We start from the raw sequence: 130,912 nt of genomic DNA on the forward strand, positions 1-130,912 counted from the left end.
TCACAAATAAACAAATCTTTTTAAAACCCGACAATCACTTTCACACTTTTTGAATGGCTTTGGCCAGAATGTAAATGCGTCATCAATGTAGTATAATGCGCCACCTACAGGCATCTTACAAAACACACTTAAAGGGATAGTTCACATCAAAATTTCATCAAATTTTCATTTTTGGGTGAACTATTTCTCTAAAGGGATTTGTGTACAGTTTATACAGCTAATTGCAAAATTTAAGGCTATAGCTACTTCCCATCTCTGGTGAAGTGTACTGTGAAACAAAGAGCTCATAATTGCAATTTTTTAAATATTTAATCTTGTGTATTGCAGGTTCTCCGTAAGGAGGTCCTAGACATGACAATATTACTCTTAATTAAGAAATGTTTAGCTCTAAATGAGGCTTTGGTTGCTTTTTGGGAGTTTTTCACTGGTCTTGTGAAAAAAAACTGCTGTTTGAACAAACCCACCTTTACCTCGCAGGCTTTTTTTGCTCGTAGTGCGCTGCCCGGCAGAAATGTCTCTCCATATTGTGACAATTTGCCATCGCCACAGCTTCGCCATCTTGTACCTGCTGAGGAGAGCTGTTCCCAGAGTTTTCTTCGTTCATAGTTTCTCCAGCAGTGCATTTTTTGCTTCCATCTCTTCTTCCCATTTTTGCCCCACTTTTCAAGTTAAACAGAATTAAAAAAAAATAAGTTATATCTGATCATTCAAGGGGGCAGTTAATTGGTTTTCCTTTAGGAGCTGTTGTTTAAGCTGCCATTCAGAGTGATGACATCACCGGAACCCATGAAACATTTTTTAAATTTTTTTTTTCAATTGCCTTGCTCAAGGGCATTTCAGCCATTGGTATTGAGTGTGGAAGAGAGCACCGTTCACACACGACATATGACATCAAAAAGAGTAGACGCTCATTATGCTTTTGAATCGCTCTCGCAGTACTTTGACTTCATAAACCAATCGGTCTTGCAGTGTGCAGCGCCGGTTCAAGTCGAACAAGCCTAATTTCTTTTCTCTCACAATCTTTATAACATATATATAGGCTATATAGTAAAAAAAAAAAAAAAAACTGAATCAAGACCATCTAGTGGGAATGTGAAAGGAGTGTATCTACTAATGTCAGAGGGGTTAACCGCAGTTTAAAAAACAAAACAGCATGTCCCAATATAATAATACCTTATTAAAGCATGTTAGCAATATCAGCTTATATAACTAGTAGCTAATGTTAGCATCTTACCTGCTGCAATGTCTGCTGCTTTCTCGTCGTCAGACCGATAGCACTCCTTTCACTGGTTCGAAATGGCTGGTGCACAGAGGCACCTTATGGACAGCAGAGGGAGCTCCCAGTGCTAAGGAGCACACTGTAATGAAACAAAACGGAGCAAGTGAGCGGCGACTGTGTGATAACTTCAACTTAATGACAGCTTTGTAACATTTGTTTAACATTTTCTCCGACTCTATGGACTCTCCAGCCTTCAACTACACCTGCACAGCAGTGAGTGATACTAGGTAATTTTTACTATTTTTCACATTTTACAAAGTGACTGTTATTGGTCTCACTATGCTCATTGTATGCAGGCCCGGCACCACAAGGGGGCAAAAGGGGGCAATGCCCCCTCAGATCTGACTTGTGCCCCCTCTGTTTCATTTTTGTATTCAGAGTTAAAAATAAAATGTTCAACCTTTTGAGTTAAATAATAATTTAACCTTATCCCCATGGGATTTAGAATGTTCAGTGTTGTGACTCGTGACATTACTGCCAGATTCAAACGATTTTACAGATTCGCGTTGGTTGACTTGGCGATGAACCAGAGACTGACGAGCTGTTATAATCACAACTATGCAGTGTTTTCAACCTCATAATGTTTATTTTAGATTTCATACATTTAAATAGGCTACACATAAGCACTGGTAAAACAAAAGCCTACATTTGAAGTGTGTGAAAGCAGCAAAAACAATCTATCCATATATAATTTGCCGACGTGTGTTTTTCATATCAGATAAACACAGTGGAAGTAGGCTAACTATAAAGTTTACTCTATTGTTATAAAGATTTTTAAACGATCAAACACACTCACAAATATTTGAGAATCGGAATATAGGATAGTTGATGACATGGTAAGTAAGTTTGTAAATATTTCGAATTAAAAAGGAAAAACGAAATGAAGGATAGCCTACATCTGTTATTATTGTGGCTGCGGTGTTTCACGTCACAAATAGACGCGTTGCCATGGAAACATTAAGGGGGAACGTTCTAATATAACTGTCGCCTTGAAAAATCATCATTACACTGTTTAAAGGGGGGGGGGGGGGTGAAATGCTATTTCATGCATACTGAGTTTTTGCACTGTTGCAACTCTTTAACACTGTTAAAGAGTTGGATTCCCATGCTAAACATGGACAAAGTTTCAAAAATTAAGTTGTACGTTTGAAGGAGTATTTCTGTTCCAAAAATACTCCTTCCGGTTTGTCACAAGTTTCGGAAAGTTTTTTTCGAGTATGGCTCTGTGTGACGTTAGATGGAGCGGAATTTCCTTATATGGGTGCTAAGGGCGCGTCTGCCTGAAGAGCGCGCGCTCCCGTATAGCAGAGCAGAGAGAGGCTGTGCACAGACAATCACTCATCACAGCGAGAGTGTCGCGAAATGTCACAAAAGGAGTGTGTTTTTGGTTGCCAGGGCAAGACAACCCTGCACAGATTACCAAAAGAGAAACAGCATTAAGGGACCAGTGGATGGAGTTTATTTTTACACAGCATCAATGGAGTTGTGGAAGTGTTTTTGTTTGTTCCCTGCATTTTGAAGATGCTTGTTTTACAAACAAGGCCCAGTTTGACGCCGGATTTGCGTATCGTTTATTTCTTAAGGATAATGCAGTCTCAACGAAAAAGGGTCACGATCGTGTGTTGGAACCGCAGGCGGTGAGTAAAACTGCTTCAAATATCTCTGTGTTGTTAACTTAGCTATCGGCGCGTAAGCACATCAAGTAAACAACATGCGATGTTGTCATCAAACTGCACGAGTAAAACTGCTTCAAATATCTCTGTGTTGTTAACTTAGCTATCAGCGCGTAAGCACATCAAGTAAACAACATGCGATGTTCTCATCAAACTGCACTTTCCACATGTACAGCTTAAAAAAAAAAAAAAAGACGACAAAGTGGAACTTAGTAATTTTCCAAAACCACTAATCAAATATATACAGTTTCAGTACATACCACATAGAGAAGCCTTTGCTGATGCTGCTCTTGTTAAATTTCAGCCTCTGGATCTGTGTCACAGCTTCCAGACGCGCTCAACACAAAAGCCTACTGGCGCTCGTGATTCTTTAGCTCCGCCCACACGTCACGCCTCTAAGCGCTCGTGTTTTTCCGGGAAAAATCGGTACAGACTATCTTTCTCTTATGAATATAATAAAACTAAAGACTTTTTGGAGTTATGAAGGATGCAGTACTACTCTATAGGTACTCAAGATTAACAGGATATTGAGTGAAAACGAGCATTTCACCCCCCCTTTAACATTTGCTAGTCTCTGGTTACCTGCAGTTGCATATGGAGTGTTTTAGGGAGCGCTGTACTGTATTTAAAAATCTGTCATTGCAAAGCGAGATCTCAGTGTGTATTAATCATTGATGGTATAATAAAGTTAAGCCCCCTTAACAATTTCACATGCCCCCTCAGTCATTTCATCCTGCAGCCGGGCCTGATTGTATGTGATCATTACCAGTGACAGTGTACAATGATGCATTCAGTTTGTCACTGCTCCTAGGTCTACAGTCAGCCCTTATCTGGTTGAGCCTGGACCCATCAATAGAGTCTGGCTGCAGACACGATGCACTCTCAGCCGCGCATCTGCACTTGACACATGCTTTGTAGCCCGTGTATGCGCTTTGAGGACATGCACACTGATGCCCATTTCACACATACTCCGTCTGCATATGCATTGCGTATTTTTTTACGCACCCATGTTAACGTATTCCAGCGTTCACACTGCACGCTGTTGCGGTCCGTCAATGCGTTCAAGGAGCAGTGCGTCTGCAGCAGTGCAGCGATCGTTTACGTACAGAGTCTATTTTTGCTGTTCTGTGTAAGATTATCCTTGAACAGTCCATTTCATTAAAAGAACCCAACACCGCACTCCACAGTTCAGAACGATTCCTCATCGAACCATTAGTGCATCATAAAACACAGTCATGGTGCCAAGATGGCTAAAGGAGATGTCACTATGGGAAGTATATGTATTTTGGTACCTACCAAGAGCTCACTCAAAATTCATCAACTCTTCTGGATGATCCTTTGCTGAACTTCGTCAACCCTCTCAGAGTGTGTGTGTGTGTGTGTGTTCGTATATTGTATTATCAATTATTAAACTACTGATTAACAAGCACCTGTTTATAACCCTTTTTTGCAGAATATAATGAATTATTAAATCATCAATTAAAAAGATAAAGTCTGATAGTCACATTCAATGTTAATATGTTTACCAAAACTGACACACAATAAAATAACTCAACACACAGCAGTTGGTGATTGCTGACTTTGGTAAATAATAAAACATAAAAACATGTGCATTGTGTGTGCGTCTGTTGTTGAATTATTTTAAAACATAAATACAATAAATTAAATACTGACTATACTATTCAAATCTAAAATCATTACATAAAAAATAAATAATGAAACCACTGTTTTTCAATTTTGTGTTCAACAAATTTTTTTTAATGCATGTTGTCCACCACATTCTCTAAAAATGTATGCATGTCCTACATAAATGTAAAAACAAATGATCAATGGCTCTAAAAGATCGTCCTTCATGAATTCTGCACAGAAACACCTATCCAAGGCCTCAGCAGCTTCTTCATCTTCCATGCACAGTATAAGAGGAAGCTGAACTCATCCAAAAAGATCCCCAGAGATCTCAATGCACCACTGACTGGCAGTCTTAAGATCCGTCATGACATGCACATAAGAAACAACAATGCAAAAGAGGATTAAAAAATATATGCTGAACAATAATGGCTGTAACCCCTTGAAAAATACCTACTTTTCATGGAGACTGAACCACCTGTTTCTTCGGTGCAAACTCAAGGGTGAAAAGATTGGTTTCATCTACCTAAAAAATGTATATATATAAATTCTGAATTTAAGCCATTCCCTTTAGTTACCTTTAAGCCGGGCACTTTTCCTGAGGAGCTGCTACAAAGTAACATACATATTATATTTATTTATATTACATTTACAATATATTTTCCATTTTGTTAATTTGTATTCCATGTGTCGCTGTATATTCAAAAAAATTCTTTCAACATGAATTTATAAGTGTAACTGCTCATTAAGTGTCTGGAAATAAACCTACATGCCACTTTTGTGTTCTTCTGTTCCACCTCTGAACAAATTAATTTTGTTGATACTGTTTATATTTGATTGATAACTTATTCTTCTTAGTTTGTTCTTATTCTATTGTTTTAATTAGACATTTCCAAAAGCTTATAAATAAATATTTTCAAATTCAACTTAAGATGACAATTTTAACCAAGTAAAAAAAAAATGGCATTACAAAAGGTAAAAATTAAATTCCCTTGTAAGCCACTTTAATGAGTCAACTATCATCTCATAATGGGAAGGCTAATTTATTATCAGTGTTGTGCAAGTTACTTCCAAACTGTAATACATTATAAATTACTTGTTACTGTCATTTAAAAGTAATTCCCTACATTACAATATTACTGTCTCAGAATTGTAATGCATTACATTACCCCTGTATTACTTTTGAGTTACTTTCAGCAGAACCAACCTTGTAAAGTTTTTTTGAGTACCATCAGCGTGGCGGGAGGGTTTGGGGGGGGATCTTTTGGAGTAAACAGTTTACGGTTTGCAGTTTACCGTACCTGTTTATTTATTTAATTATTATTATTATTTTTTAAAAATATTTATTTGTTTATATGCTATTTCAAAAAAGGGAAAAAATATACTTAAAATAAAACTCCATACTTCTGTATAGGGCTGGGCGATCTGAGGAAAAATTCATATCTCTCTATTTTTTGTCTGATTTGCGGTATAAGGTAGTCTATATCTTGATATTTTGGATTTGGATTAAGTGAATGTAAGCATATAGGCATATATTAGGGTTAAAATCTCATTACATTGTAATATAAAATTGCAATCTAATGTATATATATATATATATATATATATATATATATATATATATATATATATATATATATATATATATATATATTTAAAGCAGAAGTTAAAGTTAAAAATGAAAATTATTAAAAAGCACAGACTGAGAAAAAAGGCTATTTTGATTACCCCATTACACTTTACAGTTAGTGCTATCATACAAATACACTTACTTATAGGTTTAAAATTCTACATGTCACATTTAATGTCCAACTATAAATATTTCAGTAAAATGTAGCATTAGAATTATTGCGCTCCTGTTTCATTGAGCTCATCTGTTTGGTGCGCATGCGCGGCTGCGCTTGACTCTAGCGGAGAATCGCTGAAGCAAAAGCTCATGCACTTCTGACAACAAAATGGAAATATTTCAATTGTTTTTTTAACATTTACAGATGGCGAATATACCTGTGCAAAGTAATTTATGCATTAAGGAAAACAGCACATCTCAAACACGTCTCTCAGTCTCTGTCAGCATCACACGCAGCCTTTCTGTCAGAGCTTCTAACGGGGCGAGCGCTTTGAACTGAAACTATAAACTATAGGCTACTAGGAAAGAAATAAAACGCAGAAATTATTAAATGCAAAACAAACACCACAAGCAGCTATTGACTGACCACGAACAGGAAATATGACTTATTTGCTTCATTTTTCGATTCGTTAATGTCTTGCGGTCTTTAGTTTTTTTTTCTTAGTTTTTTTTGAAAAATTAAATTTTTGGCTAAAAGTGCATTGTAATGCAAACATTACTGAACATGTACCGAGTAAAATATTACTGAAAATGTATTAGTAATGCCTTACACTACTGCGTTACAGCAAAAAGTAATATGTTACTGTAATGCATAATGCATTAACAACACTGTTTATGATCAGATTTTTTTATTAAACATTAGAAAAAAGTTATTAAGCTATATTGAAAGATGAGAATTATGAAAGGAACTCAAATTAATGAAACATTAAAGGGACAATAAGTAACTTTTTTGGTATTTTATTATCTAAAATCAATATTTTTATTCATAAATATGCCCTCAATGGTGTACAAATACCTATGCCAATGTTTAAACTAATCCTCGTAAATGAAGAATTTATTATCTTTATATACATGGGACGGGTAGGTCGACGGAGGCTTCCATGTAGTTCCGCCATCTTGCAAAACTATAATAGCAGAGAGGGACAAAAAGTACTAAGCCAACGCATTTCCACAACGCGTTTTCGGTTAGAAAGGTGTTTGAAACTGCACGGGCAAGTTTAACCTTTTAGATGTCACCCCCATTTTTGAACCTAGACGTGAAAGTACACTATTCACACTTAAATTGTTATAATTCATAAACACTTTTGAATACAGACCAAAGGTTGGTCTCTTTTTAAAGAAGACAATCTGCAGATTATTGCAGAAGTGAAAACATTTAAAAATATGAAAGCATAAAAAAGTTATAGAAGTTTACATTTACTGTAAATACATTTATTATTTTATTTTTATTATATTTTATATAAAATAAATATTTTATTAAATATGTTTTAATCCAAAATTGCTATAAAATTAAAGCCATATGTCTACATAAGTTGTGTTCCAAATTTGAAGTTGATATAAAAAAATGTAGGTTCATATGCAATTTTGTTTAGGCGTTATACCACAAAAAGCCACCGGGGGCCATTGAAACTCCATTGAATTTTTTGGATGCATTTTTCTGTCACAAATGTATCAATTTCTCTCTCAATTTTATGTCTATGACAAAATAACCACCAAATATGTAATCTTGAGACTCAGACCTTTCCAACGATATGTATTTTGTCAAGATTATGAAAAGTTTTGATTCTAAAAGACCGTAATATATATGGAATATGACCCCTCCCACTAAGGGGGAGGAACACGCTAAAAGATTTTAAAGTATGATTTCCATGGTAACGCAGTGTCCGATTTCAAAATGGTTTTCATAAGATGAATTTGGAGTTTTAAGCTTTCAAATGATATATAATTTATGATGATTACTAAAACATGTGATATGGAAAAAGGAAGCGCAATAGATTTTTTGTGACAAAGGTCAGAACTCCTGTTATGATGTATATGTTTTGAGGTGCACTCGTTTTATAAATTTATCTTTTACTGTTCCTACATCATTTTTAACAACAAAACGTGGTCAAATATCTATTTAGGAGTCTTAGACCTTTCCAACAATATATAGTTTGTCATGATTAGATTAGGATATAATTGTAATATATTAAAGTAAATTTAGGCGTCCCGTATACGGGACGGTGACATTTAACAGGTTAAAAGTCTGGATTGCATGCTTATTATGGACCATACATATGCCGCGCCACAGGAGAAGAAAACATCGTCGCCAAAAAAGTCAAAACTAGAACGTAAAAGGAAATGTGACCGTAGATTACAGAAAACAAGAGTTAATGTCGGGGAAGCTTTTTCTAGGTGGAAAGAGCTAATGCTTGATAAAGATTTCAAAAGAGACGCTGAAGTGGCCAGTTTTCTTCTCGACAGGTAAGTCAGTGTTACAATCTATATTATAATATTTTTTTCTTTGCTTGGTTGTTATTATATAGATAGACGAACATTTATAGTTAAAAGTTAAACAGGCTATTTGATGAATAGCAGCTATTGAGTAACTGTTAATGTAGCGAAGGTGCTAAAAACTAGATTTGTAAGTTTTAGTTTTTGTAACCCAGAAATTCTATAGAAATATTTTAATAGAGCATACGATTTTTCTTGCATTGTTTGCACACCTAAGGCTACCAAGTTAATGTTATCTGACATTTTCTGTTATTTATCAGCTATACTGTGTCCTCGCATTGAATAATAAAGAAGCATACCGTAATTCAGTATCTTACGCGTATAGTGTTATTTGTGAACGTTGAGGAGGGTCAACAACTGCTGGAGTCAATTTTCCTTTTTTTCTTTTTTTTTTTTGTAAGATTAATTGGACAATAAACCTTGATCTGATTTTCCCATCTGATTTGTCCAGTTATGAGAGTACCCTTTGGATTAGGAACACATCAACCCCCCTCAAGGCAAAACGTTCTCAAGTGGCAAATGCTCCAGCATTGTCAAGCATTTCCAGTGGAACAGATAGGTAAGTAAGTCATTCCATGGAAATTATTCTGTAATTGTTCAGGTTTCATATAAAACTTCTATCTACCTATACTTCATAGTGTGTTATCATTATTTATTTTAGAGATGAACATATGAGTGCACTGAAAATTGAAACCCTTGAGCAGAGGTGACCCATAAATCTTTTTTTTTTAGTTCTTTAGTCTGTGTCCCTTCACAATTGCATGTTTTCATCTGATACATGTTTTAAAATATCCTTTATTCTCTTAGTATGCATGACATGAGTATTGTTGAAGAGGAGTTGAATGAAAATGCCTTCAATGACCCCATGAACAGTGTGTAAGTGGGCTTCTATTCTATTCTATCTTTGGATTTTTATTGAATTGTTTTTATTCATTCCCTTTTTTTTATCTTACAGGATTGATTGGGAAGTAGAGGGACCCTCACTTCATGGTAACCCGGACGACAGCTCTGATGAGGAATACCTTCCAACAATTTCATTGCGGTGAATTATTTATTACTACTTTTTACTTTGTTTATGTGTTGAGTTTTACATTTTAAAAAGATTCAGTGCTATTTTGAAATGTTTTTATATTCTTTTAGTTCACACTGATGTTTCGGGTGATAAATAAGATCATGGTTATATGGCAACAAATAATATAAATAACTTAATTTTTCTGTGTATGATTCTTGATTTCCTGCTTTGCCAGAATGGGTGGTGCACTGAAGGGAGCACAGGTAATTGATAATCTGCCAACTATTGGGATTGATGAGACCGTGCATGATCTGCCTGCCCCTGAAGTTCCTCTTGATGAGCCCTTGAGTCATGAGCGGACAATTTTGCCAGGCCCTCAGAAGGTCCTCAGTGAGGATGACATTGTTGGCGTCAGAGCAGCAGTGCTCTATGAGAACTGCTTGAGGCAGCTTGTCACATTTTTTACTTTGCCCGTGAAAAGATGCACTGGTGTCTTGAGGACTGGTTTGGTGCGTGACAGTGTTGCCCCCTTTTCAACAAACATCGTCACCAGGGGCACTGCAATGAGTGTTGAATGGGTAAGCCTTTCACATCACATCAAAATGTATGGTAACAGACAGCACTGTATATGCCTTATGAATTTATACTTCTACCCCTATCTTACCAGATCTGCCCCAATGGACACTGCCTATGGCGGTGGAACTCACAGCCTGTGTTGAAGTTTGACATGCAGGCCGGGGACTTTCTTCTTTCCACAAACATTTTACTCTCTGGAAACAACTACACTAAAGTTGCTCTCCTATTTAAATTCATGAACATGCAAATGGTAAACCCTAGCACACACTACACCATCCAGGAAACCTACTGTGTTGACCCTATTAAAGATTTCTGGGAAGAGAAGAGGTCTGAGGCCATCAGCCGACTAAAAGGGAAAGATGTTGTGCTCCTAGCTGTGTTTATTTTTATATTTGACCTTCTTCTACATAAAAAGTTATAGTACTATTCAATTAAACTAATTTTGCAATCATCTATCGTACAGTTGTTGTATTTTTAAATTACCTTTTTTTTTCTTCAGGGGACGGCAGAAATGACTCACCAGGGCATTCTGCCCAATACTGTAGCTACACAACCATGGAGCTTGATTCTAAGGAAATCATCCATGTGGCCACTGTAGACAAGCGGCAGACCAACTGGAACTCCAATATCATGGAGAAAGAGGGTTTTATCCAGACAGTGGACAAGCTTACCCAAGAGATAAAGGTAGTTGAGTTCTGCACGGACGCTCATGTCCAGATTGGAGCCCTTTTGAGTAAGTGGTCATATTATAAAATGTTTGAATAGAAATATTGAATTGCTGATTGAGACACTTGGGACTAAAATTATTACATACTTCACAGACCCAGACAAAGGCAGATATAAGGATCTGAGAATTCACCACAGCCTGGACATGTGGCATGGTGCCAAAAATCTGTGCAAAAAAATAGCAATCGTAAGTTATAACACTAATCTAATTTATTAATAATGAATTGTACCTTCCTGCATGTCGATGGAATAATTTTGTTATGTTAGATCTCCATCAAAATATTTAAAAGGAATAACTTCCATTGTTTGTGTTTTATTAATCATCATAAGGCAGGAAAGGTGAAAGGACAGTCTCTTCTCCTTCACTGGCTGAGGGATATAGTAAACCATTTCTGGTGGTGCTGCAAGACAGCAGAAACATTTCAGCAGTTTCTTGTAAGCAGTAGCAATGTTATAAAAGAAAAAATGGTAATAATGCCATGATTCAAATACTTGTGATATGATAATGTGTTAGTGTTTTTTCTTTTACTTTCCTCAGGCACTTTGGATTGGAGTTCTGCATCATGTTTGCAACAATCACACATGGGAAACAGGAAGCTGCCAACACGACCACCTTGAAGACATTCAGGATAAAGAGTGGATTGAAAGAGATTCCAAGAGCCATAAAGCACTAGTGGACATTGTCCTCAACAAGCACTGGCAGAAGGATGTCCACAAGTATCTGCGCTTCAGGTAAAGTGTGGGGACATGACATTTAAAAAGAAATACAAAAGTGCCACAAGTCATGTGTGGGTGGTTGTTTTTAGGGTCTATTTTTTTTTTTTTTTTTCAGATCGACAGCACATCTGGAGTCATTTCAGAATCACATTCTGATGTATGCCAGCAAGCGCCAGGCCTTCACTCCCCGAGTGTATGACACGAGAGTTGTGCTCGCAGCACTGGACTACAATTTTCACCGCGAACAGCCAACATACAGAACGGCTGAGGGCCATCAAGTGTATGTCAAACTCTCAAATTTTTACAAATTTGTTGTATTGAAATAATTGCATATTCACAATATAAATTATGTATTCACAAGTTTGACAAGTTTGTTTCTCATAATGACTAAATGACTTGTAATAATTTTCTTTTGGGAATTTTAGTTACAGGAAGAAGTACAATAAAAATGCAAGGAGATATAGCCTTTACGCCATAAAGTGTCAAAAATCATATGATTACATCACCGAGTTCAAGCACGCATCTTGCAAGGGAGGGTCACAAGCGGAATTGGGATGCCGCGAAAGAGGTCCCTAAGAGCAGACGACCCAAGGTGGCTTGGTGTTGTGCCACCGATACCGCCACCACCGACATCCGAGTTGGTACATACACAGGTCAGCAGAGGTCTGGGTAAGTGTCAAACATCTACTTGCCCTTATTTTAGCCCATTAACTTAGCCTCAAACTGATACTGAATGGCCTGTCTAATTGCACATGTCTTTCACAGGATCAGCCTTCCATGCTGTTTCCAACTTGGAGACAGATTGAGATATTGTCTTGCTGATATTTGAGTTGTAAATGCATAATCAAAATTCATTGTAAATAAATCTATATTTGTGTTTTCAAACAAACTTCTTTTCAATCTTTTTTTGTATCAAATAGTCTTTGCACATAATTTTGAGTTTTTTTCTCTATCCCTAGTGTAGGGCAAATACAGCACAGAGAATCCCATTAAAAAGTGTTTTATTGTTTAAAATAAAGTTTGAGGTCAACAGAAATGCAAAGAATACAAAATATATGTAAATCGATATAACCATTTACAATATTTACAAAAATGTTATTAGATCCCTGGAATGTAGCCGGTGTATTGTCCCTGAGGGTCTGTCACCTAATCCTGCAAACACAGCAGCTGGGAATGACTCTCCTGTTCCCCTGTCCTAATGAGCCATGCTGCCAGAAAATAAAGTGTCTGTAAGCTGCATGTCTGTATTCCCGGTTGTCATCACCGGGCTCCCTTACATTTCCAAAAGCAGTTAGATCCTCCCGGTACTGCCTATGTATCCGCAGATATCCCTCATCCAGGCAGTATTGTGTAAAATGAGGAAGGAGGCTCACACAGTGGGCAGGGTCTTGTCCACAGCATTTCCGCTCCCTGTCGGTCGGCATGTCTCTGCAGTGGAAACTGTTTGGAAAACCACCATATTAAGAAGATGAAGATGATTAATTTAACTCCGATGTAACGATATAAAGCCCTGTTTCCACCACAGAAACTTTACCCAGGAACTAGGGACTTTGGCCTGGTACTCTCAGGAGGCAAGGAAGTCGACCGGAAGTTGAAGTCGGCCGCGTGCCGCCATCTTGTAGCAGAACTTCATTTGCGTTAGCATCCCATTGACTCCCATTCATTTTGATAACTTTACATCTGAGGCGTTTAAAGACTCCGTTTGTCCATTATTTATTTCTAAAGATACACGACAATGTATAAAGGGCTCCATTACCTTCTATGTTACATTATGGCCCCGTAGAAACAGTTTTTGTAAACAATAGGCTAACGATTGCGTCATAAACACTCGACTCTCTGTCGCATTACCGTACAGACAGGAGGAGAAGCTCGCAGGCAATTAACTTAATATGGCGTATTGGCGTTACATTTTACAATACTATACAAAATAATTAATCAGAATACTTACTCCTGCTCATGCACGCCAAAGAACTCCCCGCTCAAGCTCGCCGTCTCTGCAAGATTAACGATGGCAGTTTGCACGCACAGCTACTAGAAGATTTACATCTGGCAGACAGGTTGCTGACATCATCAAGCTTAGTTTGAGTCTGCGCGTCGGAAACGGAAGTGCTAAAAAACGCTAAAAATGGGCTTCACTTGTCTCAATTGAGTTCCAATGGGGTCGCTGTGTCCATTCCTTTACTGTCTATGGGTACTCTGTGTGTTTCCACGGCAGGAACCAGGAACTAAATAAAGTTCTGGGTAAAAAAAATGGCCCTCAGAAAGTCCCTGCTGGCGAGGTGGTACTTTTTCAAAGTTCCTGAACTTTCGGGGGCGAGACTTTGTTGCTAAACATGCTGATTGGTTGAGTTCACGCAGCATTGGTTGAGTTTAACCACCATTTATTTGGATCAACATTTTCAAAATATTTCTGTTATTGTGTCATGAAATGTAATTTTAAAAGTATTTCGGGCGAGGATGTAGTTGTTTAAAACTCAAATCTGTGGTTTATTTATAAAGGCAGTGCCAATTTAAAAATGTGTTTTGTCGATCTCGGAGACGGTGAGCTCCACGCGATCAGCAGGAGATCAGTCCTCATGTATCCGCCGAGAGCAGCCTCACCTCGGCTAGACCTTCTGATGTGTGTCGCTGGCTCTGATGTCTCTTTAGTGGTTAAACATACGATACATTTATATAATATATATATGTTTATATAATATTTTGTTTCATTGTAATGGCTGTGTATATACACATATCCCTGAACTAAGTACATTTCTGCAGCTGTGGTATTTGATATCCTATTACGTTTTATTGTAAGTGTATAGTGAGGAAAATAGCAGTAGCCAAGGTGAGCTGACTGAACTTATCAAGTACGCTGCTGTTTGCAGATTTACCGGATTTGTGTCGTCGCGGACTACACACTCCCAAGTCAAATGCGCAAAGTATGAACTAACGAGGATGCATGTTCAAAATCAGCGTTCTATAGTATTGAGAAACGCGCGCAGACCTACGTCACCAGTCTTTTTGTCTAACCTTACTGGTACTTTACACCGTGGTGGAAAAGTTCCTGGGACAAATGTTCCGGGTAATTTCGGTGGAAACGTGGCATAAGCAGTTGTTAAATCCTCTAACGTTACGTTACTCCATTTTAAAACATGTGCATAACGTCGAAAGTCCTGTGTGTGGAGGATACATCAGATAATTTTTTTTATAGTTTTCAAAAACATTTATCTAAAACAACACTTTTACTTAAACTTAATATTATACGAATTAAATAAATATACTTACAATAATAGCCTATCTGTGCGACCATTAAATCCTGTGTATCAAGTTCACTGGCCTGTGTGCGTGTATTTAAAACAGTGCGCATGCATGTGTCTGAGAGTGCATGTCTGCAGTCAGACCTTTCTAGGACCCATTGCCAACTGTTTAAATGTATTTAAGGTCCAGGGTGCTACATTGTGCTTTGATGAGCACAATGTCGCACAGTGTAGCTCAATCCATACAAACAACTTGATGTCGTATTTGTAGTTTTGTGTGGAACTGGGAGGGATCTGTTGATACTGGTGGTCCTACCCGGGAGTTCCTCAGGCTACTGATGAAAGAATGATTCCCCCTCTTCTTCTTCCTGGTTTTTAATGGCGGCTGGCACCAACGCAAATAGGTGCATTATCGCCACCTCATGGTTCCCTTGGTGTGTAATTATATATATATATATATATATATATATATATATTTATATATATATATATATATATATATATATAAAATATATATATATATATATATATATATATATATATATATATATAACTATTTTCTTTTACATTCAAAAAAAGAAAAAAACTGATTGCTTATTTGATGCAATCAAATAAGACTGATTGAGAGAGAGAGAAACAATTACATATATATCCAGATAGAAGGTATGATAGGTGAGTAGTTAGAAAAAGGTTCCAAATTAAAAAGGTTACAAAGAGTGCAAAAACACCAATATAGTGAAAACAATTTTATAAGTGATACTGCACTGTAACATTTAATCCATTCCTGATAGCACTGCAGAAATTAAAACTGACATTACTTCAATCCTCATTGTAACATGAGCTGTCAGACAGCTTTCAAATATGCTTATTCACCACACTTGCAACGTTTGTCTTTATAATATGTTCAGTGTACTCCTTACACTCACTCTGTGCTGGCAAATTCCTGTTCGTGTGATTATTGGAGGCTGTCCTCCCAAAAATAACCATGTAGGTCATTTTTGCAAGCACCTATGTTTACATTTTTAATTTATTTGCCCTCTTGCTGGCTTAAAAATAATGACAGTGTCATGTTGCGCCTGTCGTCATTCATTAGGTATGATCATCATCATTACTAATCAAATTGTTAATTTAAATGCAATATGTGTTCATAATGTGTTTACACAAAATGTACAACCCCCTAGTTGCAAGACAGATTAATATATATATATATATATTGTTCATTCTAATTGTGTAGGCTTAACCAGAGGAACATATAAGGACGATAATATCAGTCTGCATTGTTCTTGGTGGGGTGGGACAGTGTTGACCTAAAGGCTGTATTCACAGCTCTCAGTTATACTGTTTTTGGTCTTTAAGATCTAAAAAGTTGAATCTGTAATGTAATTAACACCCTAATAGGGCAAAATCATCTCTTTGTAGTATGCTATTTTCTTATTTTTAAATTGGGGGGGGGGGGGGGGGTTTGCTGTTGGTCTGTTGAGTAGATATAGATGGATGATTTGTATATATGGACATATCAAACGTTTATTTAAAATCTTCTGCCATGTTAAAATTCTAATTTGTACATCTAAAGGACATTTTTTTTTTTTTTATATCTACAATAATAATGAAATACATTATTGGTTGACTACACTAGCATGTACTTTCAGTCAACAGTGACTAATATTATACCAGATGTTGCTGTCATGATGGTATGCTAAAACAAAGTAAAAAATGCCCCAAATTTTTTACACTTTTGAATGTTCATCATAGTCATGTATTGTACTACATCTGCATTTATGTATTTATTTTGGGCACAAGAATAACAGTTCACATTGCCAGCAACAAAAGTTTTCTTCTAATAAAACCTCTTCTGTCACAATCTTTTAGATCCAAATGGCAGAAACCATTACGGAGGCACACACAGCCATGTTGAAAGCAAGGTTTCAACCCTTGAAGAACGTCCGGATCTTGTCAATGCAGCACTAACATACTATATGGAGGGAATGATAGAGATGCCTCTTAAACAGTAAGATTACCTGTTTGATCACCCGTTTTTTCATAATATTACTAAAGGTGTTAAAATTAAGATAAGAACAACTTACACTGTAGGGATCAAGTTTTCATAAATTTGTTACTGGTACACTTGTGTTGCGTATAAAATATAGAACTCTACTGATGATTAAGAAATGTTTGGTTCTGATAACATGTATTTATCTGATTTTTTCCCCCATTTCATTTTCAGTGTTGTTACTGCCATGACCGTCTTCATCGGATGAGCTGTCTTCATGGTCACCTGCTCTCTATCTGTTCACCCTGAGTCTGTATTCAATAGAGTATGAGGCTCATATATATATTGATCTACTATTCAAGAGAGGTAGAAGATCCCCAATAACATTTAACACTTGTTCTGAGGTCCTTATCATCAGCTCCACCTCCAGTCTGGTCCACATTTCATCTGCCTCTTCTGATCTTGAATCTGGGATCCAGGGCTGTGTGCTCCTCCAAGAACTGCCTGATATTCTCATCCTGCAAGACAAAAACAGTGTGAGTGCCTGAATAATCCTAATGAAAACAAGTGAGAACACAATAGGTTTACACTGACCGTCTACAGAACTGGTATCTTCTCGATAGTGTCCTTGATGGTCTTTGTGAAGGAGGAGTCCTCATCATTAACTGTGAAGTGGTGCTGGAGTTTATTCAAGATCAGAATCTGACCCAAGGTTGGGCTCCTTTCAGCAGAGACGCAGATGGATTAAGTATAAAGTATCTTTGTAACTTTGACAGACTGTTCTGCTTTTCTGAAGTCCTCATCAGAATCTCTCTGCAGTCTGAAAAATATCATCAGTTTCATTAGCTGGGCTATAGTTTTATAAGAACAATGGTTCAGACTGAAAATGCTGAAAATGGTTTAAGCGAATCACAAAATTCTTTACCTGTCCTTCTCCATTGCTTTCTGAAGCCAAGGGTCCATGGAGGCGGCCTGGATGGCAAGGAACTGCTCCACCAAGAGGAACATGCTATTCCACCTTGTTCTCACATCCAGGAAGCCCTAGAGTGCGAAAGAGATGTGTGTGTGTGTGTGTGTGTGGTTATCAAAGAGAATTTTCATTTGTGGAGATGTTTTACTATGTTAATTTTTTTTTTTAAAGTCCTTTGAAAATCATAGAGGAGTTTTTCTCTTAAGTTGATCTATTGTGATTTCTACCTACTGAGAAGATGCAACTTCTCTTTAAAGACTGGTTAATCTTTCAAAAAGTATCTATTGTTACGTAGTCACCACGCACAGAAAGACACGTTAACTCAAATAGAACACAAGCATGTACCACTACAAGTCAGCAGATTTTGTTTATTTGTTTGCTAAACATTAACCTTACCTGTCAGTCCCAATCATAGCGCTGCTATCTTCATCAGTAGTTTTGGAAGAGGATTCATGTGTTGGGTATGTTGAAGGAGGCTCTGAGAAGATGACTGCTTTGGCTTGCTCTTTTTTTCAGTCGAAGATGGAGCAACTTTCTACTCTTATGTTTATTCTGCGCAGGGTCAAGTGCTTCCTGATCTTTGACATGTTGCCGGTCTTGGCAGCAATTATGTTCCAAACTGTTGTCTTCGAGGTTGGTAAAATGGGGGGGGGTGAAATGCTATTTCATGCATACTGAGTTTTTTACACTGTTAAAGAGTGGGATTCCCATGCTAAACATGGACAAAGTTTCAAAAATTAAGTTGTACGTTTGAAGGAGTATTTTTGGAACAAAGTTTCGGTTTGTCACAAGTTTCGGAAAGTTTTTTTTGAGTATGGCTCTCTGTGACGTTAGATGGAGCAGAATTTCCTTATATGGGTCCTAAGGGCACTTCTGCCGGAAGAGCGCGCGCTCCCGTATAGCAGAGCGCTGGGAGCACAGACATTCACTGATCAGAGCGAGAGCGAAATGTCACAAAAGAAGTGTGTTTTTGGTTGCCAGGGCAAGACAACCCTGCACAGATTACCAAAGAAAACAGCATTAAGGGACCAGTGGATGGAGTTTATTTTTACAGAGCATCAACGGAGTTGTGCAAGTGTTTTTGTTTGTTCCCTGCATTTTGAAGATGCTTGTTTTACAAACAAGGCCCAGTTTGACGACGGATTTGCACATCGTTTATTTCTTAAGGATAATGCAGTCCCAATGCAAAAGGGTCCCGATCGTGTGTTGGAACCGCAGGCGGTGAGTAAAACTGCTTAAAATATCTCTGTGTTGTTAACTTAGCTATCGGTGCGTAAGCATATCAAGTAAACCTTGTACACCTTTAAAGAAAAAAAAAAGACGACATAAAGTGGAACTTAGTCATTTTCCAAAACCGGTAAGTGTAACGGAGGCCAGCGAGTTATGCTGTGCAGGTAAACCTCCCTGATCTCAAGAGACGCACTAGCAACAGACGCTAGTGGCTGTAACCATTTAGCCTCCTTGTTAGAAAACTGAAGACTTTTTGGAGTTATGAAGGATGCAGTACTACTCTATAGGTACTCAAGATTAACAGGAGATTGAGTGAAAATGAGCATTTCACCCACCCCCCCTTTAAAATGTCTGGTAGCTTCATATGAAAACATGGGAAATGAACAGCGGTGCTGACCATCTCTAACTCAGATAAACACCTTTGTTCATGACCACTCCTCTAGACCCACGTGGCCCATTTGGCCCAAGGTATTTTGGTGGGCCAAAAATCCCTGTCCGATGGCCACGAGGAAGCCTAGATGAGGCATGATCAAGCCCCAGAAATGACAGTGGAAACACGACTGGCCCTGGCATGCACTAGCACACCGGCTTTGTCCTGACAGTGGAAACACAACTATTGTGGTCAAGGCTTGTAGGCCAGCATGTGTATACATGGGGGGTCTGCTAATCGTGAAGCTGTAATCTGCTGATTGGTCAGTTTAACTGTCTAACATTTGTTTTTTAGTCACATGGTCAAGGAAGGGATAAAATAAGATTGTAACTCTCTTTGCTGGGGCTCTCTTTTTGGGGCTCTAGTCTCTCTCCCTCAATCTCTCTCTTCCTCTCAGGTAACATTTTACATACACACTGTGTACATTTAACTGTTTGTGTTTTACCATCCTTTATCTATTTTGTAACCAATTAAAGTGTAACCATAATGAAATACTGTCATTAAACTATTCCAATTATAGAGTATTATACCATTGTGCTAATGTTTGTTTAGTCCTTCGGCAATCCTACAGCCTGAACCACTGTAGGGAAACCAGGTGAGTGTGATTTCATCAAGTACAACACAACATTCCAATTACCCAATCATAATAGAGAAATATCTGTTTTAGGCTTACGATCAGGGTTAGGTGCTTCTTCACTCTTGTTCGTTCTTGTTCAGCGATCATTTCACACTGATATTAGGAATACATTATAAGTGGTGTTAGGTTTAGAGGTAGGGATTTAGTTAAGTCTTTATTTTTGAACATTAATGTTGATCCAGGAACATGTCTTGGCAAAACCACGGCGTCCAGGGATACCACTCTTACAATGTGACTTGTTAACTTAACGTTTTTTCCCCATTTACTATTGTTTTTATACAGCCAATTTAACTTACTGAAGACCCTGTCTGTGCACAAGCAACTAAAAAAATTGCTAAAAGATACTTAAGAAAACTTTGAATTACAATATTACAACATCCCCTCTTATGGGTGTATAAGTGAAGTGACAAAGCAGAAAAGTGTGTGAGTCTCTGGAGCTCTGCACTAGACCTCTCACATTCTGCTGTGTTTCTCTGCTTCTTAGATTCATCTTTGAGCAATTGATGTTATGTATTTATCTGAATTGGAACTGAATTGAATTCTTATTTGGATTCTCATTATGTTAAATGGCATGATTCATTCTTACTTGATAAATGAAATACTATGATAATAATAATAACTTACAGATATATAGCACTTTTCTAGGCACTCAAAGCGCTTTACATTGTCAGGGGGGATATCAGACATATATCTTGAATAGAAGAGTTCATTTACATCTGCCTGCCTGACAAGGGGCTAAACTGAGAAAGAAGTCAAAAAGTGGGGTCACGTCATTCCTGTTTATGTCATGTTACAATTCTTTCTGCATATTCCATAATCTAAAATTGAATCAAATAAAACATTCTCTTTTTTAAAACTTAAAAAATTTTTTAATTCAATGCAACAGTCTCAGACTTGAAGAAAGTTGTTGAACATTTAAACCTATTTTCTGCACATTCCACCATATTTTAATGAAAAGTCCTTCTTCTGTTAACTTATATTTCTGCATATTCCAGCATATAAAGTAAAAATATTTTTGTAAAATCCATCATTTGAATAGATGTAAATAAAATACAGCAATAAAATAATTAAAATGTTCCTGTATCTCAAGTGGTAGAGCATTGAGCTAACAAGCATTGTGGGTTCGATTCCCCAGCCACAAATGACAGGTAAAAATGGATAACCTGAATGCACTGTAAGTCGCTTTGTTTTAAAATGAAAGTTTTTCCTGACTGTATTCCAAATTATTAACATTTACGTCTTTTAATTGTAAAGTGCAGAGAGGAGTAAAAATGAGTTTACCAAAACAGATAATGTTGTTGCGTGCCACATTTAGGCTGTTAGTCCGGTCTCATTTTATGGCTACATTGATAAGGCCCTATGTTTCTTTATTTTCTTTCGGAGTGAAACAGTGCTGATATCGCATCAGCAGAAGCTTCTCAAACCTCCTATCACATAGTCTTTTCGAGGAAAGCACCAATTCACCTAAACTGAACAGCCATTCCACTGGTGCACAGGATGGAGTTGGAACGTTGTATTTCATGTACATCTTTTTGAGGTTTGGGAACTGATTCAGAATTTCAAGCTCATACCATGACCTTAAATAGTCTTAGTTTTACGACACTCTGTTGTCAGAAGCACCTTCAAATGCTCTCTCCTAAGCTCATCTTTCAGCCATCGAAGTTTGAACTTGGGACAAGTGGCTGTTGCAAGAAGTCCTTATTAACTATCCAGTACAGCATCAAAACTAATCTTGATCACCTGTAAAATACAATATGATAAAAAAAGAATATTTATTTTACTATATAAATTGGCTATTTTAACTGTTTTGTGGGCTCTACTGACCTAAACCATCTCATGTGCTATCAATACTGTATGAGCTTTATTTTGGTTGAGGCTGTTTTGACCTCTTTATTTCATTCTTCAATTGATGTTAAGATTAATATTCATGATTAATTATGATAAATATTCATGATATTGAACAGGGGATGAATAATTGATATTGTATTATATTCTGTCATTTTAATAATTGTACTGCTTAAAGGGGGGCTGAAATGCTCGTTTTCACTCAATCTCCTGTTAATCTTGAGTACCTATAGAGTAGTACTGCATCCTTCATAACTCCAAAAAGTCTTTAGTTTTATTATATTCGTAAGAGAAAGATAGTCTGTATCTTTCGATCCGACTATCTTTCGACAGACTGGAGGCGTGACGTGTGGGCGGAGCTAAAGAATCGTTGAGAGCGTTTGGAAGCTGACATTACGTTGAGGAAAAAACCATCATCCAAAACAAACCATGGCTAACAGTCAGATTCAGCCGTTTATTTATGATCCAGAATCAGATCCAGAGGCTGAAACTGAACGAGAGCAGCAGCAGCAACGACTCGCTCCGAGCGGGGCTCGAACCCGGGTCTCCGATGGGAGGCGGACATACTAACAAGGAGGCAGAGATATTTGAAGCAGTTTTACTCACCGCATGTGGTTCCAACACACAATCATGACCCTTTTTCGTTGGGATTGCATCATCCTTAAGAAATAAACGATACGCAAATCCGTCGTCAAACTGGGCCTTGTTTGTAAAACAAGCATCTTCGAAATGCAGGGAACAAACACTTGCACAACTCCGTTGATGCTCTGTAAAAATAAACTCCATCCACTGGTCCCTTAATGTTTTTTTTTTTTTGGTAATCTGTGCAGGGTTGTCTTGCCCTGGCAACCAAAAACACACTCCTTTTGTGACATTTCGCTACGCTCTCGCTCTGCCTCTAAACAGTGATTGTCTGTGCTCAGCCAATCCAACTCTTTAACAGTGTAAAAAACTCAGTATGCATGAAATAGCATTTCACCCCCCCTTTAAAACAAACAAAGTATAAGATCTGCCCAGCATGAATTGTATAAAATTCAACAAATCCACCCAAATCAATCATCAAATAATATTCTTACCTTTACAATAACATCTGGAAGGCTGGCTGTCATTCTAGAGAGGTTATCTTTCAGGTCAAGTGTTTTTGACATCAGGCTTGTAAGTGTTGGTAGTAAATACCTATTGGTGCACTCATCCCCAGTAAGATCTCTAGTGCTACGGTCAGGGGCTTCATCACGGTGCAGTACTCTTGTAAGAATAGGTTCTCCCTTTCATTAAGGCACTTGATTCCCAATTTTACACACAAGGTATTCAGCGCATTCATCGGAATTGTGATGATTCTGGAAATGGCCTCATACAGGGAATTCCACCTTGTGGATGTGGGTACCATTAGTTTCCTGAGGCTGACTTCCTCCACCTGTTACAGAGGCTGATGTTGATCGACTTGCTTTAGTCCAAAGAGCAGAGCATTTTGCAATACTACTCCTATATACAGCCTTGGTGTCTGCACAGGAATTTAGATGTTTCTCAACATTGCTTGTTGAAATTAAGTTAATTGTGTGTGATGCACATCTGTAGTGTGGAGGGAGGCTAAACTAGAGCTGTAATCGGGCCATAAAAATTAGGCCCGACAGGAACATTTTGTTTGACAGCTTTTTAAAAGCCCGAACCAGTTTACAGCACGATATTATTCAAATGTCTGCACGCACACAGGTCTTTTGCCTTTTGTCAAGAATGAGTCATTTATACATGGTTTAACAATTTATTCATAACTAACTTACACTAGACCACTTGGAAGTTGGAATAAAGAAATAAAATAAGTCCTGTGTCACATCGTAACATCTCAGCATTCTAAATAGGCATAGGCTCATTTAGCCTATAAATAGATCAACGCACCAATAAAAACGAGTCTTTTTTAGCAAATAGAATTAAGATAAATTTTCAATTAAGATGTTTATTTGGCAATAAAGAAATTAAGATAAAGGCTCCGCCGTATTTGCTTCACCACTAGCAGATGATATTTAATAAAAAGAATAATGGCAACATTAGCGTAAATACTCTGTCCACATTATGCATTTAAGACTCGATGAATATTTAGTTGTCATTTGAAAAACCTTAACTCACAGAAAATGTTTGTAGAAGCCTACATGTTTTTGTGGAGGAAAATAGTTGAATCCACTGTAGATGTCTTCAGCGTGTTCCTGCGCTCACTGATGGTGCGTCATTATTCTTATTATAAACAGGTCAAAACTTTTCCACACCTCAGAGTTTGCTTTAGTTGCTGGTGCAACCAAAACGTAATCTCCAGAGGCAAGCCTCCGTTACACCTACTCAGCATCCATTTTCGCATCTTTTTCGCTCTAATCGCAACACATCACATGAACACTCGTTTACCTCGCAAACCGGAACACAAGCCCGAGCCCGTGTAAGATTATATAAATTAAGCCCGTCGGGTTCGGGCAAAGATCTTTAGCTCTAGGCTAAACTGTCTATCATCAGATGCGGTAGAAAAAGCTTCTATGACATCTGTGAAAGTCGGTTCCACATCATCACCTTCTTCTTCATTTTCAGATTCAGACTCCAAATTACAGGGCTGACACTGAATGCTTTGGCAAAATTATCAGTTATAGTGGCAACAACTTTGCCATGCAGTCCATATGATGAATGGATTTCTTCAATCTCTGCTCCAATTACATCATAGGTGTGCCTGCCTTTAATTATCTTACATGCTTGGGCATCCTTGTAGCACTGTAAAGTGGAATAAATCCAACTGTTACACCCATAAAACTTTTGTTATTCACCGTCCAGATGTCAGTAGTGGTTGAAACAAAGTCTACATCTCAGAGTGCATTTCTCACTGTAGATAAAAGTTTTCTTCCAAGGCCGAGTGTACAGCGGGACGCTGTTGTTTTTGTAACCTTTAACAGAATTAAACTCAAAGTAATCTTGCTCTCTTCCGTGCTCCATGTTGTCTCTTCTTGTTAAACACTACACTGACTGACGGCACGGCGCTCATATGTCATTGTCACTCATGACTCACGTCACAACACAAGACAGTCTCACGAAACAAAATCAAGGTTAAATAATGCAGTAACACAGCCTGCTTACGGGGAAGTAACAGTAATCTAATTACTGTTTTTTGCAATTGTAATCCCTTACTTTACTCGTTACTTGAAAAAGTAATCTGATTACAATAACGCGTTACTGCCTATCAGTGCCCCTGAGTCACCCCAAGGTACGGAGTAAGCAAAGACAGCTCAAGCTCTGCAAACTCACACACTATCTCTGTCCCTGTCTTTTATACAGTGCCATGATTACCTTCAGGTGTGCAACCACTCCCCTCAACCAAATCACCTGTAACTCCGAAATAAATGGTTACGCTGGAACGTTATCTTTTTATAGTGGTTACACCTTGATTGTTGCGTTTACAGATAAGAACCTCAGTGTCTGCACTCCTGATGGCCATGTCTGATCAATAGGTTCATGTAGCATTTTGGAAAGCAGTGTCTTGAAATGGCAAAGAAGTGACATTATGTTAGATTTCAGTCTAATGTAGAGGAGTGTGTGTAGTGTTTTGCAAAACTGTGAGGCTGAGAATGTGCTTATAGTTGTGCAGATCTGGGATTTGGTTTTCTCTTTAAGTGTAAGCCTTCACTAGCTGTGTGTTATTTGTAATTTTACAGTGTAAGCAATCGTAAAAAAATGTTTATTAAATCCCACAGGTTTTTTTTTCAACTGAAAACTGACCAAATGCTTGTGCTTTTGAGTCATTTCACGAGTTCACACTTACATACAGTTGAGAGGGTAAAGTTTAATGCGTATTTGGCGTGCTGTCCGGAGGGAGGGCTCCGAGCTCGGAGTTCGGCCCGAACCCAGAGTACTCCCCCCTACCCTATGTAAGTGGTTTAGGACTAGGAAGTGTGGAGAAGGGGTGTTGGGGGGATGCTGCGAGACTGTCAAATGAATTGTGGTGAGACTGCTGTATATAAACCTCTTACCATTGATTGCTGAGTGCTCTCCACCTGTGTTAATCATCTGCACGTTCTTCTCCCGAACTTTGTTAATAAAACATCATTAATGATCAAATCTGTGCTGTAATGTTTGTGTGGTTGAATGTATTCATGATTAATCTCAGTTCCTGTGGGTTCAGACTGAATTCCAGTTTGTCCAGTGATAACATCAGTATTTTCACACACATCATCTCTTTCAGAGCGGACTGAGTTCTGCTTTTCATCTCCAACAATATTTTACGTGATAAAGGAAGTTTGAATGCATGTATTATAACACAATAACTCTTTTCCTTCCTAAACTAATAATACATTTCCTCAAAAAACACAATGACCATTAATAAACTTGAAAAATAAAAACCCACAATCATTGTGTAAAGACATGCTTCCTTCAGTCGATTATTCACTGACTTTTAGGAGGCTGGATTTTAAAGGAACTGTCAGTCATTTGGGGGTAAAATCTGGGCTTGTTTTGTGTGAGCAAATTTTGTAATCACTAGCATATAGCTGACAATCAACAGTCCTATAAAATATTTTATATAAAACAATTTTCCTATACTTGAGGTATGTAATTGTTTTATATAGTCTTAATTATTCACTCATGTTTATTTATCTTAGAATGTGCTTGAGCATGTTGTTGCTTTTATTCATTTTATTTATGTGAACTTTCCATTTATATTAATTTTTTAGTAAATAAGCCAGTTAATTATTGAAAACAAGTAAATCATCGTCAAGTAAGTTTATTGTCTTACTGGAGTTGTTACAAAAAGCTGCAAGAAATTAGAAATAGTCACAGTTCAAAATAAACTTTACTGATGTCCTGAATGATAAAACTAAAATCATGATCATTTTGGAACAATGCTGTTTGTATGAAGATTTCTATTTATATCAGTGTATTGCAGATTAATTTTTTCAGTCTGTAGAAACGTTGTTTCTCACATTCAGATTTTAGGTTTGATCTTAAGATGTCACAATGTTTGCCTGAACATTCAAAAGAAAAGTGATTTTAAATAGTTTAATATGAAAGTTGAAATCTTTTTTTTTTTTTACCGAATAATCTAATTAAAGTGCCATTCAAATTAAATCTGGCAAAATAGCTAAACACAAGACTTGATGTTAAACAGACATTGTAACAAGTGCAGTCACAAACATTTATTCAAATAGAAAAGATAAACATAAATCAATGCAAGATAAATCCAAAGACGGACAAGAAAAACAGAACAGACTGGATCATAACAAATCGAGATTCAAAATGTTTCATTTAAGAACACTCTTCTCACAGATCCATTTGTACGTATAATCACATGGAAAATCACCCCATCCTGGTGGATAATTTAGAGCACAGTCTTCTTTTTCTTTGCCGTTTGGCTCTGTGGACGCCCAGAACCTGCATCAACAGACCAGCATTAGATCTTCAGAGCTGCTTTCTGTGTGATATGATACTGAGACAATCATTTATTATTTAATAATCAGTTCAGTCATTTCTCACCCAGAGGTCAGTGTGCTGCCATCAACCCATTTCCATCTGCCCTCCTCATCAATATCACTCAGACCAATCCAGAAATGATCAGAACCAGAAATATTCCCCACAAAATCCTGAGAAGTCAAACAATAACATGATTTATAAAATAAACAAAGACACATTTCAGCACACGAACTTTGATTTAAAAACTAAACACCACGATCACACACTTACTCACACACACACACACACACTCTCTCTCTCTCTCTCTCTCTCACTTGTTCCTCTCTGTTGTTGATGATGATCAGATCTGCTCCTCTCTCTCTACAGTATCTTCTGCTCTCTTTCCAGTTCTTCTGCTCAGAGGAAAAGAAGTAAAGACTGGATTGATGAAACTTCCATCCATCTATGAACACAACCAGAAACACCATGAACTAAACTTTGATCCACACCAGGTAAAAAACGTTACGTTAGTTTTAGTAGTAGTGTTTATATTATTGTAGTTGTTTATAATATGCACTTTATATCTTTATTAATCACTTTTCTGATAGCAAATTGATAAGCTGTTCATAGTTAATATTTTTCTTATCTTTTTCTTTGTCACTGAATCAGTTATTGTAATTATTATGGAACTATTACTTTATTTATAATGCAATACAGAAACTAATTGCATTTATTCATACTCCCCGTCTCAAATTCTAGAATAAGGGATTTTTCCCACCATTGGAGAAATTCAAGTCTGAATGGTTACAGTTTTTCTCAATCACTAACACACAATAACTGATTTATTTTGCCCAATATTTCAAACCATTAATTCACTTCTTGAAACAAACACAATTTCTTCTTAAAAGAAATTTAAAGTTTTTTTCTCCCATGTTTTTTGCAACACTCTACAATAAAAAAGAAAAAGAAAAAAAGCCCTCATTCTGCACAGGTTTAACCCTGTTCTCATTCAGAAAGAACACAGTATAATTACCTCAGTATGAAACAATATGAACTCAAATAGCACATTTAATTACAGTTTTTCTCAGTCACTTTTGGTGCATTTCTCCAATCAGAATTGAAATTCTCATAACTACTTGTCTGTATAACTACAGACTCTACATCATCTGGGGTCTCATTTATAAACGTTGCGTATGCACAAAAAAGGCATAGAAAATGCATACGTGATTTTTTACGCACATATCAGGATTTATACGGACATGGAGTGAGAAAATTAATGAAGTAAACAATGACTTTAAACTCTGTTTTCATCTCAATATACACATTTACATTAAATATTCCACTCACATTAAAATAGATTAACACTGAAATTGCATAATCTTACAAACAACATAATTGCACAATTCCATTAACAATGAACAATTTTCCTGTGACATGTTATTTTTATTAAAACGAGGAGTGCTATAGGTGCACAATAATGCATCTTTAAACCAAGGGAGTACATTTGGGTCTACGATTGGGGGGGGGGGGGGTTAAACTCGCAGCATTTTAATTAATTTATTTATTGAATAATTTTCTTGTGTAAAAAAGTAACATGCTAATTTGTCGTTCCTGTATTAGAAATACAGTTCCTTCTCAAAAAATGTGCATATTGTGAAAAAGTTCATTATTTTACATAATGTAATGATAAAAATTTAACTTTCATATATTTTAGATTCATTGCACACCAACTGAAATATTTCAGGTCTTTCATTGTTTTAATACTGATGATTTTGGCATACAGCTCATGAAAACCCAAAATTCCTATCCCATAAAATTAGCATATTTCATCCGGCCAATAAAAGAAAAGTGTTTTTAATACAAAAAAAGTAAATCTTCAAATAATTATGTTCAGTTATGCACTCAATACTTGGTCGGGAATCCTTTTGCAGAAATGACTGCTTCAATGCGGCGTGGCATGGAGGCAATCAGTCTGTGGCACTGCTGAGGTGTTCTGGAGGCCCAGGATGCTTCGATAGGGGCCTTAAGCTCATCCAGAGTGTTGGGTCTTGCGTCTCTCAACTTTCTCTTCACAATATCCCACAGATTCTCTATGGGGTTCAGGTCAGGAGAGTTGGCAGGCCAATTGAGCGCAGTAATACCATGGTCAGTAAACCATTTACCAGTGGTTTTGGCAATGTGAGCAGGTGCCAGGTCGTGCTGAAAAACAAAATCTTCATCTCCATAAAGGTTTTCAGAAGATGGAAGCATGAAGTGCTCCAAAATCTCCTGATAGCTAGGTGCATTGACCCTGCCCTTGATAAAACACAGTGGACCAACACCAGCAGCTGACATGGCACCCCAGACCATCACTGACTGTGGGTACTTGACACTGGACTTCAGGCATTTTGGCATTTCCTTCTCCCCAGTCTTCCTCCAGACTCGAGGAGGGTCTGGCTGCAGACATGATGCACTCTCAGACACACGCATGCGCAGTTGGACACATGCACTCTCAGACATACGCATGCGCAATTGGACACATGCACTCTCAGACACACCCATGCATGCGCACTGTTTAAAGTGCACGAACAGGCCACTCAACGTGATACATAGGATTTAAAGGTGGTACAGAAATTATTGTAAGTATATTTATTTTATTTAGGGCTGCTCCGATCATGATCGGCCGATCGTTAATGCGTCTCTCGTCAGTAAAGCCTCAGCGGTAAATTCCCTCAGGTGCGTGATTTCACATAGAGCAGCTGTTACTACACAGAGCCGTTGTTAACCGAGAAAATGCGCTAATAAACGCTGAAAATTAACGTGGATTTGCGCATCTTCTCAGTTAATAATGGCTCTGTGTAGTAACAGCTGCTCTATGTGAAATCACGGCACCTGAGGTAATTAACCGCTGATTAGAGAACCAGCTTTACTGACGAGATGCACATAACGATCGGCCGATCGTGATCGGAGCAGCTCTAATTTTATTCGTTCAAGATTAAGTTGAGGTAAAAGTGTTGTTTTAGGTAAATGTTTCGAAAACTACACTAATATGTATCTGATATATCCTGCACGCACAGGTCTTTCAATGTAAGTAACGTACGTTACCCAGCGGGCACCTTGATGTCAATTTGACGTCAAATATTAGACAAGATTTGATCAAGATGCTGCAAAACATAATTTCAAAGTCAGATTATACATCAAGTCCTTCCAGTGGTTAATTGGTGAAAATATTAGGTTCATCCCATACTGAAATTGATTATGTAAGTTTATGGGCCAACATGTTTGACATTGAGTTGACGTCAAATCAACGTCGTGTTATAGGCGTTCAGTTGATGTCATATTGACATCACATTGATATCAATGTAAATAGCAATTTTTTCTTCAAAATGCAGCCATTCGGCATATGTTTTGAATCCTATGTTGTTTGATTTCTGCATGAAAGTGGACTTCTGTAACTTCTGTGGTTAAAAACATATAAACAACAACAAAAAACTATTTATAAAATAAACATGTAGGCATAAATTACTGATAATGAAAGAAGTGAATATATTATATTTTACCAAAAATATACTGTTTTTCTTAATTACGAAAAAAATAAAAAAATATGCAGCATTTTTGCTGTAACCCCATATTAAGTATGTGTACCCTTATTTTTTTTATATACTTTAAAATTAAAAAACATTTGCCATAATTGATAATGAAAGTGTAATACCAAGCATATACAGTATTACAACTACATGTTCATTTATGGAAAATTTACATTTTTCATTAAATTTTTCATAGTGAACAGGCTACATATTTTAAAATTATTTAGATTTTCTTGTCTTCAACTAATAGATGCAATGCTAGGGTTCTTAAAAAAATCATACTTATTTTTCAGAAATTCTATTTTCTTTTATATTATGAAAAATGTAGGGCCTACAATGCCCATTCATATTCTCTATTCCTAATACCACCTGTAGATGGCGCCTTTTTCACATTCTCGGGTTGTTCTGCAGCTGAAGAATGGACTACAATTAATTTATTTATTTTTGTGTGCAATTTGATGCAAACCTAGTATGACATAATGTTATACATGTATACACGGAAAAAAAGACAAGAAAAAATATTTGGAGGATTTACGACGTTGATGACCGTTGAAATGCACGTCATCACGTCTTGCGTACAACATAGAGGCTAGTGGCAGTGCGCGCGCGGGCAAGTCGTCAAGTCGAAGCAGCTCGACAAGATTGGCGCTTTTATCAGGTGAGTAATAAACATCTCATTAAATAAAACATAATTGGGTAACTTTGAAAACTTAGAAGATTGTGTTTTGGTTAAATATTTGACGTTGCAATGAGTATTTTGTTCTTTTTGGTGAATTGAAATTTCCCGCCATTTGTGAAGGATTCTGAGGTAACAGTTAACGTAATTTAACAGAGTTATTGTTTTTTTAAAATGTCTATTTTGAAATGTCACGAGTACTGTTAGTTTTTCAATTTTTGTTCGTACTAATAAAAATGCCCTAACGTTTGAATCTCTTTCCCGATACGATTCGACAAAACGCAACATAACCAATTGTAATTCAAAATTGTGTCCACTATATGTGAAATTAACATGACGTACATCATTATGTCTTTATCAGTGCAGTTGAATCGTCGAATCGTCGTATACTGTACACAACGAGTTCGCCAGTAACACATTCAGAACGCGTTCAGAACGACGACTTGCACACGAATGACTCATTTGAACCACTTCATTTAAGCTATTGAACTTTTCAGTCACTATAGGGAATATAAGAGATCATTGAATCATTTAAAATGAACCACAGGGAATGCAAGATGTGAATGAGCTTTGATCAATAGTAAGACGTATTAATTCAGTTGGCCATTGTGGGCTGAAAAGTTAGTTGAAGATGATAAAAGCTTTATTTGATTAAAAAAATAAAAATAATTCCTGTTTGGTTGAATAAGTAATGTTTTATATAACTTAATAATTGTCTTTTTCATCAAATTTTATTAGATATAATAATAATAATAATAATAATAAGTTGAAGTCACTTTGGTTAAGCCACTTAAAGGTACGGTACAAGTCAAGATCAGGATGACACCACCTCCGCCTCATAATGTCTACTGTTATTTCCCATAAAACGCAACAAGCTAAACAGCACAGACAGTTATCGCCAAAATAAAAACACATAAAACAAAGATCCTATGTGATCAGCCTATAGCCTATGGGCTGTTTGGTGTAACAATGGACCGAGTTCCACATCTTTCCCCTCACCAAACACATAAATACGATTACGATTCTCATGTATTCGATTCGATTTCACAATGCGGCTGCCACAGATCTTATATTATTTTATGTGACTAATTATATATTGATATTTGATAATACATGTACCAAAGTAATGCATGAGTCCCGCTCTTGACTTAGGGCAGAGCTACATAGGCAGTGCGTTTTTATTTTTTTATTTTTTTTTATGTAAATTATTTTTTTGTAAACACCAAAAAACAACAGCAATATATCGATGAATGGCATCAGAAAACCAGCAGTAGGTTATAATCGATTATGGTTTAGTACTGCTGAAGTGTCAATGTCTGCATTGCGAAGCATCGTAAAAATATTTATTTTAGCACCTCTATATGCTAAATTTAATTTATCGTTTAAGTGTCTATAGATGGATAATACAACTAACGTATTAAAATACTAACAAGGAAGTATCTGGTTTTGACTGAGGTTGATGCAAAAAGTTCAGTATAGAGTTTATTTTTTATTTTTTTGTCTGTTAATTAATGATGGTATTCCTTACTGCTGAAATGCATGATAATTTGTTTTAATGTTTAAAAATATAACAAAGGCCCATGCATTGGCATTATTCCACAACATCTTTGTAAATATATGTAAATGTTTTAGAGATCCATATGGACTCCTCTTATTTTGCAGCTACTTGTGATGCTAAATAATGGCATACCACAGAAACTGGAGGAAACGTCATGCTGAAGTGCTGTCTCTTGCAGATGATGATTCAAATAGCAGTGATACAGATGGGTTACTGAGGGCTCGGTTCAGTGAGGATGAAACTGATTCTTTGCCACCTTCAGCCGATGGCAACATTTCAGATTATGACTCTGATGCGTTAGTGCTGTCTTCTGACACTGACTCTGAGGTTGCTGACTATTTGTGTGATGATTCTGCAGAGGAAACTGCTCCTGATCTGGGAGAGGAAATTGCAGCATGGGCAGCTACCAACAAATGCAAGCGATCTGGACTAAATGAACTACTAGATATTCTAAGGCGCCAAGGACATCGCCTCCCCAAGGATGCCAGAACCCTGCTGAAAACCCCTAAAAGAGTGGAAGTAGTTGATCTGTGTGGTGGTCAATATGCCTACTTTGGTATTGCATCAGGAGTACTGAAGGTTTTATCCCAGAATCCTGTTTTCCATGAAGACCGAATAGATATGTGCTTTAACATTGATGGCATTCCATTATTTAAATCATCAAGTCTGCAAATGTGGCCAATCCTGTGCAGTTTCCATGATTTTGCACCCTTCATTGTGGCACTCTATTGTGGAAAAGCAAAACCGAGCCCAGTTAAAGATTACCTCTCTGATTTTCTACAGGAGTTGCAGCAACTTATGCAAGATGGCATAGTCCATGGAGAGAAAGCACTGCAAGTGACTGTAAAATCCTTTGTTTGTGATGCACCAGCTCGATCATTCCTGAAATGCATAAAGAATCACAATAGCTACTTCGCATGTGAGCGCTGCACAGTTAAAGGCACCTATGTGGGACGAGTTGTTCTTGGTGCTACATCGCCTGGTGTTGTTGCAAGGTCTGAAGCAGATTTCAGTAGACTTGCCTACAAAGACCATCAAATTGAGAAATCCCCACTGACACTAGCTGGAATTCCATGTGTTCGGCCATTTGCATTGGACTACATGCACTTGGTGTGTTTGGGTGTAGTTAGGAGAATGCTTCACTACATGCAGAGAGGACCCCACACATGCAGACTGTCATTTCAGCAAAGGAGTGACATTTCAGTTAAACTAAAGGCATTGAATGGAGAACTACCTAGTGAGTTTGCACGGCAACCTAGGACTTTACTGGAATTGGACAGATGGAAGGCTACAGAACTTAGACAGTTTCTCCTTTATACTGGACCAGTGGTTCTAAGAAAAGTGGTTTCACATGCTGTATACAAACACTTTCTTTCCTTGATGGTTGCGGTGTCCGTCCTTTTGAATTCGGATGATGCAGACCGTAAGGAACACTTAGACTATGCTCGAGAGCTACTCATGTACTATGTGAAGAAGTGTGAGGCTATATATGGAAACACCTTCGCTGTATACAATGTTCATTCACTAATTCACTTACCAGATGATGTGGAACACTTCAACTGTTCACTGAATGGGATTTCATGCTTTCCATTTGAGAACTACCTGCAGACTCTAAAGAAAATGGTCAGACAATCTCGCAATCCTATAGCCCAAGTTGCCAAGCGTCTAGCAGAAATTGAAAATTCTACAAAATCTAGGCCTTTTACCAAAGAGAGCTTTACTCGCATATCCACAAGGCCAAGAGATTGTTGTTTCATCCTTCAGAACAAGGACTATGTCTTTGTGAAGGAAATGCATGAAGATGGCACCTTGGTTTGCGATGTGCTACACCAATGCAACACAGAGAGTTTCTTCACTGATCCTTGTGATTCTAAACTGCTCCACATCGTCCGTGTTAGAGATATCAGCAGAACTAGACGTCGACTGATCAGCAAACAGCAGTTGATTCGTAAAGTTGTCTGTCTGCCAGCCAACCCTGGTGAAGCTGACACAGGATTCATTTTGTTCCCCATGTTGCATGAAATAGAACGTAACTGAATTGTAAGTATATCACTGGTATCAACTAATGTTTTTAACTGCTCTTCCATTATCTTTGTGAGGTTGTGGAGGTTGTATATGATGCTTGTTCTGAGAGTGGAGGGGAAAATGCTGCCCTTATATAGATTGCATGCAGCATCTTCAGAGAATGGTTAAGCTTAGTGGTAAGAGCATTGCATTAACAACGAAAGGTTGTGGGTTCGATCTCAGGTGATTGCACATACTTATGTATAAATGTATAGGATAATGCAATGTAATATACTACTGTTTACTACTGATTTGTTTTGATTTTTGTATAGGTACATGATGTGGGTCAGGGCGGTTTGGAAAGAGCCAAATGGAGAGGAGGAGGGAGTCATCCCCGAGGTTTGGGTGAAGGACAACATGGTACACTGGCCACCAGGGGCTAATGTAACTAAAGCAGCTAAAGAGATGCGAACGCCAACAAGTAGCTGGAAAATGTTTCCACTGCTGAAAATCAAATTCAAGTCAAGTGAGTTAACATCCATTTTTAAAAGCGAAATAGTTTTTTCTACTAATCAAATCAATTAAGGTATTAAAAGCTTGTTTGTTTTCTATTTACTTCAGATAATCAGGAAGAGTGTGAAGCCTTCGACCAAACAAGTACTGCAGAGATCAGTGAGGAAGAATGTGGTCCTGTCAAGAGGGTATCAAAGAAAAAAATATACCCAGGGTTTATTTTAGGTACAGAATACTTGCTCATTTTGACAGGGCCCTAGTTTCTGGTGCTGGAGCATAATATATGTTGTGATACTATGTATGGTAATAATACTGTTGTTTCTCCTCTTACACAGATGAGGATGAGCATGAAAGCAGGACGAAGCGGATCGGTGGGTTTTTGGAACAAAAATATTCATATTTCAAAAGTTACAAACACAAATCAGCAGCTTCCGGTGACAGCGAGTCTACATTGACCTCCATTGTAGAAAAGGAAACTACAATGCAACTCAATGTAGACTCACTGGAAGCTGGTGCACTTCTTCCAGCCAATTAGAATAGAGTATTCAGAGAGACCATGGTATAAGTGAGGAATAATTGATGACGAGCCGTTCAATTATACTTATATAATGCACACTCGAGGTAATGCTGCCACGACGCACATCGAGTGTGCATTTTAAGTATAATTGAACGGACAGGAGTCAATTATTCCTCTTATACCATGGTTGCCACACCACAAAACATTGTTCAAGTGTTTAATTTCAGATTATAATAAATGTTGCCCTGCGGTAGGAAAATCTGACAGGGTAGGACAATTTGAACACCGGTACAGCCTCCGCGAGCGTAAGATTTTGCTTTGCCGATGCAGCTCGTCTTTCTCTTGGTCTATCTCTGTGGCAACCGGCAGAAAACAGCAGCACATATTCAACAAAACAGCGTTTCCTGAATTCTGCCACTGTTACTGACTGCCTGGGCATATGAACAACATAACGTTCACACTAAAGCCTGCATCACATGATAAACATTAATAAGGCATATTTTCCATTATTATTAATTATTGTCTGGTATCTGTTTGTTTTAATCAGCATCGGTATATTTGCAAGACATCTGTGATATACGATAACATTGTCACATCGCCCAGCCCTAATACCTATACTGTATATATATATATATATATATATATATATATATATATATATATATATATATACACATACATAAATACATACATACATACATGTATGTATGTATGTGTGTATATATATATATATATATATACAAAACAGTGTACATATTTGATGCCAATCCTTCATCTTATTGTTACATTTTGGTTGTCTTTCATCCCTCAGGTCTGTCCTTTCCAAAACCACCAAGGATTCAAGAAATGTCTAGCCAGGCATTAGGATCAGAAGAAAATGATTATAAATCCAGGTCCAGGAGTCCATTCCATGACTCTCTGCTCCAAAGTTCTCGCTCTCTATCCCAGTGGTCCCACACTCCCAGCCACAGCACTGTACGCCAACAGTCCCACACTCCGCACCACAGCACTTCACGCCACCGGTCCCAATCTCCAACCCACAGCACCCCACGCCAGCGGTCCCGCACGCCACACCACACCACTTCATGCCACCAGTACCAGTCTCCAACCCACAGCACCCCACGCCAGCGGTCCCGCACGCCACACCACACCACTTCATGCCACCAGTACCAGTCTCCAACCCACAGCACCCCACGCCAGCGGTCCCGCACGCCACACCACACCACTTCATGCCACCAGTACCAGTCTCCAACCCACAGCACCCCACGCCAGCGGTCCCGCACGCCACACCACACCACTTCATGCCACCAGTACCAGTCTCCAACCCACAGCACCCCACGCCAGCGGTCCCGCACTCCACGCCACCGGTCCAAATCTCCGACTCGCAGCACCCCACGCCAGTGGTCCCGCACTCCACGCCACAGCTATTCACGCCCACGGGACAGCTCTCCACACCAGCGCTCCAGCTCTTCTTATGAGTGCTCCCAAAGACCAGCTAGGGAAAACCAGCACAGAGAGGGTGGAGAGCTATTCCCATTAGATAATGGAAGTAAGTATACCACCTCATATTCTTACTGAAAGTGGTATTTTTTGCAAATGGGACAAATATTTTTAATTCCAATTTGACTTTCAGAATTCCAAAGGCGGGTCCTTTATCTTCTTTCTGATATTCGGGCAAAGCTGTCAGAGGTGGGCCAAAACCGTGAGCCCCCAGAGTCTCAGTTCCACCTTGAGAAAATGAACAGCAGGCGTGAGCTAAAAAATCTGGAAGGGCAACTGGCCGTTGAAGAAAAGAGGAATGTGATGGTGAGTATAACTATGCCAGGCCAATACTAATACTGTTTTTTTCTGTGTTTCTGATGGTGAAAAAAATAAAAATTTCTAAATCTTTTCAGGTGTCTCGGTTAGTCAGGATTGGGGGTGCAGACCTTGAGGACTGTGTAAAAAATATGATGAAAAGGTAAATTATACCATGCTTTGGTGCATTTCTCAGATGACTCATGAGTTCATTCACTCAGACACGCAGAAGAGCCAGATGGCATGTTTAAATAACAGGATTCGGTGTCCACAAGCCCGGATCTGCTTATATGGACTCAATGCAGCCGGACAACAAGTTTCAATCGCAAAATAGACTAAAACTAAGTAAAATAGCAGTGTGCCAAAGCGTTGCACGGTACGGTACGGCTTGCTTTGGCTCGCTTTAAATTAGGGCTGTAATCTCCCAGTCGATTAGTCGATTATTTGGTCGATACGTTCAGGCTCGACCAAAATTCTGATTGGTCAATTTTTTGCTGCATTCATTTCATCAGTTTTGTCGTGTTCATTTCAAAAGTTCCGCATTCGTTTTATCAGTTTTGCCACGTTCGTTTTGGATTAGCCCAACCCACTGGAGAAGAGAGACCGATTGAAGAAAGTAGGCTACTAGAAGGTTTGCTGATTAATGCTGAATATTATTTATTTAATTGTGAGAGTGTTTCATTCACAGTCAGATTTTTGTTCTATTCACCAGTGGCATTTTTCATGTTTCATTAACAGTTCTTGGTGTATTCACCATGGTAACTGTCGTTTCCATATTAACCCCAAAATGATACTTTATTTTCATTTTGTGTTTTTATATTGTTAAATGCCTGTGGTGGCTCATACCACAGGGTTCGTACGGGTGCTTGAAATCCTTGAAAGTGCTTGAATTTTGATGTTGTGTTTTCAAGGTTTGAAAAGTGCTTGAATTTTGGATAAAATGCTTGAATTTCACAAGAAATATCTTTCTGACGAAATAGTTCTTTATTAAATGGAGAAAAAAAATGTAGCCCAGAGCAAAAGTAGGCGGAGTTTTCATTTTCATTTCCGTGGTTGTTTGGATGCACCGTTTTATTTGCCACACAGTGGCAATAGTTGAACCATTTTAAACTTTGATTGCTTAGCTCCGCTTTGGTTTGAGTCGCGCGGCGCAAGCCATTGAAATATATCGGTTTCATAGCGCAGCGCGGTCCGCGTCCTATCTGAAAGGGCCATTAGTGACAGAGTACTTGGTGTGATAATGTAATGTAAGTATTGCATGTCCATTATGTTCATTTGTGGAATATGCAGTGAACATTGCCATTTGGAGAATGTTGCACTCCTGTTTGTCATTGTGCATGAAACTTCATGCCAATAAATCATCAGAAATTTTGCTGACTTGTGCACGTCTTCAAGCGCCCTCTTTACGTTCGTCCTAATGCCTGTTAGTTGTCCGTGGATTTGCCTATATTTGGCATTTAAAATGGAAACGTCTTTAGACATGGGATTATCAACATTTATTTATAATTATGTAAGCATTCTTAACAAATGTATTTAAATCCCTAACGCCGCCTTCACACTGGCAGTTGAAATTGTTCTAATCTCTCCGCCATTTTTGTTCTACTCGCTTCCGACGCTTTTCAGTGGTGTAGTACGACATCCGCCGGGGGTGTATTGCGTTTTATGGAGCTGATTTCAACTGCCAGTGTGAAGGCGGCGTAACACCAGTTATTTTCTGCAAACTATTTACAATTATATTCCATCGAAGTGTTTAATGCAAGATACATATTGATAGTTCACAAATCTATTGCAATAAAATACAAAGCGATAACTCCTTCCATGGTGGAACATTCTTCTGTCCGGTCAACCACATCTCTCACAACATTCCAAATGAATACATGACAGCAAAACACACTAACCCTTTCTCTTTCTCTCAACATGTAGTGGTCTAGCTTTTGTTAAAACCAGTAACTTTGTATTAGCACCTACTGTATTATTTCTCCTGTATGACATATCGCTTATTGCTTCCTGAACTCTGTGTTTTGGATAAAAGCATTTGCTAAATGACTAAATGTAAATATAAATGTAAACTCATTAGAACCCATTATAATTCTAAATTTTGTGCGAATGCACCACACAAAGAAAATCAGATGTGGGGGTATAATTTGTAAATCAGACGAAATCCATAGATAATACTAATCTGAACAGTGCAATATTGTTGTAGAAATGTTGATGATGATGATTCAGGAAATGCACCAAGTGATGGTGAAAAACTGTAAGACATTCCTTTTCTGCTTGAAGGCTCAGCTGTTCTGGTCACTTAGTTGTATTGTTCAATAATCTTTACAATTAATGATTACTGATATAACTTGTTGTCTTTTTTTCTTTTGTTAGAGTTCTTACCAACAGATTGATGGCAACAATGAACATGGATGGCTCAGGGGTGAAGAAGGCCTTTGGAAAAACACGGCTATGCCGTGTTATGATAGGTAATACATTACTTTTTTTTATGATTAGATGATGTACTGTTGTATCTATCCAGTGTTACCCATTGTGCGGCAAACTTTTAGCCATCACAGATGCACAGTGGCAATACTGTAGGGGTGTAACAATTAATTGTGCAATTATTATGCTCAGTTTCTCAGTAAATTATGGTCAAATGCTGCCACATCCAAAAGCCAGAGGGCGCTCTCAGTTTTTTATCTACAAATTTTCAGAAAATATTAAAAGCACAGGTTTTAAATGTGTGAATTATGTTATACCTATGCCACCTTTAGTTAAGATGGGTAGCACTTATCATCAGTTTAATTTTTCATCCGAAAAACGAAAAGTTGGACATTTGAAAAATTGGATTCAGTTTTTCTGTTTTCCTGCTGTTGCAGCTCACTTGAAAAGAATAGTGAGGAGGATCACTGAGCCACTAGATGGTTATCCATGCTTATTTAAAAAGTTAATTACTTTGTGGATTTACAGTACATGTACAAGTGATGCTTGCTAAAAAATGTATGCTGTATTTTAATGTTTTAAAATGAGTGCTAATTGTGGCTTTATATTCATTAAGGTGCTGTACAGCAGTCGAAACCTTCTGCGTCAGAGGCCGAAATAAAGAAATACATGGGCAGCTATCTCCGGTCTGCTCCTGATAGATATGGGGGTATGGGACGGCAAAAGGGGAAATCGGCCATTGAGGTCTGTTCAGACTCTGAATAAGTAGAATGCACCAATTGTTTATCTACAATGTTTCTGTTCATTAAATTGTTTATCTACGAAACAAATTACAAAATTGGTTTTATTTTAATTTAACTTGCTCTTTGTTTTTGAGAGAAGGTCTTGAGAGCTTTGATGTAAAAACCTGTAATATGTCTGTCGTGATGACACAAAATGCAATTGTTCATCAATTAAGATTTATATCAGATTAAAATTTATATATAAAATTCTGATATAAACCAGTGGATTTAATAAAACACGTCTTGCATTTAATACTGTTTTGTCATTATTCTTGTGGTCTAGAATAGGACATCATTGTGTTAAAAAAATGTTACAAAAATAAGCAAATCAAAAGAATGTCAAAACTTGACGTCAATTTAATGTCAAGTTTTGACATCAATTTGATTTGCATTTTTGACCAATTCTTTGATGACTATGTTTGACGTCAATTTGATGTCTATTTGACATCAATTGCCCGCTGGGTAGGGGATTCAACGACGGCAAATGAATTATTGTAAGTATATTTACTGTATTCAGAGACAAAGGACTTTGCTGTATCTTCATACAAGATTAAATATATGTAAAAGTAGTGTTTTAATCTATAAGATAATCTTATCGAAAACTGTCCTGATTTCTGTGTGATCTATCGCATTTGTGTTTGTGGATTAGTGAGGGACTATCTAAATTCAATTTGTTGGGGGAAAAAGTGTTTTATTGACTTTGGGTGAGGTGTTCCGTTACATTATTTATTATGAAAATGGAATCTTTAAAATAACAAGTAATTTTAATGTTGTTAACGATGGTTCTTTAAAATGAGTGATATATAGAATACGACTCTTTGACGAATTGACAAAAGGAAAATTATACACATCAGAATTATTTTAACTTATGTCTCCTAAATTTATGCTTACAGATGCATCAATCCGTAGTCTTGGCAGGTGTAAAGCACCTGATACCAAAGTGCACATCTTGTTGCATATTGTATCATTGCCCCTTGTGCCCTACACTGAAGCCAATGATTAAAAAGAGAGTCCAGGCTCACTGGGAAGTCCATTTAAAAAATGCGATCATATTCCAAGGTAAGATTAGTGTATTTTAAAATTATTACAATTTGTCTTTTTGAAGCACTTCAAAAAGGTTCTATATGTATGAGAAGACCATTCAAGACATTTCAAACTTACTCTTGTACACACTATCAAACACTCTTTCATGCACCACTATAATTAATGTCTCTCAAACAGAATCAAAGCTTTCACATGCACACTACCAAACTCATTCAGTCCGTGTATCATCTGATCATTGTGTTTTTCGTTATGTTTTTTATATTCAATGTATGTATTCATTTTACTTCTCCTAAACACAAAATGAAACTGAATTCTTTTTTTTCTTTTTTTCTTTTTTTTTTGAGAAAATGAAAGGACGTTCAGTATAAAATTTGTAAAATTTGTACATAATGCACGGACTGAATAAGTTTGGTAGTGTGTGCGAGAGTTTGATAGAGCATGTGTGAAATTAGCTTTGATAATGTGTGATCTAGTATACTTGCGAATGAGAAAAAGATTGATAGCATGTATGAGAGTAAAGTATGAAATATGTCTCATATACTAACAGTACTATGAAGTTGGATGTTTGGGCTATTTAATCTTTGTCGGATCTAAATGTTCTGTTTAAATTGTATTTTTTATTGTTTATAAATTCTAGATAAAAGATTATGCAGATGCCATTTGGCCTGCAGAACAGAGGCCCATTTCCATTGCCCTACTTGCAGTAAAACTGTTCTTAGGAGAAATGCAATGGAGACTCACCTGCAGAAGTGCTTGCCATCATATGTACAATCTCAACCTCCTTCATGCCCAGTGGTTCCAAAGTCTTCAGTTAATATACTATCTCCACAATCCTACCTAACTGCACCCGCTCTGGCTTCGTGTACGTCCTCACCTGTTCCAGGATCTGCATCGGCTCTGTGTAAATCCACACCGGCACCGACTCCGTGCACGTCCTCACCTGTTCCAGGATCTGCATCGGCTCTGTGTAAATCCACACCGGCACCAACTCCGTGCACGTCCTCACCTGTTCCAGGATCTGCATCGGCTCTGTGTAAATCCACACCGGCACCAACTCCGTGCATGTCCTCACCTGTTCCAGGATCTGCATCGGCTCTGTGTAAATCCACACCTGCACCGACTCCGTGTACGTCCTCACCTGTTCCAGGATCTGCATCGGCTCTGTGTAAATCCACACCGGCACCGACTCCGTGCACGTCCTCACCTGTTCCAGGATCTGCATCGGCTCTGTGTAAATCCACACCTGCACCGACTCCGTGTACGTCCTCACCTGTTCCAGGATCTGCATCGGCTCTGTGTAAATCCACACCGGCACCAACTCCGTGCATGTCCTCACCTGTTCCAGGATCTGCATCGGCTCTGTGTAAATCCACACCGGCACCGACTCCGTGCACGTCCTCACCTGTTCCAGGATCTGCATCGGCTCTGTGTAAATCCACACCGGCACCGACTCCGTGCATGTCCTCACCTGTTCCAGGATCTGCATCGGCTCTGTGTAAATCCACACCGGCACCGACTCCGTGTACGTCCTCACCTGTTCCAGGATCTGCATCGGCTCTGTGTAAATCCACACCGGCACCGACTCCGTGCATGTCCTCACCTGTTCCAGGATCTGCATCGGCTCTGTGTAAATCCACACCGGCACCGACTCAGTGCACGTCCTCGCCTGTTCCAGGATATGAATCGGCTCTGTGTAAATCCACCAGTGAACCGACTCAGTGCAAATACTCACCTTCTCAGTCTTCATTTACTGCCTCTAATAATCAAAAAAGGACTAGTTGCCCACACTGTTCAGTGGTTATGCTGAAGAAGAACTTGAACATGCACATTCAAAGGAAACACACTGACCACTCAAAAGATATAACAATGCAATCACATCTGTCTAGTGTGTGTATTGACCGATCAAATGGAGTGTCAGCTGTTCAGAGGAGTGGCCATGGTTTTTCTGTACCTGTGCATGTTCAAAAAAAGACTTTGGGCAAACATCATCAAGTTAGGTGTGAGTTACAAGAGTGCTGGCAATACCAGCAGCTTGCTTACAGGAGTGGACACACTTTTAGTCTATGTGAACACCTCCGTTCACTGGACTATTGTTGTGATACAGTGTTTGAGGAGCTTTTGGATTCTAGTGTTCTTGATGAGATGATTAAGCTCAAATTCTTTGGAGAAGCCAAGAAGGCAGTCTGTCTGAAGAGACAGAAAGTAGCACAGACAGCCCATGTTCCATTTTCAGTGTTCGTTGCATTGGGTGACTCTCAAAAGCAGATTACTCTGTCTGTACATGAGCCCATGATCCATCACTTCAGTCGTCTTGGGAGAGTTATGGTTACTTATAATTCAACTGCCAGAACTTGGCACTGCCCGTGTGCAAAGCCCCGGATGTCCTGCCCTCACAAAAACATTGCCAAATGGCACTTGTTTCAGACAAATAAAGAGTTATTTGCATCAGAGAAACCATCTGAAGCAACTGACTCCTCAGTTCCACAGCTGTTGGAAGATCTCACCTGTGCTCCCCAGTTTGACCTGCACCGCACTGTGAAGTATATTTACTCTAAGAAGAAAATTCCATCTACTCCTTTAAAAGAACTAGCCCAACCAAAATCATCACCTGTGTTTCCATCAAGTTTGTTTCCTGTGGAGAGCAGCTGTATGGTGTGTGATGGCAACAAAGCACTTGAAGCACCAGTATTAACGACAAGAAATTCCAAAATTGTCACCATGACTGGTGTCATTAATGGTAATTTCAAAAATTTGAATATAATTATTTGAGAATTACAGACATGTGCTTGCCTTCTTACTTGAATACAGCTTTCCTTTTAATATTTGCCCTTTTGTAGCGGTTTCAATTTATACTCGAAGATGCCCAGGATGCCATATGATCTACAGATACCAAGAATGGTCTGATGGACTCCACAATTTTAATGACTACGTTCTTCTGAGTCTTGAACTCTGTCTATATCTTAGACATAGTTTACAGGTTTGTTTGTATTATTGTGCAAAATGACACATTCAAAAATGAAAATGTTTCAGTAAGCCGAAAAAACTAAGCACCCTCTATTTCACTTAATCTGTTCCAGAGTCACATTTCCATCTCCAGAGCCATTGATACTTTGGAGAGCCTTCGGGGAGTGAAATACCCGAATCGAGACACTGTACTCCATGCTTACTGTCATTTTGAGGCCTTGACAGACGTTAATTACACTTATTCTTGTGTAAACTGTGGGTACCACCCCCCTGTGGTAATCATGGATTTGCATAAGAAAGGTGTTTTCAGCATGGCAGGTAAGAGTGAATGTTTATTTGGCATGGTTTCAGTGCTGACGGCGGACACACCCCCAGCATTTAAAAGCAGAATACTGCTAATTTTTTTGTTTTTATTTTGTAATTTTTTTTTTACATGCCTGTTTTTTATTTATTTTTTTTATTTTTTGTATTTAAATTTGGCTGGGTGGTTAACAACGTTTCTGTGGTGTGACAAACTAAAAACACAATAAATATTGCTTTACACAAACTTTATTACTTTTAAGTTTTTAATAAAGTTTTTCAATACAGTGAGTGACCTCAAAGAGCCACCATCAGAGTTCAAAGGGGAAGTGAACATTGAGGAGTTTTGGCAATCAGTGGATCTGGAGATGATTGCACGTGGCTTTGTTTCCAGTAAGTAACTGTATGCAGATACATTACCTTGGTTTATGACTCAAAGTCCCTTTAAAGGGTTAGTTCACCCAAAAATGAAAATTGTCATTAATGACTCACCCTCATGTTGTTTCAAACCCGTAAGACCTCCGTTCATCTTCGGAACACAGTTCAATATATTTTAGGTTTAATCCAAGAGCTCTCAGTCCCTCCATTGAAAGTATGTGTATGGTATACGGTCCATGGTTAGAAAGGTAATAAAAACATCATCAAAGTAGTCCATATGACATCAGAGGGTCAGTTGGAATGTTTTGAAACCTCAAATACATTTTGATCCAAAAATGGCAAACACTACGACTTTATTCAGCATTGTCTTCTCTTCCAGGTCTGTTGTGAGCACGTGAGCGCTGACTGAACTGCTGTGAAGAAAGAACTGAAGATAAACACCGAGCCAGATAACGAGCAAACAGTTTTTGACTCGAGAACGATCAATCTTTCATTCATTATCTGGCTCGGTGTTCATCTTCAGTTCTCTTTTCACAGCAGTTCAGTCAGTGTACTGTTTGAGTAAATGAATTACTCCGGGATATTGGTTTGTTTTAACTCAGAGGGAGTGTCAGACACATTAAAAAAGTTAACCGCTTAAGTCATTTGTGGATTAATGCGTATTAGAGACGCGAACCATTTAAAACGATTCAGTTCGATTTGATGAACTGGTTCAAAAAGATCCAGTTAAATCAAGTGACTCGTTCGCGAACCAGATATCATTAAACTGCAGTGAACGCGCTCACAACAGACCTGGAAGAGAAGACAATGCTGAATAAAGTCGTAGTTTTTGATATTTTTTGATAATTTGTTTTCGAGGTTTCAAAACATTCTAACTGACCCTCTGATGTCACATGGACTACTTTGATGATGTTTTTCTTACCTTTCTGGACATGGACAGTATACCATACACACACTTTCAATGGAGGGACAGAAAGCTCTCGGACTAAATCTAAAATATCTTAAACTGTGTTCCAAAGATGAACAGAGGTCTTATGGGTTTGGAACGACATGAGGGTGAGTCATTAATGACATAATTTTAATATTTGGGTGAACTAACCCTTTAAGGCATGTGATTCCACTCTGCGACCATCTTTGAAACACCTCTCGGGCATGCAACCGCAACTCCTGTCTCTTTGAATAAGGAAACTCTATTGAATAAGAAAATTGTCCATAACTGTTCGCCAAGCTTACAATTTTATTTGAAATCGGAAAACAATTGACAATGTTGTTTCTTTGTTCATAGCGTTAAAAAAGCTTACTTTTTATGCACAGTCCTAATCATTTCCCCTCAGGCCGAACAAAAAATCCATTTGTTGTGGAGCCAAGTTATGAAAAGTGGGCTCCATGGATTGGAAAAAATACAAGGATTGGTAACACAGTACTCAACACGGAGTATGAGAAAGTTGTCTCCTCAAAAGTTACGTCGCCTGAAGCACAGGTTCTCAGTGTGTCCGAGGATCGTCTTGTGGATGATTTGATGAAACAGAAGGTTAAAATATTGAGGAACTTTTTTAATTTGCATTTAAGCCAATATAATTTGTTTGATCATGAACCATTTACATAATAGGTTGGCGTTGTCAGAAAGCTGTGTAAGGCCTGTAATGTGGACTCCAAGGGATCTCGCATGGATCTGATATTGAGATTAAGATCAGAGATGCAAAACAGGCAGTCGTACAACAAAATCTTTCAGAAAATCTGGGGGGCATCAGGTGAGAGAGACTGGTTTAGTATGTTAAAAGTTTTCACTTGTTCTCTTAAATTTTTTGTGTTTTTCAGGTGGGTGGTCCGTTGTCCTTTGCCCACATGGTGTGGTCTACAGTTTAAAATTTAATTTGAGGGCAGAGAGTCCAAGGGATTTTGTGGACCTACTTTTGTCATGGCAACACATGCCTAACGTGACTATATATGACTTTGCTCGAGGCTTGGCCACACATGCCAATTTACGTGTACCTTCGTCTCTTCCATTTCAACCGTTTGAAGGAAGGCTGGCAGTCTCAACACCTGAGAATATTAACAAAGCGAAACAGGGAAAACTCAATGTATCTCTTCCTTGGTTGATTGAGAAGACTAATCTAAATTCGGAAGGACATCCAATCACTGGATCATCGGAACACTATGTTTTATATGACAAATTGCATGAATCCAACACAAAAGACCCACAGGATGTTCTCAGAAAAATCAGTCTGGTGCCAGAACTACAGGGTTGGCTGAACAGCCAAATTGCTGAGCAATTTTTTGCAGACTTGAGAAAAAACAACTACTTTCTCAATAATATGGCTCCCTCGACACACATTTTCGTTATGCGAAACATTATCCATCACAAAAATGCATCAGCAAACCAGAAGCTGTTGCAGGGACAGCTACAGCGTGGTCATATACCTCACAGCATTGGAAATGTTGTCCTGTCTGACTTTGGACAAGCAATTTTGAGTCTGTATCCATTTTGTATATCTGTTAGTTCTATTCACTGCTATTGTTAATAAATTTGCAGATCTAAATTTTATTTTTTTTCTCCATCTTCTGTCTTTCTCAGCCCCACATTCCACAGACAAGCAAATTTCTTCTGGCTTGGGCTTAGTACCTGAGCCTGTGTCAGCATTGAAACAACATGTAGTTGAGAACATTGGTGAGATTTATTTATTTTTATTTTTTCCCCCTTCTAATTCTTGCTAAATTAGTTTGTCTTAAAATATGCAGAAGTGTGTGGACCTCAATGCGAAGAAGTCACAAATTGCAAAAACATTGCTGCCTGCAGAACTTCATGGTCTTTAAGAAACCATTCAGCTCAGAAAGAACTGGTCAGTTTCATAAGATCAACAATACAACAGTTCTGCATAAATTTATGGTTAACCTTGGGTTTTCAAATATTGCAATTTTAATAGCTCAACTACGTACTGGACATAGAGAGGCCTGGGAATGAGCTGATTGTTCGAACAGCAAAGGCATGCCTGACCCGTGCTGATTTTTGGACCTTGGGCTTAAACCGAGACATGGAGTCTACCGTAAGATATTGGTTGTTTTAGATTTGATAAAATGTAAATTATGTTTTGTTACAAGTGTTTCCTAAATGTAATTACATCGTCTGTCTGAATGCTTTATTCTGATTAAGCTTGCAGGTGTTGCATGGCTAGCTGTGCATCAAATAATTTTAATGCTTTGTCAGGTGGCTCTTTGCCTCCGCATTGTGCATTTAAATTGCAAGTAGTTATGCATTATCTCTTACATATAATATGTGTTTCTCTAGATTGGAAATGGTTGTTTTCAACTGATTGACAGAATTGCAGAGTCAAAGGTACTTTCTAATCTATCAAAGGTGTCCCTAACTTTCAAATTAAGATTAGGCAGATTTTTTTCTGATGATTCTACACAATATTTTGCAGGGAAAGGACATTCATATTGTTGACCTGTATACCGTACCAACATGGCTACCCCCAATGAGCTGTGATCCAATGTTAAGTCTGCCTGTAAGTATGCACTTTCCCATTACTAGTTATGCTCACAAATCATATGTTTTGATTTACAATCTTTCATTACTGCTCTAGGATGATGCTCACTTAAAAGAAGCGGTGGTGATTCCAATATGGACACCAGGACACTACCAGCTGTGTGTACGTAATAAAAAATCTTATGATTTAGAAAGTAACATTATAGCATTTTGATTATTTTATGAAAGCAAAGTTATAATGTAAATGCAGTATGTTAATAGTTCATTTCAGTAAAAAAAATTTGATTTGAAAATTAATTTCTGTAGGTTTTGAAACCAGCACAGAGAGTGATTCTCTTTCTAGATTCTAAATGTGCTGAGACACCACATGGATTCGGTGCCCAGACATACAAATCGCTGTTGAGGTCTTTAGATAAAATAATTTAATGCCGGTTCTGTTGTTTTTAGATGGTCACGTTCTTATGACCTTTCTCTGTTCTTTTATTATAATTATTATTCATATTTTTGTATTGCATAGCTGTTTTTATTTCTATAATAAAGCAAGTTTCTCAGACCTTTTGCATCAGCACCCCTCTTTATTTTTTTAAAAGGTACAGATGACCGAAAACAAAAACAAAAAAAACAATTGTCATAATTCACTCAGCACCATCTCATTCCAAATTCATATGACTGACTTGGGTGTTACAGAATTCTATTTGTAATCTCTGGTTTGTCATTTTGTAAGCTTCTGCTTATGGTCTGAGAACTGTCAACTCAGTTCCTGGATGACTTCAGCCCTGCAGATCTTAGTTCCAACCCTTCTCCAACACACAAACAATGTAGTTTTTAAATAAGCCTGAAGGACGTGATTTGTTTAATTATGGTTGAAGCAAAACACTGCAGGGCAGTGGCCATCTAGGAATTGAGTTTGTTCTCCCCTGCTTTAGATGTTGGTTCTGCTGTTTAGAGCTGGTCCGTTTCTTTTGACCAGTCTTTCTTCTGCAAGTTGATTGTAAATGAGAGTTCCATTGTTTGTTTGCTGGAGCTTGAAAGTTTGTTTCTTTTGCGAGCATTTCTAGAGCAGGTTTCTCATACTGGGGGTCTCTGTTTAATTCTGGAATTATCACTTTGTGTTGGGGACTTACCAAGGCAGAGAAACAAAATAACACTGTTCTCAAAGATTATGGATGCCCTGTCTATCTGAAACAGGCCCCCCCTATGAGACGCACCGCTGTAGATGTTGTATGCAGAAAGGTTATTTTTACACCAAAACTTATGTATGCATTCATGCATGTACTGTATGTATGCTTGTATATGATAGAGAGAGAGAATATTAAGACTATTCTGATTATCTATTCATATATTAAATAAACTTGCGCATATATACGCTTTAACAACCTTTAGATTTTGTCATTGCAGTTATTCATTTATTTGTCCTTTTGCATTCTTGACAGGGAAATTGCATGTAGGATTATACCGGGAAAATGGACTGAAAAAACAGGCCTTGATTTACTGGTTGGCTGTCTATCTAATCTTTCCTTCTATCTATCTGTAATCTATCCATCTATGAAATTGTGCTTATTCCCGCCTTTCAATATAATTAAGGGTTTTCCAGGACAACCATATGGAAACGACTGTGGTATATTTATGTTGATGGTAAGATCTGTACTACGTTTTTTTTCGGTTAATTTATATTGTTTTTGTTGAAATACTGACTTGTTTTTCATTTAAAGTCTGCATTGTACATAGTGCTGGATGCCCCATTTGACTACACAATTGTAAGTATTAGAATAGTTTTCAGTAACTTTGAGACAATGTAACTTCCAAAGAGCATTACATTTTTTTATGTTTTGAGCAGCTGGACATGGCAGAGCTGAGGAAATGGTGGTGCGTCATGCTAATGGAGAACTTCAGACTGGAACAGTAAGTTCTTTTTTGGATTTGAATATTTAAAACTTTCATGAGAAAGTAATTATGTAACATTTCAATATTCAATCACTATTTTCCAGACATGGAAAATTGTTTGCCCACTATGCTGAGGAGTCCAAAGCCTTCCTTAGAGGTGAGCAGCAGCCTGTATTTCGGTTGCGAAAAAGGAGGTTTGAAGAAATCTCTCAGGTAAAAGCTAATACTTGGGAATCATCATAAGGTTAAAATGGCATGTTATCATGACAAACCAGGTAAACCTGTGCTGTATTTTTACCAATAACAGGAAGATCCTTTCCACGTACAGGTAACATGTTATCTTTTAGCAGCCCCTCAGGAAAATTACCAGTTACCTTAAAAAGGTAGTTCTAAAGGTAATGGCTCAAACTCAGAATTTGTGTTTTTCAGGTAGATGAAACTGATCTTTTCACCCCTGAATTTGCATCAAAGAAGCAGGTGGTTCAGTCTCCACGAAAAGTAGGTATTGTTAGAGGGGTTACAGCCATTATTGTTCAGCATATTTTTATTTATCCTCTTTTGCAATGCCGTTTCTTAGGTGCGTGTCATGACGGATCTTAAAACTGCCAGTCAGTGGTGCATAGAGAACTCTAGGGATCTTCTCGGATCAGTTCAGCTTCCTGGTATACTGTGCATGGAGGATGAAGAAGCTGCTGAGGCCTTGGAACCATTGTTCTGTGACGAGTTCAGCAAGGACGATCTTGTAGAGCCACTGACATTTGTTTTTGAATTTATGCAAGACATGCATGCATTTTTAGAGAATGTGGTGGACAAAATGCATCTGCAAATTTTTTGTCGAACACAAAATTGAAAGACAGTTTTATATTTTTATAGTCCGTAACATTTCATTTTACGTAGTAAAATTATTCAACTACAGTAAATGTGAAAAACCCACATGCAACACCATGTTTTTATGTTTTATTATTTATTAAAGTCAACAATCACCAACTGCTGTGTGTGTCTTTATTTTATGGTGTGTCAGTTTTGGAAAGAATATTATCATTGGCTGTGACTAGGAGACTTGTTAATTAATGATTTAATAATTCATTATTTAATGTTATATACATCTTTCATTTTACAAAAAAGGAATATAAACAGGTGCTTGTTAATCAGTAATTTAATAATTCAATATAAAGTTTTACAATGACATATACAATTTGTCATTCCTACAATTAAGAAATATAAATAGTAATTAAACTGAAATCAAAAAGAAAAAAAAAAATGCCTATGTAATTGCAATTCATTTCAGGTCGGAATACGTTTGTAGTAATGTATTTCCATTAATAATGTATCTTGCCAATATGCGGACCATCTACGTAGGTAACGTTACATATGCAAAGCAATCGGACATTTTTAGTGTAGTTGTTCAACAAAGTCTTAATTTTATATTAAATTATTATAAAATATTATAAAAAAAATTAATCTCCACCTTTTTAAAATCGGATTTCACCTCGTGAAAAACTTTTTATTTACATTTGAATGCGTGTGCCTGAGCGTGCATGTCCTCAAAGCGCATGCGTGCGGCTGACAGTGCATGTGTGTTAAGTGCGCATGCGCGGCTGAGAGTGCATCATGTCTGCAGCCAGACTCTATTGCCAGACTCTGGCACCTTGATTTCCGAATGACATGCATTCTGCTTCTCTGTAACCCATTTCCTGCACACACCTGTGCACGGTGGCTCTGGATGTTTCTACTCCAGACTCAGTCCACTGCTTCCGCAGGTCCCCCAAGGTCTGGAATCGGTCCTTCTCCACAATCTTCCTCAGGGTCCCGTCACCTCTTCTCGTTGTGCAGTGTTTTTTGCCACACTTTTTCCTTCCCACAGACTTCGCACTGAGGTGCCTTGATACAGCACTCTGGGAACAGCCTATTCGTTCAGAAATTTCTTTCTGTGTCTTACCCTCTCGCTTGAGGGTGTCAATGATGGCCTTCTGGACAGCAGTCAGGTCGGCAGTCTTACCCATGATTGTGGTTTTGAGTAATGAACCAGGCTGGGAGTTTTTAAAAGCCTCAGGAATCTTTTGCAGGTGTTACCGGGGGGGTCAAGGTGGTCAGAGGTGAGACTAGTTGGCTGAAATTACGAATAAAACATAGATAAAAATTGGCGAACCCCAGAAACCGCTGTAGGGCCTTACGGGAATCTGGAGTTGGCCAATCTATCACAGCCTTAACCCTATGGAGTTGATTAACGCATATATGCGTTTTGAGTCATTTTCTCCTGATAACCCCGAAAAGAACTTAAATTACACTCTCAGTTTTAATCGTACAGATAAGAGCAATACATAAATCAAATCTGTAAAGGGTCTAGTTTTTTTTGGGATATAGACATAATAACAAAACACCTTTGTGCACTTATAAAATAAAGATAACAAACAAGGTATGCTGTCTACAGTCTTTGTCTCCGCTGATCGTCATGTACAAACATGTCATTAAAATTAACTGTAACTCAGTGAATACTCAACGAAGAGACATGAGAGAGATATCTATAGAAAGCCTGAAATGTCTACTTTTAAACCAGACAAGTGCTGCCGAAAACAAATATTCTGAGATAAAGTAATCCATATCAAAACAACGCGATGTATGTTTTTCATGTCTCCCTTCATTATATCTAATGTAACCACACCCCCGCGCTGAACGCGCTATTCAGATTCAAACTGAAGCGCGCGGCTTGAATACACCCACACAGAAGAAAAAGCAGCGAGACTGTTCTTCAAGTTTTTATTTTATTTTACTGTTTGCTTCGCGATGAGAGGAATAAGACATAAATCACTCCAAAAAGATGTGATGTGGTCGAGGATTTGAGAAATGGATTTCCTCAGAAAAAAGAATGAAGCACTTTATTCAGCAGAGTTCATAAACATGAGTAAGCCTCTTTTTATTTATTTGTTCTAGTTTTCACATAACATGTAAACATTTTACTAGTTAGACTTTTTCCAAATACTTTTTCCAAACTATAATTCCTGACTAAATGTATAATCAAGTGAAACATTATGAAGTTTCAATAACAATATCCACTACTATACCATTCAAAAGCTTGATGTAAATAATATAAATGTGACAAATAGAGATAACTCTAACAAATGTAAAAACAATGCAGTTCTTTCTATTTAATTCCCCTAAAAAAAAAACTGAAAAATATTATCAGCTCTTTTCAACATTAATAATGATAAAAAATAATAATGATGATAATAATTAATGGGGGTTTTTTTGTAGAAAATAAGATTGTTAAAAGGTTTTCTGAAGGATTGTGTGACTGGAGTAAGGATGCCAAAAAATATGTTTGAAAGTCAGCTTTGATTGTTTCTAATAAACTGTTTAACTGCTCCCCCAAGTGGATATTAAATTATGTTGTGGGATAATTAAATATATTCTTAATAAACTACAAACATAAAATTATATAGATTTATTTTGTTCTCACATTCTTTCTTGTAACTCCTCCCTCTCAGTGTCACAGCTGACTGAAAGGCTCATTATGCAGCTCATTATGGAGGGCTTTCTCTTCTCAGGTGTAAATCACAATGATATTCATGATAGTTGACGCCTACGCACATATGACTTTTACCAACAAAAAGTGTCTTAGAAAATTTAAATCAATATATTGTTTTCTGTGAGTGAGTAAACAAGATGATTTTCACATCATTCAGAAAGAAAAATTCTAGGCTACAAGCTCCAGTTCTCAACAATCCCGGGAACCAATGTTATGTATGTGTTTTATGGCCTTATTCAAGTGATTTAACATTTTTAGTTTTTCACTAACCATGCATAACATTTTTTTTCTCGAAAATAAAATCATGTACATGCATGCCTTTCACATATTATTATAGCCCAGTTTGTGCTGATTACAGTGATATTAGACTTTACCCATTTAGATATTTATAAGAAACTGAAAAAAGCACAAATATCAGGGCATGACAAAACTTCTCCAGGCCCCCAAAATACCCTTAGACTCCACAGGGTTAAAACAATAAAAGACCTGAATTATTTCAGTTGGTGACCAATGAATGTAAAATATATTAAAGTTAAATTTTTTATCATTACATTATGGAAAATAATTAACTTTTTCACAATATGCTAATTTTTTTTAGAAGGACCTGTACATTGTGATACTTTTACTGATTTAGGCTACTTAATGTAAATGCAGCTGTTCACTTGACTATTTATGACACAGTAGTTAAATTAAGTGTTTAAGCACTAGCCAGCAGTGGCAGCTTCCACTTAATAGAATTTTTTGTGTGTGTGTTCAATATCTTATGAAAAAAAAAAAAAAAAAAGAACTTAAAGATTAAATAATTGCATCACTGAATTGGCACCTACATGCAGCAAATGTATTGTGCACAATTAAACTCTCAGTACATTACACAATACAGGGTGGCACACTGGAGTGCAACTTGCAACTTTATTCTAAACAGATTTCACATATTAGTGGCATCACCAAAACTAAAACATCCACTAACAAATTCTAAACAAAAGCATGTATATACAAAAGAAGGCCCATCTGTAAATAACATTTTAAGGTATGTTACAACCAGAGGTGTAGTGGTAAAAAAAGAGGTGGGTAAACTATAAATTCTGGGTGACCACATCGTGGTAAGGTGTATGTGTATCCTGATGACATCACTATAGGCTATCATCTGATATTACTACAGCATCACTGGTTGTTCCCTCATATAGGTCACACAATCACTATTCAAATCATACATTAATCTAAGTTCTTGTTAAAGAGACTCAAGAAGGAATAATAAGGTTGAAATCTATAAAGTTTACTAAATGACAAAACAGAGAGAACAATTTTTTTTTAAGAGGAATAGAGAGGGAGGCTTTTATCGAGGGGTTCCAATGCAATGCACTTGTACGTAAAGATTAGGGATTTTTGATTATTTTCATAGTCGATTAATCTGTTGAATATTTTCTCAATTAATCGGTTAGTTGTTTGGTCTATAATATGTCAGAAAAATCTGGATCAGTGTTTCCCCAAAAGCCCAGGAATGGTCCATCAAAAGATATTCAGTTCACTGTCAGAGAGGAGAGAAGACACTAGAATATATTCACATTTAACAAGCTGGAATCAAATATTTTTTTATTTTTGTCTTTCATATATTTTATCAATGACACAGACTGCAATGACACAGACGGCTTCATTGCACAAGGACATCCTTTTGATCACGTGGTTCACGTGAGATGATTGACAGCTTTACAAACTAATGATATTGCACTGATGTCATAGCTGACGCGAATCAATAAGAGGAGAGTAATCGCTAGCTCTGTTAGCTGTTTTAGTTCTTCAGATCGCATAAATCAGTGTAAAATGAATATAGATGTTATTCTGTATGACGAAATATTTTACAAACATGTCATAAAATTATTATCTATTCAAATGTGTGCATTTGCGGACTACTGGCGGATCGTGGATATTGTATGTATACGAACACAAATAAACCGGAGATGAGACGAATGGATGCTGTATGAGTGATGATTTCTATTCAAAATAACGAACGTTATTATTATTATTATTATTAATTGCCGGATATCCATTTTTGAATTTTGATGCAGTCTGTTGCATGTCATTCATTTTGAACGAATCTTTAATATGACTCAGGACTACCGAGTTATCTCAGAGAGTGATTCGTTCATTTTGTGTTGACCCCACATGCTCATTACACAACATATGGGTTCTGAATCGACAGGTGAGGTCCGAGTCTTTTATTCTTCATGTCAGTCCCATAGAGACGGGAAGAGAAAAGATTAGTTCATTTGCTGAACGAGACTCATAGATCCGAGTCAGTAAAATGATCCGAACTTCCCACTACTGGCAACACTGCAAGCAATTGGTCAACACTGACATGTTGCAGCGCAATATAAAAGACTTCATCTTTAACAACAAACAACCTACAAAACTAATAATGATCAATATGAAACTAAAACGACATAAGCTTAATTTAAAATGTCATAGGAACTGTAGGCTATTTAGAGGTGGATAAACACACTTTGGAGGTGGGTAAAAGCTATTTCCGAATTTTGGGAGGTGCGTAAACGGCGTTTACATGCGTTTAGCCCCCACTACATCCCTGGTTACAACAAATTAGGCTACAACTTAACACACATACCATTCAGATAAAAGCACCAAACACCTGTTTATGTCTCGGTGTAAAAGAAATGAACTGTGCACACACTGAATTCTTAGTTAAGAGATCCAGTTTGTCCTGATGGATGTGACACACTGCAAATGGTTCAGCCTCTGCTGTGTCATAGTTGTGCGTAACCAAGTCTTTAATCGTCTAAGAGCACTAAAGCTCCTCTCTGCCAGACTGTCCACACAAAACTCCTAATTGATGAACCCAGTCAAGGGCGTCTCGCACAACTATAGAAGCTGTGCATGCCTTCTGTGCTATCAAATTAACACAGTGTGCTCCACAGTGCACATATAAAGCAAGTGGTTGTTTCTTCCTAATGTGAGCCTGTGTTCCAGAATATTTGCCAGACATATTCGCTGCACCATTATATGTCTGCCCACGCAGTGCTGAAAATGGCAAATTTAGTCAGCAGATTACATCTAATGCTACATTTGCAAGAGATTCTCCTGTGGTCTCAGGCACTGAATACATCCCAATGAATTCCTCATGAGGATTTAAGTCATGATGCACATAACAAAGACATACAGATTCTTGTTCTTGACCTGATATGTCTTGTGTCCCATCAACAATCAAGGCAAACTGTGTGACTGGGAGGCATCTAATAGTGTCAGCTATTCCTCTTATAATGTCTTTGCTCATTATGCCTAGTATTTAGTTTTTAATCCTGCTTGTGTGTCACTTACCACTTCTGAAAAGCAGGGTCATCTGCATTTTCTTTCAGATGTTGGGATAGATTACCCTTCTCTTCCACATGACCTCGTAGAGCTAAACCTTGCCTAGCTAAGTATTTGATGGAGCCTACAATCTTCATCAATCCATACCTTGCTTCCTCCTGTTGTCTGGCAACAGTTGAAGGAAGCTGTGAAGCCACAGTGTTACCTTTTTTGTGCACAGATGTTCATGTCATGGATATGCAACTGACTTTTTGCATGTTCTGAGAACTTCTGGATAGCCTTTTTCCAATTTCTAAAGCCTACACTTACAAAGGCAGGGTCACAGTTGCTTGCAAATGTTGACTGATTCAAAAAAACCTTGGCACAGTGAAAACATATGACCCCTTGTAAAGTTGCACTGTAATGCAACCAAGGGAAAGTTGTGAACCATTTTTGTTGAAAAGACAACACACTTAGTTAGCTCGCTTCTGCACTACTATAAACTTAGGATCAGGTTGTGCAGGCTTTGTGCAGGTGATGATGTCTGAAACATCAAATCCCTCTCTGTCCCTGTTGTCTGTGTTCAACTGGTCCCTGACATGGGGCTCAATATCCTGTGTTTAAACAGGACATGAAAATGTGTTACTCTCTGAAATAACAATCCTATTAAATGAATCTATTGTACATATCAATAACACTATTCACAGCTAAATTATGTTGTGTTCTCACCTGCGCATTTGCCTGACTGCTGCCCTCATCATGTGACCCTCTGTGAGGAAGCCACAGGAACCAAATCACTTGCTTTACACAAATCCTCTCATTCAAAACAAAATACTATGCACAATGAGCAATGTCAAGATAAGTCAAGACTTTTTGAGAGGGCATCTACAGTTGTGAATTCTTTGGACTTAAAACCCATAACAATACCAAGAGTTCGACAACCACCCTATAGTGGATAATTGAGTGGTTTCTGTCCTAAAACTCCTATGGAATACTACAGAGTTTAGTTTTATAAGGTACTTGACACCATTCACATGCAGTTCACTGAACGTCAGTGTTCTGACAGTGTGTTTTCATGCACAATTTTGTTTAAGGTCTCTTACCTGGTCATCTGTGCCTCCTGCGCTGCCTGTCTCTGTGCTCTCTCTCCCTCACTTTGGTCACCTGACCCTCTGTCACCTCCTCTCTCTCCTTCTACAAAATCTGTACCTCTTCTGTCACCTCCTTCTCTCTCTCTCTGGTCACCTGTCTCTCTCTTATCTCATTCTTGGCCATTTCCCTCTTCCTGATATAAAAATCTCGTGGTGGTATATCCTAATCCTCACTAAAAAGTTGGAAAGCATTTTAAACACCTTATGCCCATTTACTAGCAAATTACATTATGATTGGGTCCGAGCCCCACCTGTCCCCAATCACCCCAACAAAATGTTAATAAACTAGGCTTTAAGTTTAACTGTTAAAATTTATTTTATTAATATCACATTTGAAAAACTTAACATCAAATAACAGCATTCAAAACTTTTAAATAGAGAAAACAAAAGTGCAATTATATTATATTACAAAGTTTAAATAAGATAAAACCATATAAATAAGAAACTAATATAAAATAAAAACTTCCTAAATGACCTTAGCCTACATAAACGGTCATACATAAACGATTGGTTGATGGTGTAGTGGATAAGACACATGCCTTTGGTGTGAGAGACCCTGCATTTGCAGGTAAAGACAAACATCCGGAATCTTGCAGCATGCATACAGAACTCAATAAATGGACCAGACATTTTGACTTTCCATATCAAGAGAAATGTTCTTCCAGAAGCCCTGAAAGATCCATTGCAGTGAAAAAAGCTGCACACTTTGTGATTAAATTACATTTTTAGTTTAAATTACATTTTTAGTTTAATGTTCAGTTCAAATAATTGTTCAGTTACACTGCTGCAATTAAAAGAAACAAATGAACACCATGACTCTTTAAGTGTTTGTGTCTGTCAATTTCCACAACCAACCAAACCCACCCACCCCTTCCAAAAGCTCTAAACCTAGGGGAAACACTGTATAGCTAACAAATTGGTGAAATTTTGAATAAAAAATGAAATAAAAGCAGATCATCAGTCATTCAGCGCTATTGTGGCTGCGGTGTGACAAGCAATGAATGACGCATCTCCATGAGAACCATAAAGTGATACTACGATTAATAACGGTCGCCTTGAAAAACTTTTAAACTTACATGTGAAAACGTTAAGTAAGGCTTACATTTAAATGTGTCTTTGTTTTGTTTTGTTTTGTTTTGAGTGTATGGTCAATAAATAAAGGAATAAAAAAGATGGGCACAAAACCTGTTTGTCGCTCCCCACTTGTCATGTCTCTATTCACCACCAGCCCCCACATGCGCCCGCAGCCCACACTTTGAGAAACGCTGAGCTAATTTAACAGCTAACTTAGCAATAGAGGTACCTCCGTTCGGTCAGGATTTTTCATTTTTTTGGCTGGTGTCAACCAACAATGAAAAATTGTGGTCTGGCTGCCTTTCACTGTCCTTTTCATCTTTCCGTGAAATTCAAACCATTCATCCCAGGGACTGCGCAAAATAGTGAACAACCAGTGTTGCCAGATCTCGCAAGACAAATAAGCAACCAGGCCTGTGAAAGCCCAAAACAAGCTACTTTTTCTATGGAACCCCCCAGGTTCTGGGAAGATAAAAATAAATAAACTGTGTGCACGGTTTTACAATTCGACGGGATTGATTTTAAACTGTGGGTACAGATTGTCAATTTACCCGCGACTAACAGTATTTGTAAGTGACTTTACAGAAAAACAAGCCCAAAGCCACGTTTAATAAGCGGACTTGGCAACACTTTGAACAACCTTGGTAGAGAAAGCAGGTTGGTTAAAACCAAGTAGTCGGTGTGGTGGGCGGGGGGGTATTTACAGATTATTTAAAATATGATACTATCTTTCCTGCTGGGAAATGAAATTAATAAAGAAAACGAACAAAAGTATTAATTCCGAATATTTCATATTTATTTTAATCTGAATGATGTGATATTGGGGGGGTTATATTAGCTGGATCTTATTTTTTGGGGGGGTCACGACTCCCTGTAACCCCCGTGAAAATTACGCGCATGCTTTAAACTAAACTATAGGCCACGTTATGAGAAATATTTTAGCTAGAACAATGATTGATGATGCACACTTACTGCGATATTATTGCGGACACTGCTGGATTACTGTTCAACCACAGCTGCACAGAGGTGGTAATGCTGTGTAAAGTCTCTCCTACATCATGAAAAATTCCACTATAGGGACATAACTCTGAGAAAACGGTAAGATTTGCATGTTTCCTTTCTACAATACTTTGTCAGTGACGTGCCGAATCAGTCAATACACTGTAATAAATATGCGTTTATCTGTTTCCACTAAAATAGCTCAAATATGTTTATATTAACAGAAAAACTGCATACATTTAATTAAATAATCTAAATTCTATTTGGCTAGTGTAAAATAATGAGATTATCTAAAATATCTATTTGAACTATTTGAAACCATTTTGTTTTTATGAATATTTTCATGTATTTATTACGCGGCAGCAAGATTAATTTTTAATGAGCCAAAAAGAATGCGCGTCACACCTCTGTTTATCAGTTTACACTGGCTACCAATAGCTGCTCGCATAAAATTCAAGGCATTGATGTTTGCCTATGAAATTACCACTGGCTCTTTACCCATTTACTTAAATGTATTACTTCAGACTTATGTCTTATGTGCCTCTAGAAGCTTCAAGTTGTTTTTGATTGCTTCCACTGTCATCATTTGTAAGTCGCTTTGGATAAAAGCGTCTGCTAAATTAATAAATGTAAATGTAATAAATACATTTTCATTTATTCTAAAACAGAGCAGGGATACTATTTTTTCTACTGTCTCTGTGTTAAAGGGGGGATGAAATGCTATTTCATGCATACTGAGTTTTTTACACTGTTAAAGAGTTGGATTCCCATGCTAAACATGGACAAAGTTTCAAAAATTTAGTTGTATGTTTGAAGGAGTATTTCTGTTCCAAAAATACTCCTTCCGGTTTGTCACAAGTTTCGGAAAGTTTTTTTCGAGTATGGCTCTGTGTGACGTTAGATGGAGCGGAATTTCCTTATATGGGTCCTGAGGCACTTCTCCCGGAAGAGCGCGCGCTCCCGTGGAGCAGAGCAGAGACATTCACTGATCAGAGTGAGAGCGTCGCAAAATGTCACAAAAGGAGTGTGTTTTTGGTTGCCAGGGCAAGACAACCCTGCACAGATTACCAAAGAAAAAACAGCATTAAGGGACCAGTGGATGGAGTTTATTTTTACAGAGCATCAACGGAGTTGTGCAAGTGTTTGTGTTTGTTCCCTGCATTTCGAAGATGCTTGTTTTACAAACAAGGCCAGGTTTGACGACGGATTTGCGTATCGTTTATTTCTTAAGGATGATGCAATCCCAACGAAAAAGGGTCACGATCGTGTGTTGGAACCGCAGGCGGTGAGTAAAACTGCTTAAAATATCTCTGCCTCCTTGTTAGTGCGTCCACCTCCCATCGGAGACCCGGGTTCGAGCCCCGCTCGGAGCGAGTCATTGCTGCTGCTGCTCTCGTTCAGTTTCAGCCTCGGGATCTGATTCTGGATCATAAATATATGCTGAATCTGACTGTTAGCCATGGTTTATTTTGGATGATGGTTTTTTCCTAAAGGCAATGTCAGAGCTATTAAATATGTTTTTCAATGGCTCTGGGTAATGTCACAGCTTCCAAACGCTCTCAACGCAAAAGCCTACTGGCGCTCGTGATTCTTTAGCTCCGCCCACACGTCACACCTCTAGGCGCTCGTGTTTTTCCGGGAAAAATCGGTACAGACTATCTTTCTCTTATGAATATAATAAAACTAAAGACTTTTTGGAGTTATGAAGGATGCAGTACTACTCTATAGGTACTCAAGATTAACAGGATATTGAGTGAAAACGAGCATTTCACCCCCCCTTTAAACATGGTGTCACGTACATGGGAATTCACATGTAAATGATATGCAGATGAGGTTATGCATAGTAAAACAATGCGTTGTAAGCTCCATATATGGTGATTTTGGGGAGGAGATGAGGTGGAAATTCACGTACACACAATCTTCCCCTGACTGGGGAACCTTTTTGTGCAGGTTCTGGTGTGCGCATAGTTTTGTAAATCTGAAAACTTTTGGACATACGCAAAATCTAGCTTTTGTGCCTACATAAAATTTAATGAGACCCCTAGTCATTTATACACCATAAAACCAGTTTCTCATTCTTTTGAACAAGTTGTGGTTGCCTTTTTACATTCATGCAATTGATTCTGCACATTTATCTGCAGTTTCCTACATTATTAGTTGCTAATGTCATCTTGCTCAAAATTGATTATATAGTTTTCTGTGCAATAGTCTTACCCCTCAAAATATCTAGTCTTTAGTTCATCATATTGTTGTCATTAACTGCCAAGCCCTTTTTTTTTTTACACAATATTATTTGTTTTTTTTTTTGTGGTGTTTTTTTGTTTTTAATGAATTGTGCAAGTGAACCTTTACTTATGAAGAGAATGTGAGTAGTTATTATTATACACTTTATGCCAAGATGATTTATGACTTTGACCTTTGACCTTTTGACAGGTTGAACTTCCGGTAACCTTATGATGGATGGGCGGAACTTTCCGGCTTCAAGGGTTAACCTATGACCTTTCCAAGCATCGATCATGCGGTTTTGACAGAAAGTTTTACCCTATTGACCTAGTTAGTTCTAAATCATGGTTTTGACGGCTAGTTTAAACGGAAGATGAAAGACTCCCCACACATCGATCATGCGGTTTTGACAGAAAGTTTTACCCTATTGACCTAGTTAGTTTTAAATTATAATGGTACATGAAAGACTCCCCACACATCGATCATGCGGTTTTGACAGAAAGTTTTACCCTATTGACCTAGTTAGTTTTAAATTATAATGGTACATGAAAGACTCCTCACGCATCGATCATGTGGTTTTGACAGAAAGTTTTACCCTATTGACCGTTAGTTTGTTTGAAGTGTGTGCCAGTTGTTTGAACTCTGTGTCAGTTAGTTTGTTTGAAGTTTATCACAGTTATAAGGTTATGTGTGTGTGTGTGTGTGTGTGTGTGTGTGTGTGGTTATAAGGCTTCTCCCCCCTCCCATTACATTTATGAGCGGTGTATAAATGGGGTCGGTGTGTTCTACATTTTATATATATATATATATATATATATATATATATATATATATATATATATATATATATATATATATATATAAAACATCCTATAATTTATATATATAAAACAATTAAAGGTTGAAAAACATTTCAGTTATATAATTCATATAATCTAAAACACATTTTAATTATTTCACATTTATATATATAAAACATTATATAATTTATATAATCTAAAACACATTTTAATTATTTCACATTTATATATATAAAAAATATAATTTATATAATCTAAAACACATTTTAGTTATTTCACATTTATATATATATATAAAACATTATATAATTTATATAATACACATAATCTAAAAACAATTTAACTAAGGTTGAAAAAACATTCTGTTCTTTTAAAAAAAGGTTATAAATGAAACTGTATAAAAAAATATTCTGAAACCGACTGTTTCAGATAAAACAAGATCTTTTTTTCCTTTTTTTTTTTTATAGAGCAGGAAAGAGATGTTTTCACACACCTTTGATCCTGACCCTCTGTGTCCCCACTGTCTGCGTTTGCACGCCACAGTGCACACTCGTCGGAATTTACTACAAAATCATAATATCTTCAAAGCCATTTTTTTTATTAAAACTAACGTATCTCACGCGGGAGTACCATGTTTTTGACAGTTTTCTGACCGGTGCATCTATGAATTACGGTGGGCGAGCGGCTAGCATCTCTTGTACCCCTCTCTCTCTCCCTCTCTCTCCCTCTAATGCCTGTGTACACACATTCGTCTCCAAGTCTTATTTTCTTCTTTTAATGAATATAAACACATTATACATTCACAAACAATATAAAACAAAACATTTACATTAGTTTTGTTCATCACTAAAAATATACATTTTACCAGGATCGGGGAAAAAATATATAATTGAACAGAATGAAGAATATGGTCTATTGAGGAACCCGGACGTGTCATTGACACAATTCAGTTAAATTCATTTCACATTATTTGTTGCAAGACATTTTCTATATTATATTTAAAACCTTTTATATCCATCTTTATATCATATCTTTTTCAAAAAGCTGTTTAATTATTTATTTTAACCGTACACCTACAGTACCACCATACAATAAAATGCTGCATGCACGTACACTTTTAAGCGATCTGAATTATGACTAGCCTATAAATTTCATCATAAGCCACACGTACCTTGTTATATCACTATAATATCCACGGCGCTATACAAATTTGTATTCTGATAAACCATATAAACAAGCGGACATACGCGTGGACATATCAAGTTAAAAAGAGATTTATCTCTATTTTAAACAATATTAAATTATATATGACGGCATGTTACTAAACCGGAACATACATTTTAAACAAGTATTCATCGTTTTTATAAAACACATCGCAGTAACAGACATGTTACTAAACCAAAACAAATAATTTTATCATACATTTTTTTAATCATGTATTCAATCAATACTTATACAACATATACAAACACATTTTAAACATATTTTAAACAAAAACTAATCATAAACGCAGCCTTCTCAAAATTACAGACATGTACAATCATGCTGATCACATATTATGGGATATTCAGACTTTTAGCCACTAATACGTTTTAGGATAATGAAAAACACCAACGTCTGAGGGGTGTCAAAATATCTCCAGTCCCCAAAACCCACTCAGACTCCAGGGGTTAAAGAATATGAAAATAAATAATTATATAATGACATCGGGCTACTAAAGCAATTCATTAAACAAAAAAAGGTATTCAACATTTAAGTTAATCAAACTTATAAAACACACCATACTCTTCTTTTTTTTTTAAAAGATAACTTATTTTAAATGTGATAGCATAGTATATATACAATAAACATTTCTGATGATACATATAAAAAATTATCCCTTACAGTCTTAGACCGGTGAGAGATGTCCAAACATGAATGAAATATCCCCAAAATAAAATAATACGACTTAAAAAATAAAATAAAAATGATTAAATCATAAACAGAATCTCACAGGTCCTCGTAGTGAAATGTATGTGAGACCCGAGGGGCTGCTTCACACACACCCCGCGCAGGCGAGGGTGGAGTTCCAGACCGCATGTTCTAAGTCAATGGTGTACATTATTTCAAAGCTAACATTAATGTAATGTTTTTTAATAATCAGTACCCCCAGTACATCTGATGTCCGTTGATTCTTAATTCAACAAAATGATGATATATATTACCTAAAATATTTTATATTTTTATATAATATGATATAAATAAAAAATTATTTATATCATATTATATCATATATCATATATATGATTATATTATATTAGATGCGTCATGCATTAATCACTTTAGATTCTTTAAAGTTCTTATTTTTAGCACCATCTTCAAAGTTTTCATACCATCTCTCTCTCTCTCTCTCCCTCACACCCACACACACACACACACACACACACACACTCTCCCCCCTCTCTCTCACACACACACACTCTCTCTCTCTCTCTCTCTCTCTATCTCTCTCTCTCTCTCACACACACACACACACTCTCTTTCTCTCTCCCTTTCCCTCTCCCTCTCTCTCTCTCTCTCTCTCTCTCTCTCTCACACACACACACACAATGAAACATGAAGCCAAAGTCTTTCTGTATGTTTTTTAAAAATAAAACTTAAAATATTGATTTTGCTTTAAATCTATGCTGAGGAGCTCGTTTGTTTGTCACAGTATAGACTGTGAAGTTTAGATGAAGTTGCTTTATCCTTTAGAAGAAAGACCCTCGATCGTATTCAACCATTAAAGATGGTTCAGGAAAGACCCACGCGTCCTAGAGATGTAATTTATGTACGTTGCTACGGTCGTAAACCTTTCACATATCCACGGTACTTTCAGACACAGAGCAGGAAAGACATTTGCAGGCCCTCTGCTTAGCCGTCCCAAAATACCTCCATTTAAAAGCAAAAATATTAAAATGACCGCCTGTACATCTAACAGGCTGTAGTTCTATTTTATATGTTTTGTATTAAAAGTACTTACTTTTGTATTTAAATCCTTATTTAAAACAATATATTTAACCGACAGTACCCCCCCAACGTGTGTTTTCCATCAGTTGTTTGCCCTTCAGCCTTATTACGTAGTGCTTTTCATTTAGCCTACTGTAAGATTCCTTTACAATAGTGTAATGAAAGTTAACTTTTCTTAAAGTTTATAGTTGTATTTTACTGTATCCCCATCCTTCTATCCTGTAGATTGTATGCGTACTGTAAAATAACAAATATACATCTTGCTTAAAGTCACTAAAATAATTACACCTACAATTTGAAATGTGTTTAAACACATTGTGTGTCACTAAAGCAAGGCACACCGTCTATCGTCTTATTTTTTTAAATAACCGATGACCGTCATCGTCTCTTCATATAATTTATCCACCCGAGTGCTTTTCTCACACGAGTAGAAAACTCTTTCTCTTTTGGATGTGTTTGGCAGAAACATAATTTCTACATCAGAAATTTTTTTCAAATGTACGCTAAACTTTTCTCATTCGACAGAAATACTATTTTCAAATTATTTACCCGGCCTATAACACTCGGTGTAAATGTTCTTACCTAGAACAGAAAACATACACTTTGACTGTTTTGTAGATGCCAACAGATCATGTCAAGGGTGTTTCACTAAGAATCACAATTCACAGTTTTGTAAATCACATTTTTCTTACACCTCGAGATTCGAGGTCCGTTCACAATTTGTTTGTCGGATCCTACGTTTTTATGCGATCTTTGTGCGGCGTCATCGTAATAGGAATAAATGAAAATTAAGAAATTAAGTAACAGTTTTTTTCTCTTTGAGATATTTCTTTTAGCTCAACTTTGTGTCTGTCCAAAAGTGTGATCGCATGAAGCATCGAAGCAAAAATGAAGTCTAGCTGTTTTACACTTAAAACTATTACAACTTAAACAAATCAAACGGTACACTCGTTAAAGTTTCCACACTCTTGTGAGATACATTTTATCCATTATTCGAGCGACCAAACCACTAAGAAAGAAAACTAACGTTTACAACGCATATAGAATTCAGAATACAATTGTTAAAGTATTTATTTTTTGTTAACTGTTGATTTGTAAATGATATTTTTATTACTCCGTTAGATTTAGTCATCGTGTTCGGATAGCCGATGACGCAAATCACATTTTGTTTTAAGAATCCTGTAAGTCCATGCCAACTCTCGCGCGGGGTGAGCGCATTCTATTCATTTAAGAAAAATGATTAAACATTTCCCCCGAACATTTTTCATTATTTTGACAAAACACAACACAATCAGTTCCTACGGCCATCTTCTTCGATTCAAATAAAGCAACATCTCCGGTGTACGCGTGTATGTGCTAAACATCTTTGCTTCTCCACTTTTTCCAGATTTGTTAGATGGGCTACCGTTGTAATACAAACACATTTGAGAACTACGACGTTCTCACTTTTGTAACGGTTAGAGAAAAATGCCGTACACACTTTTGCATTTCATAATTCAGTGATTTTAGCTGTAATGGTCACATAAGACAAAAATTGTCAATGTGTGACTCGTAAACATGTATCATTTTATTTATTTTATTTTTTTTACCAGAGATAGTCGACCGATCTGTTGACATGTTGTTTTGCAGTTTTCTTTGACTGCGGTCAAACATACACTGCCTGTTCACAGGAATTTTACAGCATGACAATATCGCCCCTACATCTAGAGCTCTTTTTCATATAGCCGATGACCGTATTCGCATTGTTTCAGCATTTGCCGCTTGACATTAAAGAGTAGGCCTATGCGTACTCCCCTTTGGTCGTAAGCATTATCATCTACCGTGCGCTGAGATTTTTCTGCTTTGTCCACTTTTGACGGATTTGCTAGAGGGACTATGTCGCCTTGTTGTAACGTGATTACGTTTAAGATCCATAAGATTGTACTACATTCACCTGAAAAGGTTATAGATATAGTCTTTTATACAGGAAATGTGTATCAGAATAACAATTACCCAATAGTGAAATTCACTCTTCTAAACTATTGTGAAAACTTTTAATGTTGATCTGGTCCACCAGCCGTGCATCTTTTTCATTGTTTTTTAGATAAAGACTATTGTCAGAGTTTGGTCAAACAGACAAAAACATGAACAAAATAGAGTACAAGATGATTAAATGATTGTCAAGAGAGTGTTTAAACTGAGATTGTGATGCACTTTAGAGCTTTTTCTGGTCTACCTGTGTCACAAAGACAAATAATAGCCACTACCTCGACTTTTAAAATGAGCCTTACCATCTTCTGTTATGACTCTTATACTTAATACAAACCCATCTACTACACTAAAGTTAGACATTAAAAGTCATGGATGTCATGGATGCGGTATTTTCATCGTATGCATCTCTAAACAGTACTTCAATAAATAAACCGCTGTTGATAAGTCGTTCATTTAAGTGGAGGGCGGGATGATTTTGACCTTCTTTAGTCATTCGTCGTGCTTAAGGTCTGATCCGGGAAACCGCACTACGACTGGAACTGCGCTGTCACGTCTAAATAACCCGCTCTTCTTTCAGAAAACCTATTAATTCACTTCATTTTTTTCACCACCGCAAATGTTTTGTTTAGCATACATATTAGTTTTAGTCAGTTACATAGGTGTCACGCATGAAGTTTATAGTTATTTTAAATAATTATGATAGAGTTACAGGTTTAGGTTAGCGGGGTGCCTGTAAGCGGTGAAAACTTCGAGCATCGGAGACGACGGTGTTACTCAAACACCCCATAGCGTTATCTTTTAACAAACTATTGTATTGCGCGTTTCTAAGACAAAATCTGTAACAGCGTTCATTAATATGTTGAGATGAAAATAAACATACAAAACTTTATAATGACCGTGAGATCAATATAGCCTAACCAACAAATGTTTGTTCTAACGCTGTCGCCCTAAAATTGCGAGATTTCTTGACTTCGCTAGATCTCATCACGCCGCAGCGAACTGTAAACTACAGACTTTCTCATCGCATTACGCTAAGAAACTGCACATGGTTAAAGCTATTACACTGTCTAAAGTTGTTAATGTACAAGCACAGTAAACTATTTCTACAAAAAATATCATTGCACTACTGTTGTTGCGTATAATACATCGTTCAACAATACTTTTGCACACACTTATTCGACCGTATTTATTACCGCCGTTCTCACGTTCCTGCTGTTCATAATGTATATATAATCCTTCATTGCTCGGTTCATCATGTACATACGATCCCTACATTGCATTCATATTTATATTCTGTATATACTCTGATCAATATCGTATATAGCAACTACACTTTATATTCTGTATAGCTTTACTTACTCTGCACTTTTATGTATATAAATCACTATATTCTAGCACTTCTGGTTAGATGCTAACTGCATTTTATTAGCTCTGTACTTGTACTCTGCATAATCTAATCTAAACAAGTACAATCGTACGCTTCCAGGACTTTGCAAATTCTTTCTGTTTAAATTAGTTTAAACGGACTTTTGCATTCTTATCTTATTTTCACCAACTAAGTGTTATTCCTAGGCCTCGCGGATTGTTTTCTAGTTTTGGCCCTCAACCTCTTTGTTCATACGCAGTGATATCTCTATGAATCTGCTCGATTTCATAAAATATATTTTACGTTATATCATTATACTATCCTAGTTTATATCAGGTACAAGTTTGTTTCTTCATATTTCTCGCAAGTCAAACCCCTAACTACGGCCCTTCACCCTCCTCTGCTTTTTGAGCGCAACACCCACAACCTATTTTTTGGTAGAATGTACAAAGGATCCACCGCTACTTCCTCATGACTATAGCTAGTCTTTATCCCCTGTGAGCGGCTGACCTCATAAACTCTGCAGTTATCGCAGGTTTTCTTATGATCCGCGAACAAGGGTTTTACAGCGCGGTCGATGGAGTATCTGTCACTATCTACGTGGACTGACAGAAACGGCTTTGTCTGAAACTGACGCACTCTCTAATTTTTCAAATAATAAGACTTCGACGGATCTGAACCATTAAAAAAAAAAAAACACTGGATCATCGTGGATTTTAAAACGCTCGGTTTACGTCTTGGAACAAATTCTGAAAAGGATGTCCGCCACTACCAGCGCTGCTGCGGATGATCGAGTGGAGTGCGGCGTTGCCGAAGGAAAGATGTGTCCTGTAAAAGCCAACATAGACTCTATGTTTAAACAATGTTACAGAGAGCAAATGATTGATCTGATGCGTAAAATCATAGACGATGCGTCTGATCCGAATCATGATTGTCCGACGGATTCCAAGCGAGTAACAAATCTCAAGAAAGAAATGGACGTTGTAAGAAGGCTGAAAAATAACCCGTGGCCCGATTTGACGAGCTTGTATACGACCAGCAAGGCGCCGATTTGTGTAACGACCAGAAAAATTCTGTATGTGACGGCCGAATGTAGCGGCGAGATGTACATTAACGAGACTCTCTGTCTGTGTACGTGCATAACGGATTTGTGTGTGATGTTAGTCGCTAAACATTATGGCTTCGCCATACCTGAAATTATTGAAACCGTCGTCGATTTCATAGTAGAACAAAACTTGAGGGCCTGCCGAGATTTTCTTTTCTGGCTAGATAACCTGTGATGTCATGTCATCCCTATTGTTTGTAATAACAATTTGATCACTTTCTTCATTACTTCATTGTAAATTCAACGCTGTTTTGTTGAAATAAAAGTTTGAATCCTTTCACCGGATATTCTTTCTCAGAGTTCATATTTTGGATTTTAATGATTTAGCACATTACAATGAGTATACTGTCGCGGATACTCTAACGGGGGTAGATGTAAGAGAAATATGAAGAAACAAACTTGTATCTGATATAAACTAGGATAGTATAATGATATAACGTAAAATATATTTTATGAAATCGAGCAGATTCATAGAGATATCACTGCGTATGAACAAAGAGGTTGATGGCCAAAACTAGAAAACAATCCGCGAGGCCTAGGAATAACACTTAGTTGGTGAAAATAAGATAAGAATGCGAAAGTCCGTTTAAACTAATTTAAACAGAAAGAATTTGCAAAGTCCTGGAAGCGTACGATTGTACTTGTTTAGATTAGATTATGCAGAGTACAAGTACAGAGCTAATAAAATGCAGTTAGCATCTAACCAGAAGTGCAAAAATAAAGTGATTTATATACATAAAAGTGCAGAGTAAGTAAAGCTATACAGAATATAAAGTGTAGTTGCTATATACGATATTGATCAGAGTATATACAGAATATAAATATGAATGCAATGTAGGGATCGTATGTACATGATGAACCGAGCAATGAAGGATTATATATACATTATGAACAGCAGGAACGTGAGAACGGCGGTAATAAATACGGTCGAATAAGTGTGTGCAAAAGTATTGTTGAACGATGTATTATACGCAACAACAGTAGTGCAATGATATTTTTTGTAGAAATAGTTTACTGTGCTTGTACATTAACAACTTTAGACAGTGTAATAGCTTTAACCATGTGCAGTTTCTTAGCGTAATGCGATGAGAAAGTCTGTAGTTTACAGTTCGCTGCGGCGTGATGAGATCTAGCGAAGTCAAGAAATCTCGCAATTTTAGGGCGACAGCGTTAGAACAAACATTTGTTGGTTAGGCTATATTGATCTCACGGTCATTATAAAGTTTTGTATGTTTATTTTCATCTCAACATATTAATGAACGCTGTTACAGATTTTGTCTTAGAAACGCGCAATACAATAGTTTGTTAAAAGATAACGCTATGGGGTGTTTGAGTAACACCGTCGTCTCCGATGCTCGAAGTTTTCACCGCTTACAGGCACCCCGCTAACCTAAACCTGTAACTCTATCATAATTATTTAAAATAACTATAAACTTCATGCGTGACACCTATGTAACTGACTAAAACTAATATGTATGCTAAACAAAACATTTGCGGTGGTGAAAAAAATGAAGTGAATTAATAGGTTTTCTGAAAGAAGAGCGGGTTATTTAGACGTGACAGCGCAGTTCCAGTCGTAGTGCGGTTTCCCGGATCAGACCTTAAGCACGACGAATGACTAAAGAAGGTCAAAATCATCCCGCCCTCCACTTAAATGAACGACTTATCAACAGCGGTTTATTTATTGAAGTACTGTTTAGAGATGCATACGATGAAAATACCGCATCCATGACATCCATGACTTTTAATGTCTAACTTTAGTGTAGTAGATGGGTTTGTATTAAGTATAAGAGTCATAACAGAAGATGGTAAGGCTCATTTTAAAAGTCGAGGTAGTGGCTATTATTTGTCTTTGTGACACAGGTAGACCAGAAAAAGCTCTAAAGTGCATCACAATCTCAGTTTAAACACTCTCTTGACAATCATTTAATCATCTTGTACTCTATTTTGTTCATGTTTTTGTCTGTTTGACCAAACTCTGACAATAGTCTTTATCTAAAAAACAATGAAAAAGATGCACGGCTGGTGGGCCAGATCAACATTAAAAGTTTTCACAATAGTTTAGAAGAGTGAATTTCACTATTGGGTAATTGTTATTCTGATACACATTTCCTGTATAAAAGACTATATCTATAACCTTTTCAGGTGAATGTAGTACAATCTTATGGATCTTAAACGTAATCACGTTACAACAAGGCGACATAGTCCCTCTAGCAAATCCGTCAAAAGTGGACAAAGCAGAAAAATCTCAGCGCACGGTAGATGATAATGCTTACGACCAAAGGGGAGTACGCATAGGCCTACTCTTTAATGTCAAGCGGCAAATGCTGAAACAATGCGAATACGGTCATCGGCTATATGAAAAAGAGCTCTAGATGTAGGGGCGATATTGTCATGCTGTAAAATTCCTGTGAACAGGCAGTGTATGTTTGACCGCAGTCAAAGAAAACTGCAAAACAACATGTCAACAGATCGGTCGACTATCTCTGGTAAAAAAAATAAAATAAATAAAATGATACATGTTTACGAGTCACACATTGACAATTTTTGTCTTATGTGACCATTACAGCTAAAATCACTGAATTATGAAATGCAAAAGTGTGTACGGCATTTTTCTCTAACCGTTACAAAAGTGAGAACGTCGTAGTTCTCAAATGTGTTTGTATTACAACGGTAGCCCATCTAACAAATCTGGAAAAAGTGGAGAAGCAAAGATGTTTAGCACATACACGCGTACACCGGAGATGTTGCTTTATTTGAATCGAAGAAGATGGCCGTAGGAACTGATTGTGTTGTGTTTTGTCAAAATAATGAAAAATGTTCGGGGGAAATGTTTAATCATTTTTCTTAAATGAATAGAATGCGCTCACCCCGCGCGAGAGTTGGCATGGACTTACAGGATTCTTAAAACAAAATGTGATTTGCGTCATCGGCTATCCGAACACGATGACTAAATCTAACGGAGTAATAAAAATATCATTTACAAATCAACAGTTAACAAAAAATAAATACTTTAACAATTGTATTCTGAATTCTATATGCGTTGTAAACGTTAGTTTTCTTTCTTAGTGGTTTGGTCGCTCGAATAATGGATAAAATGTATCTCACAAGAGTGTGGAAACTTTAACGAGTGTACCGTTTGATTTGTTTAAGTTGTAATAGTTTTAAGTGTAAAACAGCTAGACTTCATTTTTGCTTCGATGCTTCATGCGATCACACTTTTGGACAGACACAAAGTTGAGCTAAAAGAAATATCTCAAAGAGAAAAAAACTGTTACTTAATTTCTTAATTTTCATTTATTCCTATTACGATGACGCCGCACAAAGATCGCATAAAAACGTAGGATCCGACAAACAAATTGTGAACGGACCTCGAATCTCGAGGTGTAAGAAAAATGTGATTTACAAAACTGTGAATTGTGATTCTTAGTGAAACACCCTTGACATGATCTGTTGGCATCTACAAAACAGTCAAAGTGTATGTTTTCTGTTCTAGGTAAGAACATTTACACCGAGTGTTATAGGCCGGGTAAATAATTTGAAAATAGTATTTCTGTCGAATGAGAAAAGTTTAGCGTATATTTAAAAAAAATTTCTGATGTAGAAATTATGTTTCTGCCAAACACATCCAAAAGAGAAAGAGTTTTCTACTCGTGTGAGAAAAGCACTCGGGTGGATAAATTATATGAAGAGACGATGACGGTCATCGGTTATTTAAAAAAATAAGACGATAGACGGTGTGCCTTGCTTTAGTGACACACAATGTGTTTAAACACATTTCAAATTGTAGGTGTAATTATTTTAGTGACTTTAAGCAAGATGTATATTTGTTATTTTACAGTACGCATACAATCTACAGGATAGAAGGATGGGGATACAGTAAAATACAACTATAAACTTTAAGAAAAGTTAACTTTCATTACACTATTGTAAAGGGATCTTACAGTAGGCTAAATGAAAAGCACTACGTAATAAGGCTGAAGGGCAAACAACTGATGGAAAACACACGTTGGGGGGGTACTGTCGGTTAAATATATTGTTTTAAATAAGGATTTAAATACAAAAGTAAGTACTTTTAATACAAAACATATAAAATAGAACTACAGCCTGTTAGATGTACAGGCGGTCATTTTAATATTTTTGCTTTTAAATGGAGGTATTTTGGGACGGCTAAGCAGAGGGCCTGCAAATGTCTTTCCTGCTCTGTGTCTGAAAGTACCGTGGATATGTGAAAGGTTTACGACCGTAGCAACGTACATAAATTACATCTCTAGGACGCGTGGGTCTTTCCTGAACCATCTTTAATGGTTGAATACGATCGAGGGTCTTTCTTCTAAAGGATAAAGCAACTTCATCTAAACTTCACAGTCTATACTGTGACAAACAAACGAGCTCCTCAGCATAGATTTAAAGCAAAATCAATATTTTAAGTTTTATTTTTAAAAAACATACAGAAAGACTTTGGCTTCATGTTTCATTGTGTGTGTGTGTGTGTGAGAGAGAGAGAGAGAGAGAGAGAGAGGGAGAGGGAAAGGGAGAGAGAAAGAGAGTGTGTGTGTGTGTGTGAGAGAGAGAGAGAGATAGAGAGAGAGAGAGAGAGAGAGAGTGTGTGTGTGTGAGAGAGAGGGGGGAGAGTGTGTGTGTGTGTGTGTGTGTGTGTGGGTGTGAGGGAGAGAGAGAGAGAGAGATGGTATGAAAACTTTGAAGATGGTGCTAAAAATAAGAACTTTAAAGAATCTAAAGTGATTAATGCATGACGCATCTAATATAATATAATCATATATATGATATATGATATAATATGATATAAATAATTTTTTATTTATATCATATTATATAAAAATATAAAATATTTTAGGTAATATATATCATCATTTTGTTGAATTAAGAATCAACGGACATCAGATGTACTGGGGGTACTGATTATTAAAAAACATTACATTAATGTTAGCTTTGAAATAATGTACACCATTGACTTAGAACATGCGGTCTGGAACTCCACCCTCGCCTGCGCGGGGTGTGTGTGAAGCAGCCCCTCGGGTCTCACATACATTTCACTACGAGGACCTGTGAGATTCTGTTTATGATTTAATCATTTTTATTTTATTTTTTAAGTCGTATTATTTTATTTTGGGGATATTTCATTCATGTTTGGACATCTCTCACCGGTCTAAGACTGTAAGGGATAATTTTTTATATGTATCATCAGAAATGTTTATTGTATATATACTATGCTATCACATTTAAAATAAGTTATCTTTTAAAAAAAAAAGAAGAGTATGGTGTGTTTTATAAGTTTGATTAACTTAAATGTTGAATACCTTTTTTTGTTTAATGAATTGCTTTAGTAGCCCGATGTCATTATATAATTATTTATTTTCATATTCTTTAACCCCTGGAGTCTGAGTGGGTTTTGGGGACTGGAGATATTTTGACACCCCTCAGACGTTGGTGTTTTTCATTATCCTAAAACGTATTAGTGGCTAAAAGTCTGAATATCCCATAATATGTGATCAGCATGATTGTACATGTCTGTAATTTTGAGAAGGCTGCGTTTATGATTAGTTTTTGTTTAAAATATGTTTAAAATGTGTTTGTATATGTTGTATAAGTATTGATTGAATACATGATTAAAAAAATGTATGATAAAATTATTTGTTTTGGTTTAGTAACATGTCTGTTACTGCGATGTGTTTTATAAAAACGATGAATACTTGTTTAAAATGTATGTTCCGGTTTAGTAACATGCCGTCATATATAATTTAATATTGTTTAAAATAGAGATAAATCTCTTTTTAACTTGATATGTCCACGCGTATGTCCGCTTGTTTATATGGTTTATCAGAATACAAATTTGTATAGCGCCGTGGATATTATAGTGATATAACAAGGTACGTGTGGCTTATGATGAAATTTATAGGCTAGTCATAATTCAGATCGCTTAAAAGTGTACGTGCATGCAGCATTTTATTGTATGGTGGTACTGTAGGTGTACGGTTAAAATAAATAATTAAACAGCTTTTTGAAAAAGATATGATATAAAGATGGATATAAAAGGTTTTAAATATAATATAGAAAATGTCTTGCAACAAATAATGTGAAATGAATTTAACTGAATTGTGTCAATGACACGTCCGGGTTCCTCAATAGACCATATTCTTCATTCTGTTCAATTATATATTTTTTCCCCGATCCTGGTAAAATGTATATTTTTATTGATGAACAAAACTAATGTAAATGTTTTGTTTTATATTGTTTGTGAATGTATAATGTGTTTATATTCATTAAAAGAAGAAAATAAGACTTGGAGACGAATGTGTGTACACAGGCATTAGAGGGAGAGAGAGGGAGAGAGAGAGGGGTACAAGAGATGCTAGCCGCTCGCCCACCGTAATTCATAGATGCACCGGTCAGAAAACTGTCAAAAACATGGTACTCCCGCGTGAGATACGTTAGTTTTAATAAAAAAATGGCTTTGAAGATATTATGATTTTGTAGTAAATTCCGACGAGTGTGCACTGTGGCGTGCAAACGCAGACAGTGGGGACACAGAGGGTCAGGATCAAAGGTGTGTGAAAACATCTCTTTCCTGCTCTATAAAAAAAAAAAGGAAAAAAAGATCTTGTTTTATCTGAAACAGTCGGTTTCAGTATATTTTTTTATACAGTTTCATTTATAACCTTTTTTTAAAAGAACAGAATGTTTTTTCAACCTTAGTTAAATTGTTTTTAGATTATGTGTATTATATAAATTATATAATGTTTTATATATATATATAAATGTGAAATAACTAAAATGTGTTTTAGATTATATAAATTATATTTTTTATATATATAAATGTGAAATAATTAAAATGTGTTTTAGATTATATAAATTATATAATGTTTTATATATATAAATGTGAAATAATTAAAATGTGTTTTAGATTATATGAATTATATAACTGAAATGTTTTTCAACCTTTAATTGTTTTATATATATAAATTATAGGATGTTTTATATATATATATATATATATATATATATATATATATATATATATATATATATATATAAAATGTAGAACACACCGACCCCATTTATACACCGCTCATAAATGTAATGGGAGGGGGGAGAAGCCTTATAACCACACACACACACACACACACACACACACACACACATAACCTTATAACTGTGATAAACTTCAAACAAACTAACTGACACAGAGTTCAAACAACTGGCACACACTTCAAACAAACTAACGGTCAATAGGGTAAAACTTTCTGTCAAAACCACATGATCGATGCGTGAGGAGTCTTTCATGTACCATTATAATTTAAAACTAACTAGGTCAATAGGGTAAAACTTTCTGTCAAAACCGCATGATCGATGTGTGGGGAGTCTTTCATGTACCATTATAATTTAAAACTAACTAGGTCAATAGGGTAAAACTTTCTGTCAAAACCGCATGATCGATGTGTGGGGAGTCTTTCATCTTCCGTTTAAACTAGCCGTCAAAACCATGATTTAGAACTAACTAGGTCAATAGGGTAAAACTTTCTGTCAAAACCGCATGATCGATGCTTGGAAAGGTCATAGGTTAACCCTTGAAGCCGGAAAGTTCCGCCCATCCATCATAAGGTTACCGGAAGTTCAACCTGTCAAAAGGTCAAAGGTCAAAGTCATAAATCATCTTGGCATAAAGTGTATAATAATAACTACTAATGTGTATCAACCAATGATAAACCATTTCTCTGAAATAGCTCAAAGGTTCATCTCATGAATCTTCAGTTGGAAAGTGTATACTGTATAGACAGGGTAATGGACTTATTTTTTATTTTTATCTTTGTGGCTATATTAGTTTTTCCTTTTCACAATGACATTGTAAAGGTTTTTTTATCCTTAATTTTTGGGTCAGACACTAGTAAAAGTGTAACTGGGAATTCTATCCAGTCTCTTTCAATCAATATCCCACATACAGTAATGTGTAAATATGTACTTTGGAAATTGATGTATGGCATACATAAGCATATGGCATAATGTTCAGTACAGTGACTGTCATCCAAAATATTACCAACATGACTAAGCAATTTGACTGTCTTATCCGTAAACTATGACACAAGGACTTGACACAAGGACTTTATTGCCACAGATATTTTTTTTGAGAGATTTTGAGCAAGAGACTGGCTTTTGCAGGTAATCCATTGTGTTTTGCTATTTGAAAAAGTTGTTTTGACAAATGGACTTGAGTCATTCCTGGGATTCTGTAATATTTCATTTTCATAATTTTTTTAAACTACATATGATTACATTTCTAAATACCCCACATTATTAGGCACATATCAAACCTTAAAAAAAAAAATCATATTTTGCCATCTCAGGTATTAAATACTTTTTATTATTTTCATTTTTCTTTTTCAGATTTGTATACCATTTATTCTCCACCCTGTAACAGACAAAATTTAATTAGTTTAAACAGGATTTTACACAAAATTCAATGACTTCAAATGTAACATCTATGATAATTTTCACATTTGAATTTGATGTAAGTTACAAATATCCAAATTGTTTGTCTGTGATGTCTTTATTTTAGTAAGAAAAACTATTATTTAGATGTTTCACTAAAACCACAATTTTTACTGTGTTAGCCCTTAACATGTCGGTCATCAGCAATAAATGCTTTAATTTTTAATTCTTATTTTATTTTCCAAATATATTCATGTGATAGGGTTGAGAATACTGTGATGGGGTTGAATACTGTAACATGGTTGAAAGGACACATTAGCCTACTTTTAATTTGTATTTGTTTAATACGAAAATACCTCTTTGAGATTCAAACAAAACACTTTTAATTTAGGCAACCATGTAATAAAGACAGTCATATTTCGTTTTTTCGTTTTTACTTTATTATCTGAACTGCAGTGAGAATTTAAACAAAGAAAACTACCGCAGACAGTATGGTCATTAGTAACTTTCAAATATTTTTGGTAAGAATAAACAAAAAAAGATTACGAAACAACCTTTTTTCAAATGGGCACAATAGGTAAATTCACTGGTGTCTAAAACATTCCTCAGTGCTGGAACAAAACTGCCGCAGATAAAAGTTCATAATATCTTAACAAAACAAAATGGTCTCAGGTTACGTATGTAACCATAGTTCCCTATCTGTCGGTCACTACGAGTTATGTCGACCGACAAATGGGGTCTCACTTGGGAGGCCAATCATCTCTGATTTTAAGAGAAAACGCCAATGAAATTGGCAAGTGGATTAACACACCTGAGCCACTCCCCGTGCCAGCGGGTATAAATAGGGCGACAGGTGCATCCACTCATTAGATTTTTGCTTCGGAGCCGAGTAGTCGATGAAGAAGATCACTACAAAGCCATTCATCTTTGTTTTTGCTGAACTGTTCCTGGTCGGTGTGACGGCGCGTTACAGCAGTGTCCCTGCGAGACGGCGATTCCCCTGGGCGCTTCGGCTAAAAGAGACAGTTCTAAAAGAGCAAATCACGGACGATTCGCGTCTTTTTCAAGATGCCGTTTCGTCTGTGTCCTTCTGGATGCGGTCGTTTCCTGTCTTCGGTTGACGGTCACGAGCGTTGTCTGCAGTGTCTGGGCGTCCAACACGCTGAGGCTGCGCTCGTGGATGATTCATGCGTCTACTGTGGGCGTATGAACATGGCAGCGCTGCGATCGCGTCTCTCACTCCTCAAGGGGAGTGCAGCAGACCCCTCTGTCGCCACCCGTCCCGGTCTCTCTGGCTCGAGCAGAGGGCCGCCGGCTGGCGCTCTGGGAGATCTGAGGATCACAGTGAGAGCTTCTCCGCCGGGCCACGCCCCACGGACCTCTCACTCCTCACGCAGCGACTGTCCCGTGCAGCTGCCGATTGATTCTGCTGGGCCGTCTCACAGCGGTCCTAGCGTGTTTTTCGGAGCGCCGCCCAAAGACCAGATGTCGATTGCTGCATCGGGGGATGGGTTATCGACCTCTGAGGATGAAGGTTCGGCGGGGCTGCCCCCCTCGGGTGTTGTCGCTGCTGCCGAATCAGACTTGGAGTTGTCGGCCATGCTTGCCCGGGCAGCCATGAGTATCGGACTGGAGGTGACTACACCGCCCAGTCCCGAGCCCTCACGGCTGGATGATTGGTTTCTCGGCGCGGGACGCGGCTCACAACCTCGTTCTGCTCCGGTGCCTTTCTTCCCGGAGGTGCATGAAGAGGTGACGAAGTCGTGGACGGCCCCTTTCACGGCCAGAAGCCGCTCTTCTCCCTCTTCCATCCTCACCACCCTCGATGGCGGGGCAGCCAGGGGGTACGTAGAGGTTCCCCAGGTGGAGAGGGCGGTTGCGGTGCACTTGTGCCCACAAAACGCCGCCACTTGGAGGAATCGTCCGCGCCTCCCGTCCAAGGCCTGTAAGCTGACGGCCGCACTCGCTGCCAAGGCTTACAGTGCTGCGGGCCAAGCTGCCTCTGCCCTGCATGCCATGGCTATCCTGCAGGTACACCAAGCCAAGGCACTCAAAGCCATGCACGAGGGTGGTACCGACCCGGGGTTGATGCAGGAGCTGCGCACGGCGACTGACTTCGCCTTACGGGCAACGAAGGTCACGGCGCGGTCCCTCGGGAAGGCGATGTCCACGCTGGTGGTCCAGGAGCGGCATCTCTGGCTGAACCTGGCTGAGATGAGGGACATGGACAAAGCGCGCTTTCTCGACGCCCCCATCTCCCAGGCAGGCCTGTTCGGCGACACTGTCGAGGACTTTGCCCAGCAGTTCTCGGCGGTACAGAAGCAGACTGAGGCCATCCAGCACATCCTGCCCCGACGTGTCTCTCCGGCTGCCACCGTTCCGTCGCGGGTAGCGCCTCAGCCTGCTCGTCACCGTGGGCGCCCCCCTGCGTCCTCTACGCCAGCTCCGCCCCGTGCTGAGAGTTCTTCGAGGCCGGCGCGTCGAGCCCCGCGCAGGAGAGCGGCGCCCCCCGTGTCACTCCCGGCTGCGAAGTCCTCCAAGAAGTCGACCAAGCGGCCCTGACACGGGCAACTCGGAGATGCGGAGAACTGCTCTTCAGGAGATGGCGAAGACAGCGCCACTCCTTCCCCCGGAGGAGGGCCGGGCGGAGAATCTTCAGTTTCTGTTTTGTTGACGCAGAAACGCATTATCAAATGCGTCCAGCCCCAGGACTGGTTTGCAGCGATCGACCTGAAAGACGCGTACTTTCATGTCTCTATCCTCCCTCGTCACAGACCGTTCCTGCACTTTGCTTTCGAGGGTCAGGCATGGCAGTACAAGGTCCTCCCCTTCGGGCTCTCCCTGTCCCCCCGTGTCTTCACGAAGGTCGCGGAGGGCGCCCTTGCCCCACTTTGGGAAGTGGGCATCAGGATCCTCAACTATCTCGACGACTGGCTCATTATGGCCCGGTCCCGAGAAGAGTTGTGCGATCACAGGGACTTCATGCTTCGGCACCTCAGTCAGTTGGGGCTTCAGGTCAACCGAGAGAAGAGCAAGCTCTCCCCTGTGCAGAGAATCTCTTATCTCGGTATGGAGTTAGACTCGGTGAGTATGACGGCACGTCTCACCAGCGAGCGTGCCCACTCAGTGCTGAACTGCCTGAGTTCCCTCAGAGGCAGGACAGTGGTACCGCTGAAACACTTTCAGAGGCTCCTGGGGCATATGGCATCCGCAGCCGCAGTCACGCCGCTCGGGTTGCTTCATATGAGACCACTTCAGCACTGGTTACACTCCCGAGTCCCGAGATGGGCATGGCGCCGCGGTACACATCGTGTCACCATCACACTGATGTGTCGCCGCCTATTCAGTCCTTGGTCGGACCTTGCCTTTCTACGGGCCGGCGTGCCCTTAGAACAAGTGTCCCGGCACGTTGTTGTCACAACAGATGCCTCCAACTCGGGCTGGGGCGCGACATGCAACGGGCAGGCAGCCTCAGGGTCCTGGACAGGACCTCGACTGCTTTGGCACATCAACTGCCTGGAGTTGCTGGCAGTGCATCTAGCTTTGCGACGGTTTCGTCCGCTAGTGCTGGACAAGCACGTGTTGGTCCGCACGAACAACACTGCGGCTGTTTCGTACATCAACCGACAAGGCGGGTTACGATCACGTCGCATGTCTCAACTCGCCCGTCATCTCCTCCTCTGGAGTCAGACGTGGCTCAAGTCGCTGCGCGCTGTCCACATCCCGGGGGAGCTCAATCGTGCAGCCGACGCGCTCTCACGACAGCTCACTTTCCCCGGGGAATGGCGACTCCATCCCCAGACGGTCCAGCTGATCTGGAGTCGATTCGGGGAAGCCCAGGTAGACCTGTTTGCTTCCCACGAGTCCTCCCACTGCCAGCTGTACTATTCCCTGTCCCAGGCCCCCCTGGGCACAGATGCACTGGCACACAGCTGGCCTCGGGCTTTACGCAAGTATGCGTTTCCCCCAGTGAGCCTGCTCGCACAGACACTGTGCAAGGTCAGGGAGGACGAGGAACAGGTCCTGTTGGTTGCGCCTTACTGGCCCACCCGGACCTGGTTTTCGGAACTCATGCTCCTCGTGACAGCCCCTCCCTGGCGCATCCCCCTGAGGAGAGACCTTCTCTCTCAGGGGCTTGGCACCATTTGGCACCCGCGTCCAGATCTCTGGAACCTCCACGTGTGGCTTCTAGACGGGACGCGGCAGACCTAAGTGATCTGCCCCCAGCGGTGGTAGACACTATCACTCAGGCTAGAGCCCCTTCTACGAGGCAGGCCTATGCTCTGAAGTGGAGTCTGTTCACGAATTGGTGTTCTTCTCACCGAGAAGACCCCCGGAGATGCCCGGTCAGAGTCGTGCTTTCTTTCCTGCAAGGTAGGCTGGAGCGTGGGCTGTCACCCTCCACCCTGAAGGTGTATGTGGCTGCCATTGCAGCACATCACGATGCAGTGGACGGCCGGTCCCTGGGGAGGCATGACCTGATCGTTAGGTTCCTGAGGGGTGCCAGAAGGTTACATCCTCCTAGGACACCCCTGATTCCCTCCTGGGACCTCTCTATTGTCCTGGCGGGACTTCAGAGGGGTCCCTTTGAGCCGCTGGATTCGGTTGAGCTGAAGTTCCTGTCTCTCAAGACAGCGCTCCTGATCGCGCTCACTTCCATCAAGAGGGTCGGGGACCTCCAAGCATTTTCGGTAAGTGAAGAGTGCCTTGTGTTCGGGCCGGCCTACTCTCACGTTGTCCTGAGACCCCGGCCTGGATACGTGCCCAAGGTTCCCACCACTCCCTTCCGAGACCAGGTGGTGAACCTGCAAGCGCTGCCCCTGGAGGAGGCAGATCCAGCCTTGTCGTTGCTGTGTCCCGTAAGAGCGCTTCGCATATACGTGGACCGCACCCGGAGCTTCAGAAGCTCTGAGCAGCTCCTGGTCTGCTTTGGAGGTCAGCAGAAGGGGAAGGCTGTCTCTAAGCGGGAGGTTGGCCCACTGGATAGTGGACGCCATCGCCTTGGCTTACCATTCCCAAGGCGAGCCGTGCCCCCTGGGGGTGAGGGCCCACTCCACACGGAGTGTGGCCTCCTCCTATGCGTTGGCACACGGCGCCTCTCTGGCAGACGTTTGTCGAGCTGCGGGCTGGGCGACACCTAACACCTTTGCGAGGTTTTACAACCTCCGTGTAGAGCCAGTTTCCTCCCGTGTGTTGGGTAACAGGTAATTGGCGGGAAGGGCTGGCTGGGTGTCTCGCTTGCTGCGCCATTCCCCCTAACACGGGGATGTGAGCGCCTTCTTCTCCCAGTAGAGTTCCCCGGTTGGCGTACCCTGGTCGAGCATCCTCCAGCACCCTCGGCGTCAGACTTGGCAGAGCAGTCTGTCGCCAGGCCCAGTACTGGCGTTAGCATGCCCGGAGCCGGTCAGCCCCTGTACTGGGCTAGGTGTCCATATGGCTGGGTTCCCTGCGGGTAATCCCATATGTGTATTCTTCCACGGTAAGGTTTCCCTCTTGGCAAACCCGTGTCTTCCCTTGACAGATCGCTCTGTCGGTCTCTTCTGGCAGCCGTTCCATCCCTACTCCAAGGTAGGACCTGCCTCAGAGACCCTTTCCATATGTAGTACTGCCCCCTGGGTCAGTCCATATCGGTATATCCACATGTCACCTCCCTACGGGTAGGATGTGGTCTCCGTAGCGACCTTTCCTAAAGGCTTGCTTCCCCATTGTCTTGCCAGCTGAAAGAACAAATAGGGAAGATTTGAAGCAATCTTTCACTGAAGGTTGAAATCCCTTCCATTTACTTTATGTGGGCGGAACAGCGGCATGGCCTTCTCCAGCAGCGATGTACTCACCCTTTGGCCCCTTCGGTACCAAGGTCAGTGAATTTGCGCTGGGGCTTTGGGAAGGTCACAACCTTAAGCGTAGCTTTTGTGGCACGCCAAGGCTTGTCAACAATTGCAGCGCCTCAGGGTTGTGACGAGGTTCAGGTTATGGCGTTTTCCATAGGACCCCATTTGTCGGTCGACATAACTCGTAGTGACCGACAGATAGGGAACGTCTCGGTTACGTACGTAACCCTCGTTCCCTGATGGAGGGAACGGAGACGTTATGTCCCCATGCCACAACCTTGAACCATTCGCTGTTGCCGGGACACGTTCTCGGCTCCTCAGCGTAAAACCTAATGAGTGGATGCACCTCTCCGTTCCCTCCATCAGGGAACGAGGGTTACGTACGTAACCGAGACGTTCCTTGAGCGGGGAACGAGACACTGCATCCTCTAGGGGGCGCTTTGGGGAACACCTCGTCGTGACCCGTGTCTGAAGCATATATTGAAAAAACACCAACTTGTTTGCCGGGGACAGTCTCCGACGTCACTACCGGTGTGACTATAAATAAGCACCGGGAGAGCACGTCATTATATTCTTCGTCTGAAGCTTGCATCCGAAGCATGGCAGTGAGCTAGAGGACTCAGTGTCTCGTTCCCTACTTAGGGAACTATGGTTACATACGTAACCTGAGACAGGGCACTTTGGGGAACAGTATACCCACGCCGCCATGCTGAGGGGAGTGCAGGCCAGAATCATGGCAAACACTAAGTACCAACTCTACCATTTACGTGGGAGTTGCCCCTGGGACGTTTAGACGGATTTCTGAGACAGTACCCCTTAAGCTACATACCCAACTTAATTGTTAGTGCCTCGGCCCATGGTACTTACCACAGTGTGGATTTCAGATTTCATGTGCACAGTTACAATAGCATGGATTTTCAAATACTCTTCTAAGGAGGAGCTCGCGTGGCACTTCGATAGAGCAGTTCATAGATGGAATGTTGCATCTCAAAACAGTATGACTGAGAGTCATCAACTCGATCTATGGAAACAATACTGGAGTGCTCTGGAGCGCTGCTAAATTACCACGAGAATCACCCAAATAGCCCCTCATGTTGAGGGAAGCGATGCTTGAGGTGTATAAACAAATACACACTGGCTGAATGGAGCCCAAGGAACCAAGGTCTAATCATCTCAAGAAAGGGAATGAAGCAGAGTGTGTAACCCTTATCGTGCAAGATTTCAGAAAGTTTGCAGAGTCACATGTGCAAACGTACCACTTGTGGATTTTTAGAAAGTGCGCAAAGTGTTCACGTGCACACTAACCACCATGTGGTTTTGAGAAAGTACACAAAGCTTAGCATGTGTACTTAAAGGTTCCTAAGCATCGCAGAGGTACTGAATCGCACAGGAGAGGCAAGCTCTATCTTACAAACATCGGACGAGGGAAGTATCACCTGAGGCAGCATATACAAGAAGACTTCTTTAACTGCCACCTCAACTTCCCGCTAGATGCGACAGCACCCCTAAGCGGCCAGGAGACCCCTTGGGGTGACCTGGCTGGACATCCATGAAATTCCCTGCAGTGCTTTGTCAGGCCTGATGATCAAGGAGGCTCCCTCAGAAACCTGTGATCTCCGCCGCCTAATACCGGAACATGAAGCCGGATGGCTGCTGCTGACGAGTGTTTAGTAAACACTGTAACTGAGCACTGCAAAGGATACTCACAGAGTTTATTAGTAGACACGTAACCACCAGCAATTTAATACACATAAGTGTATTCAGGGTTACTCAAGGGGTGCCTCATTTTAGTCTGGACCATCAGTCAGGTGGTCATGAACATTGACCCATAAAAACATTATAGGTCCAGCATAGGAGACTGTTAACGTGAGGGGTTTCCACCTAACCTTGATCAGGTGGAGAGCTGGTGGTTACAGGGGAATTAGGAAGGGTAGGATAAAAGCAGAAGTTAACCCTCTGAAGTCGATTAACGCATATACGTGTTATGAGGCTATTTTCTCCTGATAACCTCTTAGACTCCAGATGGTTAAAAATCCCCAAAGGGAACGAGTAGATACCTCAGTATCACTCCGATTCAGACGAGAACGCTGCCTCGTCTAGATCATACCCATTAGGTTCTGCTTACCTCCCTGCGACCCACGATTCCTCTAACCCCTGCCCGCAGGTGGGAGAGGAGCGCGAGTTGTGACACTAGCCTTGTGTGGCTGTCTTTGATCCTCAGATCGAAACAGGCCAGGACCTATATGTTGTTTGGGCTCAGACCTGGACCATTGTGGAACGAAGGATCTGAAATCAGCAAAGCGCCTTCGTCTCCCTGAACTTCTCAAATCGCCGTCTCAATGGAAACACCAAGAAGTTCAGAAGGCGAAACCTGTGCATCGAGCAGAAAGCATTTTCTTTTTACTTTCATGCTGAAACCGATGGATGCGAGAAGAAAACGGCATCTTTCATTTCTATTTAATCTTTGTATGGAGATCATGCACAAATGAAAGGCTCACCTGAGCTGGAGGGCTATGGTCAATTTTTGCTCAATAACCTCCAACAGCTCTACATACGCAGGGCAGGAGAATTGAGAAAGCTCAGCCTCAGCTTCTTCACCATCCTCAAATATCTCCTGCTTTTCCTGGGTAAAAACCCAGCAGTGCACTAACCTGAGTATCAGAAATTGTTAAAGATAAAACATCATCCTCCCGAGGCTCTCTCTCGTCTGCTGCCCTTTTTTTTTTTTTTTTTTTTTTTTTACGAAAGCGGAATGGAAAGTCCCTCTTTAAACCATTCAGACAGATCCTTCTGTATTCTCACAAGCTCATTCTCCTCCACGCCTCAGTGCGGACAGGTCCTGAACCGCAGGAAGCAGATGGCTGCGCTTTTTTCCCCCTTTTCTTTCAGAAGAGAGACGAACAAGAGCGGAGATTTTTCCATTGAAAAAACGCTCACAATGCATGCAGATTGCCTCCTCAAAGACATTGCATGCGTGGTCTTCAACCAAACAAATGACGCAAAGATCGCGTGTGTCATCGGGTGTCAAATAACGCCGACACGGATGCACACATCGTCTAAATGCTTGAAACAGAAAGATCGCCCTTACCGGTTCTTCCAGATGCACGCTTCAAACAAAACAGTCAGTGATGAAGAAGAAGATAATGACGTGCTCTCCCGGTGCTTATTTATAGTCGCGCCGGTAGTGACTTTGGAGGCTGTCGCCGGCCAACAAGTTGTTTTTTCAATGTATGTTTCAGACACGGGTCACAACGAGGTGTTCCCCAAAGTGCCCCCTAGAGGACGCAGTTTGATGTTCCCTTGAAAGGGAACTGCAGCAGATAAAAGTTTATAATAACTTGTCATAAAACAAAACTGCAGCAGATAAAGGTTCATGATAAATAAACATTAAACAAAACTGCAGCAAATAAAAGTTCATAATAACATAATTAATAATCAGTGGGTCGTTACAAAAGAAATGCCATGTTAACACAAAAACTCAACATAAACAGGACTCATGCATGCATTCAACATTCCAACATTTTAAAATAGTTACTTTATAAACGTTTGCATAAAATACCTGAACAAATGTAAAGAAATAAAAGGTCTAATCGATATTTATTCATAAAGACCCCACAGTGCTGAGCTACCAAGTATACGCGTGTGTGTGTGTGTGTGTGGCTGAGGCACTTTATTCAGACTGAGGGACGTAACTTAGAAGTTGTTTTTATTATCTATTCATCAACTCGAACCCCCTGCAATTTATTCACATACCCCATGGGTTTAAAAGCCCCAGTTTGGGGAACCGTGCATTAGACAATTACACATGCTCTAAATTAATTTTCTACTCTCAACTTATGATTCTTCTGCCTGTTGCACTTCACCTTGACAATGGCTGTCGTGGCAGCTCTGTCATATGTTCAGGACTATGTGGTGGAGTGCTTGTTTCTTAATGCTTCTCTTCTTTCCTTGATTCTTGTGTATGCTGCTCTCCACTAATTACTCCTCTGACGCTGTGCTCTCTCACTTAGATCACTAATTGTATAATAATAATTTTTTTGAAATGTTTTTATTTAACTCTTTTCTTTTTTTAAAAAATAAAAAAATAACAGCAATTAAAGTTAAAATAAATACACAAATCCTTGACAGCACTTCAAAGAATACACCACATACCAGTACATTCGCTGCATTGTTCAAGCATTAACATATATTAGGTCTATTTATTTCCTGCAGTTTTTCCATTGGTGTCCACTGCTGGCGAAAAATTACCGATTTCAACTGCAAGTCTGCTGTCATCTTCTCAAACATGTATATCTGTTTCAGTCTACGTGTCCATTCTGTCACAGTGGGCTCACGCACCTTCATCCAGTTCACAGTGATTATCTTCCTAGCTGCCATTAACAAGATATGCATTACAAATAAGTGGTATTTACTGAACTGATCTGAGGGGAAACCATCAAGCAAAAAAATTTATCTTGCTAAAACTTTATTGATTTCCCTTTTAACACCTTGTCAATACTCTTGTATTTTGGGACATTCCCAGAATATATGCACATAGTCCCCCACCATCCCGCAACCTCTCCAGCATTGTGATAATGCCGAGGTACTGTCAAATTTGGCAACCACCAGTGGAACTCTAAAGAATCTCATTTTCATTTTCCAATCAAATTCCTTCCACATTTGACTGCTGATATCCTTATAACAGCTAGCACATATATTTGACCACATCTCATCCTCTATTACAGTATTTACTTTAGTACCCAGTTTCTTTTGTTATGAAACGTGTCATCAGATCGGTCCTGCATTAACTTCCCATAATTATGTGCTATATGATTTTTAGTGGGTAGATTATGTTCAATAATATTGATAAAATATTTTTCAATATTTGTTGGGAGATCTTTTAATGATGTCCCAGTGTTTATGGATTGTAATATAGTGTCGTAATTTGTAAATACCTAAAGAGATAATTCCATCTCAATGTAAACTTGTCACGTTATTCAGAAAAAGATATTATGGTTTCTCCATTTAAAATTTGATTAATTATCTTTAAACCATTCTTTTCCCATGTACTAAAGGCACTATCCCATATAGAAGGGAGGAAATCTGGGTTACCTTTAATAGGTATTGCACGTGATATGGTGATTACTCCTCTAAACTTTTTTTGTATTGTGGACCAAATTTTGACAGTGTGCTGTATCCATACATTTGTTTTCTTCATTATTTTCTGTGCTTGCAAGTCTATGAATAGCAGAACTGTCAAAGAGACTCCAGGAAGCGAATTATGTTCAATATTAACCCATTCTGCCTCCTTATCAATGCCAAGCCAAGCAGCCTAAGCCCTAAGCTGAGCAGCCCAATAATAATATCTTATATAATATAAGATTAGGAATGTTCAACCCCCCCCCCCCCCACATCCTTATTTGACGTACGTATTTTAAGTCTAATTCTTGGTCTTTTGTTTTACCAAATAAACTTTGAAATCCATTTTTCTATTTTATTATATGCTGAGACTGGAACCAAAACAGGGAGAGACTGAAATAGGAAGAGAAGCCTCTGCAATATGTTAATTTTTACTGTTTCAATCCTTCCAAACATGGAGAGAGGCAATACCTCCCATCTCGCCAAGTCTTTTCTTATTGTTTCAAATAGCTGTGAGTAGTTACGAATAACTTGCTGGCGCCGATACAGGATGGCTGCCTCCGTGACGTGCTGTGCAGTTGTTTTTGTGTTTTTGTTAGTTTGTCCTGTCTTTAGTTATATTCCTGCAATCAGTTTCACCAGGGACAAATTGCTGGACATTCAGCAACACACATCTCCCGATATATATCACAGATTTTCGACTATTCTGATGTTTTGCTGGACATTTTTGTCGGCGGAGTGGCTGCGCTGATCACATGTTTCAAGAGGACGCGCAGACAGGGAAAAAGAGCTGGTGTGCTTGTGAGACTCAGAAAACGCGGATTTCGAACGCTGTTGCTTAGCATCCATCTTGCAAATCTCCGCTCTCTACCAAACAAAATGGATGAACTGCTTCTGCTCTCTCTTGCTGCCTCCAAAGGGAGATGTGGCTCTGCTGCACCAGAAGGGAGAGTCCCTCTTGCGGCTGAGTACGAGGCGCGGTTTGTTGCATCTGATGGAGGGCTCTCACCGCAACTGAAGGGAGCCAGCAGCTGTATCCCATCGGGAGGGAGATCCCTGGCCGCCATCGAGTATGCAACATAACTCGGACGGGGGTTTCACCCTGCGACCGAAGGGAGCCGTGGGTCTGCTGCACCGAAAGGGAGAGCCCCGTCAGATGCAGAATAGGCAATGAGATTCGAGCCGCGGTTTGGCGCGTCGGATGAAGGGCTCCTAATGCAACCGACGGTAGCCAGCAGCTGTACCCCATCGAGAAGGAGATCCCTAGCCACCATTGAGCATGCAACATAACTCAGATGGGGGGGTTCACCCTGCGACCGAAGGGAGCCGTGGGTCTGCTGCACCGAAAGGGAGAGCCCCGTCAGATGCAGAATAGGCAATGAGATTCGAGCCGCGGTTTGGCGCGTCGGATGAAGGGCTCCTAATGCAACCGACGGTAGCCAGCAGCTGTACCCCATTGAGAAGGAGATCCCTAGCCACCATTGAGCATGCAACATAACTCAGATGGGGGGGTTCACCCTGCGACCGAAGGGAGCCGTGGGTCTGCTGCACCGGAAGGGAGAGCCCCGTCAGATGCAGAATAGGCAATGAGATTCGAGGCACGGTTTGATGCATTGGATGGAGAGCTCCTGCTGCGACTGAACGGAGCCAGCGGCTCTGTTCCCCCGGGAGGCGGCTCCCTGTCCGCCATTGAGCATGCAACATAACTCAGATGGGGGGTTCACCCTGCAACCGAAGGGAGCCGTGGGTCTGCTGCACCAGTAGGGGGCCACGTTCCTGCTGACGGGAGCGCCCTGTCCGATACTGAACAAGCAGAAGAAACGCGACAGATGGAGGGACTCTCACTGCGTCCGAAGGGAGTTGCGGCTCTGCTGCACTGGAGGGGAGAGTCCCCGTTTCGACTGAATAAGAGGTGTGGATTGATGCATCGGATGGAGGGCTCCCACTGCGACCAAAGGGAGCCAACGGATCTGCTGCACCGGAAGGGAGATCCCCCGTCCACCGCCGAGCATGCATCATACTCAGAACGACAAGACTGAAGAATGACCCTGCAACCGAAGGGAGCCGATGGGTCTGCTGCACCGAGAGGGGAGCCCCGTCCGATGCAGACTAGGTAAGAAAACGCGACTGATGGAGGGACTCTCGCTGCGTCCGAAGGGAGCTGAGGCTCTGCTGCACCGGAAGGGAGAGTCCCCCTTGCGACTGTATATTAGGCGTAATTTGATGCATCGGATGGAGGGCTGTCACAACGACCGAAGGGGGCCTGTGGCTCTGCTACACCGGGAGGGAGAACCCAGTCTGCCGCTGAGCACACAGTGCAACTCAATGACAGACGAAAGGCTCACACTGCGACCAAAGGGAGCCACTGCCCTGCTGCACCGGAAGGGAGAGCCCTGTCCGATGCTGAAATAGGCAAGGAGATTGTAACGATGGCTGGAGGGCCCTTACTTTGGCCGAAGAAATGATGACTGAGAGGCTTCGATTAAACAAGTACACAACATGATTTAAGAAGTAATTTTTTTTTTTTTGGCTGATGAACAACAACTGAGGGCCTCTATAGGATTATGTGAGAGGCCCCTATTGAGCTGCTTAAGTTTAGGGCTGAAACGATTCCTCGAGTAACTCCATTACAAAAAATGATGTAGGCAAATTCTTCTGCCTCGAAGCCTCTATTAATTTATTCTAAATCTCATGTCAGGTTCTTTCGCAATGATTTATCTATTTATTTTTAATGTGACAAAGCATTTTTTTGTTGGCGGAAGGAGACAAGCGCTGCGTCCGAAATCGCATACTGCAAGGAGTCAGCAGTGTTTTGATTTGAGGGCGTAAAGAGAACTGCGTGCCATGGGTCCATTGCAAGTTAGAGCTGGCATACCATGACTAGGGCCCTACAATTTCCGTGATGCAGAAAACGTGGAGGGAATCGCGGAATCCAGTCATAAAAACGGAATTTACAGTTGAACGCGGAATGGCACAGAACTTGCCAATTATTATAATTATCATTATTTTTATTTTTAATAAAATATTTTGAAATAGGTAATTGCACTTACATCAAAATTCACGATATGGACTAATATATGTAAATATTAAGCCGGAACAGTATATTTAAATGTAAATCCTGCATGTTCTTTGTGTCTCTGTTAATGAATGGAGCAGAAAAGCGACTTCCTTTATCACACACAGTGAAGTGCGTGTGACGCTCATGGTAATTTCTGCATCTGCTGTCTCACTAAATAAGGACTTGAACACATGAACAACATCTCCAGAACTGCTCTGACAGTCAGTTCATGAGCATTTGACCATTTGATTTAAGTAAAACTAGCGTCACATCACATACACAGAACTGGAAAGGTACATCAACCCATCGAAATAAAAGTCCGGTGTCCTGACATTTTGTCCTATCCTTCAGATTTACTTATAATTATAATTACTTATAATTAAGCAAAAACACATTTTTATCCTATTACTTGATTAATCGATGGAATTTTTGGTAGAATACTCGATTTCAATTTTTTTTTTTTTTTAACAAAAATCATTGATGAAGGGAGGGTCCGGGCAAATTTAGATATAGCGTTCCGGAGTTGGACATAAAAGCGAGCCTGATGAGGTTGAATAAGAGAATGGACATATGATTATTATTATTATTATTATTTTCTTTTTGAGGCTCCTGCGGGAGCGAGAACTGCTTCGGCAGTAGGGAAGGATGGAAAGGACTCCTGCGGGAGCAGACACTGCTGCGGCAGTGGTGAAATATAGGTAGAGGCTCTTGCGGGAGCGGACAGTGAGGAAAAAACAAAAAAGGCTCCTTCTGGCAAAGGAGATGGAGATGGAGACCACTGAACAGAAAAATGGTTAGTATAAGCATGAGGGAGTGGAAAAGTTGAGGGCGCGTTTACGAATGGAGGCGGCCTCACGTTTGCTTCAGCTGCTGTAGCTGTGGGTCGTGGGAAGGGGCTGGGGTGTGTGATGTCTTGAAGAACCTGTGTAGCCTGCACTGCTACCAGAGGCAGCCTTATGCTAATGGCTGCTACGTGAGCTGGAGGACGCTGAAAAGAAAAGGGGGTTAGAAGTAACCGGATGGAAATACTGGGAAGTGCAGGCCCGTGTTGCAAGTAAAAGTAACTTCGTGCTTGCTTCGGCTGCTGTAGGCCCCGTCCACACAGAGACGCGTTTCTGTGTATACGCACACATTTTTTATCAGCGTTTCGTCCACACGGATCCGGCGTTTTCATCAGGTGAAACCGCTATTTTTTTAAACCGGGTGCCAGAGTGGATAAATTTGAAAATGATTAGCTCAACAAGCTGCACCTGTGCCAAATTGGATGATTATCTGATCGCGCTCCTCCCGAACTTTGTTAATAAAACCACATTTGTATGAATTTACTTCGTCTCTGCTTCATTATCATTAAAATCAAAGTATTCAATCAGTTGTTGTCTTATTTCTTCTTTCACCTTACAATCATTTATTACTGAGACATTTAATCTCCAGTTTCTAAATTGTTTATCTTGTATGATCAGATATAGTTATAGGATCTATGTAACATTATCTGATATTATGTAAATCTGCACTTGGTGTGCAGAAGAAGTCTATTCTTGAATAACTACCATATACATGAGACATAAAGGTAAATCCTTCTTTGGGGTGCAAATAATGCCAAATATCTATTAAACCTAATTCTCTCATTATTCCTAAAAGAACTTTTTCTTTTTTTGACTGTGGTCCCCTTTCTGCTGTTAACCCATCAACATTACTATCTAATACACAATTGAAATCCCCACCAATTAAATACATTCCCTCACCTTTCTGTGCCAAAAGACAGAAACATTCTTGAAAAATTGTGGATAATCCTCGTTAGGTGCATAAAGATTAAGAATAGTGATTTTATTGCCTGAAATTGTTCCAACTACCATGAAGTATCTACCTTCTTTATCGTTATATACTTGCTCCATATTAAAAAAACTGACTTCTTGATTGCAACACCTCTTCTCTTTCCCTTGTTATATGAGGAACTGTAAACTTGGTCCACCCATTCCCTCCTCAGTTTTAAATGTCCCCCATCAGAGAGGTGGGTCTCTTGAAGGAGTGCAATAGAGCATTGCATTTTTTCTGAGCTGATTAAATATTTTCTTTCTTTTAATTGGGCTGCTCAGTCCTTTCATATTATAACTATAATATATAAATAATATATATATATATATATATATATATATATATATTTTTTTTTTTTTTTATAACTGACACAAATTGAATTATGTATAGACATTGGTATAAATATTGTATGTTCTAGTCACCAGTATATGTTCCAGTAATATAAAAAAAACACTTTAGCTGTCAAGGCGTAGATAAGTAAAGTAAACAAACACAAAAACAGGAACTATGTACACGAACAAGACTTCCAAACATCAATTCGGCCAGGTTCTTGTCTCGTAGGTAAGAAGGGCTGGGAGTTGACTCCCTGGTACATCAAAAGTGCACCAAGTGCGTGCAGCCAGTTTTGAAACACGGCCGCCTCCAAGAGTGATTTTCACTCAGCCAAACATCAGCAAGCATCCGTCAATTTAGAATAAAAAACAATTATTATCCCGAAAGTAAAGAAAAGAGAGGGAAGAAAAAAAATTCTTAATCGTATGTATTCTATAGTGAGCCAGTTTCTTTTATAATTTAGCCACAGTTTACTCACATTCTGAAGCAGAAATATCCCAGAAATAGATCCTTATCTGAGCTGGACAGATACATTGAGCTCGCATATCCTTCATTTTGAGCTGTTTCATTATGTCTCGTACCTGCGTTCTCTTCCTCTGCAACTCAGGTGAGTAGTCGTTGTCAAAGAAGATTCGTTTCGCGTTGTAAAGGACCTGTTTCTGTGACCAGGCTTTTCGTAAGATTGCATCCTTAACCGCATAGTCCAGGAATCTCACTATTATCGATCTCAGGGGTGCGACGGAGTCTTTTGGTTTGGCTGTAAGGGCCCTGTGTGCCCTTTCAATCTTTATATCTATGTCCTGAGGCAGCTGTAGAGCTGTGGTGAGCAGACCTTTAATAAATTCCGCTGTGTTTTCTCCTTCGAAGCCCTCTGGAACTTGATATATTCTTAGATTATTCTTTCTGACGAAGTCTATTTTGCAAATCTTCACATCTACCTGTGAGATCCGCCTGTATAAGTTGTTTTTTATCAAATATCTTGCATTTTTGTAATTTTTTCCTTTTTAAAAGCAAAGAACACAAAATAAATACTTGAAATATTGCTGAAAATTAGACACTGTGCACATTTTATTATTTATTTTCCAAGTACAAATCAGCGAAGAACCTCAGGGACATGACAAAATGCTTGCTGTAAGACAGAAATAATATATTTTTTTAATGATAAAAATTATTTAAATGCAATAATTATTTTTATTCATTATAAAGGACTTACCAAAGTATTGTGAAAAGCTTTTAATATTTCATTTTGGTGACCCACCACTTTCAAAAATCTAGGGGACTGAAATATTACCGATGTAACGATCATTAGCTGGAGTGCCCATAAACTCCACTTAGGACCCTGCATTTTTGTATTTCCATTCAGAACTCCAATCCCCATCCTCATACCTGGGACTGATTGCATACACACACCTGCATCTAATTACACACCTGCAGCTAATACACCCACACACATATAAACCGCACACTCACGCCAACTCTCTACAAAGTCTTGTTTAGCCCAGTCAAGCATTACTGAGTGTTGTTCTTCCCGTGGCTGACTTTGGCTTGTTTATACCGTCTCTGATGCCTCCCCTGATCTCTACTTGTTATGGTTATTGATTCTGATTATCCCTGACATACCTGACGCCATTCTTGATTACTACTTTTCCGACCGTTCTTATAATAAAGTTCTGCATTTGGATCAGAACATCTCTGAATCTCCTCGTAACAAATGAATCCCAGGAATAACCCACTTACTGTTTTGCAAATGTCAAGAATGATTCGAAAATGTACCAAAGTGACTGAGAAAAACTGTAATAAACACATTTAATAGAAAATGAACTTTTCTTAAAGAGTACAGCTTAATTTCACTAATTACAGTCTATATGTGTTATATTCTGTAACAGATTGACCTGCAAAAGGATTCCTGTTTCCCAAAAGGAGGTTTTGAACTTATCTCACTAGTGTTCTCTTGGCAGTGAAGTACTCTGTGTACTTGACAGGTTTGTGTCTCATCTAAGGCCAAACTTTGATTCTGACAAAAGAGAACTTTTTTTTTTTTTTTTTTTTTTTTGAATGACTTTGTGTGTAGTTTTGAATCTGTGTTTATAGTAGTTTGTTTGCTTCTTTGTTTCATGAATTGCATGTCAGCAATTGAGAAAAACTGTAATGAAATGCTTATTCTCAATGATATGAACATAAACAATATCTAAATAACCTATTAATATTTATACTCCGTTGACATCCCTAAATTATTATGAATCATTATAAACATGGCTCTAAAAACCTGCAAGGTCAAAGGACAGATCCAGTTCACTCCACTTTAAAAACGGAGTCTGCTATCAAGCAAGTTACCTATCAGACTGAAGTAACTTACCTGCAAAACGCTTCTGGAGTTCATTTCTTTCTGATTTTAACTGGTCTCTCTCTTCTGTGAGGTTGGTGATCTTAGTCAGCAGCTGTTGTTTCTCCTCTGTGTAGTTTGTGCTCTTTGTATAGATGAGGACACACAGCACTATGACTGCAGTCAGCAGAAGAACACACAGCAGCCCCAAACACACACCAGCTGCTCTGGAGCTTCTGATCGTCACACCACTTCCTGACCATAAACAAACATGACTTTATTCTCTTTATTTATCCACTTTACAAAGCATACAGCAAATGAAATCATGAAAACTGAGCAAATGTTTGTCCTTTTGAGACATTAGTGATCAACTTTGTGCTAATATGTTTTTGATGAAATGTATTTCATGATTAATCTCAGTACCTGTGTGTTCAGTAGACTGGGATCTTCTTGTGTTACAGTCTGTGACCTTAGTTCCAGATTGTGCATTTATAATGTACACATAATCAGCCCCGTTTTCATATTCTTGATGCATTTTTCAGGTTGTACCTTTCTCTGTAATTTTCCCTAGTTCCAGTGTGTCAAGAACACTAGTTTCTCTCCTGGAGTGGACTTGTGCTCCTCATCTGTGTTTGTGTGGTCAGTATTTATGCAGAAAGGAACTTGATCTTCAGCAATGCTTGGTGTGGAAAATGAGGTTTCTATAAATATATTATCATACAATCACTCCTTCACTTCCCTCAGGTATTGAAACTGCTAATACATTTCCTCAAAAGCACAATGACCATTAATAAATGAACAAAAACAAAATCATTAACAGAATCGATTGAATGTTAATGTGTAAAACCATCAGGGGGTTGAAAATCTTCGATGTTTGATGAGCTTCAGGTGGTTACATCAGAAGTTCAGTCAGCTGAACAGTTGATAGTTTTAACAGCGACTGCATTTGATGCTCTTCCTTCAGTCTGATTATAAATAACATTATGGGATTTGACCCACGGGGTCAAAATTTATTAATTTATATATAAGATATGTAATTGTTTCATCTAGTCATAATTAATGACTCGATTTATATTTTGCTGATGTAGCATCTCATATTGATCCTACAAAGTGCTTGAGTTGCATGCATTTATAAAGAATTCCTACTTTTAAGATCCCCAAACCTTATCTTGAGTTCCACTAATATTGTTCGTATTTTGAGTGAAACATTAGGAGCTCTTTATGCGATTTGCTTTTGCAACTTTCCATTTAGGGTGTACACACAGTTGCCTTAAACCGAGCCCGAGTGTAATTGTACCCCTCCCGAATCCCCCACTGGCCTAAAACCACCTGACCAAAGCTCTTTACCCCTAGCCTGTCCTCTGCACCTTTCACCTGCATTTTTTTCGGTGACACTCACCCTCAGTCCAACAGACTTGGATTTTGTTGAGGAAGTGATAAAAGACATTCTGGATCTCCTCGAAAATGTTTTAGATGTAAAACAAATTAAAAATAGATGTATTTTATTTGTCACATCTGTGAAAGCAATGATCAAAAAGATAAACAGTTCTCAGGATAATATGGCTGTCATAGATGTGATAAAAACTACAGAACTGTATGGCAACCGCTTCATGGTTAACAACATACATTGCATGATACTGAGAATTTGGGCTTTCTTGATGCTTGCAGTGCGTTACCTTTTGAGAACCTTATGGGAAAGCTCAAGCATCTTAGGTCAGGAAAGAAGCCACTTGTTTAAGTGGCCAGATGTCTGATAGAGATGACAAATTTTCCACACACTCAATCTGTCAAAACCACAACACCAAACAATGCTTTCATTCTCGAGGAGGGGAAGTGTTGCATGGCCATTGAAGAGAGGAAACAGATTAATGCGTCAAGTTCCCCAATGCTCTTGTGCAAGGATTTTGAGAAATCTCATGCACTTTTTAAGACTCATGTGACTCACTAATGACTGGCTGGTTTAAAGTGTGGTCAAGGCAATCCACAATTAAATGCCGTGTCATAATTTCTGTGATTTCAAGATGACAACAAACAATGCTTTACTTGAAGCTGTTCACACCCTTGGACTATTTCAGTCAATGCCCAAACAAAGCACCTAATGAATTTGAGCTGGTCAGCAGTTTTGTGCTAGCTACTAAGAAATAGTAACTAGTTACAATTACTAGTTACTTTATTCAAAAAGTAACTCACTTACTTTGTTTATTAATTTCACCAAAACGTAATGCATTACTGTTAAAAGTAACTTTTTAGTTACTTTTTAAAGAACGTTCTTTAATGTTCCCATTAATGCCTTTTTATGCGTTATGGTCTATACAAACACAAAACTGACATAAACAGGAAGTAATTTTTAAACACTATTTTGATTAAGTCACACCAGCACAAACTAAATATTGTATATCACAAGGATTTCTGAAACTAATAACAAAACACCTGAATAGTATATTCAGAATCAAAAATAAAGTGGTTTCTGCATCATAAAAGCTGTTGTGTTGAGCCCTTAAAAATGTTCCTTGCACAGCTTAAGTATGAAAACTATCAACAATGGACAACATAACACAAAACATTTTGAAATAAAAGCAATCTGAATTATTCAGAATCAATTTCGAGAAACTCCGCACAGAAACAATTATATTATTGACACCAATAAATTATATGCAATAAAAAGAAAACATAAAAAATATAAATGTTGTTTAAAAATGTAATCTATGTTTAACATGCGAACGAGCTGCCTGAAAACCTGGCGACTCCACAGTAAAAACAGGCTGCATGTTTTCAGCAATGTTTCACCTGTAGGAGAATAACATACAATCTGTGGCAACGGTATTGCAATCCGTCCCCTCAGTTTATAAACCGTGCTCACGAATTCTTAAACCGTTCAAAATTTTCAATCCGTGCACTCAGAGAATTGAATCCGTACCCACAAATTCATTATCCATGCGCACACTTTCGAATTTGTAAACTCACTGCTTTGTGGCTCCACCCCCACCGGCAGATTTATTTCTGTTTATTAAACATTATTTTTCATAGTATCATAAGAGACCATGATCAGCTTTTTAGTGTTTATTTTACATTAATCACCAATAGGATAAGACACGGCTGCCTATGTTGTATAGCCTAAAATAAACGCCAAAAAGAAGAAAACTAGGTTAAAAACAATACAAAACAAATAAGTTCTAACTGAATGTAATAATAGGCCTAATTATTTAATAATAACATTAACAGTGAAGCATGCATCTAACTCTGTTTGGATCTCAACAAAATAAATCTTAATGTTAAGAAAGACTAGTACATAAACATTTCCATAACTGTAAAAGGTTATTTAAAAATAAGGCATTCATTAATTATTTAAATGACAAACATTTTTACTGTCTTAAGTGCACTCATTAAGCCTATAAATTAAAATAATAATAAAAATAACTATTATTTTTATCATTATAATATATTATTATACAGTTTATTTAACTTTTATCCAAAATGACTTACAAAAGAGGAACAAATTATTCCAGAATCAGTCACAATAACAGGTTTATTTTATAATAATAATCAAGTTCTAAGATTATCACAAATTAAACAAGATTTTGATGCACATCTTTCTTATTAAATCGTTGTATTCAACCTCGTACTAGACTTGATAGAGAATCACTTAAGACACTTCGCTGTAAACCTATTCCACATAATAATATTCATTAAAACTGTATGTTAACATGTAGGAGCTTCCTGCACGAATCTGTGAGTACAGTTTACAAATCCGAGGGAACGGATTGCGAAAGCGTGCTCTCACCTTGATTCGCCATGACTGCCGCACATACTTAAATAAACGGAAACACGCCCACAGTGCGTCTGGTGTTAACAGTGGTTGGCATCCTCCAATCAATGTGTCGCTGCTGCAAACAGGTTAGGCTATAGGCAACACTTCAGCCAAAATTAATTAAAAAAAGTACGGACAATGCACCATGTGGTAATGGTAATGGAGTTAATTTATTTAAAAAGTAATGTGTTACAGTATTAGTTACTGTCAAAAGTAACTGTGTTACAGTAATGTGTTACTAATAACTCATTACTGTCCAACACTGCTGGTCAGGTGGTAGTGGTACAAGTTGTAGCTCTCAGAAAACTCCCAATTCACCTGATGTAATAACAGTATGGTGTGAACGCACCTAAACGCACCTAAACTAAACCCAGAATAGGAGCTAACAAGATTTGCCATAATGATGATTTGTTTTTACAAATTTTTTTTTTAGCTTTTGCTGTCCCACATACATTTTGACTACAGAGAGTACTTGTGATTGTGTTTTATGTTTTATCACTAATGATGAAATTAAGCTGAGAAGCTGAAAAAGAAGAGTGTGTGTAAGAGGTGGATGGAGATGTAGGAAGAAGAAAACATGAGGAAACCTTAGAGATGCCCATTTCACTACTGCCCAGCACTTCCTTTTATTCTTCCTTCTTTGTCCACTACCCTTAAAGATGATAAATTAATATGGCTCACTGTCTATGGTGTCTTCTTTTATCTTCTGTTAATTTAATCTAAGGCCCTGTCCACATGAATGCAGATATTTTCCAAACAGCAGCTTTTTCTACACGGTTTGGCCATTCATCCACAAGTAAATACAACACCAGGTCACTGAAACCCATCATTTTTGAAAACTCATGCCAGGGTGAAGATTTTCAAAAACTCTGGTTGCAGTGTTATCATGTAGACAGTGAAACAGGAGTTTTTGGCTTGTGACCTCGGACCATGTGTGTTTAACCCTTATGCGTTGTTGGGGACGTTTTCATCCACTAGGGGGTAAAGATGAGTCTAATTTTGGCCACAACTTTCTCCGTGTTTGATATGTATGGAATGTTTTTTGGTGACAAATCTTATTTTGACACATATTTGGGGATTTTTCAAAAACTCAACAATACCCTGTTGGCAAATTCACTACCCTTTCGGATGAAAACATTCACTAAATTAAACTGCTGTAAAAATGTATCAGATACATTAAAAAAAAAAAAATCTTTTTTTGCATAAATCTATTAATCAACCTCAGTCCAGATCAAAACTACCAAATGTTTAAAAAAATTCCAAGATTTTAACTCTTTAATTATCAAGTTCATAAATTATGTCACTGATAAAAAAAAATAAAAAAAAGACATATTTTCAATATAAAAAGTGATTGTGGAATGGATATTTTTTTCCCTTTTTATCGCAGTCTTGGTGCATTGTTAGTTTTTGTGCAGCATTAGATTTAAACATTTTCTCTGGGGCTGTTTTTGCCCCATTGACTTCCATTATAACTAATAATCGATTCTGGCTTGTATATGGAGTTATATTGAGTATAACAGCAAATTATAGTGTTTGTGTGTGTGAGATTCTTGATTGTTAGTGGTTTCCCTGTTGGGAAGAGGTAACATTTGTTATTGTTTTTTTTACAGTTGATCACTAGGTGGGACCATTAACCCTTTAGATAGGCCTGTACAAAAAAAAGCTTAGTTTCTGGCTTAAGTATAATAGCAAATTATAGTGTGTCAATCCAATTAAGTTTAGTACTATCATATTTTCTTTTTTATTTTGGCCTTGGTTATAAGTCGGTTAACTCTTTCCAATGACCCTTATGATTGAGGTCTATTAATGCATCCTAGTCTGTTTTATTCTTAATTGTTACAATACTTCACATTTTTGTATGAATGCCAACCCATTATCTGAAAGTATTTCTGATGGAATTCCAAATCTAGGAATTACCTCTCTTGTTAGAAATGTAATTACCATCTTCAAGAATCGGCTTAAAACCCATCTCTTCCGTCTTTATTTGACCCTCTAACTTTAAAACTCACTATTCTAATTCTATTCTTAAAAAAATCTAACTACCTTTCTAATCTTTTTGTATTCTATTTTCTTTTCATTTATTATGCAATTGTATATGTATGTGTGTGTGTATGTGTAAAGACCTATAACTAGCTTGCTCTATTCTTTTATTTTTTTATTCTTTTTCATCATTTTTATCTGTTTTCTTTTTATTTATTATATTATTTAAAATCCCATGCTACGTGTACGGTGTTAACCTAACTGAGACTTGTTATAGCACTTATATATCATTGCTCTTTTTGTTGTTTTTGATTGCTTCCACTGTCTTCATCTGTAAGTCGCTTTGGATAAAAGCGTCTGCTAAATTAATAAATGTAAATGTAAATGATTGTGTGCATTTGTGAGGACAATGATGAAAGATACACCACACTTTTAGTTTTATTGTTCACCAAAAAAATTGTGCCAAATGATTTCTAATTTAAAAAAATATATATTTTAGATAAACTTTATATTTTCTAATTATGTATATAGAAACAAATAAACATTAAACAAATATAAAAGTTACTATACTACTTGCATAAAAAAAGCATCAAAAGTGTTTGAAATTCTGTTTTTGCTGTGGTATCAAAACTGATATTGATAATTGTGAAACTATGCCATATATTGTTACTGTAAAGTAAAATTAAGATTTTGGTCATATCACCCATTGAATTTCCATCAACTAGTTCAACTGGGTGGGTTAGGTCAGCAATATTGGATGGCAGATACTTTAAGATTGTGAAACAAACAGAACTGGGCCACATTGGAACGCCAGTCTGTCACGTTGGCTTTTAATGATGGTGATAAAACATAATAAAAGTTAGTTTTTGTAGTATTTTATTTCTTACACTGCAGGGGAAGGAAATAGGTATATAAAATTAAAACAAAAGTTTCTAAGCAGTTGCACACATCTAAATGCTTTTTGGCATACAGAATAGGCCCAGATAGATTCCAGCTTAATAGGGATACCTGCACTGAATCTTCAATTTCACATGTATGTTGTGTATTTTCAAAATACAAAATACTGTATCTGTATTTAAATACATTTTTCCACACAGTATTTTGTATTTTAAATACATTTCCATGTATTTATGCCCATCTCCGGCTATAATAATATTTGAGGAGCATGTATGTACATGTTTGTGTTTTTGAGAAAAATGTATGCGTGGTTAGTGAAAAACTACAAATGTTAAATCACTTGAATAAGGCCATAAAACACATACAGAACATTGGTTTCCGGGACTTTTGAGAACTGGAGCTTGTAGCCTAGATTTTTTTTTTTCTAAATTATGTGAAAATCATCTTGTTTAACTCTCTTATATAAAACAATATATTGATTTAAATTTCTAAGACACTTTTTGTCGGTAAAAGTCATATGAGAGTACTATCATAAATATAATTGTGATTTACACCTGAGAAGACAAAGGCTCGCATAATGAGCTGCATAATGAGCTGCATAATGAGCCTTTAAGTCAAGCTGTGTCACTGAGAGGGAGGAGTTACAAGAAAGAATGTGAGGACAAAATAAAAGTATATAATTTTATGTTTGTGGTTTATTTAGAATATTAATATTAATTATTCCACAACATAATTTAATATCCACTTGGGAGTACAGTCAAACAGTTTATTAGGAACAATCAAAGCTGACTTTCAAACACAATTTTTTGCATCATTACTCCAGTCACACAATCCTTCAGAAAACCTTTTAACAATCTTATTTTCTACAAAATAAAAAATAAACAATTGTTATTATTATTATTATTATTAATGTTGAAAAGAGCTGAGGATATTTTTTCAGGTTTTTTTGGGGGATAAATTGAAAGAACAGCATTGTGTTACATTTGTTACAGTTACATTTATTTTTTATATTTATATTATTTATATCAAGCTTTTGAATGGTATAGTAGTGTATATTGTTATTGAAATGTCATAATATTTCACTTGATTATACATTTAGTCAGGAATTATACTATGGAAAAAGTCTTTGGAAAAAGTCTAACTAGTAAAATGTTAACATGTTATGTGGAAACTAGTACAAGTATATAAATAAATAAAAAGAGACTTACTCATGTTTATGATCTCTGCTGAATAAAGTGCTTTATTATTTTTTTCTGAGGAAATCCAAATGTCAAATCCTCAACCACATCACATCTTTTTGGGGTGAATTATGTCTTATTCCTCTCATCGCGAAACAAACAGTAAAATAAAAACTTGAAGAACAGTCTCACTGCATTGTCGTCAATTGTGTGGCGTATTTAAGCCGTGCGCTTCAGTGAAAAATTATAATCTGAATAGCACGTTCAGCGTGGGGGCGTGGTCGCATTAGAAGATAATGAAGGGAGACGTGAAAAACAGACATCGGGTTGTTTTCATATGGATTACTTGATCTCAGAATATTTGTTTTCGGCAGCACTGTTTAGTTTAAAAGTAGACATGTCAAGATTTCTATAGACATCTCTCTCATGTCTCTTTGTTGAGTATTCACTGAGTTACAGTTCATTATAAAGACGTGTGTCTAAATGAAGATCAGCACAGACAAAAGCTGCAGACAGCACACTTTGTTTGTCATCTTTATTTTATAAGTGCACAAAGTTTTGTTGTTATTATGTCTGTATACAAAAAAGTAGACCATTTACAGATTCAATTGATGTAAACTGAAAGTGTAATTTAAGTTCTTTTTGGGGTTATCAACAGAAAATGCCTAATAACATGAATACGCATCAATCGACTTCAGAGGGTTAATAGGAAAGCCTTGAAAGTTGACCTAAATTGAAACAAAGATAGTGTAGGCTGAAAAACAATGTCAGTGTTTATTGAAGACTGGGCCTAGGAAGGACAGCAACAAACGTGAAACAGATTAGTTAAGGAATCCCAAAGAAAGTCACACGGCTACTGCTTGGAGAAAGAACAAGGTGAAAGGTCGCTTTCTCATAGGTCAGAACGGGTGGGCCCCGCAGGGCACTCTAGAGAAGAGTGTTATGTTTTGTTTCGTGGATGAAACTGTGTTCGGATGAATGAATGTGTGAATGATGATGAATGCATGAATAAATAAATTCCGCATTGGGTGGGTAAAGGTTGCGCACCGTTCCTGGACTGTCACTTCATTGTGACCTGGTAGAATTGGATGAAACTAGTATCCACTCAAGAGTGATGAATGTATGATGAGCCTTGATAATAAAAGGACAATTAATGAACGATTATCCCTTAGATAAAGGGAAGAAGTATGCATTAATAAGCACTCTGGCTCAATAAAGAGTGTAGAAAGTGTGAATGAGTTTAGGAAAATAGTATCAATAATGTTTGAATCAAGATCTATAATAGGTTTTTGCATTTTGGATGCCTGTGTGATAGAGACGGAGAAAATTATCTGAGCCCAGTGGAGTGGGAGTGAGAGCAAGGGATTAAGTTTATACAGTAAAAATGTATTACATGGGTGGACAAAAAAGAAAAGAGAAGTATTAAATAAAGAATTATTGTTAGAAATTGTTATCTAAGGAGTGATAATAAAATAGAGCTGAGACTGAAATAGCATGACAACAATGCTGAAAAAACTGATTAAAAATAAAGTGTAAAAAATTCAATGTATGTTCTGATTTGTTAAATAAATAAAAATGTATCTTGCCAATTTGAATGTATGTTATTAATTTTCACTTTATAAGAACACCCACTGATTGAGTCACTGATTGATGTGTATTAAACTAGAATTTTAAAAAGATTTGACCTTTTCTATTTACTTCTATACATCAATGAATTATTCACCAAGGTTTTAATACATTACCCATTAATAAATCAACTGTTGTAAGAAGATGAGAAGTACTCCGATTAACTGAGTGATCGAGAATCAGATGGATCTGACCAGGAACCAAGACCTGTTTGAACTGCCCCGGGACTGTTAAAACTAATACTTACCATGAAAAGAGCGCTTTTCCAAATACAAAAACAAAACACAAACAAAGAAACAACAGAAACAGAGACAATCTGAAGTGGTGTTCAAATGCTGCTGCTAATTCAGAAGCACCAGAAATTAGCAACATTAAAGATCACACTCTGCAAATTAGTGAAAAGAAAAAAATAACAAGCACAATTTATGAGAGCAAACCCAACCTTTGAACCCCAGCTCAGTCTTCATCTCACTCACTCAGCTGAGGACTAAAGTCTAAACTACATATATGTCATGTGTTCTGCTTCTGTTATCAGTACACTTTTAAATGTACTAAACATTGCACACATTGTTGTTTTTATGAGCTCACATCTGCTTGTCTTCCTGGTTTCCTTAATTCAATAACATTTTCTTTGTATGTATTTTCATAATACATTTGTTAGTTGACTTTACTTATTGAATACTGTAGTACTGGATAATTAATTGGGATAAAATAAGTGATAGAAAAGTATATTTTGTTTTTTAACAATCTTCAAAATATCTTCTTGTATGTTCAACATAAGAAAGCAACTCATACAGATTTGGAATGACATAAGGCTGAGTAAATGACCATTACATTTTTTAGGTGAACTATCCCTTTAAATGTGTGTCTTAATGAGTGAGTAAATGAGTTTATTAGTTTAAATGATTTGTTCAAACTGCTGATTCATTAAAAGAATGAAGAAAGCGACTGTCTTTATGAAATGGTATTGAAACATTGATGCAATTCATTCAGTAGTGAAACACAGCTGTGTGATGCTCGGAGTTGTGCAATGTTCTTCTGTGATGTTTGTTAGTAGGCTTCACAAAATGTATAATGCAATTAATAAACGCATTACAATAAAACGAAAAGATATCAAGCACCACTGCCTTGTCGTTATCTTCAAACTATAAAACACAACCCATTTTGTTTTAATTTAAAAATATAAAACATATTAATGTGAGTTTTAGGTAAAATTATTATATTCACTGAATAGCCTACAATAAAACTAAATATAAAAAAAAATAAGTATAAAGTATACAAGACTTATCTCATAGGAAATTAAAGGAAAAGGAAAAATGTGGTTTAATGTATGCAACAATGTCAGCGATGTGTTACGATTAACAAATAAATAATTTATTAAACATAACTTTGTGCTCAGCCTAAACGATATGACCTGGAAGAAATAACGGTTGCACTTTATTTTACAGTACGTGTACTAACATGTACTTATAGTGTACTTACAGTGTATTTATCTAAGAAAGTTCTGGTAATACAAGGTAACTACATGGGGTAGGGTTAGGTTTAGGGGTAGGTTCAGGATTATTACCTAGTTATTAAATAGTTATTGTAATTACTATAATAAGTACATAGTATGTACATGAGGAACAGGACTGTAAAATAAAGTGCTACCGAAATAACAGATATATACTGATACAAAGATTGCCAGTTAGTTTCACGATCATTAGATGGAGTGCCAATGAACTTCAGTAGAGGGCACTCCACTCAGGACCATTCCACCCATCAACCACCAGATGTCACTTGGACACTAGCACCTCTCATACTGTTGCACCACACCCAAACTACATTCACCATGAGTCACTGCATCACAATCACCTTGCCACACCTGCACCTCATTCATCAGCCAATTTCCTTGCCACACCTGCACCTCATTTACACACACATAAAAGCAGCACAATCACTCTCACTCACTGCAAAGTCTTGATTAGCCTGTCTGACATTTCTGAGTGTTTTTCCTAGAGTTTGTTCTTCCTGTGTATGATCTTGGATTGTTTAAACTGACTCTGATTCTCTGCTGCCTGCCCTGATCTCTGCCCATTACCATTTATGATTCTGGATATCCCTAACATACCTGAACCCGTGCCTGATTTCTGCCTGTATGACCATTCTCTTAATAAAGTTTCTGCACATGGATCTGAACTCCTCTGACTCCTTGTTACAGTTAGATTCACCCAAAATGATTTATATCTCATGTTTAACTACTACAGAGACATCAGAGCCAGCGGGAAATGTCAGAATGACTAGCCGAGGTGACACTGCTCTCAGTGGATACATGAGCACTGAGCACCTGGTCAAATTATATATATTGATATGCCAATCAGATAATCAACTCAAAACAACTGCAAAGTTTTCCTGAGCCTTCAAAATGGTCTTTCAGTTTGGTTTACTAGGCTACACAATCATGGGGAAGACTCCTGATCTGACTAATCACTAAATATGTTTTTTTTAAATTGTTCTTCTGAAGTATTCTAATTGGTTGAGACAGTGAATTGTTTTTTGTTAAATGTGAGCCAAAATCATCACAATTAAAAGAGCCAAAGTCGTAAACTACTTCAGTCTGTGTGCATTTAATTTATGTAGTTCACGATTTTCATAATTTGAAATAAGTGTACTTTTGCACGACATTCTGATTTATTGAGGTGACTTTCTTCTTTCAGATGAATCCAGTCGGAGTTATATAAAAAATAGATTTATATCTTTCACGCTGTTTCATGGCACTCAGCAGTTGTTAAATTCACCAGTTCAAAAGAAGTTAAATAAAAAGTGCCCATCCATAAGAAAAAAGTGTCTTACACAGCTCTGGCGGGTGAACAAAGGATTTAAGTAGTGAATCGAGCCATTTTTGTAAGAAAAATATCCATATTCAAAACCTAATACTGTAAGTGTAAACACTTTTATGTAGCTTGCGCCAAAAGTACACAGAAGCAGCTCCAGGTGGATGATGTATGAGGTCTCATTAAAACCAAAGTTTGTTAACAGGAGCAAAGGAAGAAAAATTTCCTTACTTTAGGAAAGGAAAACCAGTCCCTTCTTGGCTTATATCATGACTTTCTTCTTTACAAATCCTTGTTTTGTACTTCTAATTAGTGACCATTGTTTTGTTTTGATCTGATCTCTGCGCAATTCACGTGCGTGTAATATCTCTATCTTATCCAAATTTAATAGAAGAAAATTATTGGTAATGTGCCACAGATTTGTGCAGTGTTAAAAGCATAAGCATTAATGGCAGGGAAAGCCAGTTATACTTGAGAGCAGTCACATATGAAATGATCATTACTTTTTACATATGGCATGTGACCTGTTAATGCGGAAAAACCATTGCCATGGCAGTTTTATGACATATTCCTTTCTCAAATTGCCTGAAAAATCACCTCATGTGAGAGTAAAACTTTTTTTGCGATGTATGGGTATTTTTGCTAAATTGACATGTTTCCATTAAGCATATTTTCAGTTCGCAATTTAAATTTGCACTATTTGAATGGTAATGAAAATAGCTAGTGTCCCTTTGGAAAAGTGAGTTTGGATAAAATCATTAGCTAAATGAGTAAATTACTATAAAATTGCTGCATGTAAGCCTTCATTAAAATAACGTATGGTATGCCCGAGTCATTACTGATTAAAGGTTTAGTTCATCCAAATTTGAAAATTCTGTCATTAATTACCAGTGTTGGGAATAATAGCGTTTAAGTATAACAGCGTTACTAACGGAGTTAAATTTTCAGTAACGGAGTAATCTAATTAATTACTTTTCCCATAGTTGCAATTCCGTTATCTTTACTGAGAAGTGTCGCGTTACTACAATTTGGTTGAATAAAGTGCAAGGTGTCATGCTTTAGCTAATGGTTACACATCAGCTGCCTGACACCGTTGAAAATCCGATAATGATTGGATGGGTGGGTGCAGCCCTGCTCACTCTGTCTCACTGCATGCTCTGACAACCACTAAACACAAGACGGCATCACCGATAATGGCGTTCTCGAACTGGAAGTAACGGAAATTAAAGGCGAGAATGTTTCTGTAACATGCAGGGTATGCCCAGGAAAAAAGACTTTATCCACGGCTGCCTCAGGCAACTCAAATCTTATGAACCACCTCACCTCAACACATGGTAACATGTTACTGTGATGAATATTTTTAATGCTGTGTTCAAACCAGACACGACCTGCGTGAATAACTCGTGGTATTTGCGCGTAGTTGGACGCTTGAAAATTTTTAGTTCATACGCTTAATTTGTGTATAAAATAAACTTCACAACAGACACGAATTTGGGTCATGGGGGGGGCTTCTGCCAGTTGAGTTCACGCAGCATTTTCAACCACCATTTTTATTCAGATAATTTTCTAAATATTACTTTTATCGTTTCATGAAATGTAGTTTTAAGTATTTTATTCAAGAATGTAGTTGTTTTAAACTCAAATATGCAGTTTAAAAAATGTGTTTGCTGATTTTCAGAGGTTGTCTATTCGCGTCTTTGCAATGACTTAACATTGAAATCACTCACGCCAGACGCTCTATTTGCATCTGGTGTGAACGCACCATAAGAGTTCGATAGTGTTCTGTTTATTGTGCAGTAACTTTATACCTAATATACATTTACAGAGATTTGCACTAATGGCCAGGTTTTCCCTTTGTTTATTTTTACCCAAGTTTAAATTTGTTTGTCTTAATTTTGTACTTGAATTTTATTTTCAATATTTATTTTGTATATGTTTTTATTTCTATGCATATCATATGGCAGGCTGCAATCTATTGAGTTCAAATAAATACAACATTTTCTAAAATACTTAGTGTTTTTATTCTTCAATCAGTTAATATAAAAATCTTATATATTAAAGATGTTATAGGATGTAATAGCATTATAGAACATAAAAAATAACGTCTCAGTTACTTTGCTGAGTAAATTACTTTTACAATGTGGTAATGTGAGTTACTAACTCAATTACATTTTGGGAGAAGTAATTTGTAACTGTAACTAATTACTTTTTTCAAGTAAGATGACCAACACTGTTAATTACTCACCCTCACATTGTTTCAAACTTGTAAGACCTTCGTTCCTCTTCAGAACACAAATTAAGATTTTTTTTGTGTCTGTGTCTGCTCCAATTTACGGTCACAGAATCTGGTAACACTTTAGAATATGGTTCCATTAGTTAATGTTAGTTAATGTATTAATTAACATGAACAAACAATGAATAATACATTTATTACTGTATTTATTCATCTGTTAATGTTAGTTAATGAAAATACAGTTATTCATTGTTAGTTCATGGTAATTCACAGTGCATTAACTAATGTTAACAAGCACAACTTTTGATTTAAATAATGCATTAGTAAATGTTGACATTAACATGAACTAAGACTTATAAATGCTGTAGAAGGATTGTTCTTGCTTAGTTCATGTTAACGAAAGTAGTTAACTAACATTAACTAATGGAACCTTATTCTAAAGTGTTACCCAGAATCTTTTTATGTGTTTAAAAAGAAGCTGAAAAGAGAGTTAATAATAATAATAATAATAATAATAATACATTTTATTTACAATGTGCATTTCTCACACCCAAAGCATGAAGTGTATAAGTGTCTCATTCTTTGTCTGTTTTTTTCTTTTTAAGCATTGGTTTCACAAAAACTGTCACTCTATCATGGATGGAGCCGGTTGTAACTTATAGGGAAAACTGGAATATTGCATAAAGCATTTGCAAATAAAGCACTGTTTCCAGCCGATGGGTTTAAGAGAACAAAATAGTCACTTCCTGGGTATCAATAATAAAAAAGTAAGTTAGTGCAACTGGGGAATCTACTGTTGTTTTTTTCTCTTAGATAAACAAATGACTTGCACCTCAGAGTGTGATAAGATATGAACAAAAAAACAACCTTGTGTATATTTTTTACATGTCCATTGTTTGGCACATTTTCATACTTGATGTTATGTTAATTTCTTTCATGGAAACAAATATTGCTTGATGTCTTCTGAAAGACCTTTTCAATTATATATGACACAAGACTGTATTATGTATGATTACAAGACCTCTTTTTGTGGCTGTTTAAGTAAGGGGGCCGCTGTAGACATCCTGTCGGACAACATCCCCTCAGAGTGACATTGGCTTTCTGTGTTTGTGCTTGGATGAAGATAAAAATCATGACTTCCTCATATACTTTGGATGCTGTGAATGTGTGCAAAGACTATACAATTCCCAAGACATGTCAGTTTTGGAATCGCAGGAAGCCCCACCTTCTGAATGGAGCCAATCGCTAATTGGTAAAGTCACGCATCACTGCATCTGCCATTAGAAGCGCCCGGTTGCTATAGAAACAGTCAGCATTCTGAGACATGCAGAAATAACATCAAAGCTGTCTAAGTAAGAAACATCTTCCTAGTTGAGGTGATTGACACTGGCAAAAGTGAGTGAAAAATGATAAATTATAGGTAGGCCTGTTGATATTAATAATAATATTAATAATAATGGTGTAGACTTAAAGGGTTAGTTCACCCAAAAATCAAAATAACTCACCCTCATGTCGTTCCAAACCTGTGAGACCTCCATTTATCTTCAGAACACAGTTTAAGATATTTTAGATTTAGTCTGAGAGCTTTCAGTCCCTCCATTGAAACTGTGTGCACGGTATACTGTCCATGTCCAGAAAGGTAATAAAAACATATTTCTGTCTCGATTCTCTTTTGGTTGGAGGGGTAGGGGAAGGGCCAGATAGCCCTTCTAACAAAGATTTTTCGGGACCACACTTCAAACTAAGGGGTATGAATTATCTCTGCAACATGGCTGCTACAGCGAACAAAAAGAAACATAAATGTAAGCTTTTCTGGCATAAATAAAGATTTCAACAAAAAGTAATCAATTGTTTTATGTTACATTAAATTGTGAGTTCATATTAACGGTCATGTTTCTCAAAGAAATGTTTGCAAAAAATCGCTAATATTTGCTAACTTCATATCATTACACACTGCATGATAGTGCCACAGCATATGTCTGATCAGGGCGATAACTGCACTCAAAAAAATTACTCTTTAAACTTACTTAAGTCAATTATGGACAGTGGTTCCACACAACCAAACTGTGTTTTGTTAACATTAATGGAATTTTTTGAATCTATGCAAACTCCTTGTGTTGTGACAACACAATTGAATGAGGTAGAATCTATGTGAAATAGTAATGTCCAACCAACTCAATTTATTCACTTTGCTTCAACTTAAACCAGTTCAACCTGTTTTGGTTTATTACAATCTAGCCAAATTTGTTTCACTCTATCAACATAAGAAGGTTTGTTTCAAATTACTCATTTCAATTATGGACAGTGGTTCCACACAATTAGTTCTAGTAACTTTAGCACAATATTTTCTATTTAAAGTTACTCCCTTCAACAAAGCATTTTTTGTGTGATTTGTCTTGTAATGAGACAAAAGACAAGATGTCACAAATGATCAAAGTGTATTTGTTAAACAAGCAATAAATAATTACACACAGTAAAATACAGTTTAAACCACATTACAAAATTACACAAATTGGCATTCATGGGCAACCAATCAAACCTTATTCCAGGAACAGGAACTGTTCCTGCTCCAGAAATAACTTCTTCAGTATTCCAAATGTGTACCTGAATTCAGGAGGATTGCTCAAGTTTAGTCCATATATCAGTCCCAGCAACATGGTTTTGCAGACTGTAAACTGCTTTAGGTCCTGAAGAACTGTATCCTTTAAAACTCCAACTTCTGCTGGACTGTCTTCAATGATGCAGCTTCAAATAGATTCCCACGAGTTCGATATACTCCATACTGTTAGGGTCTTCATTGGATACTTCAATTTCATTAGTCTGAAGATGAAAACAACAAAATTTAGACTTTGTTTTTTTTTCTAAAATTACATGAAAAAAGTCAGTCATTCATCTTCTTATGGGAAATACAGGCAAGCAGTCAAGATGGGATTCTAACAAACATTACAGTGGAAAATGGTACACACATCTGGACCCTGTACGGTAAGCAACAGAACTGGAATGTTCCCAGACCCAGAAACATAGTAAGGACATCAGTAAAACAGTCATGTGACATCAGTGGTTCAACCATAATTTTACAAAGTAAACAAAAATACTTTTTTGTGCAAACAAAACCAAAACAGCTACTTTAATCAACAATTCTTCTCCAAATCGCATCTTCCACCATTATTAACAGCACGTAAATAAATCATGCGCATTGTGCTGCTGACCTAGAACACGCATGCACTGAGCCTTGATTACACGCAGAGGAAAGCAATTTTCATGCCTCTTGTTACTGTCCATAATGGCGGCATATGTGATTTGGAGAAGAATTGTTGAATAAAGTCGCTATTTTTGTTTTCTTTGCTCAAAATGTATTCTTGTACCTTTGTAAAAGTGTGGCTGAAGCATTGATGCCACATGGACTGTTTTACTGATGTCCTTACTATGACTCTGGGAACATTTCAGTTGCATTGCAGCCTTAATGGAGGTTCAGAAATCTCTCGCATTTTCCTAAAAATATTAGGGATGCACCAATTGACCGGCCATAAATCGGAAACCGGACGGTTTTTGCTTAAAATATGCGATTGGTAATCGGCCGGTCTTAGGAATTTTTTTCGGCCGATTTTTCCGGAAAGCAAACACGTCCCAGGATTGATTCCAGCATTGAACACGGGTCAGGGACCTAGTAACATTGCCGGGTTCAATCCCGGGACAAGCGCTGTGTGAACAAAAGCCAGATCTAATGCTGTGTCGTAGTGATGACGCACTTTATCGTGCGACTCTTTTAGCGGCTGTTTTGAAGGAAGATCAACGTTCACTGAAAAAAAAAGTGCAAACTGTATGAAGCAGAGATCAGTTAGTTCTTCACTTTCCGCGCTGACGCCGAGATCGTTCGCTAGATTCAGTGAAAGTATTACCTGCCTAATGTTTTCGACTCGTACATTACACGTCATGCCCTGATGTCACGTGTCGTTATGGGACCTGTATTTCCCGGAATCGCAGTGTGAAAGGGGCTTTATTGAGCTTTTCCTCAATATTGGACTGTAGACTGTGGACTGTCCTTCCTTCTTATTTGTTGCTTAAAGATTAAAAAAAAAATCGTCCAGTTGGCTTGTAAAAAAATCAGTATCAGTCATGAAAAATCATGATCGGGGCATCCCTAAAAAATATCATAATTTGTGCTCTGAAGATAAATGATGGTCTTACGGGTTTGAAACGACATGAGGGTGAGTAATGACATGTTTATTTTTGGGTGACCTAGCCATTTAAACACACCTTAACCAGCTAATCAAGGTTCTTGGGAATTATAAAACAAAAAAGTCTTACCTGAAGTTCCAGGCAGGTGTGTTAGAGCTGAACTCCACAGAACACTGGCTTTCTTAGATCAGGTCTGGACACCCCTGCCTTGCATTATAATAAATCTATCAGTTTATAGTAATACCACATATTTTGTATTTATTGTATAAATAAACCTTATCTTATAATACCTGTCTTTTTTTTGTCAATTCCCAGTGGCCAGTGAGAGAATAATGTTTTAATACAAGGTTGTGTTGAGTGCAGTTGTTCTTACCTGTGTAGTGGGCACCAAGAGGGTTTCATTATTTGTCCAAGGACTCTTCTTCAGTATGCAAACATCTTCGTAAGTTTTGCAGTCCGGATCAAGTTTGTCAAAGATTGTTGATTCTGATGAGCCTATTGTAATTCTGTATGTCTCAAATTCGGCACAAATCTGTAAACACATGAAGTGCAATGTGTTACAAAAAAAAAAAAAAAAAATTGAACAGCAAAAACCAATTCAATGATCAAAATATTAAGTGATTTATTTGTGTGAGTGATGAATAGTGTAATGTTTACCATTCCAAATAGGAGGACCTGATTACATATCTGGAGCATATGTATAATGTAAACAGCTCAGAGTAGTGTCCGGTTTAAAGTCATTGTATGACCACACCGCCAAGTTCATAAACAAATCTTCAAATACTTCCACTGTGCTGAGCCAGGGGCCTCCAAACTCGGTCGACATCTCATGGTTAGACATTTATTGATTATTTATCTTATGAGATAAGAGAGAAACTCCTATTCGCCATTTGATTAGTTATATGAGGAAGTAGCTGAATGACAAATCATTCTGTCTCTTAACATCTCTTATTGTAAGCTATATGTATAATATAAAATAAAGGTAAGTGATTTATTTTATTGATAAATACAATCTCTCTTAAAATACCTTATTGGGTTATGATAATCAAAACAGTTTGGTTTGATCTAGCGCAGAACTAAAACTTTAATGAAATATTTCCCCCACTTATAAAATGATTTTATTATTAGCTAGCTCCACACTGGAGAGCTGCTTTATAACAGGAAATCAAGTTATAATTCTAGCGACACTGACTCTGTATTTTCATGTTTAATATTGAAAAGCTATCTATTGCATAAAGGACTGTTATATAAATAAACGTGACTGGACTTTTCTTTACTGGAGTGCCTGGAGAACCTCAGAGTTCGTGCAAACATCCACATCGCTGTGTTCTTAAGAGCTTTTACATCGCGGTCAGTTTTTTGTTATGTTTATGCAGTTATTGAGAGCAGTATATATTTACATATTCATCCAAGGTTCGAATCGGATCAGTTTGCCTCAAACTGAAGTGCTATCTTCTTCTTTTGAATTGAATCAGGAGAGTGTATTACAATCTTGCGCTACAGCGCAAACTGCATTATTGCAGGCTTTCAAATTAGGCAGATACGAGATCAAACCACTAACATTACTCAAAAACATTTGCCGACAATTTTATTTTTATCGTCGATAATGTCGAGTAATTGTTTCAGCCCTAGTGTATATATATATATATATATATATACTAAAGTAAATACATTACAGAGAGTCGTGCGCTTTCACATATCCCGACCGCTCAAAATCATCTATTAACGGTGCAATAAACCGATTACACAATACTAGACTGCAAAACAAAAGCACCCCAAAAGAGAAACTCTAATAGAAATTAAAGACTTTGACTTAACACAAGAAAAACTTTAGATTGTCTTACCTGACTGGTATGTCTTGCTCCCCTCCGCAACGTCATCAAATGCGTTGGAAATCGTCACTTCCGGGGTTTTTTTAATTACGAAATTAAACCCTTTACGTTAGTTTGACGATTGATAATTAAGTAAAATTTAGTAATTAAGTGTTTTAAGTTGATTAAACACAATACAATTGTGTTTTGGCGGAAAACTAAATATATTTGTGTTGTTTTAACAAAACATATGTGTAAAATGAACAGTGCCACAAATCCATTTTTTTGAGTGTGCGGTAGACATTGATGGGGGCTAATCCCCCCAATAATTAGAAATCACTGAACCATTTTCTCAAATATTGCCTATTCGAGAGGGAGAGAGAGAGAGCGAGAGAGAGAGAAAGTTAAGTTGCATGTATTCACATCTGTGCGTTTATATTTTTAGAGTGAGTTTACTTAAAAACAGCGATTGTATCCTCTCGTCACTGGAAAATATAATGTAGTGAATGAAAGTCGTGGGGCAGTGTTTACAAGTTTATTTTTTCCTGGATGTGTGAGCTGTATATTTCCGATGTGTGTGTGTGTGTGTGTGTCATTAAGCATCTCATTAATACAGAACGATAATTAAAGGCTCTAATGCCAGTATATGTTTTTTGGGCCTAAGACTAAACAGAAAGTAATGAGCACTACTAGTACACCAGTAGGCGGCACAGTAGCTCACTGTTCTCTGCCATCTTATCAATTATGTCATCTTTATCAAGTTTCATAAGAATCTCCTTCTCTGTTGACATCAAAAGGAATGATTCAAGGTTCTTTTGACTGAGGGAGGTTCTTAGAAGGTTCTTCACTAACTTCAGGGTGGAGAAGGTCCTCTCATAGGCAACCTGAGTAATAGTTCGGATAGGAGATAGGAGGAACTTTTAGCCCAAACCAATGATGTGATAAGCATCAGTAAGCAGATTATACTGAGACAAGAGATGGCAGCATATTAGACAGTTTTGCATGTAGAACAACATCTGCTCACAAACTCTACACTTTCATCAGGAACCTCAGAGCCTTCCCCTGCTTCATCATTAATGTTGCAGTTCTCCATTAGTGATTGTTTCAGTCTTTCCCAGTGCCGTGGAAGGCTGATCAGTTCAGCTTGCAATGTCTCAACACTGGCACGTTCATAAAATAGCTGTAGGCACTGAGCTCCTTCACGGCTGTCCCTGGAAGTTCCTAGGATCCATGTGGAAGATATCAATGTGGGGAATTTAAATCCCTTTGAATGAGTGCTGACAGTCACAGTTCACTTTCACTGTCGATTTCGTGATCGCGCGTGCACTGTGTGAAGGGATCACATCTAAATTTATCAATGAGCTCAGAATCTGTTGAGGAGCAAATTCAATTCAATTTGGTTGAAATGCTTGAACTGAAACATTTTGCAATCTACTTTCTAAAACTGTGCTAAATGTTTTGGGCCATACTAGTAGGAAGCATTTGAGCTGTGTTTATGATCAATGTGCATTACAGTGACTGTAAAATATGTATTTTAGGGATGGAAATGGCTTTTATATTTGGGTTTTTTGGTTTTTAACTGGCATGGGATTGGGATGCAGAATAAAAATGATGTAATAGTTGTGATCATTATTTTACCTTCCATGATCACTCAGACACGATCAGGTGCAGTATTACTGACTCTGTCAAGTCTGCATCAAATCAAGCACTCTGTAATCACAGCTAAACTGTCTGATCAGTCGGGTGTTTGTCATGAGAAGAGTCCCACAAAACAGCTGTGGTTTGCAGACAGTTATAAGACTTGATGTTACTAATACATCTTTTAAATATACTGTTTGAACTCATGGTCCTGTTAGCACAGAGAGCTTGTTTCTTGGGTTGCATTGGTTTGTCACTCAATTCATTATCTTGTGCTTCATTCTCTTCTTCTGAATTATACTGATAAGGAGTCATCACAGAATAGATATGTTTACCCAGAGGAAAAGAAAATCTGAAAAGAGATCTCCAACATGTTTCATTTATTTCTCTTAGACAACTTTGAGATCCATATGACACCAAACTGAGACAAAGGTTTATTTCTCATGTTTCTCAGGCTTTTCTCTGGAGCAATAATGAACTCAATATACTCTCATCCCAGCTTCAATTCATGCATCTCATGCTTAACTCAGATAGAGCAAAGGAAGAGATTTCCACAAGTGCTCATTGAATTCTCAGACTTGGATCACTGTCTTGGTTGTTTCATATCATATATGATATCTTAATCCACATGATTTTTTAAATATAATGTATTACTGTATGAATAAAATAGTTGTAAATCTTTTATTTTAGGCTGCAAAGACCCTCTTCTTTTATATTCTTTTCTATAAATGATTTGAAATATTTCACTGCATGTAATTCAGTAAAATAATTTTATTAACCACACAAAACACATTGCAAAATAAAAACAGTAATTTATTGGTCACTCGAGAGCAAAGAAATTACAATTTCAACATTTCAGATGTATCAGTTTAACTGCCAAAAACTCATATCATTAATAATTTTAATGTTGTAGGCTATATTCAGATGTATGCATCTTTTCATGTTAGCCCCAAAGTGACCTTTATGTATGACAATCGATTTGCCCATATAAAACAGTTGAGATGGCATCACTATAAACTATTTGTCCATCAACATATTTTACATTTTCAGTAAGGATTTTCAACTAGTTGGAAAAAACATTGGCTCTTCGGTTCAAAATAAGATCATATCTTTGACTTTATAATATCTTTAGTCCCTTTCAAGTTTGTTAGGGAAATGTGCAGCAAACACAATACCAGGCATCGAGGACAAATCAATGCACATCAACTTGGCCAAAATACCTTCAAGTACTACCACTGTCTTTCTCACAGGAACTTCCAGGAGGCTAACAATATGGAAACACGTTCCACCTGTCAACGTATCTTGTAGAAGATTTATGCTTGCAACTGCAAATTCATTCAAAAATGCAAGTTTTATCTCATTCTGACCTTCATTGGGTTCTTTGTAGGAACACAATAATTTAATCTGTCCATATTTGATCTGCGCACCATCACAAAATAACACTGTGTAATTGTTTCGTCTTTTGGTTTTGACATACTGCTGGGAAGTGTAAATTATTTTCCCTATTTGAGCTCTGTTATATGCCTTGACGACATTACTATGTAAAGCCTGACCAAGAAACTGTTCCAGAAGAAAAATATCATCAGTTTCAAGACATCTATTGAATGATGCCCCTAACATGGACACAATATTGACAACATTACTTGGTTGATAACTATTGCTATTTGTCATTCTGGCCAAAAACTCAGTAGTTACTATATTCAGCTTTATGTTTTGTGTGATGCTAGGGAGAGATTGTATAGTCTTTACAGCATTTACCATTTGGGCAGGTATATTCTGGGTTCCATGTATAAGACGGAGCAAGTACCCATTTTTGTCTTCAAAGTGAAAGCAAGAGTGTGTCCACAGAGGTCCAAGAGCTCTCACACTATCAGCTAAATGGACAAGTAAGTGCAAATTGGCTGTCATGTATCGCTCACCATAGAGTCCACTCATTTGAGAACAGAAATTCCAGAGTAGTTTCTCAGCATGATCTATTTGAGCAGGGGTTATTGACTCCATCAGAAGAATAAAGATTGCTTCACTAAGGAGCAGGAAATGGTTGTAGTACAGTCCTGCAAAAATGCCCCGGAATACAACTGGCCCGAAAAACAGCAAAATGGACCGATACTCAGATGCTTTAAAGAACATCCTGTGAGAAGACACAGAACGAGGGAATCGAATCATAAATGGTGGCCTTATTTCTTCCAGACGTTTGTCAACTTCTTTGATTTATCTGACCATACTGAATGCACATCGAGAGAACCCTTGTGGAAAACCATGTAGTCTATACCTGTGCCCAAGACCAAACCATAGCTTGTTAGTCTGCTGAGAAACGTAGGTCCCTTCACCCCACGAACAATGCTGTTGGAATCATAGGCCATCTTAGAATGATCTACAAACCCTCTCTCTCCAGTCTTCACTGTTTGACCTGGCTGTTCACACTTTAGACACCCAAAATGTCCATTGAATTGAACAGTATTAGTAGTGCCACACAGTGGTTCAAGGAATGTCAACATTGATGGCTTTGAATCCCCAAACCAAACACCTGCAAATATCATGTTTTCTCGTTTCGTGCGTTCAACAAAATTTAACTCATTTATGACACAATAAAAAGGCCAAACAGAAAACTTTGAAGACTTAAAAATAGGTATACCGTCTGTGTTCCACATTAACGAAATGTTTCTGGAATCACTGAGAGGCCCATTGCAAGTAGTTAATTTCTGATAGGTTTTTCTGTCATATATTTCTTCAATACTGTCTTGATACTTTTTATGTCTATTAAACCTGAACTTACGTTTTACTTCAAAACCTTCCTGAGCAAACAATCTCTTCAGTTGTGCTTCAATGGGAACCTCAATGAAATAGGAGGTTGACCCCTCCATCAACACATTGGCTTCACAGGTTTTACACTGTGTGTCTGTACTCTCAACAATCATGAAGCATGAGCTACAATATGTGTGCAAAAGCAGAGAGGAGGGATCACCAAAATAATTTTAAGACACTCAGTCTGTGTATCAGAGGGGCAATGCAGAGATATTAATGTAAGCAAATCACTGAGAGCTTTTCCTGTTATTTTGTGTCTGTTTGCAAAAGTCATTATGAGGAGAAGACTCTCTGCAACAGAAATTTGTGCATTTCTGTACAGTGGATGATCTACAGTGTTTGTAGAGCTTTCGAGTTCTGTTCCCTCCTCTTGGTTAAGCTCAAAACTGTCTTCAAATGATAGGTCTTCATCAATTGAAAAGTCTTCATCAAATAACACATTGTCATCTAAAGTCCCTTTTTCAACAAATTCAGGTAGGTGCTCAGGAAATGTATCCATGTAAATAGGCTGTTCAGGCTCTGATTCAGCATTAAGACCAGAGTGATGCATCTCACTTGTGTGTCCATAGCACTGGGATGAAGGGTTGGCGTAATGGATGTTACACACATTTGTGTTTGAAGAATCTTCCAAATTAGCAGATCTGGTCACTTGCTCTGTGCTGCAATCATCTGACCTCCAGTTTGTTGCTTCTAGAAAAAAAAAAAAATCAATTGATTAATTTGCTTTTACTTGATTGGTGAATTTATGGCTTACTAGTCTCAACAGGTTTATTTTTCATTTTACTTATGCTAAACACATTACTAATTACTAGACTATTAAAGTGTTATAATAAATCACCTGAGCTGTCAGTAAACCCTTGACAACCCAAGTGAGGTTAGAAGGTCTCACTTCAGTAACAGTGTTTTATTGGACACTTTAACTTTTATTTGAATTAACGCTCCAGTCGATCAAAATTTAAAGCTTTGCAACATGCGATTTCCACAGAATATATAAACTACATGCCATCTTGGAGACTGAAGGAAATGGAGTTAGTTGTTTTACATTTTTGCACATGTTTTACCTCTATTTTCCTGTCCTTGTGTGTCCTGCAGAAAACCGAGAATGATAATACATTAAGCATATTTAACACTCACATGCAGATTTATATGGCATACCTAGGTTATAACAATGCAGTATATACAGTAGGAAATCCTGCTATAAATTCTCCCCTCATGGGGATTAAAATATTAAAATTTTATTGGATCTGTTTAAAAGAGGTGATTATTTACTTGGATGGACATTTTGAAAACTGTACTTTGTAGTGCTGTTGAACACTACTACATAGGTCAGACATGTTCTTAATATTTTGCTAATTCCACAAATAAAGGTGATCTTAACAAACTGTCATTTCAAACAAATATTTTATTGTTATATAAAATTATTGAGGAACATTGTCAGAACCAATGGAGCTGATGAAATGTAGCTGAGTAAAGAACATAGCAGCTAAATGTTTTTTTTAATTTTTATATATATATATAAATTACCTGAAAGACACACTTCAGTAAAAGGGAAGTTGTTAAAATATGACTTTGGTAAAAGCTAGTTATCCACATGAAAAAGACTTTAGTAGAAGTATTAAAGTATATTATATCACAGTAAATGTACTTCAGTTTCAAAAGTGTAAGTAAATTACATAATATTTACATGTATGGGTTGGTTGATCATGTCCTTGCCAATTATCAGATTTGTTATTGACCTGAATCAGTTAAGTCATTCATGTAAATTAATCTAAAAATGTGCTGTTTTGACTCTGAAGTTTAATGTAATCTGTAAAGCAAATGGAAACTATACCGGTAGTTATCAGATAAATGTAGTGTAGTAAACATTAAAATATTATTTTTCCCTAAAATGTAGTGGAGTGGAAATATCAAGTGGCAAGTTAAGTACCAACACCTCAAATGGTACGTAAATACAGAACTTGGGTAAATGTGCTTATAATCAATCACTGCAGATGACAATATAAAAACAATAAAATGTAAATTTCCCAACCTTTCTTCTGTATCTTTTGCAAGTATTTTGCTGGCTCTTCACCTTTCTCCTCCAGCGTGAGTTGTACTTCTGCGCCATTCTATTTTTTTTTAATATATGTAGCTCCAACTGTATCATACACAGACACACACACACACAAATATAGAAGATGCTCTTCTTTGATGATGGTGGTATAGACAGTGCAGACTAATACACAGTGTTAAATAGTGTTACACTTACCCCCCCTACTATCAAATTTATCAGTAACCTCTATGGAAGAGCAATATTGACTGGTGTCGGGGGCTGCAGGGAAAATAACCTGTGGTTGACAGAAAAAAAGGTACAGATAGTTCATAAAAGGGCACAAAATATATGAAATTTATTCAGACTGAAAAGGGTCACATTAAATGAATAATTATACACTCGTGCAACCTTTCCTATTAAATAGAAATTGATTAACATGAAGTTAACGATCATAATGAAAATGATCGCAGTTGTAACATTCATTAGCTGGTACAGAATGCACAAGTGAAAACTCTTGGCATGTGACAGTCACTTATTAATTTTACTAACCATTTCATTATTAGGGTTTCGTAAGGTTATTGTAGTAAATGAAAACAAAATTATATGACACTGAAATAATGGGCGTGTAAGAACTATTTCAGTTAACTGAAATAAAAATAAAACTAGATTTTTTAAAATGTAAAAACAAAAAATCAAGTACTAAAAGATAATGTCTTGTACATTTACAAAGCTTAATTACAAAGAAAACACAAGTAAGTTTATTATATTATTAAAAAGTCGCTGTATCCACTCACCGCTTATAGATGCTGCACCGCCACTTTTTTTTTTTTTTTTTTTGAGCTTCAGTTGGCGCAAAAACACTGTGAACCTTGAACCATGTAGATGATGCAGCCCCAACGTCAGCATTAGAAGAGAGCGCCATCAGTCACAAATGCTGCATCGTCATTGGTTAATTCACATTGGAGGGGCACTGCTGAATCAACGAGGTTAAGGCGGCAAGGCGCGCGTTAGTTAACGTATGGAGTTGCGGGCATGGAGGAAAAAACAGTTGCAGGACTCAAAAGAAGGTAAGCAACATGTTTTTTGGGCATTTATAATGGCGAGTGTATGCGGGTTCTGATACTCTCTGAAGAAACTGGTCGTGTTTTGTAGCTATACATTCTTGAAGTTACAGAAATTGTGTGATTGGAAAAATTTGATCTCATGCAGTGAGACCCCAATAATAAAATGTGTTGTACTTTTGTTTATTTTACAGAATGAGTGCAGAAGGAACTAATACAAAACTGCCCAGAAGAGCGCGAAACCCTCCGAAAAATATGAGTTTGTATGAACCAGACCCCAGCTCCCCCAGAGATAACCAAGATGGTAATTGAGTTATTTTACTATACTACGGCTTAGCTAATTTAGTTAAGTATTAAAACTGGTTTAAGTGGTTATTTTTAACGTACTTTGGACACTTTACCTACCAAAATATTCATCAGTATATGGTCTCTTACTACTGGAATTTTTATAAATACTGTATATTGGTAGCTTGAGGCACACATATTGATTATAGCCTACAGGAGTTTTTAATGGAATGTCATGAAAAAGGAGTGAAACTTATTTGTACATTTTAGTGACTGAATTTTGCAAATCATCTAAAAATTTTAGGGATAAAATAATTTGTATAGGAATTGCAGCTCAAACTTTTTCTTTACAAAAAAGTATCCCTGCACCATACTCTTCATAGACAATGTGTAAAATAAATAAATAAACAAATAAATGTGTGATAATTAAATAATGAAAGGGGTGTGATAATTAAATAATGAAAGGGATTAAAAACATTGAAAAAATAGAATAGAGAGTGCATAAATCAAAGAGTTGCAGGAGCGAATAAATTTGAAAGTGCTAAAAGAATAAAGTTAATATTAGTTGAAGGCTAAAGTGAAGAGGTAATTTTGTTGCTTTGCTAAGAGGGTTAGAAATAGGACAATAAAGATATAGTAGCATGTTTAAGTAAGATTGATTTTAGCCTGCACTGATTTACTCACAATCTCCTTTTTGTTTACTTTGTGTTCATTTTCAGGACTTTTTGTATTTTTGACCTTTGAAGATGGATACACAGCAAAGATTTTTAATCTCTGTGATATACTAAACAAAGATGATAAACCCATCGCTTGCTTTAGAGATCTGACACCAGGAGAAGGAGTACTTGCAAGATGGTCTGACAATAAGTTCTACAAAGCTACAGTAGACTTCACTGGAACAGCTGACAAAACGGTGGATACCAAGAAGGCGACAAAGAAGGACATGAACAAAAGAGATGCAGCTGCACAAAGATTCTACAACCTTCCATTCCTACCTCAAGCAGGCCAGTCCACCTCTGCACAGGATCACCTAAATACTGTGGACCAAAATGTCATTCAGCCTCCACCTACAGGGTCATTTCTACCTGTCCAGCCACAGCACCAGCATGCAACTGCCTGGCCACAGTACCAACTTCCAGTTTCCCAATCATCACCAAATACGCCACAACATTACCAGCATTCAACATTCCAGTCGCTCAACCAGTATCGAACTACTCTGTCTGCAATTCCACACAATTCCAGCCTTTCGCAGTATTCCAAGCATCACCAGCCTCACACAGCACTACCCACACCTTCAGACCAAACACAACAGCAGCCTGTTTTGGCAGATTTGGATCAGCGAAGACAGCCACCAGCTCCTACAGCCAAAGAAAGCTTCCTCAAAATGTTGTACAGTCCTAATACACATCAAAAACCTGCTGTTCTTGGGGACCAGAGCCAGACAAGCACCTCTGAACATGAGACTTCAAGCTCATCTGCAGATGCTTTAATCATCGAGCGTGATCCAATTCCAGAAAGAGAACCATGTTTCATTTCGCCTGAGTCAGCAGAAGACAGATCATGGAAGCCATGCGAAGCATGCAAGACAGAGGTGGAAAAATTAGTGGAGGAAAAGGCCAAACTGCATGATGTGCTGTGTGGTGTAAGTATGTTTTGTCTCTCTGTTGCAAAGCAATTACTTGTTCTTTTAACACTTCTTTTTTTTCTCTCAAAGTTTTTCTAACACACCTAATATCTATTCAGAAGAGTTGTGTAAAGAAAACGTGGGTAATAATCTAGTGTATTAAATTGTGCAACATAAAATTGTAATTATGTTTTTATATTGGTATATGTTTAAAGTTCTACTAGATTGTCTTACTTTGGACATTGGGAGTTATTTGATGCTTAAGCTAAATCTTAAAAGCTTTTAACAATTTGGTAAAACTCTTATCCAATCATGAAATCTTTTGGACTTTTTAAAAACGTGTCTTTTGTTTTGTTTTTTTTACTTTATGCATGCTGCTGTGTCCCTGTAAGGTAATATACATCTTTTGTGTCACAGGTGGTGAGCACCTGGAGGCATTCAGAAGTTTTCTGGACAAAGTGGAACAGATCCAACCTCAGGCTGGTGTTTGGGCTCCAAAAGGCAGATCTCGGCAGCGGGAGCTATATCCAGGAAGTGGCCTCTTCTTGTCCTCTACTCACCTGGCTGCAATCCATGCAACCGCAAAGAAGGACTGCCTTCGCTTGTTCCATCTTCTTTTTGATGAATTCTTTACTGCAGAGGAGTGCCAGAATGCTGTGGCATTTGGGAAACACGGAAAGGTGCCAGATGGGAAGAGAGTCCTGGATAAGTTCAAAGTCAATGCAATTCTAAGTAAGTATGTTGCTCATGTGGTTGTTAACAATTTGTGGAAAAAGTAATGAAAATTCATTGGTAAAAAATGTGTCGGAACCCAATAAGAGGTGTTGGACCCATATATCAAATAACTACGTTAAATGTTATGATTGTTTCACTGTCCTCACAGTTTTGCTGCATTTCCTTATGTGTGATCTATAGAGATATTACAATGTGAATTTTGTCGTATCAGGATGAAAAAAGTTGTTAATACTGTTGTGGTAACTGCGGTTACTCAATGCAATCTGTAATTTGTGCTTTCTTTTCTTTTATTCTTGCAGCTTATGTCATGCGCTGTAGTACACTGGATGGTTGGACACCGGTTGAAAAAAGTAAGGTCAAGAAAGCCTTCATAAACTGATGCCGCATCAGGGCCACAACACTGTAAATATTGGATGGGGCACACAGAGACATTTGTTGAAATGACAATGTTCACAAAAAGTACTTGTTTTCAAATTATGTATATTGGCATCAGAGACTCAAGTTTATTGTTGTGAATTGTTGTAAACCTGGCCTGCCACTGCTCATAACATTGTTAAAATTGTTACCGTTTTAAAAACAGAATTTTACACACAAAAAAAAGCACTTTAGTTCATATTTTGTAATGACCATGTTTAAACAGTTTTTGCTGTCTTCAAAATGTCTTTAAATTTGTTAATGTTATTTTGATATAAATAAAGATTCAAATTCAAATTTCTTTATTTCTTTATTACATTAGCTAATCTGCCATTTGCTAAAGATTTTTAAAGCCTGATGGTTGTGGATAGATCTTCTGTCTGTCCTGCAGTGAAGAGAGAGTAGCATTCCCGTCCGTTTTTTCTTTGGTCCATCAAGATGTTCTGAAGTGGATGATCTGTGTTGTTTAGAATGGTGAATCTAGTCTTGTAGGAGGAAAAGGTCATATGATTGAATTAGTAATTCATGTGCGTGCGTGTGTGTTTGTGTGCATGAGAGGGAGAGTGAGCGAGAGACTCGGATATTGCTCCATAGTAGCTCCAGTATTGCTCATTTTCTTTTTCAAAGGAGAAATAAAGGAGTCATTAAAAACACAGAATTGAGATTAGCAAGGCATCTCCTTTTAGTCTCAGGTATGACTCCCTCTGATTATTCTGTCTCACCTATTGCTCCTAGTGAATTTTCGGAGAAATATATATGAGAAACATTTTAGACAAAATATAGATTAAAATAAGGCTTAGATGAGAATCTCAAATTTGTCTCCTGAGCTATAGAAAAGCAAGCTTTGAGCAGTAAAATTTTCCTCTGGGCAGTCATGCTATCTTACAATCAAAATATAGTAAATGTAAGTTAAAATGTAGCTGATGTAACTGGATAAAACTATAAGTGGCGGGGTCTTAAAATATATGGAAAGAGTCTTAAAAAAGGTCTTAAGGTA

At 37.9% G+C, this 130,912-nt stretch overlaps 4 protein-coding genes and 2 long non-coding RNA genes across 10 annotated transcripts; 3 read left to right on the top strand and 3 right to left on the bottom strand.

Moving 5' to 3' along the window:
- The first annotated feature begins 8,645 nt into the window (after nucleotides 1-8,645).
- LOC113091523 (uncharacterized) lies at nucleotides 8,646-12,516 on the top strand. The gene is made up of 7 exons (XM_026257105.1): nucleotides 8,646-9,257; nucleotides 10,786-11,019; nucleotides 11,108-11,199; nucleotides 11,343-11,447; nucleotides 11,551-11,744; nucleotides 11,845-12,009; nucleotides 12,155-12,516. The coding sequence occupies exons 1-7, from the start codon at nucleotides 9,152-9,154 to the stop codon at nucleotides 12,303-12,305; spliced, it is 1,047 nt and encodes a 348-aa protein (XP_026112890.1). The 5' UTR covers nucleotides 8,646-9,151; the 3' UTR covers nucleotides 12,306-12,516.
- A 14,623-nt stretch (nucleotides 12,517-27,139) lies between these two features.
- LOC113091515 (CD209 antigen-like protein C) lies at nucleotides 27,140-100,504 on the bottom strand. The gene is made up of 5 exons (XM_026257087.1): nucleotides 100,473-100,504; nucleotides 98,830-99,071; nucleotides 27,815-27,942; nucleotides 27,564-27,670; nucleotides 27,140-27,461 (listed from the first exon to the last, which is right to left on the bottom strand). The coding sequence occupies exons 1-5, from the start codon at nucleotides 100,502-100,504 to the stop codon at nucleotides 27,332-27,334; spliced, it is 639 nt and encodes a 212-aa protein (XP_026112872.1). The 3' UTR covers nucleotides 27,140-27,331.
- LOC113091520 (serine/arginine repetitive matrix protein 5-like) lies at nucleotides 31,357-41,594 on the top strand. Of its 3 annotated transcripts, XM_026257097.1 has the most exons (9): nucleotides 35,184-35,319; nucleotides 35,616-35,809; nucleotides 35,905-36,021; nucleotides 36,132-36,167; nucleotides 37,125-37,862; nucleotides 37,947-38,119; nucleotides 38,209-38,273; nucleotides 40,484-40,578; nucleotides 41,151-41,593. In XM_026257097.1, exons 2-9 carry the CDS (start codon nucleotides 35,620-35,622, stop codon nucleotides 41,297-41,299), a joined length of 1,563 nt encoding a protein of 520 aa, XP_026112882.1. In that variant the 5' UTR covers nucleotides 35,184-35,319; nucleotides 35,616-35,619; the 3' UTR covers nucleotides 41,300-41,593. The 3 variants fall into 3 exon arrangements, with proteins under 3 accessions (XP_026112881.1, XP_026112882.1, XP_026112883.1); XM_026257098.1 differs by lacking the exon at nucleotides 35,184-35,319 and having other exon boundaries at nucleotides 35,342-35,809; nucleotides 41,151-41,594; XM_026257096.1 differs by lacking the exons at nucleotides 35,905-36,021; nucleotides 36,132-36,167; nucleotides 37,125-37,862; ... (2 more) ...; nucleotides 40,484-40,578; nucleotides 41,151-41,593 and having other exon boundaries at nucleotides 31,357-35,319; nucleotides 35,616-35,756.
- On the top strand, nucleotides 42,198-52,324 carry LOC113091517 (uncharacterized). Of its 3 annotated transcripts, XM_026257090.1 has the most exons (23): nucleotides 42,198-42,375; nucleotides 42,998-45,097; nucleotides 45,198-45,337; nucleotides 45,438-45,642; nucleotides 45,913-46,017; nucleotides 47,337-47,533; nucleotides 47,612-47,753; nucleotides 47,821-48,474; nucleotides 48,578-48,670; nucleotides 48,742-48,842; nucleotides 48,927-49,046; nucleotides 49,289-49,336; nucleotides 49,425-49,508; nucleotides 49,587-49,652; nucleotides 49,796-49,893; nucleotides 50,923-50,983; nucleotides 51,074-51,124; nucleotides 51,202-51,246; nucleotides 51,327-51,391; nucleotides 51,478-51,586; nucleotides 51,681-51,701; nucleotides 51,803-51,871; nucleotides 51,951-52,324. In XM_026257090.1, exons 1-23 carry the CDS (start codon nucleotides 42,210-42,212, stop codon nucleotides 52,221-52,223), a joined length of 5,013 nt encoding a protein of 1,670 aa, XP_026112875.1. In that variant the 5' UTR covers nucleotides 42,198-42,209; the 3' UTR covers nucleotides 52,224-52,324. The 3 variants fall into 3 exon arrangements, with proteins under 3 accessions (XP_026112875.1, XP_026112874.1, XP_026112876.1); XM_026257089.1 differs by having other exon boundaries at nucleotides 50,923-51,124; XM_026257091.1 differs by lacking the exons at nucleotides 49,796-49,893; nucleotides 51,202-51,246; nucleotides 51,327-51,391; ... (2 more) ...; nucleotides 51,803-51,871; nucleotides 51,951-52,324.
- A 15,594-nt stretch (nucleotides 100,505-116,098) lies between the features above and the next one.
- Nucleotides 116,099-117,977, bottom strand: LOC113091526 (uncharacterized). Its single transcript, XR_003287376.1, has 3 exons — nucleotides 117,884-117,977; nucleotides 117,640-117,717; nucleotides 116,099-116,151 (listed from the first exon to the last, which is right to left on the bottom strand). It is a non-coding gene; the product is annotated as an uncharacterized LOC113091526 (long non-coding RNA).
- Nucleotides 117,978-124,255: 6,278 nt separating this feature from the next.
- On the bottom strand, nucleotides 124,256-126,192 carry LOC113091527 (uncharacterized). Its single transcript, XR_003287377.1, has 4 exons — nucleotides 126,013-126,192; nucleotides 125,794-125,901; nucleotides 124,826-124,850; nucleotides 124,256-124,454 (listed from the first exon to the last, which is right to left on the bottom strand). It is a non-coding gene; the product is annotated as an uncharacterized LOC113091527 (long non-coding RNA).
- Between the last annotated feature and the right edge of the window lie 4,720 nt (nucleotides 126,193-130,912).

Source organism: Carassius auratus, unplaced genomic scaffold (genome assembly GCF_003368295.1).
Source record: "Carassius auratus strain Wakin unplaced genomic scaffold, ASM336829v1 scaf_tig00214205, whole genome shotgun sequence".
In the NCBI taxonomy this organism is placed as follows: Eukaryota; Metazoa; Chordata; class Actinopteri; order Cypriniformes; family Cyprinidae; genus Carassius; species Carassius auratus.

Coding starts and splice junctions, on each gene's coding strand:
- LOC113091523 (XM_026257105.1), top strand. CDS start 9,152: ATGAGAGTACCCTTTGGATTAGGAACACATCAACCCCCCTCAAGGCAA. Junction 11,200..11,342: donor TGTGCAAAAAAATAGCAATC/GTAAGTTATAAC, acceptor AATCATCATAAG/GCAGGAAAGGTGAAAGGACA. Junction 11,745..11,844: donor CACAAGTATCTGCGCTTCAG/GTAAAGTGTGGG, acceptor TTTTTTTTTCAG/ATCGACAGCACATCTGGAGT.
- LOC113091520 (XM_026257096.1), top strand. CDS start 33,403: ATGGCATACCACAGAAACTGGAGGAAACGTCATGCTGAAGTGCTGTCT.
- LOC113091517 (XM_026257089.1), top strand. CDS start 42,210: ATGCATCAATCCGTAGTCTTGGCAGGTGTAAAGCACCTGATACCAAAG. Junction 48,475..48,577: donor CTTTGGACAAGCAATTTTGA/GTCTGTATCCAT, acceptor TGTCTTTCTCAG/CCCCACATTCCACAGACAAG. Junction 49,047..49,288: donor ACCGAGACATGGAGTCTACC/GTAAGATATTGG, acceptor GTGTTTCTCTAG/ATTGGAAATGGTTGTTTTCA.
- LOC113091515 (XM_026257087.1), bottom strand. CDS start 100,504: ATGCTTGAGCTTTCCCATAAGGTTCTCAAAAG. Junction 99,072..100,472: donor TCCCATAAGGTTCTCAAAAG/GTAACGCACTGC, acceptor AAGAGAATAAAG/TCATGTTTGTTTATGGTCAG. Junction 27,671..27,814: donor TCAACAACAGAGAGGAACAA/GTGAGAGAGAGA, acceptor TTGACTTCTCAG/GATTTTGTGGGGAATATTTC.